At 33.1% G+C, this 121,896-nt stretch overlaps 1 protein-coding gene across 10 annotated transcripts; it reads right to left on the bottom strand.

Moving 5' to 3' along the window:
• Positions 1-8,025: 8,025 nt before the first annotated feature.
• Positions 8,026-104,213, bottom strand: FAM184A (family with sequence similarity 184 member A). Of its 10 annotated transcripts, none has more exons than XM_031964356.1 (20): positions 103,574-103,704; positions 80,235-80,377; positions 63,633-64,487; positions 60,067-60,202; positions 57,218-57,399; positions 55,807-56,004; positions 54,574-54,696; positions 51,390-51,551; positions 48,864-48,985; positions 47,180-47,330; positions 37,927-37,968; positions 31,251-31,463; positions 29,083-29,236; positions 26,755-26,882; positions 24,671-24,855; positions 24,077-24,223; positions 16,073-16,190; positions 14,119-14,223; positions 9,963-10,165; positions 8,026-8,383 (listed from the first exon to the last, which is right to left on the bottom strand). In XM_031964356.1, the coding sequence occupies exons 3-20, from the start codon at positions 64,284-64,286 to the stop codon at positions 8,302-8,304; spliced, it is 3,105 nt and encodes a 1,034-aa protein (XP_031820216.1). In that variant the 5' UTR covers positions 64,287-64,487; positions 80,235-80,377; positions 103,574-103,704; the 3' UTR covers positions 8,026-8,301. The 10 variants fall into 10 exon arrangements, 9 of the variants coding, with proteins under 9 accessions (XP_031820216.1, XP_031820209.1, XP_031820214.1 ...); XR_004233627.1 differs by lacking the exon at positions 80,235-80,377 and adding an exon at positions 8,974-9,068 and having other exon boundaries at positions 8,297-8,383; positions 103,574-104,213; XM_031964349.1 differs by lacking the exon at positions 80,235-80,377 and having other exon boundaries at positions 103,574-104,212.
• Positions 104,214-121,896: the final 17,683 nt, after the last annotated feature.

Here is a 121,896-nt window from a genome sequence, read left to right as displayed (position 1 = left end):
AGCCTGAGCTGATCAGACCAGGTTTTCTCAATAGAATGAGAATTTAGAATTTCAAAAAGATCTGTTGATTTGTCCTTGAATAGTATTGCTTCTGTCATCCAGGGAAGATGGCCCTTTCTAGACTCCTTGGAGCCTGGGAGATCCTGATCTCCAAGATCCCCCCAGAAGGGGACACAATAAAGGGAATCATAAAGGGAACACAGCTTCAGTAAGGGAACAGTTTCCCTCCCTCTTCACTAGAAATGGAAATGATTTAATATGGTATTGGTACTTTGATAACAAATTCACATGATATGTGATGTATCAGAAAGTGGTAAAAAATAAAAGGATTAAAGGGCAACAAATAAAGAAAGTAATCTGAAAATGCAATGAGAAAGGTACTGAATATACATAAAAACAAAATATTATTTGGCCAAAGGGAAAGGCTCTCATTTAATTGAACAAATATTAAGCACATAATGATGAAATATTTCTTGCCCCCACGAAGCTTATATTCTACTAAGGAGTGAATACAATAGTTATACAGGTACAAAGTAATTTGAGGAGAAAGACAACATCAGCAACGGGGTGCTCCATGGAGGTAGTAGTATTGGGTATGTTATACCAAAATATAGAGACAAATTGAGAAATATTAATTTTTTAATTGGAGAATTTATTGAAAGTCGACTGACCACACTGGATTAGCATCCAGAACGTGTGGTGGTGAAAAGGATATTGGGTTTTTATAGTTTTTTTGGTGTAAGCAGACCTGACAGGGACCAGATAAGAGGTTAGCGTGCTTCCTTATTTTCTGACATCTTTGCAACTGTTGTTAAGGGACAAAGGCAGTGACAAAGACAAGGGCAGAGAGACAGGGGTCTTGCATGGAATTTCCGTTGCTGTTCTTATGCCAAGGAAGGTTCTGACAGAAAAGGAGAGAAGAGTCTTTTTAGGTTTGTAAATGGGGGTTTTGGAATTAATAGGTCATTTTGAAGCAGGTTGTAGTCCCTTTAAGAAATTGTATTTCCTATTGATCTGTGATTCCCTTCAGATTCCCAGCCCTCCAGGCTGAGGCATATCTTCCGCATACATGCTGTCTTTCCTGGATGCCAGAGCCTTTGATTCACAATTCCTGGTCAAAAAGCATCCCTTTGAATTCCAATAGATCCAGGCTTGCCCCAGCCCCCACTGGATCTGAGCCAACTTAGGCTCTCCCAGTCCCCACTGGTTCTGATCTGCTGGGGCTTCCCAAACCCCACTAAGATACCCAATATAATGAGCTTCTATCAACTAAAGTCTTTGCAGATGGACCTCGGTGGCTTACTCAGCTGCCAGGACTTTCTGTCCACTGAGAACTGCATTCTCAGTGCAAAACTCCATTTTCCATAGATCTGCTACTATAGAAGTCATTCTCTGGGTAAACTGATTTCTATCTAACAATAAACTTATATTTTGCAACTAATATTCAGGAATGAGTGAATTCTTTCATTTCTAAAACTGTGGCTGATTTAAAGGGAACTCTTAATAACTCTCTTATAGCCACTAACCTCTAGATCACCTGGAATCTAGACCACTGTAAACCTCATCGATTTTAAGTTCTCAAACATAGTTTTCCTGGGGGTGTGGGGTAAAGCCTACAATCTAGGTTTATCAGGTAAGTAGGGGTGGGGAAAAGCTGTATATAAGCCCTGAAGAAGATAAGGCAGAATTGAGGAAGGGAATGCATTTCAGCCATGTTGCATGCTTTATGCAAATGTAAGAGGAAATGGAAATGCCAAGGTTAAGAGGATATAATTAGAAGCAAAACTGGAAGTTATTAGAGAACAAGGTCCAGATAATGCAAAACAGTAGGAAATGGTCATCTAAACATCATTTGTAACACCTCTACTTAAAAATCTTTAACATGGATATTTTTTCTTTATTTCATCTCACCACAAAGCAACTGGAAATTTAAAGCTTACTACTGTGTGCACTTTGGAGGCAGCTAAGTGGTTAGGTAGATAGTGAGCTAGGACTGACTGGTACCAGAGCTTAAATGTGAATTCAGACCCTTACTAGCTATGTGACCCTGGGCAAGTCACTGAACCTGTTTGCCTTAATACAACAAAGAAGGAAATGGCACACCACTTCACTATCTTTGCCAAGAAAATGTTAGACAGTAGTATGCTATGGTCCATGGGGTCACAAAATCTGAACAACATTTTAGTCCTATCTCGGTTTGCTGAGATTTTTTTTTTTTTTTTTTTTTTTTTTTTGCTGAGAACAAAGGATTAATGTTCTGTTCCCTTTCTCTTCCTGAAAGTATGTATCCTCTACAGCCAAAGTTAATGTTTTTTTTAATATATATTTGTCCATCTTGTCCTTAAAAGTTATTATTAAGGTATAATTGTGGTTATTCTAGTATATTTCATTTACTCAAAAGCAGCTGAGAGTGAAGATATGGCCAGCCTTTCTTCCCCTGCCCCCCAACCCCCCAGAAAAGTTCTTTATCACCTCAACCTTGCAGTACTATTATTGTAGTTATTTTATCTTTCTTCTTTCCCCACTCCAAACTGTGGGGACAAGACCACCCGCTCAAATAAACCAAATAAATTAAGGAGACTTCTCAAGGCAAAAGCAGAAAGGAATTTTATTACGATCTCACTAGAAAGGGCGTCTCCCTCCCCACAAGCAGTTGGGCAAGAAGAGGCAAAGCCCAGTTAACAGACAAGAATTATATAATGGCCTGGGCTAACCCCCCTATAGGCTGGATCTTTGCCTTGATTAGCCAGGACAAATGACCTCACATTCTAAGTCATAAATGAGGAAAAATTTTCAACCCAATCACATCTTTAGGATTACTAAATTACCTTATTTGGGAGTTTCAGTGCCAAGGGGGCCCCAACTTAGTCTCACAAAGAAAAGGTCCCACTCCTTAAGGCACAGCTGACCTTTACTCAGTCTTTAGAACACTGTCTCCATCTTGTGAGAGCTTTCACAGTTTACTTCATTCAAAACCATTCTCTACTGAGCAGTCAAAGGGATTCTTCTAAAATGTTGGTTAAATAATGTCATTCCTATCCACTCCTTAAACTTCAATAGCTCATCATCATCATCTTTGGAGCAAATGAGAAGATCCTCAGCTCCTCTAGTAAATTCACCTGGCCCCTTTTAATCTTTCCACTTTACTTTTCCCCTATGTATTCTGTAATCCAATGACAATGGCTTTCTTGGTTGTCTAAGAGACACTCCAATCTTCTGAAGATAGACCTTTTCACTGATTATCTCCTGTTCTTCCCTTTGATACTCAGGCCAAATCCTACCTTCTCTAGGTCTTTCCTGGTCACTCCACTCCCACTCTACTCCTAGTTCCTTCCCATTGAGATGATCATCTTTCTACTCTATAGACAGTTAGATACAGTTGATTTCAAGCTATTTCTTCCACTAACTCCTTTAGGGCAAAAATTGTATTTTTGTCATCCTTTTGACAAATCCTCAAAGAATAGTACAATGCTTGACATTATAGAGAATCCTTAATAAATGCTTATTGACTGAAGTTCTCTTTCTGCTTTGTTCGGATACCCAGTTGAGAGCTCAAGATGAACCAAAGAGATTTTTATTGATACTTATTGTTGATTTCCAAAAGCAATCAATCAATAAACATTTATTAAGTACTTAATATGTACCAGGCACTCTGCTAAATGATGGAAAAGCAGGGAAAAAAGGAGTTACACCAGATCTGGATGCAGGATCAAAATTAATCAGCAGCATTCTAATGATAAGTGCAGACATACCTCAGAGACAGGGTGGGTTTGGTTCTAGACCACCCCACTAAAGTGAATATTGCAATTAAAAGCAAGTCACATTTTTTTGTTTTCCCTGCAGCATATACAAAATTTGTTTACACTACATAGTAGTTTATTAAGTGTGCAATAGTTTATATAAAAATGTATATAACAATTAAAAATACTTTATTGCAAAAAAAAAAAAACAAAACCTTAATCATCATCTAAGTCTTCAGTGAATTGTAATCTTTCTGCTGGCAAAGGTCTTGCTTTGATGACGACAGTTGCTTACTCTCAGGATGGTGGCTACTGAAGAGACTGTAGAGATTTCTTTAAGACAACAATGAAGTTTGCCATTCTCTTTCTAATTGGCCTACTTTAAATATTGTTGTCTCAAAGGAGGACAGAGAGAGACAAAAACAGGGAATAGCAGGTCAGTGGAACAGTCACAACACAAAAATTCATCAATTAAGTTTGCAGTCTTATATAAGCAGAATTTATGATGCCTCAAAATAATTGCAATGTTAGCATCAAAGATCACTGATCATAGATCACCAAAACAGAAATAATGAGAAAGTTTGAAATATTGCAAAATTACCAAAATGTGACAGAGACATTTTGTGAGCACATGTTATTGGAAAGATGATGCTAAAAGCCTTGCTCAATGCAGAACTTCCACAAAGCTTCAACTTGTAAAAAAAAAAAATGCAGTATCTATAAAAGTAAGGGACGCCTGTAGAAAAGTGGAGTTACTTCCCTTAGAAGCAATGGCATCAAGCTATTCCTTCTCTCTGACTTCTACTTTCACATGGACAAAGCAACTCTTTCCTAGCTCAGGTGTGTACAAGGGCCCTTAAGTCATTATTCTTCAAATCATCCTTTAGGGACAGGAACATGGGATTACAAACTGCTTCAGAGAAGAACAAAGGGGAAGGGAGTGCTTAAACACTCCTCCATCAAATATATTTATTTTTAAATTTAGCAAAACCATCTGCAACACTAATTTTATCAGCTCTTGAATATTCCACATTGCCATATCTACTACCTTTCATTACCTCCAAAATGTAAACCAAATCAGCCAGAACCTCAGGAAAGGGGAATCACCTGGAAAATCAGTGCCAGTGCAGGCAAATGAGTTGGTAACCCAAGAAAGAGGGGAGACCATGTATAACCACACAGGCTTTTTGGCTGGAGGTAACAACTCTCTCAATAAAGATCCAGTGAGTTCAAAAAGTCCCATGGAATGGAAATAACCAGTATAATATGGAATCATTGCAACTGGAACAAGTCAGGCATTCAGAGGCTTCAAGGTTGCTAACATTTTGTTCCTGGGATTCCAAAGAGCCTTGAAAGCCTGGTTCTCAGAAGCTCAAGGATATAGGAAGAGCTAAGAGAGGCAGTGATTAGTGCCGGAATCCTGGTGACCTGTGGCAACAATAAAGCAAGTTAACCAATTCAGCCACAAGCATAGCTGAGGAAAGAGCCTGGAGCTGCCACAAAACTTCACTTCAGGAACTAAAGAATGGGAGATAAAGATATCCAAAAGAAGGGTAACATTATAAAAACTACAAGCAAGACCAAAGGGAAAAATGGATTTCCTACAGACACTAAATGAATAGAAGAAATGAAATGATAAAAAATGAAATAAAAGCTCTTGAGGAAAAGAACTGGAAAGAGAAAAATAGCTTAGTGGTAAACCTTTATAAGGGACTCCCTTAAAGCCAGAGTAGATTAAACAGAAATTAATGACTGCATAAAATACTAAGAAATATTAGAGTCAAAAGAATGGGAAAAAAAGGTTAAATAAAATATTTGACATAAAAGTAACAGGAACAAGTCAAAGAGAGAGAACCTAAGAATCACTGGACTTTCATAATTGTGATTATTTTTAAAAGCTTAGATATATTCATGATTTTAAAAAATCACAAATGAAAACTGTCTAGAACCAGAACTTGGAGCAAAGTGGTGTTGAAAAAGGATAGTTTGGGAAGGGAATAATCTTCAGCAAACAAACCTGCTAATTCCCCTGAATATAGGAGGAAAAAAAATCAAGTAACTAGAATGTAAGGATGCCCATCCATTGAGAAATGTAAGGGTGCCCATCCATTTAAAAATGGATGGGCAAATTGTGGTATAGGATAAAGAGACAATTTCAGAAAATGCTGGATAATACGAATTGAATGAATGACTAGAATGAAAAGATCCAGGAAAACAATTTACATGAGGACAGCATTATAAAAAAATACAACTCTAAAAGACTTAAGGACTTTGATCAATGAAATGAACAACCAAATTTCTAGAAGATCTCTGATACATATCTCCTGATAGAAAGGTGATTGATTCAAGGTGCTGGAAAAACAGATACATTTTTTTGGACATAGCCAATGAATTTTTATTTTGCTTGAATGTTTATATAATTTTGTTCTTTTAGTTTTTGACTTGGTAAAGGGAGGTTTGGTGAAGAAGAAAAGAAGTGGTTTGGTAATGGTGATGCCAAAGAAAAGAGGACCATTGAAAGATTTAAAAAAATTCATAGTGGAGAATGTGGAGGGTATATCAAAGGGAAGCAGAGATGGGAAAAGGCAGTTTTGAGAATTTGCTATACCTTTATTGAAAGAAGCAGGTGGTATGTAATATTATGAAATAGTACTATACTTTAAGAAATATGAAAGCAAAGAAGCAAAATTATAAATTAATGCAAACAGTCTAAAAATATAAATGCACAATAGTACAAAGTAAATGGATTAAAAACAACAATCATAAAAAAGGATGAGTGTTTCAAAAATACAAAGAACAAACTCAGCCTCACAAAAAGACATTTCCCCTATAATCCCACCTCCTTTGAAACAGTTAGGGAGTAGGAAGGTTTATAGATGCATATAGTCAGATTTTTCCTCAAAGTATTTATTGGTTTTGCTGACTCATTTCTTGCAAAGAGCCAGCCAATATAATTAAGATTTTTTTAAAAAAGAAAAACAGAATAAAATCAAAGAAGGAAATTTGGGGCATATAAGAACAAAAGATACCAAAATTTATTTAAAAAAACAGGTAGTATAAGGTAGAGATTCATGGTTTTGTGTATAATTCTCTTTTTTGAGTATATAAAAATGCTCTTTTCCTTAGTGTTTAAATTCAGAATAAAAAATAATTAGAAGAAAAGGCCTTTGGAGGGTGGTTATATGGAAGAAGAATGACTAGTTATGCTTTGTGACAGAAGAAAACAGAATTTACAAACACAGATTTCAGGTGTCTTTGAGGTAAAAAAATTTCAAATTAGAATATCAGAATGGAATGGGCTGCTTTAAGGGCTCTTCAAGCAGAGGTAGAAAACAATTTGTAAAAAAGGTAGTTGAGGGAATTCTTGCTTGGTTATGGATCCATGAAAATTCTGAGAGTCCTTTGATTCTATGAAATTACTGAATGGGTAGTCAGTTAGGCACTATGAATTGTAGGAAGAAATTTTAGGCCAAGGTCTGCCAAGCTGCTTTTATAAAAAGTTGAAGAGATTTAGTTCACATGTTGTTATGTGAACATGTGAACACATGTGAACATCTCAAGTTTACATGCTTGTAAGACTGATGAATTTTATATTTTTATATCAACAAACACTTATTAATTTCCTCCTACATGTTGAACATTGAGCTAGACATTAGGGAAATGTTTCAGTAAGCCATTATCTATGTCCTTTCAGAAATTATGGCCTTTTAATGATGATCTGTTTAGTAACATATGAAAAAGAGAACTAACTGTCCTAAAATTCTGAATATGAGAATGGAAAGACAAAACATCTGTCCCTAAGGAATAAAATGCATTGAGGAATATAACTGATCAAAAGCCAGTGTTTTTTTTTTGTTTGTTTTTTTTTTTAGTGAAAACCAAAACTGAAAACGCTCCAATAGCATTTCAATTAGGTTTTTATCAAAGTTCACCAGTTATATTAAAAATTCTAATATTTGCCATTTTTCTTCGGTGTTTATGTTAAGAATTTCAAAAACCAAAAAAAATTTTTTTGAAGCTAAGTTTTTGAAGGACAGTTTTGTGAAAAAAGGATAACATGTTTGATTCCAGAAGGAAATGGGTTAGAGAATTCAGTTTAGTGTAAGTTACACATGATGACAGAATAAATTAGACCATAAATTTCCTTAACCTGCTTTTGGCATAATGATTGAAGTAGTATAACACTCTTGATACACTGCATCATGTTGTAAAACTTTTTTGGAAAAATCTAATCTGAAATTTGAAACTATATAAAAAATTGCTAGAAATAAATGAGAATGATCAGTCTTGTTCTAACAAAATTTATTATGCAGTAATTACAAAGGTTAAAGACTTCCATTTAAAATAAAAATAACATATAATTACACACATAATGTAGTACCTTGTAGAGTGATTTAAACAAATATCACAGGAAATATAGTATATTTTCAAATTGGAGAGACAAATACTTTCTCATTCACAGTGTTCATCATGTTATAGGAAAGCCTGTTCACATAATAATTTGTAATAAAGTCATGCTCTTATTAACAGTTCACACAATACTGTGTTCAAAATAATTCTCTCAGAATGTGAAGTACCGGGCAAACCATTCCTGACGTTGGGGATCTGGAGAAGCCACTGGTGAAGCTTCACTCTGAGGAGGGCTAATTCATTAAAAAAAAAAAGAAAAAAATTAAACACAACATTAAGCTTTGAAACAAAACAAATTGAGACAAAGGATAAAAATATAAAATTTAACTGATTCTTCATATCAGAAACTATGTTTTGAGCATTTTACAATCCATCTGGCAAGATACGCATCAGCAGCTCAGATGAAAGTAATTAAAGAGCCAAAGCATAAAATTAAGAGTTAATACAATGGAAAAATAAGGTGTCAAATTTTTTATTTATAGAAAAGCTATAAGGGAGGATATAGCATAAGTATATATATTTTTTAGCTTTCCCACTAATTTCTAGTTTGATTTTCTGAATCTGAAAAGGCATCAAATTCTTAAAAGAAATTGCTTACATATTTCATCTAGTAAATGAACTTCAAAGTGTGTTAATATTTCACAAATATTTTGTAGTTTCATGTAAACTTCTTAAAAAATGGTGTGTTTAAAGCCAGTTTACTTTCTTCTCAAAATTCTCCAATAATAATTATTGTGATGATAAATAGAAAAAATGGTTGATAAAAAACTTAATACTAATTAAAGCCTTAAGGTGCTATTCAATAAAACAAAAGAATCCCTACCGTCTTTTGGGAAAATTATAAGTCACGCAACAATTTGTAATGGGAACTCCAGTAGTCATATTCCATGAGCTCATGCACATGCATCTTACTGATTCCTGAACATACTCATGCACAGGGAAAAATAAGCAACACAAAATATTTAACAGAATATACATTAGCATAAATTAGAATGTTCTTTTTTAATCATGATTCTTTATTCTTCTATTTTAAAGCACCTATCACTAACCATATGGTTAATTATTCACTTGAAACCAGTTTAAATATCCACCTTTGAGAATGTACAATTATTATTCAGTGTCTAATGACAGTGAATAGATTTGTTAACAGAAGGGGCCAAATAAACTAAAAGTAACAAAGCTCACTCATTTATTAAGAAAATACAAAATCCTGGCAGTATATCCAAGTTTAAATTATCTAAGGTCTAAAAATTTCAATTTCCTTCATAATTCATTAAATTATATGATATGCAATCATGAATTGTAAGTTAATTTTTTTTTTCTGTAGACATCTGAGTGATATTTTATCCTGAGTTATCCTGCATTAATTTTCCAGAGTTTCTATGTTTCCTATTTTGGCAATGTACATAAACTAATAAACTTCTGAAGTCCAATATGGAAAAAAAAATACTTTCATAACACTGAAAAGTGTCATGTAAGAACTGTTACCAATTGAAAAAAATTAAAAGTTTGCATTAAAAATGAACTATTAAAAGGCAACTGCTAATACAATTATAAAGTTGATAGAAAATACTTGGAGCTTAAGAATTATACTAAACTCTCAGTAAGCGTTTAGGAAATTGATTCATAATTTAAAAGTCACTTAGGAAATATAATTTAAACAAGAAAAAAGTACCATAATAAAGAGACTATAAAATAGAATTTCACAGAAATATTGGTACTCCTTAGTTATTCTTATGCTAGTGAATTTCTGTTACTAAAAAGACAAGTTTCTTAAGTTAAAAAAAAACCCACTGGTGAGGCAATGCTCACCTCAAAAATGTCTTGGGTTCTTTGGATGGTATGACTGTTTGTGGAAGTGGTTTGCTGCTGTTGAACTCAATATCATGGATGGGTGAATTAGGAATAGGATCCAGGCGGTTAGGATGTCCATTGCCCACTCCACTAGGTTCCAGAACACTTAAATTGGGAACACTCACAAACCTGTTTGTTGATTTATCATTCTTCTTCTTTTGCTGCATTAAAAATAACACAGTATGAGGAAAGTCCTTGTAATCAGGACAGATGAGAAAATATGGGAATAATTTAAGAAACTTTCATGAGAGTATTTTGGTAATTTTATTTTAAACTGGAGTGTCAAACTAATGTTAAGCACTATGGGAAATTCTTGGAAGCTTTCTCTAATAATCTCTTTGGAATCATCATAACCAGAAAAGAAATATTACAAATTCGAAAGAAATAGTAAGGAGAATTAAGGGAAGGGGAAAGCATATTCTGAGGGGAAGAATATTAGAAGTAAAACAGGAAACAAAAGGAAATACAGATACCATTATATTAAAGGGTACTGACTAAATATATCAGGGGAAAGGACAATCAGGCATAACATTTAAAGGAATGGAGTTCTTGAAATTTAGTCAGCTTTCCAAAGAAGTCTTTGGTTCAAAAAAAAATGTGGAATAAGAAAATGCTTCAAGCCATCTGCTTTGATACATAGATTCATTGTAACCCATGAAGAATGGGTTTGATCAGAGCACCCACGTAATTCTGTAAATTCTGAAAAAATTATAAGAAATTCTTTATTTCCACTCAAGACAAGTGGCTGAGTTATAAAAATGATCATACTTTCAAATTCAGTGAAAAGTATTCATGTAGACAAGCAATTAAATTTGCCTAATTAGATTTAATTTAGTAATTAATAATGACATTAATTTGTACAGAACATTTTAAAAAACCCTGTAGGCTAGAGAATCCACAGTCAATCTATATTTATTTCATTCTTCATCCTGCAGGAATCTTTGAAATTCTCAGTGGTAAAATGAGAGATTGCTTCCCCATTATCTATCAATGTGAAAATAATGCAACATTATGATTCCAAAGCAAGTCCTAAATTAGTCTGATGATGGGCTTCTGCCTCATTTCCTTTCCCTCAGCCATTATAAGATCTGTGATTGATAACTGGTGCTGTTTAATCCCCTCTAGACTTCTCCACATTCACCTAATCAATATTATATCCCATATTTGGATTGATGTAGCAGTTTTTTACTTTCATCATTATAATAAATGAGGATTATTAAAATACAATATTTTAAAATATTATTTACAATATTATTAAAATACAATAATTACAATTTGTAGAATAGTTTCTAAGAATCTAACATAGGAAATTATTTGTAATTTCATGTTAAAATGAGATATCCAAATTAACTATTTAAAAAGATGTAAGCATGTACTCTTTTCATTTTATTGTAATAGTTTTCAACTACTTAGCCATTTTTCTCTACAGTTGAAGTCACTGAATGATATAGATTTAGTAAACACATCATTTAGACACAAAACAACAAAGGTAGAATTTTGTTGTTGTTAAAATAAAAACTCAAGTGTTATATACCAAACACCAAGCGGTAAAATAAAAACCTTTAACATGTATTTTTCTGTATTTCAGATTTTGGGGATTACTGAATAAAGTACTGGTTATAAATCTGTTCTCAGTTAAATATAAAGTATAGCATCCCATCCCATGAAAATCTACTTTCCTCATCTTCTTTACTTGACTCTGAAAGCTTATCTCAATTTAATAATTTCCAGTGGTTAAATGTTGGTGAACTTAATTTACGAAACATGTAAATTTGAATTTTGGGATAATTTATCTTATTAAAGAGAATGATGGAGAGCTGGTAGCAATGAAATTTTGTATTCTAATGTGTTGCAAACTGCAGCCCTCAGTCATGAAAAATTTATATGGTCTTCTGGGCTGAAAGCCTGAAGGAAATGTGGCCAAACCCATGGCTAGGCTACTAAGTTAGAATTTTAATAAAATTTAAAAATATCATCTCTGCTAATGGTCTAAAACCTCTTTGCATATGAAAATATCTTTTTTAGTATAAATAAAATATCAAGGATCCCCACCTAATTGCAGTTATGTCAATGGCCATTCATTAATTCTAGACACACATGATTTCATAAAATGTCTGAATTTGGAAATAATTTTACATGAATTTGTATTTTTCATAGAATCTCTATATATATTTGAAAAATAATAATACATAAAATGAGACATCATTCAACCTATAGAAAGCATCTTTTTTTTTTCCTGCTTCTTTCATTTGCTGTAATTTAATGAGATGGACTCAATGTAACAATCTTATAGCAAGAGTACTCAGTCTACAGGCTGAGAACCATGGATCTTTATTACTAGTAGCACTACTATTCACACTAGATACAAATATAAATAGATTTTTTCATTCTTGTTTTTTTAATCCTTTTGTCTCCACATATATTATCACTACGTGTTAAATTTGATAAACATTTGATATTCAACAGTTATCAAATATCTACTATGCATGGGGCATCACAATTAAGTACTATATTATATAATGGCACATGATTCCATGTATATATGATCGTTATCAACTTTATCTATGAAGTTGACTGGAGAACAATTGAACCAAAGCTCATAATACATATGCAAGTTTATTCTTCAACAAAGTATCATAGAAAACTTAGGGAGAGCCTAAACATTTTACTTCATTCCACCTCTGAAAGTTAACATCTACCACAGAAGTACATGTTCTGATAAAATACACTCATTGTTTATCAGAGGCTTAAGGTTATGAAGAATTGAAGAGTATCTGGGGTTTAGAAATACCTTATTAATTTCATCAGAAGATTACAACTTACTTCAAGGACCCATAGTTGTATCAACATGGGTACTTATTTCCCTATTGCAGAATATTTAAGTTACTAATTATTATTATTATTATTTTTGCTGGGGAACAATTGAGATTAAATGACATGTTTGGGGGATCATACAACTAGTGTCTGAAGTCACATTTGAACTCAGATTCTCCCGATTCCAGGGCCAGTGTTCTATTCGCTGTGTTATCTAGCTGCCCCCAAATTACTAATTTTTGAGAGCTGCTTTGGATGAAAAGTTAAGCATTCTATGGCCAAGCTATTAAATAAACTTCTTCAAATTTAACTAGGCTCATTCTTGGGCAATCCATCACTGAATCCAGATCTGAAACCTGATTTCAGTTTAGTTAAAGCTCAGAGAGCTTATGTTTACCTAAGATAATCTTTGAGAAACCAGGATAACTTTCCAAGCCACCGTAAAACATTAGAATAGGACTAAATATAGTTCTTTAGCAGAAGACAATATGGATAGGTGAGGAAAATGTTGAGACTATTTCAAGAGGTTTCTTTTTAGAAATAGAAGGGATAAAATGAGTTTAAAAATTCTTAAAGCATTTAGAAATATCAATTATTAGTTTCTCTTTAAAGTCTAGCTATTATCTCATTGTGCAGCAGCTAGATAGTGTGGAAAATAAGAGTACTGGGCTTCAAGTCAGGAAGACATCTTCCTCAGACACTTGCTAGCTATGTGACTTTGAGCAAGGCACTTAACTCCATTTGCCTCAATTCTTCATCTATAAAACCAGCTGGAGAAGGAAATGGCAAACGACTCCAGTATCTATGCCAAAAAAATTCCAAATGGGTTCATGAAGAGATGAACATGACTAAAATAACTAAACAAAAATATATCTCATTGTGTCATGAGAAGAGTCTTAATTCTCAAAAGCTGTATCAGTAAAGTGCAGGCTCTGGCAGGTTTCATCATGATGAAAGGTCTTTGAATATTATCTGGATGACAGATTGAATTCTGTTAAGAATTAATCTAAGTAAGTACAAAAGCTTCAATTAATAGGTTGGTAGTGAATTTTCCTTGTTTGTGGAAACTAATGAAACATTATTATTGCATAATGGATTAAAGCTCCTATTAGTCAAATTTTGAAAGTGGATATAGATAAAAATGAAAAGACTTGGCTCTACATTATTTGAAAGGTTAAAAAAAAAAAGAGACTGATTTTCTTTTGTGGTAAATTTAATCTTATTAACACTCCTTGCAGTAACTTTCTATTTATCAATTCAAATTTATATAACATATTCTCTCAACAATATTTAAACATACCTTCACAAGAGGGTTAATAACACCAACAGTAGGATTTGCATTGAACATTTTATTGAAGTTAGTTTCTCGATTGACTAATTCCAGTTGGTAAAATTTATTATCATCCTAGGAACAAGAAATATTGATATTTTAGAATACTATCAAAATAATTTAAATATCTACTTGTTTTAAATTTTTAATAAATATCAGCTATTTGCAATTTAAAATAAAACTATTTATAAATGCTTATTATACATTGTACTCACTATTTTCTTTCTTTTATTTCTTTCTTTCTTTTTTTTTTTGGCTGAGGCAATTGGGGCTAAGTGACTTGCCCATGGTCACACAGCTACGAAGTGTTAAGTGACTGAGACCAGATATGAACTCAGGTCTTCCTGACTTCAGGGCTGCTGCTCTATCCACTGCCCCACCTAGCTGGCCCTTATATTCACTATTTTCTAAGGAGAATCTGTTGCTACTGACAAAGCTAAGACTGGTCTCTAATCAAATTTTAAAAATTGCTGCTTCCCAATTCATAAATCTTTTTTCCCTAAACTGTTCAAAATCCTACTCCTATATGGCTTGAAAATAAGTATTCTTACTTCAATCTATCCCTGTTTTATTGGTCTGGCTACAGAGTTTATGGAAGCTCTCTATACCTAAAATTCATGCTGTTTTCACAATTAGATTTCTATAAAATTATGATTAGATGCTCTCAAGCTCTTCCCCTTTCTAGCCTTAACACACTAGAACTTTAACACACTTATTTTTTTTGGTCTGTGCTTGAATATATTTGGTAACAGACAACCTCTTTGAACTACATGACCTCTTTAAGATTCATTCTAGTCCTAAATCTATGATCCTATGATCTAATGAAGCAGATCACTTCATTTTCTAACAATCTGAATTGTTCAGTGCTTCCATATGTTGTTCAGTTGTTTCAATCATAACTGACTTTTTGTGACCCCATTAGGGATTTTCTTGGCAAAGATACTGGAGTAGTTTACCATTTCCTTCTCCAGCTCATTTTACAGATGAGAAAACTGAGTTAAACAGGGTTAAGTGACTTGCCCAGTATCACCCAGCTAATAAGTGTCTGAAGCCAGATTTGAAATCAGGAAGAGAAGTCTTCCTGATTCCAGACCTGGTACTTTCTCTATATGTGCTTTCTTAAATTGAGCTGAAATTTGCTTTCTTATATATTTAACCTGTTTGTCCGAATCCTTTCCCCTGACAATGACACAAAATAAGTCTACTTGTATAACTGTATATGAAATAGTTGACACTCTTCCAAGAACTCCTCCACTAGACTGTAGGCTCCATGAAAAGAGGCAATATGTATTGTCTAAACTTTGTACCTATCTACTCTGTTGGTAACAGTCTCTGCATTCACCACTAGGTGCTTTATAAATGATTTGAACTGAACATTTTGTTAATAAGGCAAAAGAGTTCCATAAATCAGTGCTGGGTTCAGGGTCTTTGTAAATGTTGCCTAAGTATTCTCATACAATGGTTAATTTTCCATATTCCCAGCAGAGAAGATAAATAAGAAAATTAGTGAATTAGCTTTCGGTTTCTATTTCCATTGCAAAAGAAAACTATGTGTTAGCTTTCAAAATAATGCCTGATTTATGTCAGTCCATAAACTTTTTCTTCTGATTCCCTGTGTGAATCTCAAACATTATGAAATTAATTTACCCTTAGCATTAATGCCTGCTGATTGAAAGCAAATCTTATTATATAAAACTAACACTTGGTTAGTCTTAAGAAATGAAGTATAAGCAAGATACTAATTCATAACTGTGATATTTTTAAAAGTTGTCATAGGTTTTTTCCCCCCTCTTGGCCATATTATATGTTATAAGCATTCACTTTCAATAGTGGAATAAAACTACTAAGGGAGTTACATTTAGATATTGTACAGGAAGGTTCATTCACATCACATTTTAACCAAAAAGAATACTGAATATCTTACAATTAGTTTCTTTATGACTTGGTCTCTCTCTGCAAGCAAGGTTTTCAAATCTGCAATCATCTGTAAATCTTCGGTTCGTGACTCTCTCTTTATATATTTTTCTTCCATGTCTTCTAGTCTTTTTATGAAAATAGTAATATCTTTAGTTTACTGCTGACACAAGTGAGTTCCCTTGCAATACCAACAATTTCAAAAGAGTCTAATTGGATAATAATAGAAAACATTTATTTTCCTCAAAAACTTTAGTTTAATATTTTTGTTTATTCAGGTATAAAATGGTCTGAGTTAAAATAGTAACATAAAATTTCATCAAAATATTTAGCTTAAAGTATTTTATAGTGAAATCAGCAGTGTTAACACAATTATTTTAAGTAACTCAAAAGCAATTGGGTAGTTAAGAGTGTGTGTGACTGGCCTAAGAAATATGTGTTTGATATTTTAAAAGATGAGAATACTTTTAGAGATAATTGTAAAAAAAATACCATTATATAAGATTTGGTGAAAGGCAACATGGTATAATGAATAGAAAGTTGGCTTTTGGAGTCAAGAATTTCAATTTGGACATATATTAGCAATTGACTTTGAGGAAATCAGCGTCATAGGCTTCCGAGCAACTTTCTAAGACTACAGAAGTTGCATCATAGCTGCCTCATAACATTGGTGAATGAAGTTTCCTCATTGAGAATTCTTGACACAAATGACTCTATCCCCCCTGCCTTTCCTGAAAAAAGACTTGATAGAGCATGTATTGAGAAAAGGAACAGATACAGAAGGGGAAACAAAGAAACACAAATGATAATTTGTTTTAATTTCTCAAATTGTATGAATAAATAGTATATTGTTTTATATGTAAGTCAACCATGCTGTGTGAAATATAATAGTTTTTTCAAGGATCAGACAAAACAAAATTCATCCCAATTCTGACAATTCTAAGCATTAGCTATGATAATAAAAAGAAACCAAAGAAGATATTGAAGAAGTTATTTTATGAGCAAAGGCAATGCAGAAGTGTTAAGTGATTCAAGGAAAAGATGGAAGAAGAGTGAGGAAAGGGGAGACACAGACATAAACACACACATGCATAGAAGAAACAGACAAATCCTGATTATGTTGACTATAGAACTTAAGAAGATATTTCTAGAAGGGAAAATTAGAAATAATACTCTTGTTTTAATAGAACCTTAAAGTTTGCAATTGTTTGCTTTTAGTACTATAGGTTCAAAAATTCTTTGGAGATGGGAGAAACAATCTCCTAAATGTATACAGAGGATACAGAGGATTACAATCACTTTGGGTCCATTCTAGTTCTAATTTTGGTTCAGTATTTAATTGGAAGTTATCTTGTAAAATACTGACTTTATAATTGTCAATTATAAAACCACCAAGATCAATAAAATTATAACAACCAGAATTTAACTACATATTCTTAAAAGAGTTTAGAAAAGGTAGCTAGAACTAGTAGTTCTGGCTAGTAGTTCTATTGGAACTACTAGTGTGGTGGGATAGGGGGAATTGTTTTCCCCTTTTCCTGAGTTAAGACAAGTTTATTTTGGTGCTTCCTAGATTAGATGCAGTGAAGCTTTCTTAACATCTGAATAGGGTAGGAAAAGCAAAAGCACTTTCTACCTACTGGGCAGCCTAGACAAGATCCACATGCAAGACTATGTTTAGCATTTTTTACACTACTTTCTAACCAAGATTCAAGTGACTATATGCAGTATATTCTTATTGGAGCCAGAAGATGTCAGTGTTAACATTCTTCATCACTATAGCAACCCACATGACAAAGTGGATTTCACGAAGTCCGTCCAGAATACTTAGGAGGCAGTGGTGAAATGGATATATATTAGTTTGGAGTCTTATTTATTTCTAAGGATAGTGAAAAAACTATTACAATCATCTCAGTCTATTATGCAAAATTAATTTAGCAGCATTGCTCTAAGATTATTAGCAATAACATAACTGAATTATTAAAGGAAGAAAGTGAGATGATTAAATTGAGAAACACCTAATACATTTTAAACATAAATGTGAAAACATTAAAGAAGATAACACAGGCATAGTGCTATAGACATGCAAACATTTCTTGAGCATTTATTAGGCCTTCAGAATTCCAGCAAGAATATAGAAGTTTTAGCCTTAGCATCTTTAACCAATGCCCACCTGAAATCATCCTGATCTATTTTTAAAATTTTAATTCAGTACATTACGATAAAAAAGTACATGTAGAAGTATCCCTGAAAGATCTTTATAAAAATTAAATATAAAAATAATTTAAAATGAGAGTGTTTCTTTCTGATCTTTCTTACTAGGTCTTTTGTTGGAATCTCATTAAACAAACACAAATCTCTTTTTAATCCTAGGCAGAGACTCCAAAAATTAAATGCTGGTAGATATCTTTTTAAGAAGAATACAAACATGCAAATTTTAGAAATAACCTGAAAAATCCTGTCAGAAAGTTTCTGAACTGATAAAAACAATGCTATTTAAAAAACAAACTGACTGTAAATTTTGTAAGCATACTTTATTTTTGATCCAAGTCACTGATAAAAATTTAGAATGAAATGAGGCCAAAACCAAAACACAGTATCACATATCTGTAAGTTATTATTCCATGAATCAGTATCCTTTGTATATATATTATTTCACATACTTAAAAATTCAACTTTATGAATTAAAACTTTTTTTTTTCTTCATCCATTGTCCTCATGACAATTTTATATTCTGGCCTGAAGTAACAGGTTCAATACAGTGTGTTCTTATAGTTACAAAATTAGGATTAAAAATACTTGTCTCTCTCATGATTATTATAATTACCTAAATAGTATTTCTAACATTATTGAGACTGATTTATCTGAAATAACATTGATGTGGATGAAATAACATTCTCTTTACTAAATCAGATCAGAAGCATCCTATGTCTTCTTTTCTTATGTAATTCTCATCTATATGCTTCCATAAGTCCTCAATAAAGGAACCATATTGGAAGCCTTTTAAAAAATATACTTAAGGCTATCATGTAGCTGGTATTGTTTCTCATTCTTGTTATGTGACTTATTTATCTCATGCCATTGAATTACCCTCTTTCTTATATGTGTCATCATCAGTTATATGCTACACCTGTTATGATTATCCTTTGTAGTTAAAAAAAGGCATTTTAATGATAAAAAAAAAACCCGCTGATTTAATTTCTCTCAAAGAACCCTCTCAGAATAAAGAAGTAAAAAGACAAATTGAATCATATTGGAAAAACTACATAGGACTTTCCATGGTTCTAAGTTGCTCCCTACTGCAGAAGCCCATCTTTTTGATATTAACATTCTCTTAGTGATGCAATAGGATTGTGAATTATAGAATGCCATAATTTCAAAAGAGAAAAAAATTTCTTCTTCCCTGAAGATCAAAAGAAACATGAATGATTTGGGTTAGCAGAAATCATCACCAGTATCTTATTTAATGTCAAAATTAAATAAATATAAGTATAATTATATAGAATATCAAGCATTTAATATGGCTAATAATTAAAGGAAACATTAAGACTTTGTCATCATTTTTTAAACATTACTATGAGCAGTTTGTCTGTACTTGATATTTACTATCAGCATAAACTTTAACCATAGATAGAAATACTTATTATATGAAATAGATATATAATATACACCTTAATACACACTAACTCAATAGGCTGTATATATGAGCTATATATTATAATCTAGGAAATATATTTTTTATCAACTTTCCCTCCCCATTGTGAGTGGTTAACATTTATTCTTTTTTGGGAAGAGGAGGAAAGTATTTTTTTTTAAACTGGTATTAGGAACTCCTGGTCAGGAAACTTCCTCTAACTATTCTGCAATTTATAGTCCAAGAGTGTTTACTGGAGACACTGAGAGATTAAGAGGTTTGCCCAATGTAACAGAACAAATATGTTAGAAGTGGGACTTGAACCAAAGTCTTTCTCTGAGGTTAGCACTCTCTCTTCATTATAGCATATTGCCTTCCAAAAGTCATCTACTAAAAGATAATAATACATTTCACCAAGAAGGCTTGATAGTGTTCCTAGGTTTGATGCAATTTATATAATTATGTCTGTGATTATAACTGAAGAATCTTGCAGTTAATAGGGAATCTTGTTTGTATGCCGAGCAGGACATTTTCTATGAGACTTTAAATTGGTGTATACCTTTATTTGCTGTTATTCAATAGATTCCTGAATAAAGACATACCTATGATTGTACTTATTATAAAATCATGAACTAATATAACATAAGCATGGGATACATATTATTTGAAAGTTACATCTAAGCTGAATTTTGTTCTAAATAAAATCCTAAAAAAACTTAATTAACAGATATACCTAGGTATTCTATATATTTCTATTAGTTGTGGGACAGTAAATCTGTGATTTACTATAGAAAACCATCTGCAAAAGCATACCTGTTCCCTTCTCATATTTTCATACATTATATTTTGTTTTACAGAAAATACTTTTAAAATAAACAAATAATAAATAAATCCAGATGTACTTTTATACTTTTTTGTCTTCTGCAATTAGGTACTGGTACAAAAGCTGGAATCCTTTTCATGGTGTTTTGTTTGCCTAGATTTGAAATCATTCCACAGCAAGATTATCAAATGTCCTAAGAAACTGTACTTCTTGTTGGCTTTGGGTGCATGATAAACATCAACATTTTTTATTTGTCGTTCCAAGAAGAACGTTAGCTATCCTCTTATTCATTATGTCTTCTCACATATATTTTAAATGTATGAAATCTAATCCCTTTCTTATTGTCAACTTAGTGGTCACCAATGATAGAACATTAAGAATAGCAGCACAACAGTTAAATTCTTTGTAGGCCATCTAAAGACTATGTGATTCTTAGTATGCTATGCTTCTTTCCTGTTCCTTGAATTCTATCACAGCAGAAATACTTTTTAGAGTCTTTCCTTTTTTGTGTCCATTTCTTGTAGTCCCTAAAATTTGTTCTCTAGTGGTCAGTATCCTGATGGAAACTTTTGGAAGGAGTTTTCACTAAAAATGCAACCAATAACCCCAAAAGGTATAGTAATTACTATTTAATACCTAGTTTAGTAGTGAGAATTGCCATCTAGTTAGGCATTAGCTGTATCTATCAAGTCAGAGAAAGCTTACTCCAAACTTTAGAAGCGGAACTTTTTTTTCAGGCACATTTTCCTTTTTTGATTGTTCTTGCTAAATGAAAGGGATAATTTGTTTTGTTTGGGGCCTGACAAGGTCAATCTAATACAATAGGTAATGAGTATATATGTGTAAGTAATATTTTTAACACTAGTGCCTTTTTCAAACTTCCCAAAGGTTATATATTTCTGCATTTAGCTAAGACCTTTTATGTAGAGACTTTTTCCTGGCCATTTAAATATATTTAACTCATTCGTTTTTTTTTTTTTTTCCTGAGGCAATTGGGTTAAGTGATTTGCCCCCGGTCACACAGCTAGGAAGTATTAAATGTCTAAGGCTCCGATTTGAACACAGGTCCTGCTGACTTCAGGGCTGGTGCTCTAGCCACTGTGCCACCTAATTGCCCCACTATTAATTCTTTAAATTTATTTTTCAATTTCAATTTCAATAAATTTAGACAATATATACAATATTATACTACATATATAATGATATGCACTGTATAATATAATATTTAAATATAATTATATAATACTTATATAATAAATAAATTTAAATATATTTCTCAATGAGGAACAAAACTTCATATAATGCCATTTAAGGGAATCAAATTCCTACAAAGCTGAAATACTATCTTGAGTATGTGGTGGAAAACGTAAAACATTGCTCTAATGAATTTCTATTTATTAGTTTCAGACTATGATTTTATTGATTTAGAGAACTTTGGTAAGAAAACTTTCTTGTACCATTGTAGATCTGCAACTATTATACTCTATGATGCAGAGAATTACAGTTTCCTAGGGGATGGGAAAGACCTAGGTATTAAGTGTAATTAATAATCATTCTACAGAAAGTAGAAAATTGCTCTCATTTTTTAACCTTGTTTTGTAAACATTGGCTAGCCTTTAAGCTTATGTCTAACCTAACCTGGAGTTAACAACGAAATCTCTGAGATTCACTAGATCTTAAACAAGGGTAGGTATCAGAAAATGGAAGCTGCTCCAGAGTCATCTCTGAGGTGAATTAGTTCCAGTGCTTCTAAAGAGCATCTAATTTTATAGGAAGTTCTCAGGGACAGGTATTTAATTTAGATACTATAGTTTCTGCATTAGTTAGATCTCTTAAGAACTTCATAAAACCTGATCTAGAGGACCAATGATGAAGTATACTAGATCCCACTGCCTAACAGAGAGATGATGGACTTAGGGTGTAGGCAGCAAAATATGTTTTAGATATGGCCAATGTAGAAGTTCGTTTGTTTTTGTTTTTTAATGGGGGCATGGGAAGAAATAGAGCTTTGCTAATTAAATAAATAAAATTTAAACTTAAAAGATCGTGTAGCTCATTTATTCCCTCTAAGTGCCACCACTAATTATAAGTAAATACTAAAAGAGATTCCTTTCTATCACCAATTTCAATCCAAGACAGTCTCAAAATCAAACATTTCAGAACATTGCCCAGAAATATTCAACAATTCAAAAGAAGCTTCTTGAGAAATAAATATAATGCTTCAGTTATTTGAAGCCAGTTTCTAGACTAATAAAAGCAAAAATCTGCCTCCACTACCAATAAGTGACTAATAAAGGATCAAGGTAGATATTAGAAAACTATTCAGCCAACTTAAGCAAATATTAAAAAAAAAAAAGTACCTACTTCATATTTATTTGGCTTTATCATCCAACTCTTTGTACTTAAAGTTGAGGTTTCATCTCATTATGGTTTAATACCCATATCATTAAAAAAAAAATCAACCAGGGGTAGCTAGATGGCACAGAACACCAGTTCTGAAGTCAGGAGGACCTGAGTTCAAATCTTGTCTCAGACACTTAACACGTTCTAGTTATGTGACCCTGGGCAAGTCACTTAACCCCAATTGCCACAGCAAAAAAAAAAAAAAAAAAAAAAAAAAAAAAAAAAAAAAAAAAAAAGAGTAAAACAATACTTAGACAATTCTTACCCCTTAAATTTACAATTTAAGTAGAAAAGACATATACATTATTCTTTTGGTAAGAAAAATTTGTTTCTTTAGGTAGTTTCTTGATTTCTTACTATGTTCTGGGTAGATCAAACTGACAAAATAATAAGGCACGATCAATAAAGTCTACTTTTTCTCATAAGTAATCTACCATTAAAAGAAATGGGATTTTTTTCATGTTAATAATTCATGTCTATTTACTGAATTATAGAATTAAGATTTTTTTTCTTTTTCTTTTGAATTGGAGACAAAGGTCACATTGATTTGATTTCTCTCCTCTCTCTCTTCCAAATAGGCTTTTATAATTAAAGCACATTCTTATTGTATATATTTTACTGTATAGGCAAGTCTTAGATGGTGTTGGTAGGTACAACTTTGTCAACTATGAAAAACAGTACTGTTGGCCTAATTTGAAAAGTTGAGCTCTTTTGAATTTTATTCAAAAATTATTTTAAACATTTTTGTAGAGTTTAATAAAAATAGATACAATTTTTCCCTTGGAATTTATTATTTAATTCTTTTGAGGTGAATTCAGGTGAATAGCTATCTTATAGCTATTGTCCTAACAGTAATATAAACAGAATAAAGCAGTTTGTTTCAAATATTTTCTTAGTATATGTGCAATTTGTTTAAATATTTCCTTAGTGTATGTGCAATCATAGTAAAGGAGGACATAATAATTCAACTGGCTTACAGGTTTATCCTAATTAAGGAATCTATCACACTGAAATAGTTATGTGTAAGATACATTTTATAAGAACTTTTTGTTATCTCTAAACTATAGTAAAAATATTAATAGCTAGTCTGTCAGATATATCTCTTTACTTAAACTTAACTATATATGAATTTTGCTTAATATAATGAAACTTACGAAATTTGTAAAGCTGAATTTATTTCCTTGAGTAGCTCGTTAGTCTTATTAAAATCTGCCCGCAAGATATTTTTCTCTCTGAGGTGGTCTGCTGTCATGACATCCAGCTCTTTTTCAAGTTTCTTGTTAAAATCTTGCTCATGCAACCTGTTTAATTTATTTTTTTTTGTTAAGAAAAAGTTATTTATAAGTCAGTTTTTATTTTACTGTATTCTGCCAGATTTGAAATGGCTATATACATGGAAAATTTTATAGACATAATCTCTATTATGCCACTTACTTCTCTGATCTTCTAGCTGTGTCCTTTAATACTTTTAAAAAACATTTTTAAAATGTTTAGTTAATCATAGTAATCTCGCAAAATTTATTAAAATACCCTATTTAAGCTATAAGTATTTCATGTTATTTATACCACTATTGACAACAAATTATGAAAAATAGATTTCAATTCCTTAAGAAGATGACATCTTGGCATTTTAAGATATAAAAACAGCCTAACTGTACCACATGATAATTTATCATATCAAATAGCGTTAGTATGCACCCATTTTTAAAAAATGAGAAAAAATGTTATAGTGCAGAAAAAAATAATACCTTATTTGCTGGTTTGATTCACTGCGTATTCTGAGAATTTCTTTTCCCTTAAACTCCAACTCTTTGGTTAAAGCACTTATACTATCATGAAGATGTTGTATCTCCTTATCTAATTCAGATATATGGTGTTCTCTGTGCCTTAGTTCCTCTTGTAGATCTGTTAGGCGACACATATATTCCTCATCCTGTCAAAGAAAAAAAGAATTTTTAAATGTTTTAATACATTAGCAATCTGTTTATATGTAAGGAGACAGATTTGGGTCACATGTACAAATTTAGATATTCCAAAGCACAAATCAATCTCACTTATATTTAAGCATTTAAGATCTTTCATGATTTAGTCTAAAGTTATAGTCTAAAGTTACCCTTTCAGCCTTATCTTCCACTACTACCCTTTACTTACTTTAAGTCCTAGTTAAAATGTAGTACTTAGTACTATGAAAGTCTTGGTATGAATACTTCCATATCATTCCTCAAACAGTTTCTTCTATTCTTTTCTTACTATTGTCAGTCTGATTGCTATCAATTCCTCAAAATATGTTTCCAAAAAAAAAAATCTCTCTACTAATCAACTCTGATGGAACTAATCTCTCCCTTATTTCAGTTTCCATAAACGTGTTCATTAATTTCATACTTTTCTCCTGTTACATTTGTGTTTATGTAATCTCCCAATCATGAGTTCTATAAAGGCAGAGTCCATATCTTACTCTTACTTGTATCTTCCACAATATCTCACAGATAGTAAATAACCCAATATATACTAACTGAATAAATAACTGGATTGGCTACTTTCCTACTACTTATAACTTTGTTCAGGTTTTTCTATAGCCTAAAAAAAAATTCTTCCTTTTACCTTTGACTGCTCAGCTCCTAGAAAAAGTAGAAGACAACATCCTGAAAAGATCATGATGATTTGTGGGAGGAAACTGACAAGGGTCACACTGGATCAGAAAGCTTTGATAGGCTATGATATTGGACAGAAATCAAAGATCCACAATGTAACCATTCCTGGCACTCAGTACAGTGCCTTGCATAAAATACTCATTTAATAAATATTTGTTGAATTTTTAATGCTGGGCTGCTGTTTTGGATCTACTCTTCCATAGATGAAGGGACTGGGATGAAATAATGGTTTGTATGACACATAACCAAAGGAACTATTCTTGTTCCTTGCCCTGAAAAGGCTTCTGTAAGTATAAAACAATAGGAATGTGCCTCTTGTATACCTAAATTGCTTAATCTGAAAAGTGTGTGTGTGTGTGTGTGTGTGTGTGTGTGTGTGTGTGTGTGTAAAAATAAAAAAAAGAGAGAGAGAGTTTGGAGGTAGGGAAAATAAATCTTCAGTGTTGTTTTTCCATCTGGTTCCTGTGATCCACCAAAATATACGTACATTATTAGGTCTAGTTATAACCTCTCTTTTAAGAGAGGGCTTAGCCCGCATGCCTATATTCTTTGGATATTTAATATCATATGCTTTAGAAGCGTGCAATTTCAGTTGGAGAGAATATTCCTTCCACTAACTAAGGGAAACTTAGAACAACTGATACGATGAAGAAATTAGACTTTATTACTTAACACAATAAAAGGATTAAAATTATAAAATATTTACTCCCCATCAATTAATAATGTGTTACTACAGTATACCTAAAAACCCCAGCAAGACAGCTTAATCCTCCAAATTCTTTAAAGGAAAATAAAAGTACAATAGTGCAAGCAGACCAAATTAGTGAAGCTTTTAGAACATTTAATTCATTAATATGATTTTCAGTTTGTGGAGAGCATGATTCTTTTATGGTATATTCCCTTTTATTAAAGCTACAACTTGTAGCTTCATTTTCCAACAAACAAAATGGGAAACCTTATGGCTAGATTTCACCAGTGCACAAATAAAATGTAAGACTTTCAATTAAAAATGCATAAAATAGTATTTCATTTGACAAAAGCATATATGCAAAAGTCAAATTTTCTTTAAAACAAAACTTCAACATATAAAAATAATAAAATAGCTACTAAGATATTGAATTACATTATGGTCTTTTAAAATTATGAATGTGTTTGTCATGTAGCAGAATATTCTTATTTACCTGTCTTCTGCCGATTTCTAAGCTTCTCTCCAGTTCCATTTTAGCAGCTATCAGTTCTTGTTGATGATTATGCTTTAATAAATCCACTGCTGCTGCATGTTGATGATTTAATTCTGAGCGTAAGGAAGCTAGTTTCCATGAAAAAGGGGATCAGTTATTTCAAAAGTACCACTGATATTTTAGTAAAAGAAAACGAGACTATTGCTTCAATGGGAACTGCTACAAATTATATGTAAATCCATAATTATTTTGGGGTATAATTTAATTATATTATGCTATTTTCAATAACTAAGAAATGTCAACTCTATTTGGATGGAAGATTTTTATAACTATTTTAACTTTTCTGTGGAAGTGGTATTATGATTGAGTAAAATGAAATTATTATCTTTCATTGTCATTAGGTTAATAGGATATTAAGAGAGACCCTGTTCAATGTAAGAACCTCAACGAAATAATCAATCCATAAGCAAACATTCCCAAGTGCTCACTGTACTAAGCTTCAAAAAAACAAGTCAAAATATGAAACAATTTTTGTTTCATTTTAAGTTCCTCTATTCCTGATATATACTCAAGTTTCCGCTTGAACCTTTACAATGTTCAAGCAGAAAGCTTATCTGTTATTTCATAAGGAAGCCCATTCCAATTTTAGAAAGTTTTCATCTTAGTGTAATAGCTCCTAAAGTTGCTATATCTTTAAAAATGACAAAATAAAGAACTTGATAATTTTTTTCTAATTAAAAATCTCAAAATATATCCTATTAAAAATGGTTGCTTTGTTTTTTTTTAATTTGATCCTCACATAAGTTAAGTAAAACCCGTGTTTCTATCCTACTATTGCTCCCTCTATATCTGGCCCTGATTTTGACAAGTAGTGACTTTTAATAGAAAAGGGAAAATGAAATTGTCCAATATATCTTAATCATTATAAAGACTGGCAACACTGCCTGACGGCTTTGCTTTTGTATTCCACAATACTCAAAATACTTCTGCCTTATCTCATTCTGTACAGAAATAACATGGATCTAGCATTAACAGTAGATTAATTTTTTTTAAAATGTCGGAAGGTTGGGCATGGAGCAAGAAGAGAGGATTCTGAACAGAAGACAATGGGAGAAAGAGTAATAACAGTATTCTAGAAAACTTTTAAGTAACTAGTAATTATCTAGTTCCTTAAAAAGCTCAAAATAACTTTTCTCCTTTTCAACTGATAGAGATTTTAAAATCCTATGGCCAAAATTCTCTAGAAATATAAGTCACAATGTAAAGACAAAACTAGATTTCAGCCACATCATTAGTAAATGCTGAAAACTGCAAAGGTGACTTTATTGGATAATTGAGCAAAAAATCAATTTTTCTGTCACACAGACCTGTGATTTCATTGGAAGAGGGACTTTCTTTGTAATGAAATTCCTTATAACAAGGTAGATGGCAAGTCATAGTAACAGAATTGTCAGGGAGGATAAATAACTTGCACAGGATTCTTAAACCTAAGTCAGGGCATTCTGATTCCAAGGTCTGCTCTCTACCTAGCTATCACCATGCTTATTTCTTTCCTATCTCGTTTTTGGGCCTAAACTTGTGATTTCATTGCTATAGGATACTCCCAGTAAGAAGGTTTCTTCCACTAATAACAGATCAAAAATTTCTTGTCAGCTTATAACTACAGAGAACTGTGTGAGACATACAAATTAGTTCTGCAACAGCATTGGGAAGATTTTAATTTCATATGGGGTTAAGGTGAGAAAGATTCCTTAACTTCCAATCTCCACCTCAATCTGCCGTCCAGGTATGGAGACAAATTGGTAAAGCCCCATGATATATTGCTGCAAACAGCATGGAACACAGGATATTTCTTCTTATTGTAAAGTCTGTACTCCCCTCTCTTCTGCTTTTTTAATCTTCATCTAGTAATGATCTCTGAGTATGGGTATATTCAAATGAAATATACCTTCATGTGTGTATAACTCTTTTGATGAAGTTTCTTGAAATTAATTTTAATTTCTAGTATATATAAACCTTTTACAATGCAGAAGTATTCATGTATATACAGTCAAATTTTGTTTTCATTTTTGTTGCTATTGTTCAGTGGTTTCAGTCATATCTGACTCTGTGACACCACTGGGGATTTTCTTGACAAAGACACTAGAATGGTTTGCCAATTCCTTCCCCAGATCTCTTTACAGATAAGGAAAACAAGGCAAATAAGGTGGAGTGTCTTGCTCAGGGTCAAAATGCTACTATCTGAGGCTAAATTTGAACTCTGGTTTGACTTCAGTACTGGCATTCTATCCACTAGTATAGACAATTATAAACTAGATCAAAAAGTACCTAGCATGGCCTTCCCTTCATCTTCCAATTCAAATCTAAGCGTTTGAAGTTCCTGTTCCATTTCTATCCTGAAACCCTCCATGGACATTCTATGTGCATCTTTTAATAACTGAAGCTCAGCTGAATGTTTCTGCTGTAACTCATTTTCAAGTGCCTAAAAAACAAGAACAAAAAGAAATAATCAACTTTTATTACATTTGAATTAAACAAATTAAGTAGTGAGAGGGGGGGAAAAAACCTCAAATGAATTACCAAAAGTAACTCCATATTATTAATTTTTTTACAGGTACAAACCTGTGATTTCAATGGTGTAGGGAGGGAGGTGACAAATGGGATTAGCAGTTAAAAGGAAGTCAAGGTGCTAGGAATCAGTTTTCAGACCTTAATTTCAGTCCATCACTACTTTAAATGAAGGTTCCCTAAATGTGAACCCTCTGTTTGCAAACTAATAAAATGATATACTATTAAACAAAAATGAACTATATTAAATTGATATTATTGACAAACAGGGCCAGAAAGACAAAAGCAGATTTAAAGGGTCCTTTCCCTCTTTTGCTCCACTAATCCCTTTAGGGTCTTTGCTATCCTCCTCCTACAGAACATTCCAGGTCCCTTCAGTCTTTACCATTCCCCTATTTCAAGACTGCCCTTTACATGTACACTTCTGTATTTGTTCCACATTCTTGTGTTTTTTTCTCTGCAGGGCCCCCGAAGGGGACAATGCTCCATTTACACCTTCTAGCTTCTTATTCTATTCTGATCTCTTATGCCATCAGCTGGGGCACCATTGTTCAGGTAGCTGGTCTCTTCAGAAATAGGTTCATCTGTCAATATTTTTTATTTCATGGGCTTTTCTATGGGCACTTCCCTTTGCCTTGTACTTTTAAAATACTCATTTGTAGCTTGGGCTTATGTATATGCCATATTCTGAGGCAGATGTTATCTTTCTTTACTTCTGTATTTCCAGAAATTAACAGATGACTCAGAAATTGATAACTGTGTGTGTTCAATGGAACTGAACTGAAATGAATACGAGTCATGTATAAATTACAAGTCTGTCATGGTGAGTTAAAATTTCCAGAGTAAATGCTTTTCTGAAGCCTGACACTTCATTCTCGCAAAATGAACCTATTTAGGCAACATGGACACAGCTTCCTTAACTTTTGTCAACACTGGAATCCAATAACTCACAAGCTCCTAAGAGTTATCTTAGCCTGGGAGAACACAGGAGGCTTATGGCATCCTTATTTGTTGCTGTCCAGTTGTTTCCAGGCATGTCTGACTCTTCTTAACCCCTATTAAGTTTTCTTGGCAAAGATACTGGAGTGGTTGGCCATATCCTTCTCTAGCTCATTTTACAGATGAGGGTTAGATGACTTGCTCAGGATCACACAACTAGTAAATATTTGAGACTGGATTGGTTTCAGTCTTTTTGGCTGCAGGCCCAGCACTGTACCCACTGCACCACTTAGCTGCCCCAGCACCATTCTAGGACACCTTAAAGAATGTTTTGCAGATTAATTAGAGGCAATATATAACATTAAAGTATTTTTGCCTTCAAAGTTCCTCTCATTTCCATTTCATTGTGCATAAGTAAAGTGGCATAAGTAAAAAAAAAAAAAAAGAGGAAAACAAATGTTAGTCTGGTCAAACACATTTTGCTTGGATATACTTTGCTTTAGGAGAGCACATAGATGATAAAAAATTATTGGTGGATTACAATGTTAAAGGCCTAAGGCCAGGTCCACAATTATGGACAAGATGGACTGAATGGAACACTTAGTTTACTTGGATTTATTCACTATCACTATATAAAAAGCAACATAATATAAACTAGAAACAGTCACTCCTAATGATAGCATGGAATTAAGTTATGGAGTTGAACACTTTTTTTTTTCATTTCAAGTTTAATTTATTACAAACATCTACCAGATCTACAGTGGTCAAAAAATATAAACTCTTCTGTTCAGGATCTTACATCCTAAAAAGACAGAGGTATTTTAACTGTATGAATAAAGTAAAATGGAGTGCATTGGCTTTTTTAGGGGGAAAATCTACAAAATAATCTCTGAAAATTTAAAAGCTAATTATGATTACATCAGACTGAAGGATTTTTCAAAATCAGCTATTTTGTCACATTTAATTGTCATTAAATATGCTAAATGTACCTTTTGCTCCTGTTCTTTTGTCTCTTCCATATTTTGAAATGCAAGGACGTGTGCTTCTTTTAAGGATTTGTGTCTTTGTTGGTGTTGTTCTTCTAATTCTTCAAGCTCTTGTGTAAGCCGCTGGCGCTCTTGTGTAAACTGGGCTTGAAGTTGCTGCAAAGAAGTCTGAGACTGGGAAAGCTGCATCTCCAAATTCTGTTTCAACAAGGAAATCTATGCCACAGAAGGGTAGACAATTGAGTATAAATACAAGGCAAATTTTATGAACCATCACTCTAAGGGGAAAAGTCTTTCAATGATAAATAATTTTAATTAAAACTTTCTTAGAAAATTTTTACTATAAAATTTTTACCATATGATGACATTGTAATATTTGTGTTTAATAATTCTTCATTTTATTTTTCACAAGTTGTCATTGAAACTGGACTGAAATTTACTGTACATAATAATATTCTTATAACTTCTGGGGCAATAATGTAATCCATAGGTAGAAACACAATCATATATTCTGAATTGTAACAAAAAAATCTAATGTGTTATATGAAATAAGGTAGTATTATAATTTTACACAAATATATTTATGTCTTTCTCAAGAGGACAATATCAAAAGATCAATTTGCTTTTGCAAACTTTCTTTTAAATCTAAATCTTCCTATATATTAGCTGAGATACTTGCAATTTCATTATCTAATATCCTTATTTTTTCTTATTTAAAATGGTTACCATAAAGGACCTTACTTTTTAAAAAGTTGTGCCTAGGCCATATAATTATAAAGTCTTCCCACTCTCTTTTTACTTTACCTCCATATCAATATCAGGTGCTTTTCTTTCAACCTAAGAAAACAATTTACTAAATATTTTTAAAGAAAAAAATCACTCCCAATATAAATTTGTATTATACTTGTCAGTTTTTAACACATACAAATCATTATTTTTCTTTCCTTCTAAGTATAAAAGGTAAATGCTTAAACATGTTGGCTATGTTCAGATATACATGATTTTCTTTTGTTCTAAGTATGAAATGTAAATGTCTATATGTGTTGGATATGTTCTAATCACACATAATGAAACCAGTTAATTTTGATATTCTATTTAATTTCTGTTCCAATGGCTACTATCCCTTTAAACTTATATTCACCAAATTTCAAAAAAAAATTCTGTTAAGTGTGGTTAAAAAAAAATAACATTAATATGGGGCTGTGAAATCGGTAATTAAAAATGCAAATAAAGTTAAATAAATTTTCCTGCCAATAAGAAAAAAGGATTTTAGAGTGAACAAATCCATTCTAATTCATGGAAAATAAATATAGGGTTTCTTATTCTCCAGAAGGAAGGAAAGATAAATGAGAAACTTAGTAAGAGATGAGCTGGAGAATCACTTGGGTAGAAGGTTAAGAAAAAAAGGCAAAAAAATATGGGCTGGAAGATTAACCAATAAGGTTTAATTAAAGAAAGGTCTCCCTCTTCTTTAAGAAAGTAGTTTGCCCAGGAACTCAGGACAAATCACTTGGGTTGTATTTTTTTATAGTTCAAGTTGAGCTTCAAAGGGAGATATCTGTAAAGGTCCAGTATATACCGTTATGAAATATATATTCATAAACTGACAGAATAAAAATATTGACAATGTTTTAATAAATTGTTCTTTTGTAGTAACATTTATAAGTTATTTAAAGCATATAAGTGCTATTTATTTAAAAACTATATTTTTGTGTAAAACTGAAATTTGTAAACACATTTCTATAATTAGAGGTGAAATGGTCCAAAGAAAAGAACCAGCCCCACAAAGACTATATGCAGCTATGTCTCTTAAGGTGGCCTTAAGGAGCAGTTCTTAAATAGTAAATCAACCTCCTAAATATTAACAACTGCAAAGTTATAGAGGCAACACCCAGTGCCATCTCCTGAGGGGTACAAAACCTGAGGCCAATAATGCCTGTGGCCCTCACTCTCCTCCCACAACACTTTTACACGTGAAATCAGGCTGAAATGTACATTAAAAGTACTTATAAAGTGGAGGGAAAAGAAGTCTGAAAAGGACAACATGCAGCCTGAGGGGTGTGTATATGTAAGGGCTGAGGAGTGTGTATGTGTATGAGTCACCTCCTTCTCCCCAGCTGGCTGCCTTCATGAGTCAAATACCCAGCCCACTGGTTCCTGCAGCAGGATAGGTCCCCAAAAAGCATGGGGCCCACGTGCTCACCCTGATTCACTGTATCCTAGGGATTGCTCTGGTGACAGCTTTGTCACAACATGTATGAAGGGTTCTGGGAAGAAGAGGAAATTGACATTTTCTAAATGAAAGGCCTTATAAACCAATATTTTTATTTTTAAGCTTGTAAAATAGCATTAAACAGGAAAGAATACTTGACAGTGTCCTCTGGGTATGTACTTATTTAATCAATTAAATGTAATGTGTCTGGGCCATTGTGCATTAACTTAAAAGTTCCCAACACCAAAACATCTCTCCCAAATCAAACCATTTGATTTTTTTTTATATTGCAGAATTACTTGTGATAACTGACATTTTTAGTGTTTAAAGAAAAAAGAAAATTTCTGAGGAAATATTACATTTAGATTGATTACAAATGAAAAACCATGTTGACTAAATGTCATTTATATTAAAATATCTACTTCTCATGTTAAACAAATTTTCCTGTAATGGGAAGAGTAATTTTAGAAATCTGTTTTCAAGATAGATAATATCAATTCTCATATAAATCTGCCAGCATAAAAGCAAGTCAGTACATATTTTATAATATAACTTTTTAAACTTTGAAACCATTTCAAAATAATAAAATTTTACTTCAAATATCTTTCTGGATATCTGGATAAAGCTCTGTACTTATTTTAAAGACAACTCTACTCAAAGAATCTTTGTCATGCAATTTAGCATTCATATTTATTGATTATTATTCTGTCCATAAATGAATTAATCAAATGGCATAAAACTGTCAAGCCATACTTAGCATGAAAATTATATAATATTTAAAAACCAAAATGAGAAAAGCAATGCAAAATGAACTGATATTTTTATAATAACAAGTGAATTTGTTATATGCTGTGGAAACAATACAGTAAAACCTCATTAAAAACACAAAGGACAACAAAAAAAATTTAAAATTAAATAAGTTTTTGTTTACAACTTTTTGTTACATAATAATATGGCATGTAATTAATTGAAAATAGCATTTTAAAAAATATGCACTATTTTAAGTGTGTTGATAGAAACAAAATGAGGTTATACAGTATATAAAGCTATAGTTTCATCCACACTGATTACGATTCTCAAATACTCTGACAATGATTTTTAAATATTTGGATAGTTCTTATTTTATTAGTCCTCAATGATCTCTAATTTGGTTAATTTTATCATGAAATACTTGAGCCTCACTTTCCTCTAAGTTCTCATATCAATTTCATTTATTTAAATTATGTGATAAATAGGCATATTATCCTGCACACATTTTTCTTAAAAATTTTCCATGTGCCAAACAGTACTAATACAAATTACAAGTTTCAGGTCTATGTCCAATGGAATTATATGGTCTGATTAACTTTCTTGCTTTTCCTCTTTATAAGATTGTTTTTTGGTAAATTTTTCATTTAGTTTTGAAATTAAAAACTGAAGTTAGATTATTTAAAGAAAATCTTTGCTTAATCACCACCAACAAGTTTTCTTGTTTTGTGATGGATCCACAAGCTTTATAGAATCAAATGAGAAAGTTGTTAATGTGTAGAACTTGACATGATGGGACTTTAAAAGAGATTATATAATATTATGTACAATACCTAAAACCTTACTCCACAAACTCTAATTCCTGAATTCATGACATTATGATACATTGTTGACAAAAAGTGTAATCACACAGATTATAGGTTTATAGATCTATACCTGGAAAAAACTTCAGAGGCTACTTAACCCACTTCATTTTAAAGAGAGGTAACCTGAGGCTTAGTGGCAGTTAAGTGACTTGCCTAAGGTCATTCAAGAAGAAGCATCAGAGATGAGATTTGAACTGGTACTCTCCTGAACTAGAACATCAGTTCTGGGAGATTCTAATAAACAGGTAGGTCTCAACTATGAGCTGTGATGAACTGCATGTCTGTAGTTAAGAGCCTCACTTCAGAGAGGTGCATTATCAACTAGGCAAGGTGATAAATTTTTCAGCTGTAGCAACTCTCATAGACCAGTTACTAAGTTAAAGAAGTCTTGTGATCTAGAGGGAGCATGATATTGATAAATTATGAGTCTCAAAGGTATTGCAAAGTGTACTCAGTTTATTTTGTTAGCTAAGAGGGAGAGAATAGATTCTAAATTATCTCTTTAGTAAGATAGGTAGGTAAATTATATTAATTTAGTCTCCTAATGTGTTTAAACAACGATATATCTAAGTTTTTTCTAAATTTGTGTATTAGTCTGAAAGGTAACAAGTTAATGTGTGTGTCTGTGTTTAAAAACATGATTATAAGAGCAAAGAAAAGCTATGTGTAAGTAGGCTACTATTAGTATTAAATGGCAATTGTAGAAATCTACTTCAATAAAACCTCACTTACCTGTGACTTGAAAACATGTCAGTCTAAGTTTTAATGAAAGTTGTATTACAACTTTAAAAAAACATACAATTTAAACTAATTTGATAAAAGCCAAATACTTATGCTAAAGTTTTTAAAAATTAAATAATGATTTGTTATCAGTGTGTGTGTGTGTGTGTGTGTGTGTGTGTATGTATATCTTGTGTGTGTATGTGTACACACATTCCTCTAGGGACCACAAACCTCATTTATCTTTATGTCTTATACTTGTAGTTCCTAACAATTCTGTACATGGTAAGACCTTATTCAGTGACAAAATGATAAAAATAAAAATCCTTACTCAAGAATGTAAATTGGTATCCCTATAATATTTTCAAAAGATATTTTCTATATTATATATAATATAATATAATATTAATGGGGAAAAAATCTGCTAAGCAAATCTAAACTTTGGCCATACCTTGATCCAAATAATCTCAAATTTTGAATTTAATGAAGATTAAATGAATTATCATTTCTTTATCCTTTTCTTTTGGTTTTAAATGATAAATAGTAAAAAGTTCATAACTAATGGAGTAAGTTAAATAAGATGTGTTTAGATATTTGTTACATATATTCCCATTAAGCATTCTAAAGGATAACTAAAAAAAATATGAAAACATATAAAAACTAGGGTTTTTAAGAATTAATCTGGGGAGGGGGGAGTTAAATAAGAATTAATCATGATATGTACATTTCTAAAAAATACTAATTAAAATAAATTCATGTTAAGTGCTTAGTTTTACTAGTTCTCCCTTCATATTGGGATAAAAAAGGATTGGAAATATAAAATACAATTAGAGGGTTCTGAAGTATTATAATGCATAATTATAATTATAAAGCTGGTGAAATTTTACTGTTAAGATTTTCAGATGTTGGATTTAGGATTTGAATACCTTCCAGGAAGAGTATAATTTGGGGACAGAAATTCTAGAAATGATGATGGGCTCAGTCACTTAATAGTAGAATAGGAATAATTTTTTAAAAGTATACTAACATGTGATTTGGCTTAATTTTTGGTTATAATTTTGTATACTGGATTCCCCAAATTCTATGAATGATGTAAAAATAGCCAAATTAAGAATTAATTTTTAAATAATACTAATAAGCTCAAGAATAAAACATTGTTCTCAAAAGAGAAGAATTTCTAATGACATCTTATTTCATAAGAATCAATAATAACATAGTTATATGGTACTTGTACTCAAATTTTGTCTTTTAATTTGATATGGTTATAGCTTTGATGTCATAAGAAAATTCAAGTATAAATGTTTTCTTTGGTAGAGTACAAAAAATTTTCAAAGTATAAAGACTCTTGAATTTTGAGTTTTCCAAGATGTAAAAAAAAAAATTCCAAGATTTCTATTCTTCACAGAACTATTAGAGAATTAATATCATGTAGTTTAGTACAGGATTTATTTTTTGTTCTTAGAAGAAAAATGAAAACTTATATTTATAAATATCACTTTGTTACTTCAGTTTTTATATATCCTTGAATATATATAAGGTAGATAACCATTGTAAATCCCTGAAATGAGATAAAATCTCACCATACATTTCTTTGTGCTTATAACTTTTGAATTTCTAAAATATATCATGGACAAACATAAACACAAATTTTCCAAAATTTCATAAGTATTTAACAGTACCTTTTAAGTCTTGAAATCTTAAAATGAACTAAGAATCTGAAAATGTAGAAATCCATTTTTCTAGTGTTTAGGTCTGTTGGAATTCATTACTGATTTTATTATAAAGCTGACTAGTTAATTTAAAAAAAAAACACTACATTCAGAGTATCAAAGAAAAGCATCATCAATTTTTATGCTTAAGAAAAGTGCTATGAAAAGCTTGCTTTGACTTTGCATAAAAATGCTGTTTATTAATATGATAAAATATTATGCCAGATGTAAGCACATATACAAATGAATGAATGCAGTTAAAAAAAAAAGCTTTTATTAACTGTATCAGATTACATCCTCTTAATGACTCTACCAACATGTATTTTGCTATCGACAGGCTGAAGCTTTAAAGCAATGATGTCACTTATGCAAATTGAGAAGTGTAGCATGCCCTTGTGAACAAACTGTAAGTGCAGCTCACTTACATTGTTGATAGATTTATGCAAAGCTTCACCCAGACAGTGCCTCTATGAAAAGATCACAGGAATAAAGGGAAACATTCAGAAATCAACTAAGTAAAAGAAAAAGGGATAAAAGGGAGAGTAAAACACAGAACATTAATTATACTGAGGAAAAAATAAGTTGAAAAACTTCAGAGAAAGAAATTAGACAGACAAAAAATTGGTTAAGACAATATAAATCTGTAGCAGCCTTTTAAGTGTGCTGGATATGTTTATTGGTATGTTGACTTACCTATGCAAAACATTCAGCTTTTGTGCACACCCATCAGTTCTCAGCATAAAGAAGTTTGCTCATCATGGTTACTGAAGGCCTCAAAAGTAAATGTTCATTGGAAATTTTAAAGATTTAACGATAATCTAAACACATGGTTTTGTGGGTGAAAGGAAGAAAAATGTAAATATATTCATTTTTCTGGACATGTTTTGAGAAGCCCATCAAAATTTTTGAATCACATAACAATGAACAAATAATTAGAAAGGGATAAAATCACAAGGGGAAAAAAGGCCATTTCATTTCGTATTGCCCTTATATTCTTATTAAATAGCTTTTATTTAACTTTAACTTCAACTTTAGCGGAATATTGTCTTAAATATGAAATTTTCTTTAAAATGGTTTTATTACTTAGCAACTTTTTAGTATTGCTTTGATCTTTTGCTAACGTTAAAGAGAAAAAATATGTTCATTTTCTGTATTAAAAACTGAAAATGATAAGCTTGTGTCACAAACTGAAGTCTTTAGAACATTTTGAATTTTATGGCTTCTCAAACTCAACATGTCCAAAATAGAGTTTATCATTTCCCCCCCACCAAATCATTCCCCCTTCTCAACTTGCCTATTATTGTCAAAGACATCACCATCATCCCAGTTGCCTAGGCATTATCCTCAACTCCTCACTTACTCATAGTACATAAACTGTTAACAAATCTTATCATTTCTTCTTTCATCTCTCATATATATCCTTTTCTCTTTAAACTAAGAGCCAATACCCTTGTTCATACTCTCAGTTTCCACTTGGACTACTATAACGTTCTAAATTTTTGTCTTTGTCTTAAGTCTCTCCTTATTCCAATATAGTTTCCATTCTACTGCCAAAGTTTTTTTTTTTTTTTGTTTGTTTGTTTGTTTTGTTTTTTAAGAACAGGTCTGGACCATGTTACCCTTCTGCTTAATAAGGTACAGTAGCTCCCTACTCTCCATGACTGGCCATAAATCAGTTACCAAGGGTTTATTAAGTGTTCACTATGTACACATATATGGGTATGCATAAAATATAAAGTCATTCTGTGGGTGGCTGGAGTGGGGCACTAGCAGTTGGGAATAGAGGAATCAGGAAAACTTCTCATAGGTGAGCTTGGATTTAACTCCTTGAATTAAACTCAAGGAGAATTTATCACATAAGTGTTTGGTAACAAGATAAACACTATCATGACTTTCAAAAAGATAAACACTGAAAACTGGAGGAGTTTTGAAGGGAACTAGGGATTTAATGGACTAAGTGAAGAGACACAATTCTAGGAACAAGAAATAAATAAATTATGCAAAGGCAAAAATATAGGCTTTGAAATGTCATGTATCAGGAACAAAGAAAATCAGATGAGGGACTTATAGAGCAGTATTTTAAATTCCAAAAGTTTGTAAATGATTCTGGAATTGGGAGTCATCAGAGTTTATACTGAGTAGGGAACTGAAATGGGTCAGAACTGTGTGAAGGATGGTTTGGAAGACAAGACTCCAAATAGAAGGCTATTCCAATAGTCTCGGGAGAGCTGAGAAGGGACTAATTAAGATGCTGGCCCTCTAAGTAGAGAAGTGAGAGATTTTGTAGAGTCAGAACTAAACAAATATCTTTACCTAGACCATAGCTTTCTTCCCTTGCCACTATTTCTCAACATGTATGATCCCTTCTCCTCCCAACAGAATTCAAGTTCCTTGAGGATAAGGACTATCTTATATTTGTGTTCTCAATATATATTTACACATATTCAACTCCAATTTTGTATATATAAAAGTCAAAGAACTAACGTAATGGAGAATCAAGGGTAATTTTAAGGGGAAGAATCTCATAATATTATGCAGAGGGCTAATTATTAAAGAGTTAATAATGCTGGTCTTTTGATTAGAAATAAACATGCAGATTCCCTAGACATCTCAGTGAATTCTATTTAACATTATAAAGCCCTAACATTGTAGGGCTCAATGAGACTGATCAGATGTTCCTTTATAATTTGAGAAATCATCTCTAGGTAAGCCATGGGAAAATAATCTTTTTAATCTATATTTTCTATAACTGAAACCTTGAGAGCACTCTTATCAATCCTGGAATTCAAAACTAAACTAATTGATGAATACTTTAAAAAGGTAATGTTAAGAAGACTATCAGGTTGCTTCTAGAAAGACTGATATGAAAATTGGTAGACAGAATAAATTAAATATATCCTGCCAATTAGAAATCTAAAACTGGTTGTTTCATAGACATCTTAAACTCTGCATTTCCAAACTTCCCCCCAACCCCCTTCTTTTTTTCCCCCTAACTTCCCAATTTCTGTAGGTCAACACTATTCTCATAGGTACCCAGGCTTGCAACCTGTAATCCTCCACTCCTCACTTTTATCTCTCTCCATGTTCTCCCCGTACCCTTGTCATTTCTCACTTCATAACACCACTCCTATAATGCCCTCATCTCTCTTCTGACGCTGTTACCAACCTAGTGAAGACTCTCATTATCTCATACACAGGCTATTTCAACAGCTTTGTACTTAGTTTCTCTGGCTCAAATTTCTCCTCACTCTAGTCTACCTTTTCCTCAGCTGTCAAAGTAATTTTCCTAAATTATAGACCTGACCATGTCACAGCAATATTCAACAAACTCTAGTGGTTCCCTTGCTGCTTCCAAATAAAATTCTTTTTTGGATTTTAAAGTCTTTTATAATCTGGCCCCTTCCTCTCTTCCAGTTTTCTTCTATCTTACCCTCTAATTTACCACACAGTCTATTTATTCTATCAATGACACTTGGTTTCATGGTTGTTCCTCTTACACATCATTCCCATTTTCTCACTTCATACTGAAAGCATCTCATATGTTTAGAATTCTCTTTTTTTCCTCTTCTTGGTTTTAACTCAAGTAGCACATAATAAGCACCTACTATATGCCAGGCACTATGGTAAACATTAGGTAGGGATTTTAAAGAAAGACAAAAAGACAGTCTCTGCTCCCAAGGAGCTCACAGTTTAACTGGGTAGTCAACATGCAAACAATGGATGGTAGTGCCTCCCTTCTGAGATTATTTCCTATATATTTTGTGTATATCTTGTTTGTACATAATCTACAATACTATCTCCTTGATTAGACTATAAGCTCTTTGAGGTCAAGGACTATTTTTGCCTTTTTACTCTAGCTAAATTTAACACAGCACCTGGCACAAACCAAACAAGAAACACTTGTTTTGTGACTTGACTTAATAAAAGATGCACCAAATTCTTATTAGAAAGCTGTAACAATATTATAATATCATTTAGAACAGTAGATCAGAGCTAATATTCTACTTTAAACTGAACTGTTACTTTGTTAAGTTTTGTTATGAAAATTTGGGTGTAAGGGGATTTGCTGGGACTCCTACAGATAGTAACAATGAAATTGATTTATTTTTGAGGCCTTTTGGAAAGTAGGAACCACAAATTATTTATCTAGTATATATTATACTACTAGAGAGAAAAATTATTTCCCTATTATATATTATTAGAGAGAAAATTTAGAAGTTTTTAAAAATAGCTTTTTATTTTCAAAATATAGTTTTTAAAAATTCTATTCAGTATTTTCAAAGAAAAGATTTTTAACTGTTTTCTAATTATCACAGTGATAGTAGAGAAATTTGATGGAAAGAGAATAAAATTGCCTATCCAAATTGCCTATGATACCAAATATAAATTCCTTAGCTTGTTCTTGAAGGTTAAGTACCATACTATCTCACCAAATTAATATGCTATGATTTAATAACACTGGCTTGATTTTGGGTCACTTTGTTTGCTAACCCTCTAATATGACTTTTTTTTTTTTTGGCCAGCATGATTCCACCCTTGAATTATTGTGCTTTGAGGGTTTCCAACCTTTTCAAGGATGAGTACTATCCCCATTTGTAATAGTAAAAAAAACAAATACAAAAAACAGCTATTATGGTAATAATTGTACTCTAATTACACTCTTAATATGTTGGTTGCAAAAATAATGGCAGTGAACTACTATGAATTCATTATTTTAAAATAAATTTTTATTTCATCAAATATACATTTAAATGCATTTGAAAAAATAATAATATATATTTTGTGAAGCAGTATTCACTTAAAGTCAAAATTCCACAGCCTACCAGGGTTTTTCAGGTTATAAGTATAAACCACTGATCTATAAAGCTGTATGCTCTTTCACCTTATTCTCTGATGCCTGCAATTTAACCCAAATTGTAACATAGTTTTCCTCAGCATATCTTGAAGAATATTCAGGCTGCATTACATGAACTTTTTATTTTTAGTTGAGTGAAAGTCTTTCATAGCTTTGGTTGAATTTATGAATCATTATAGACCAAAATCACATTAGCAAAAAAATATGTGCAAGTTGACATAGAAATGTCTGCTACTTCCCTCACATAGTGTAATAATCACAGGCCCTATATTTTATAATCCATATTAGAAAATATTCTGACTTAGAAGAAACTATAATAGATAGAGATGACAAAAATTTATTTCTTCACCCTTATTACCATTATGTAACTGAATGTAAATTATTACAAAAAATCAGTCAGTCTTATTAATTCAATTATTGGGTTAAAAAAAGATGTTAAAAGGAAAAATGAAATTAAAAAGTCAAAACAGGGTGGAAATAAAAGCTTATGAAAGAGTTAATAAAGTATAAGTAGGTGATTTCAAGACAATGAATTACCTGTGATTTTTCTCTGACTCTTTTTAGATAGCAAAATAATCTAAGTTGGTCCAGAAACCATTCACAGAATTTAAATTTATAGGCAAAACAAAGTATGCAATTTCTTGCTTGCCATACACAAACGACCAGAAATAAAAATGTGAAAAGCACAGTAGGAGCTCACATATCTGCATCATTTGGGACCAGAAACAATCCCCAAACTTGGAAATCTGGATTTCATGTTATTTTCTAATCCACCAGCTCTCAGTACATTTCTGTTCAATATTGTCAGGCTCTACCTTGGGCTTCAAACCTATTTTATGACAACCCTGCTGTATGTTCAGTGAGCTCCAGACAGCAATGGTAGGCAAAGTCAGTTCCTTTTGGTGAACTATTTAAGAAACTAGAATGTAGACCACACTATGCTGGAACTGTCTTGGAACAGGTCCAGGAGTTGGGAAAGATATAGATAAAAGTGGAGATCAATAGCAGAGGGGACCTGGTTCCAAATAGCTAGATTAACCTAGAGAACTGGTCAGATAGGAAAGATTGCCACCTGCTTATACAGAGGGTTTCTTCACTGCAAATTCACTACACTGATGAAATCATAAGTACCAAACCTGTGCCACTGTGCTTGCCCTCCCTTCCCCAATCCAAACAAACAAACTACTATGTTCTTGCTATTTCAAATAAAACCTATTCCTAGTCAATTTCATCATTTCAAAAGAGGGAAACATAATTGCAACATTATGGCCAAATATGCAATTATTCTATTATGGGGGGAAAAAGAGGGACGAGTTTAAGGGATTTGAAGCTATTAAAGTTTTGACTTGATATTAATTGATTATGTCCTATTCTGATGTATCACTATATAATGTTTATTGATTGATGGGATTGACAATATGTATCACCCTAAAGGAAAAAATTTGTTTTTCATTTTACTATTTGGGGGTTATACTATTTTAAAAAGCAATAAAGCATTATACCCTTTCTAAGGCTGGAGTAAAAAGAGATGGCATAAAATGTAGCAGTAGTATTCTGAACCTCTGAAAACTACCTTCTGGTGCTGGGCTGTTAGGGCATTTGTAGTAGCTTTTGCTTTAGAGATGATCAGGTCCTTTAGCACCTTGATGATCACAGACCATCCACTTGAAGACTTGGAAAAGAACTTCCAGGAAGTAAAAGGAAGAAAAAGTAAAAATGTAGAATTATAAGTGACTGAAAAGAGGACCTAGGACCTTTCCAGCTAGAATGAGGTACAGATGGGGCAATGCAACTGAGACTGCTGCCTTACTTAGCAAGAATTTGGAGTCCACCTGACTTCTGACAGGACTGAGGAGAAAGGCACAAAGGTTGAGAAAATAATGAGGAAAAACATGGTGACCAGAGGCTCTACCACAACTATGTTGATATCTTGCCTCTTGTCAGGGTTGGATTTGTGACAGCTAGGCCTTGTGCCTTGTGTAGTAGTTATCTTTGAACAGTATTCCTTTTCAGACCAGGGAATCAGGAATAGAAAGCTGAATAAGCCAGGCCACTTGCAAAGTAGAATTTCTAAAATTCGGAAGCCACAGAATTCTGAAAAAATTGGTATTGATTTGAGTTCAACTATGGCATGACACCCAAAGAATCTATAATCTATGCAATAAGCTACAGTGAGGTTAGCTATGTACCACCTCTACTTAGCTAGGAGATGGGATCTGAAAGGACAGACCACTTTGGGCTGACTTTACTGAGATGTGAGACCAAAGCAGAAAGAAAGGGACTCCAAGGCTCAAAGGAGGAGGAAGGTGTTTCCTTTGGGAGAATGGAGGCAGGAAATGATTCAAACATTTCGTTCTATGATATACAGGTCTAATGCTTCTTGGTTATATGACTTTACTAATATTCCCATTTAAAAATAAGAAAAGTTGACTATATGACTTCTCAGGCCTGTTCCAATTCTAAATCTATGATCTTATAACCCAAATAAACTGTTTCATTGTACACAGGTTAACTTGAGGTCTACGTGAATATTAATATGCCATAGGGATGGGGGCAATACGAACCCAAAATACTGAGGGTTAACAACTCTAGAGACAGCAGAAAGGAATATAACAGACTTCTCTCAAAAAATAAGTAAAAAACAGTTTAGACTTCAGAGAGTTCATGTATCAAGATGGTGCTGGCCTACTCCTGTCAAGGGATATTCTATCATGTCAGAGAAGATGAGACATTAGGAAAATTATTTATCTTGCACAGAAGCATAATGTGTGAAAACAAATCTTTTAAAGAAAAATTGTTAGAGGTAAGAAAAAATCTGATATGTAAATATAGATTCCTAAACCTACTAAAATAATAACCACTATCTGGAGGAAATGGATATAATGGTAGTAAAGTTTTTTGTTCTTGTTCTTTAGTTAACTAAATGACAATTTTAAAATGACACTTAAAATACCAAAGAAGACTTCAATTTTCACAAGCTAATATGAACTACTGAAATCTTCCACTACCACCAGAATGGCAGAGTGCAAAATAACATAATGACTACTTTGGCTATTAAGATTTGTCTTCAGATGTCCAGTATAAATGCTTTACATGAGAATATTAATAACATGCCAAACTTCATTGGGATCAGTTTTAAATGAAGCATCTAATACAATTGCTTCCTTCTTCTTATCAAGTTTCTAAAGTCCCAAATTTGCTCACAAAAAATTTTAAAGCAAACATCATATAGCACCTTTCCAATATTCCATACAAAACATGTATACATTTTGGCTAACTATGCAAATACTGAAACTTCAAAAATAGATTTTAAACTCTCTTAAAAATATTTCATGTAGTTCTTTGAAATTACCAGTAGGAGAGCTTATCATATTAATTAAAAAATTTCCTAGAACAAAAATAAAAACTACAGTTAACTCTTTAAAAAGGTAAGTTAAGCTACTATGTAGTCATAGTGCTAAAGCTTATAGAGCAGTGTGCTGCTTGTCCTCAATGTATGGCTTGCCAACCAATTACTGGATTAGGGCAGTCAACATACTATTTAATCACTGGCTTTGCAAAATAGCAATAGTAGATCATAAATTTAAAAGTTGTTTAAATTATTTGAAGAGAGAAAACGGTTTTAATTTTAGTTTTAAATGTTGAAGTGAACATGAAACAAGAAAAACTTAAGAATACTTCTATCTTTTGTTTCTATATCATTTTTATTCCAGAGGCTAAAAGTATAGAAACAAATTGGGCAAGATACTATTGATCAAAAGAAAATAAATTGCTCCTTTTTGGAAGGAAGCTGTTTCAATCTATTTAGGTGTATTAACTAATTGAACTTTTTCTTTAAGTATATGGATGACATCTAATGACCTTAAAATCTTGTTATGCCTTCAAAACTTTTTCTCCTTTTTAATCAACACCAGGAATCTTATCCATTCTTTAACTGTGATAAATTTAAGCATTTATCTCTAAAGTAAGAAAACAGTATTCTCCAGGATGGGAAATTTTTTCTCCCTAATGATTGCTAACTGCCAAGGGAAACTGGTGGGGTATAAAAAAAGTTCCTATAAATTTATCCTTTTTCTTTTTTTTTTTTCACTTAGAAATTAAAAAATTTAAAATTAAATTAAAGAAATTAAAAATATATATGGATGATGAGTCTTTGGGTACACAAAGAACTAAAGTAAAGGTCTGAGAATGTTTTAAAAATATTTTGACGCTGGATTTCAGTGTAGATGAATTCCTTTTTAATCTATACATTTTATCTTATGCATTTAAAACATTATTCTAAGAAAGGTTCATAAACTTCACCAGCTTTCCAAAAGCTGTTCTTTCCAAAAGAACAATATGATCTAAAAAGGTCTGAATTGGACAGGGTAAAGTTTCATTATAATTTCAGCTGAACACCCACAAACTGAATTTCTGAGTCATTTTCTTAGAGGATCTGCGTGAGACCAGCAATTAAAGGCTGAGGGAGTAAAAGATTTGGGGAGAAGGTGAAGCTTTGCTCTTCTCGCTGTCCTTTTTGACTGGTCACTACTAGTTGTATCTCTAACCTAAGACTCAATACAAGGAGTAAAAATAGATGGAAGAGAACATGGAAATGGCAACAAGCTGAAAGGGAAAGGGAAGCTCCTGAAAACATCCAGGCTAAAGTGATTCAGCAAATTGGATAGGTAAATTCCTGTGCAAGGATTATATATAATTGGGTGTACATAAATTTAAGTTCATCTTATAGAGAATTTCAAAGAAAAGAATGAACCAGAAATTAACTTTTAGAAATATGAATCCATTATTGTTCTTCATTATTATTAATTATCAATATTAATTACCTGATCTAAGAGATCTTCTACCTTCTTCTGCCATCCATCTCTGGCAGCATTCTTTTCCCGTTCTTTTAACTGCAAAAGTTGAGTCATTGCTGACTTTTTATCTTCTTCATGTTGACGTCTTAACTCTTCTCGAAGTCTAGAACATTCTTGTCTAAAAATGAGACAATTATTTAGCAATTGAAAAAATTAATTCAAAGTACTTGGCAATTGGAATTACTATTCTCAAATATGCAATAATCAATATGCCTATTCTTTAAAAAAGAAAACAATCAGAAAATCTTGTTCAAAGTCACAAAATGAATTTGAAGATGTGCGGAAGACTTCAGACCTTTAGCTCATTTTATTAGCACAATCACCATGCTGCTATTGTGCAACTTATTGAATGATATATGTTGTAAACCTAATGTGATAATGATGAACACAAAGGTCTGTAGTCACTTGACTACTAAATTCATTTATCTACCAAAGAAGTTATTTAGGAGAATGGCAGTGGAATATAGTTGTGGTAAAATAAGAAAAAGATGAACTAAGTTCAATAGAGTATTAAGGAAGAAATGGTAAGATAGGACTCTGAGTCCACTAGTAGAAGAAAAGAGAATGTGGAAAAAACATGGATGTGACCTCCTCAAATTGGTAGATAAAGGGGAAGAAAAAGGAGGCAGGATGGGGAAATCTAATGGTTGCTGGCAAAAGTTATGATTAGAAGAGTTTATTGTGTTATATGTATACACTAGCATGAATACCTCATTAGTAATCACTAAAAGTTTGGGTGAGGTATTATTAATTAGAAGGTTAAAAAAATTCAAGTATATATTATTTCTAATATTCATTCAATCACCATGTAGACTATAGCTGTGAATAAAAGGATTATAAAAGCTTAAAGAGGAGATTGTATTTCCATTAGATTTCTTCTTTTCTGCTGGAAATAAAAGGAGATGAACTGGAAGACAATGAGAAAGGAATATATTTCCTACCTAAAGCTGTGCACCTTCTGGTCTGAGAGATCTATATATCCTCTCTTCTAGAGAACTGTACAGAGAGGCAACTATTAATACCCAGCTTATAACTATCAATGAGCACAGCCCTAAAAAATTGTTTATAAATTGGCAAGACAAGACTCCAAGGGAAAAACTGTTACCACCAAAGCTGTGACTTACTATATTGGTCTACACAGGCCATCTTAAATAATAGGCCCTCACCAATAAAATGAAATCTACAGAAGAAAAAAAAATCATATATACTTATATACTGAAAAATAACAGAAAATCACAATAAGAAAATATTTACTGTGATTTTTAACATTTTGATTCTAATAAACGTTTTATTCCTTTTGATCAGTTTTCTACCTTTGTCTCTTTGTTTTATCTTTTTTCTGATTTTCACCAAGATCTTGTCTTCATTGCTATCCATACTCAGGTTTTATATATATATATATATAAAATTGGGAGAAAAATGCAAGACTGTATTTAAAATGCTATATATTATACTACAGTACTCTGCAGAAATTGCATGATTATAGTACCTATTTACTCACATGCCTTGGTTTTTACAAATTCAATATTTGACAAAGGCCTCTAAATAATTAAAAGTTAAGAAGCAAATTGTATGTGAAAATTTTTTTTACCATGTCTTCATAATTTTTACATTAAAAATGTAAATTTTTTAAAGGTTAAAGAAAAGGCACCTAAGATTTTCAGTCCATTTTATTTCTAAGTCTTGGGCCATTTTGTCCACTTTGTACTTCTCATCTTCCCTCATGGTAGCAAGCAATGCCTTATGCTGTTGTCTTTCTTGTTGCAGTTCTCTCTGAAAAACAAAATCTTTATAATGCAAAATGTGCATCAAAATGTAAAAGATGGCTATTTAAAATCTTTACTTCAAATAATTACTTTATATAAAATGAGCAGTGCCAAAAATTTCTAGCAATTTGACAGTTTTTATGACAACAAAATAAATTTAAAAACTTTCCCAAAACTATACTAATAATATAATTTAAAAATAAATATAATTTGATATTTTAATGATTCTAAAATGCTCCCTAAAATAAAATCCCATTTTTAGGGTAAAATTATAGTGCATCACAATTTGCAAACAATAAAAACTACACATAACACAAAAGACAACAAAGAGACTGAATTGTCTGCATGACAAGAACATAGCATACTGACAATTATAATTTGTGCAAAAAAGTGACATAAATGATATCAAACAGGAGATTTATGATTAGAAAAGGAAGTGAACTGCCCAAATAGCAAGAGTAAGGAATAACAGATGGTCAGCCCATATGTTGAATTATGTATTCACATAATTTAAAGAATCTAGGAGAAATCAGCTTTTGGGTACACTCATCTTTGAATTTATGTGGAATGTGGATGAGTCACACAGGAAGAGAAAATATACCTAATTTATGATTATGACAATAGGAGAGGGCCAAACATACACTGATTATAACACAGAACTACTCTATTATTGAAGCATTTGTAAGCCACCATAATTAGTCAGATCATAAGTGGCAATACTAATTTGAAACTTTTTTTTTCCCATCACGGATTATTCAATAATCCTATTATAGTATTCTGTTTAAATATGTGAACTTGAGTCAAAAGTACATTATTTCAAAAAAAAAGGTTACTAGTGTTATCTTTCAGATTCTCAGGTCTTAACGAAGACATAAATGCTATGATATGATGATTCAATGGCAGATAATCAGGATAATAATCAAGTATCAAAGCAACTAGCTAAACTTTTTAAAATAATGATACACTATTTGCCATATGTTTGGATTATGTAATATAATGAAATGCTATTTTCTAAATGACTACATGAGATAGCTATTTGTAGATTGGCATCAATCACCTAAGATTCTTGATAATACTAGAAGCAGAGAGGTAGTACAGTATAGCAACAAGAACATTAGGTTAAATTTCAACTAAAAAAAGATTTGTAGGGGTATCAAATATCTATTGGTAATTCAAATGCTAAAAACCTGATGGTAGATATGTAGGATTGTGAGGCAGAAGGCAGTATGGGATTCCACAATTATCATTATTACCATACTTGGTTCCCCTGCTTATTGACAGTCTAGCTATAGCTTGCCAAACTAAAGTATATCTAGACAATGAAATATTTCTTTTTCGCTCAATGTCTCATTGTCTCTTATGAGTTATATGGGAGATATATCTCTCTTAAGTACCTAGCAAAGTGTACCTTGCAAAAAGTTGTTCCAATTTGAATTGTTTGGGAAAAGTTAAGTCAATTCACCAAAACAAACAAACAAACAAAAAAACAAAAACAAAAACAAAAAACCCCACTTTCACAAAGTACAGAAGTCAGAATTGGAGGTGAGACACATTTTATAAAATTAAAAGCTATAAGATATTATTAAAGATCATCTAGTCCAATCTGATAAAAAAAACTGTTTTCCAGGGCTAAATGATTTGTTCAAGAATTGACATTTGAAATAAAATTACCGTCTCATTCTAAATTATTTTATAATGGATTTAACACAGTGCTAATATCATGTAAATTCTGACAATTATATGTTTCAGAGGTGGCACCAATTATTTGTTTTAAAGAAACAAAAAGGTTAAGAACAAGAGCCTTTAACTTTAATCTTCTTTTTCCTCAACTCCCATTCTCTCAGCCCCAAGTTGATAGCAATCAACCTAATAGATTCTTATTTTCATAGTTCAAAAACAGAAAAAGGAAAGTATGGAATATGTTTAGACTTTTGTTTTACTTTTGCCACCAGAAATAGGGTCACCAGGGCCAAGAGGATTAAGAGTGAGAAAGTTTGAGGAAATGAAATCTATGGAAAAATTTTATCTATTTTCCTTTAAATGAATCATTTAGATGTCTTTTAAACAAATAATTAAAGGCTCTATTTTTAAAAAAGCTGCAGTCAATTAAAGTTTTAAAAATTGTTACAAATGCCTATAATTTACAAAGTAACATGGTAGACCCTTGTACTGGTAATTGGCTGCTTAAATAAGTTATAAAACTAGAAGTATGGGTGTTTTTTCCTCCAGATCTATGATTTAATTAATATAGGGATTGAAAGTTTATCTTGTTGGCAATTTACAGTGTCAGAAAACTCTTTAGGATATAGAGATCAAGTGACCTTCCCATGGTCACACAGATAGGTGTGTCAGTAGCTGGAATTTTATTTCTCTATCACTGAACTTGGACCAAGGATGAATTATGAAATTACCTCAAGATTTAATAATGAGTCTGTAGTTTCTTTTAGCTGAGCTTTAGTGAAATCTAGTTCATTCTGAAGTTGTCCATGGGAAACCTGAAGCTCAGAGATAACTCCTTCTGCAGAACCAAGACCTTGTTCACTTTTAGTGACTAGATCCTGGAGGTGAGAAACCTGCATAAAAATATAATGCTTTTAGAGGATAGGTATATTTTTGAGATTCAAACCAAAAATACCGCCCATCTTCTTCCTTTAATTACCTTCTTCTAATTATGCATATTGAGGAAATATTTAAATAATAATAATCTTACACCTGCAAATAATAACATTTCAGTTTTAAAAACTCTACCAAATAAAATTAATTTAATGGAATTCTTAGTTTTGACCTAGTCATTGAAAAGCCTAGTCTCTGATATTTCTGTTCCTTATCATGTATCAATTTCAAGAATTCCAAATTTGGTGGAGCGGGGAATTAAGAGGCAAAAATCTATTTTAGCTTAATAATGTGGAGGGATAAAAATATCTATTCATTCATTAAATATATATTGATGGTCTATTATATTCACAGCACTGTACTAGGAAATATAGTACAAATATAAAGACAAACTCTTCAAAGCTTTTATCATTTAGGAAGTGAAACAGTGAAAAATTCAATAATACAAGAGGTGGTTGAATGTAAGTGCTAGTTAACTGATACAAATAAAAAATGCCAAAGGAATTTAGAGGATGGAAAGATTGCCATATGTCAATGGTCAGGGGGATTTCATGGAGTTAGGTAGGTCTTGAAGAATGATTAGCATTTGGACAAGGGAACATGCGACAAAAAAAAAGTCATTCTAAGCTAAGTTAAGAACACATTGCATTTTTTATTCTGGGGATAGGAACAGGTCAGTCAGACTGGTACTTAAGGAAGTAATAGGAGATAAAAATTGAGTCAGTGGAAACTGAGTAGATGCCCATCAGTTGGAGGAATGGCTGAATAAATTATGGCATATAAATAGAACAGAATATTATAGTTCTATAAGAAAGGATGAGCAGACCGATTTCAAAAAAGCTTCAAACTGATGCTGAGTAAAGTGAGTAGAACCAAGAGAACATTGTACACAGTAACAAGATTATGTGATAATCTACTGTGATGGATTTAGCTCTTTTCAACAATGCAGTGAATCAAGGCAATTCCAATAGACTTGAGATAGAAAATGTCATCCATGACCAGAGAGGGAACTATGGAGACTAAACTTAGATCAAAGCACAATATTTTTACCTTTGATTTTTTGGTAGTGGTATGTGTGTGCTTGTTTATTTTTTTTTTTTGTCATGGTTTTTTCCTTTTTTTGTCTGATTTTTCTTGCACAACACGACTGAAAGTCATTTAATCTGAAAGTATGTTTAAAAGAACTGTATATGTTTAACCTATATCAAGAGTGCTTGCTGTCTTGGGGAGGGGAGTGGTAAGGGAAGGACATAGAAAAATTGGGACACAAAGTTTTACAAAAATGAATGTTTAATGCTATCCTCACACGTATTTGAAAAAACAAAGTATTAAAAAATTAAAATTTGAGTAAACTGAGAACCTTAAAGGCACAGCTATTTGAGTCTGAACTTTATTCTGCAGATAATAGGGGGAAAGTGAAAAAATTTTCACAGAGAAATGAGAATGGAAATCATATTTATATAAATTTAATCTGACAGCAGTATGAAGGTAGCAAGGAAAATAGGATGTATGTATATATTTAGTTATAAACTAGGCTGGTAACTACTTAGGAATGAAAAATAATGGAAAAAATTATGAAATATTTGTGAAAATGAAAATTATGAAAACAATCAACTGTTTCCAACTAAGCTGCCTGAATGAAGGCAAATCACCCATATATTCATATAAGTAAAATTCTTAGGTTCAGACCACACAGAATAATGAAAAAATTCAATGAGAAACTACAGTATGGGACATCTTCCACTTTAGAACTGCAAAAAAAAGTCAAACCATAAATTCATGGATAAGACAAAAAGGAGCCCTGACAGGAAAACTAGAGCTAATTCCTTTCCAATGAGATCAGAGGGCACTGGTTGTAGTTATATAGCCCATTATTTTAATCCTGAGAGTGCTCTGAATCTATCCTAGCATATTAATTTAAATCTACATTGTCATTATGGCTCTACTATCCATGAACAGGTCTAATCCTTCTAGATCTTAGGTTTACAGCCCTTATAAGACCTCCTAGAGCAAGAAGTTCACAGCATCTGCTGTGTAAGTTAGTGCCATCTTCAAAAAAATTTTTTTTCTGAAAAAAATGCCTCATTAGGAATTCTTAGATAACCGTGAATTGTGATTTGGTAAAAATCATGTTCATCCTATCCATACCTATTCATGATCACATATATAAAAACTTCTTAAAACTGTGGGTAGTGCCCCCACATGGAGTTTTGTAATTGAATGTGGAGGTAGAAAAATTATGATTTACCACCAGCAAGTATTTGATCTGTATACTTACTTTATATATCTATATATACAGGGTCATGTAAGAATTTCTTGGATGAAAAGAGATTGTAAGTGGAAAAAATTTAAGAAGCCTTCTCATTGTCAATAAAAATACAGATTTTAAAAATCTATTATTTTCTCATCATTTTCACTTATATTTTTCTTTAAAACACAGCAATAAGAAAAAGAGGCAGCATTATGATGTAGATATATTAAAATTTTGTACAAGACTAAGATAAAATTTTGGTTTTTTTCCAGGACTACCTACTTATTTCTGGTATTTTGTTTGCCTGTTTGCTAGTCACAACATTTTGTCTAATGCTTTTGTGGAATATTTGAAAATAATTTCACAATGGGAGAGTAATACTTATAGATAAGTACAAATTGATTCAATTTCCCTCTAAAATGATATCATCTGTCATCATAAAATGACATCAACCTATCCTAGAATGCCACTAGAATAAGAAATTTCTTTTTTTCTCACGGGTTCAATGGTGGAAAGGGTCTGGATCTCCAATTTTGAAAATCAGGATAAAACCGCTTGGAAAGCAATGATCCTGCAGTGCTATAGAGCCCTAACATCTGCAAGAGTCTTAAAGTGCTGTCTGGGGCACACTGACAAGTTAAGTGTCTCAAGATACTATCTTCTCAAGACATCATTATTGGATTAACTAGGACCTAACATAAAAAGTTGATGTGATTTAGGGGGATTCTTGCCTCCTGGTTAGCTATATTTAGTTTGGCTGTCAATTCTTCCTTTAGCCTTTCCATCTGTTGTCTAAGTTGACTTTTATCTCCTTCCAGTTGTAGTTTTTCTTTTTCATACTGTTCTTCTAGTTCCTAAGAAAATGAGAAAAAAAATAAGAAAATTATAATTAGAGCATGTTATTGGGGAGCAGGTAACAAAAACACATTTTACCTTGCTTTATATTATGATGCTATTTTAAATCTCTAGAGTGATCTTACTCTCGTTTAATGCCCTGGTCCAGAGGTCATATATCTTCAGTGATTCCTTTTCCTGGATTCTTTTCCATCTACCTACAGGATTTTCCCAATCCTTAAAAACAAAAAATATATTTCCTGGAAACTTCTATCCCAATTGTCATGTTCTGTTATGGGCCAGAACTCTGTACTTGAAACAAAGATTCTTACAAGGTGCTAACTCAATGGAACTGAGACAATGGTTGTCTAATTTAGCATGATGATTAATAGTGTTCTAGTTCAGTACATGTACTTAGTACTTACTATAGTTCTACAAGATTCACACCTATGATGTAATTAAAATAGAGTATATAAAGCTGGGACAAATTCAGCCAGAGTCAGAGCCAGAGAAGACAGAGGACTGGAGGCGGGAGCTCAAGCTCTAGGAGCCAAGCAGAGACATTCACTCCATCTCACACCACCATGGTGGTTGGCCTGTCCTCCTGCTTCCCCCACTGAGATCAAGGCTGGTCTGAAGGCCCTCCAGAAAGCTAACCAGGCCCCAGGCAAGGAAACAATAAAGAATTTGGACTTTAACACCTGGCTATTCTTGTGGTGATTACCCTACTAAAACAAAGGCTGGTTCAGAGATCTCCAGAAAACCAATCAGAACACTACAATGTTCCCCTTTTTCCTCTCTCCTGCCAAGTTTCTTGAAAAAAAAATTGCTAAAATATCTCCATTTCTTTGCTACCCACTGTGTGTGATTCCTCTTTAACTAATAGTTGTAATTAATAACATTCAACCTTGTGATCTCTCTTCAGAATGAATGACACTGGTCCTCAGTAAAGTGATATGAAGTTATTCCATCCCTGAATCAATACTTAAAAGTCTTCCTAATTTCAACTTATCATCTTTAGTGCTCTACTGGCCTAGTTTCAGACAATCTTATTACCCCCAGTTGTTCATTTCCAAAACTAGTATATTAGAATTTAAAGTTAGATAAATTAAGAAAAACAACAACCTTACCATCTGTAGCCTTTTTTTATCCTTATTTGCATTACTGTGGGCAGTCTCAATTGCAATATGGTGCTTCCATGCTAATTCTTCCAAAGTCTTTGAGTGAGCTTCATTTAATTGTGCTGCTTCCCCTTCCAATTTAGTCTGCAGATTTCTTAGCTCTTTCTCATAAAATTCTTTTTGAGATTTCTTTACATCACTTATTTGCTACAATTAAAAATATTCAAATGAAAACTCACTATTACTAATTGCTTTTTCATCATTACCATCAATGTTTGACAATCATAATATGTATAATATTGTTCAAAATAATAAAATATAATGGATTGTTCCAGACAGAGACATTATCATCTATTGTCTTAAAATATACATAATAATATACCATACAAGATCACAATTTCAGAGTAAGGAGAGGGAAAAGAACTAGTACATTGAAGTTACACATGTCAGTAATTCTTTTAGACTAAATGTAAAAAGCTTCTTTTAAATTAAGAGTCCAGGGCATAAATGACCAGTTTTTATCGACATTACTGAAAAATCTTTTATGTTAAGTCAAAGAGCTATCTTGAATTGGTAAAGGAAGTTTCCTTATCTGGTAGTTCCCTATAGCAATGAAATAATAAATCCAGTTCTTATATCTTGCAGTCATATAACTTTTGTACTATTTCATGTATGAGCATTTCTTACTTCCCTCCAGATACCCTGTGATCCCGTGACACTGGTCCTCTTTGCTGTCTCTCACATACAGTGGTCTATCTGCTGACTCCAAAAGTTTTTGATGGCTTATGCACCTCATCAGGAGAGCTCTTGCTCCTCATCTCTGCTCCCTAGCTTCTCTAGCTTCCTTCAAGTCTTAAATTAAAGTCTCCTTTTCTTTCTACAGGAAGCCTTTCCCAATTCTCAATTTTAGTGCTTTCTCCTTAAGATTACCCTCAATTTATTTTCTATATATCTTATTTGTACATTGTTGGTTTGCATGTTGTCTCCTCCATTAGTTTGGTAGTTCCTTGGCAGCAAGAACTGGTTTGAGCTCTTTTTTACTCTTTGAGCAGTGCTTGGTACATACTGGATAGGCATTTAATAAATATTAGTTGACTGACATATCCTTCAAAACTACATGATTAACTGTATGAATCCTTCATGAAAAAATAGAATTCTAGTGGAAAAAACAATATTTTTGAAAAAGCCTTTTGATTAAAAAGTAGAATTTGATTAGTTTTTATGTTGCATTTTATGATTCATTTATTACAATATATAGTCTCCACAATGCTGCATTTTTATAAAATTATAAAAACTATATACCATAGATTTAATATACGCATAGAATGGGATCAATCTTTTAATCTTTTCCAAAGAATTTCAAAAATATAATTTTCAGAAAATAAAGAAAACTCATCTGATAATCTGAAAAACCTCCTACCATTTCCAGTTCCAGAATCTGTCTTTTCTGTTGCTCATCCATAGCTTGGGTTCTGTTTTGCATAAAATTTTTTTCTTCTTCGAGCTGGGATACTCTCTCCTTTGCCAGTGATTTTTCTGATTCCAATTCTCTTATTGTAGCCTCCTGTGACATTTGAGTAGCTTGGAGCATTCCAATATGACCTATACCCCAAAAAACCTTTTTTTAAAGATATATATTTTTTTAACATTTCTTTTTTTAATTATAACTTTTTATTGACAGAACATATGCATGGGTAATTTTTTACAACATTATCTCTTGCACTCACTTCTGTTCCGATTTTTCCCTTCCCTCCCTTCACCCTCTCCCCTAGATGCTAGGCAGTCTTATACATGTTAAATATGTTATTGTATATCCTAGATACAATGTATGTGTGCAGAACCATACAGTTCTCTTGTTGCACAAGAAGAATTGGATTCAGAAAGTAAAAATAACCTGGGAAGAAAAACAAAAATGTAAGTAGTCCACATTGATTTCCCTGTGTTCCTTCTCTGGGTGTAGCTGATTCTGTCCATCATTGATCAACTGGAACTGAATTAAGATCTGATATATCTTGAATAGCATAATATTCATTATTGATTGCATTAAACCTCAGGAGAACAAAGAGTAGGACTTTATAAGGCGTAATTTCTATTTTTTTTCACTATAGAAATATTCAGTCTTTGAACATTCACCAGTTACAGAAGCAGAGTAATAACTTGCAAAAACTATTCTCATTATATAAGCTATTCCTTGAACCTGAAAATTATACAAGACACAGAAAAAGTGTAAGTACAGACATTTTTCCAGGTATGTGTAAAATTCCCTGCAACCAAATGAGGATAAGAAAAATTGCCATAATTTATCTTTAGGAGAGCCAAGATAGGGATGCTGGAATCAGTAGTAACTAGCGTGTGAGAAATGTTAAATTTTTAGTGTGAGCATTTATACCTCAAAAATCAGCAATTGCTATAAATCAAGGCATGATTTATTGTTTTGTTGACTGTTTAGATTTAAGAAAGTGTTAATAATGCATATTAAATATAAAAGTGTAGACATCCATTTTTTATTCCCTAGAAGAGTCAAGTCATTTTTCAAGCACATCCCCAAGAAGGTAGAAACACTATGGTGTCTTAAAAAGGACAATAGAAAGAAGCTAGGATCAATGGCACTTCCAACATTTACTGAAGTCCTTGTTCTGACACTAGCAATGTAATCCTGGGCAAACTTCTTAGACCCTATGTGAGTTTCAATTTTTTTCTCTCTTTTTTTTAATTAAAGCTTTTTATTTACAAAACATGTGCATGGATAAATTTTCAACACTGTCCCTTGCAAAACTTTCTGTTCCAAATTTTTCCCTCCTTCCTCCCACTCCCTCCCTTAGCTGGCAGATAGTCCAATATATGTTAAATATGTTAACTCCAATATATGAATACATATTTATACAGTTATCTGAGTTTCAATTTTTTCATATAAAAAATAAGGTTAATGGTACTTGAAACATCTGTCTCACAAGGCACTTATAGCATTATGTAAATGTAAGTCACTATTGCTCCCATTTTATGAAGAAACATGCTCAAACAGATGCCATGATTTGCCCATGTTCATATAGCTGCTAAGTTATTCGAGCAAAAATTCAAACCCAGTGTTCAGAGGTTCATAGATCTAGAACTGGAAGTGGCCTTACATGCCAACTAGTATAATCTCCTAATCTTACAATGGAAATGACTTGCTCAAGAGCATGTTAGTAGTCAGGACCAGAGCTGGAACTGAACCGGAGTCCTGAGTCCAGAGCTGGTCTAACTTTAAGCATAATGTCCTTTAAGCTCCATCAGGCCATAATGATCTTGAACTTTGATTAAGAATACCTGAGAAGAAAGACACAGGAAAGAATGCCAGGAAAAAGTATAGGAAATTAGAATAACAGGAGGAGAGAAAGTGAAGAATAGAAGAAAAAAAAGAAAGAAAAGAAAGAACAAGGGAAATCAGACAAAAAAATGTACTGCTCTATATTAGATGAAGAAAGAAGGAAAGCAATATTTAATGAAAAGGAAAACATAAAATTGGAATCACAGGTCCTGAATTTAAATCTAACCCTCCTTTTAATTAACTATGTGGTCTTCAGCTGGTCATTTATTTCCCTGGACCTCAATTTCCTCATCTGTAAAATGAGGGGGTTTGACAAGATAAGACTTAAAATGCTTTCTAGCTCTAAATCATTGAGCTCATGAAAGAGAATCTGTTATTCTTAATTGGGTAAATTAGAACAAAATGAATAGTAAAAATAATCAATTCAAAGATTTTTTTTTCACAAAGCAAAAATGCTACATAACACTACCCAACTTAAAATATCTTCCTGTTTCTAATAAATGTTGTGGATCACTGGCAAAGGGGAACCTCTAGAGGACACTATATTTTATAAAATATGAGTTCTATGATGAATTGTTTGAGATGAGGCATTAAAATTTATAAGCTCTGATACTAGCATTACTTTCATTACTTTAAACACCCTAAAATCAGTTATTATTAAGGTATAGAAGTTTCATAATGTATATAGTTACACAATAATTTTACACATCAATTACATTTTCTGGAATTGTTTTCCACAGTTATTTTAATAAAAAGTTATTGTTTTTAAAAGTATATGTTACTTAAAATCATATATACTTTACCTGTAAATGATACACTGATTCAGTAGGAACATCAAAACTTTTTGAAATACTCAGATTCTGTATAATTTAAATATAACAAGAAAATAGTAGTTTCATTTGTAATTAACATAAGTATTAGTTTTAGTTTGATAACATACAAATAAAAGTGGTCAGACATACTAGCTTTAAGGACAAGATCTGAAGCTTGTTGCTGTAACCGTTCTCTAGCAGCTGCTAGCTCACTTTCCACCTCTTTATGTTTGCTTAGTAAAGTTAACTCTTCTTCTTTGACATCATCTAGCTGTTTTTGAAGAACCTAAAAAGTTAAGAAAATATTCATTATTACAACATAATCAAGATGCTAAACTAAATCATCAATAATTTAAACTATTCCTATCAGCACATTATTTATTGGCTAAATCATGCTCATTTGTTCTCAAATTTAAGTTTATAGCTATTGATAATAATCTACCTTTTCACAAATCACAAGGTTCCAACATTTTAAAAAAAGTATATATTTTTTTGCTTTCACTCAAAAATCCCTGTTTTTAGCACAAAGCTATGGAATTTTCTAAAACCAGTATAAAACAAAATTCTTGAGAATTTTTGACTAATACCTATATACAATTAACCTAGATTTCAAAGTTAATAGCTGAAATTCATGTGGTAGTTATAACATTATTACTACTAACAAAAAGAATGTTAATTGTGTAAATCACCTAGCAGAAGTCCAGGCTTTTAATGGTTTAATTTTACTATTATTGAATTACCTTTGAAATAAGGGCATATAGTAACCAGCAATTCTTAGCAAGTTGGGTTTTTTTTTTTTTTTGGTTTGTTTTGCTTTTTTTGTCTCACTATAATATTCATTTGCACTCTAAAAGTGAAGTTTTTATGTGTGAAAAGCGGGTTTTATTAAGGAAGTTTTTGGAGTAATTTGATGAGATTGCTGAGGGACAAAGCTTTGTTTGAACTTTTCATTGTTCATATTTCTTTCTGGAACAGTTTGGGACATGCCCTTTGACACCTTGTTAAAAGTACAAAAAATAAATTGCTAATTAAGTATCAGACACAAGAACTTCCCTAAAATGAATGGTATAGCTCTTCCTGTTGGATAGGTTTTTGTGACTGGGTTGTTCCAGAGATTCTTTGGTGGTCTTAAACTCCAAGAAGGTCTCCAGAATTTCAAATCTTAGGTATCAGACTTTAGTCAGGGCAATGGATTTTGATCTTACTCCAGACACAAGGATTAAAAGAAAAAAAAAGTTCTTGGCCCAAGGACACCATATTCGGCTTTTATTAACTAGGTTTGGTATACCATAGGCTCTGGCTATAATTTATATATAAGTTATGTATAAGGATCTTCCATTAATCTTCATTATAAAGAAATTTTCTAGTCATTACAGCCTAAAAGATGATGCTATATTCATGTGCCAGCAAATTTGAAAAATTCAGCAGTGGCCAGTGGATTGGAAAAGACCAGCTTATATGACAAATCCAAAGAAGGGCAATGCTAGGGAACATTCAAATTACTGAATAATACATTCATTTCATAATATCAGTAAGGTTATGCTTAAGATTCTGTGTGAGCTTGGCTTCAGCAATATGTAAACCTAGAATTAGCTAAAAGCAGTTTTTGAAGAGCAGAGGAACTAGAGACTAAATTGCTAACATTTGCTAAATTATGGAGAAAGCAAGGAAGTTCACGAAAAAAAAAATCTATCTCTACTTCACTGACTACACTAAAGCCTTTGTGTGAATCACAGTAAAATATGTCAAGTTCTCAAAGAGATGGCATTATCTTACTTGTCTCCTGAGGAACCTGTTTGTGGGGCTTAGAACTGAACATGGAACAATTGATCAGCTTAAGATTTGTGTCAACTGGACAAAGATTTGTGTCTTGGCCTGCAGAGGCCAAAGTGAACAAACAGAGCAGGTAAGAACTGTGCAGAGACTAAGAGGCAAGTTTATCTTCTATAGTAAGGAAATGACTTGCAAGCAAGGAAGAGAACTAGACCCTTCCACCTCTGGTTTGGGAACCCACTTTAGTGTGGATAAATTTATATTCTTATACCAATGGCTACTGGCCTGACAAAGAAGAGTAACAGCCACAATGAGACAAGTCTGATTCATAGCAGGGATTCGTGATTGGAACATATATATAGTAAGTGCTTGTCTGAACTCAAAAGACTACCTGGTGCTGGTCAAAGCAATATAATAAGTTAATAAGTATGTGAAACAAGTCAGGGATTTTTCTAGGACTGAGACAATCCAATGGGTGAGTACAAAAAATATGTTATGCCAGGCTCAAGGCACAGCTTACCTGCTGGGTTTTAGCTCTGGAAAAGAGGGTATATCCTAATAGTACTGACATTGGAAAAGAAATATGATAAAGTTGTACACTGTCATCATATTTATTTAATTTTTAAGCAAAATAACAGCATGTGAAATGCCAGGCTGGATAAATCAAAAGGCTGAATTAAGGTTGCCAAGAGGAACAGCAACAATATCATATGTGTAGATGATAACACTCTAATGGCAGAAAGTGAAGAATTAAGAAGCTTCTTGACAAAAGAGGAGAAGAGATAAAAAGGTTAAAGCTTAACCTCAAAAATTCTAAGATCTTGGCAGCTGGTGATCTGGGAAAGCCGCAAGTTATGACAAATCTGAACACATACTAAAAAGCAGAGGTATCAATTTTGTCATCAAAAGCTATGGCTTTTCCAGTAACAATGTATGGCTATAAGAGATGGACTACAAGGAAAACTGAGTGCTGCACAATTGACACTATCTAATTGTAGTACTAGAGAAGATAAAGAAAATCCTTTAAACAGCAAGGAGATCAAATCAGACAATACTTAAAGAAATTAACTCGAGCTGCGCACTGAAAGGTCAAATACTGAAGCTGAAGCACTTAAATACTTTGACCACATAATGTGAACATCAGACTCAATGGAAAAGACTTCTGTTAGGCATGAAGACTTTGAAGTTAAAGACTGAAGCCAAAAGGAAAAGGGGACCGCAGTGGATGAGATAGAAAATGTCATGGAAACCACAAACATGGCCTCGGACAGACCCTGAGAGATAGTGGAGGATATGTCATGGAGAGCTGGCCGTGACTGAATGACTGAACAACAACAATAATACCTTAGGAGCTCTAAGCTGAGATGATCGGCAAATTGTCAAGAAGGGATGGAACCCAAGAAGATGGCACCAAGGAGTAGTGAACTGCAGTGGCCTTAAGAGGGAAAAGTCCAACGCAAAGCTGAAAAGTAGAATCAACAGCAGAGAAGAGACACCTAATAGGAAGCAGGGTAGACAGACATTGTTCAATACTCAAAAGCAGGTCCAGAGACAGTGATGTGATAATCCGACTAAAGAAACCAGTCACCCTGCAACATTTAGAACAGAATTGCCTATCTTTGGGCACTTCCACATGTATAGCTTAGCCACACATGTTCTTTACATGTAATCCCTCTTCCCAGTGACAATACATGTATCTGTGGAAGAATATGTACCAGATTTATGGAGGAAATTTTCCATTGCTACTTTTCTGTCATTTATTTCATTAATAGCTTTGACTCTGAACTGCCTGAGTCATTTAAAAGCTTACTAAAGTAAACATCATTGTGGCTTTGGTTCTGAATGGATTTTTCCAGGGGTCCTATGACCTATAATGGTTGCCTCAGATGATCCACACTGAATTCAATAAAATCTTTTAAGTATCAAGATCATAATATACTTACCAAAACATTGTTTTCTGCTGTACCAAGTGCTAATTGAAGCTTATGGCATTTTTCATGAAGATTTCCAGTTTCATCTAGTGCCATTTGTAACTCTGCCCTAAGGTTAAGTATAGTCTTACGTAAGGCTGTTTCTTGACTCTGAAATTCCTTTCTCAGATCTGCTTCTTTTTCTTTACTAGCATGGAGACTGTCAGCTGTAAGGTGCTGAGACCGTTTCAAAGTATCAAGTTCATGTTCATAAAAGGATTTAGCTTTACTCAGCTTGCCTTCATAATCCTCAATTAGTTTTCTTCTTTCAAGCTTTAGCTCTTCAAGTTTTTTATTTAAAGTTTCCATTTGAATTCTGTGCAGTTCTTCCACCTTTTCCTGCCCCTTACTTAATGAGGCACTGTGACACTTCTGGGTCTGAAGAATTTCTTGGATTTCTTGTATATGTTCAGCTTTCAAGTCATCCAGAGCCCGCAATTTATCTTTTTCAAATTGTACTTGTAGCTGTGAAAAGCTCTCCAACTTCTCCTCAAATTTCTTTCTGATCTCTTCAACTTCTCTAGCCATAGTTAGCACCCGTTGGACATGCTGTGCTTCTGTACAAATGTGCATGTCTTCCATTCTGTGTTTGTAAGCTTCAAATTCAGTTAAAGCCTGATGTTTCATCTTTTTGTGACCTTCCAGTGACTCTTCTAAAACTTGGATCTTTCGTTTAAGATCTGACTCCTCTGTAAGTTTGCTTTTATATTGCAAAATCTTTTCTCTTGTTTCTCCAAGAATTTGTTGAATTTCCTCTTCATGAGCATCTCGAAGGGCTTGAATTGAAGATTCATGCTCATCATTTTTAGTGTTCAAAGCATATATTACCTGCATTTTTAAATGGAGAAAAAGGGGAAAATGACTGAGATGAATAAATTGAATTTTTCAAGTTTTTGCCTACTTCCTTTATGTAGCTTAAAATTTTTCATGCACATATTGGAAAACATTGCCATATTCACAGTACTTGAGATTGCTTCTTTCTCACCTTCTTCAGAAGACTGCATCACCTTCAAATGCCCTCTGTTCTCTTTTGAATCTTTAACCTCTACCAATGAATTTAATCCCTACTGTCCTCATACATGTTCAAATCTCCCCCATTCTTAAAAAGACCCCTCACTAGAGCATATCTCGCATTATCATTCTTTATCTATCCTCCCTCTTTGAGAGGATTCTTTGGGAATCTTATTAATTTAACTATCCGTGGGCTTAACTATCTTTAACTATCTTTCTGCAGATGACTCACAGATCTACATATGTGAGTCTCTCCCCTAAGTTTCAATCTCAGATCAACAATGGCCTATTAGACATTTCAAACTGGTCATATCTCAGAAACATCTTAAAACAATTCATTATCTTTCCCTCTACACTCTCCCCCTTTTTCCAGACTTTCTATTTCTGCTCAAGATACCACCATCCTTCTAGTGTCACAGGTTCATAATCTTGGCATTATCCTCACTCTCCCTAACCCCATATGTCCAAAAAGTTGTTAAATCTTGTCATTTTTATTTCTTGAAAGTCATTTATCCACTCATATAGGCACTACCTTAATGAAGATCCTTAAGATTTTTCAACTGATTATTTTAACAACCTTACAGTTGTCTCCATTCCATCTTCCAAACAATTTCTACAGTGCATGCTGACTATGCAACTTCTATTCAATAAACTCCAATAGCCTCCTAATACATATAAAATCATACATAAATCTCCCAATTTGGCAAAAGTACTCTGTAAAGCTTCCCCAATTTATTTAAAAAGAAAGAAAGAAAGTTTTATTGCAAACAATATTCCTTTTTACTTCTTTTGTGGTCCTAATATTGGTAGCATGCTCCATCGGATTGTTGGGATACAGCTTCTTGGGGAAATGTGGCAGTTGCCCTGAAGTCCCCGAGGCAGTGCCTAGTATCACAAACAATGCTGGCTGTCAGATAACACTCTGTTGATCAGTAATAACAAAGTTTCTAAGATAATAACGAGATACAGACCAAACTACTCCTCAACTCCATCTCTAAGACCACTTATCAATCCTACCTCTAAGCCATAAAATTAGCATGTCAGTGACAGAAAGCAACTGATTTCAGTTTTTTCCTATAAATTTATCTTCTTGCTCCTGGTTCTTTGCTAAATCCTTTTGGAACTCGATTCAACAGATGTTACAATTAAAGTAAACTTTGTTCCCTGAGTTAGAGATGAGTTCAAGCCTGCAAATTCTTTTAAGACAGCTGTGACCCCTACCTCTTGGGGTCTTCTCTTTCTGAACCTCAGACAATATCTATATTTTTTACTTCCTTATCAGTTTTTCTGATAAGGTAACCTTCTACAAAAGACTTAATGCTAGTACAATAACTGGGTATGGGATTTGTTCATGATGTTAATATAAACAATTTTTTAAACAACATTAAAAAAAATATAATTAAAAAAAAACTGAAAAAGAGCTGTAACTTCCTTATAGACATATTGTCTTGCTGCCCCTCAGTCCCACTGCCAGTGTCTTGTAACAGATTTAAAAAGAGAAAGGAGGAAAAAAGGTCATTCAGCATAACCAGAAGCCTTTTTCAAATGCTTTTTTCTTTCTCTGCTCCCCTGACTTAACTGCTTTTTATGAGTTGGGGAAGGCATGGGAAAGGAAAAGAGTGGGCCACTTATTCTTTAGTAACAGAATTTGAGCAAAGTTGACTCTTGGCTTCTTTTTCTTTTGCGACTTTGCTGTATTTGCAATTCATTAATCCATAAATTCTTGATTCCTTATGAGCCAAGAAAACCTCTTTTCTAATGAGCTTTACTCAGCTCTTTAGTTAATGCTGATTATTTTATCATATTTGTTCTTCACAGTAAAACAAAGTACTAAGCTAACAGATTTGAGATCCAAATATGACCCACAGAAAGAAGAAAATCTGAAAGAATATACATGTATTAATCCCCTATTTAAATGTACTTTTTATTCTTATGGCAAAAAATAAATAGAAACTTATTAAGAGTCCTCATTAGGCAATATCTGATTCAACAGATATGACAAAAGGGGTATACAATTATGATGTTCTTCTACCAAATGACTGATGGTAATGATGTGGAAAATATTTTAAGGACAAAATCAGGGAAGATTTGGAGAAACAAAGTCAGGGGAGATTTGGGGAAATATTCTCAGAATGGATTAAGGAATTTTGGTCTTAGGGTGAGAGGAAATTGGCTTAAGCTACCATAATTATCTTTATTATGATTTCATGATCTAAGTATCTATGTTTCTTAACAGTATGGTAATCAGATAAAGAACATTTTCTACTCAAGTTACGCATTTTATAAAACTGTTCAGAAAATAAATTTTTAATTAAAATAGCTAATTATAAATAATGCTTTGTTAACTACAAAAGTTATAAACAAAGATACTGCACAATTAGACCAGGATCTTAAGAAATATAAGCATCTAACTTATCATTGAGTTCCCTCATCTCCTGTTACCACACTATATTATCCCCCATACTTTCTTCTTTTCACAAGTCATCTTATCATCAAAGATAAGCTCTTAATTTGTGCCCTTGATCTCATTTCCTGTGGGAGCCTACTCCAATAACCCTTTTCTCCCTCATCTTTACTTCTTTCTTATCTATTGGCTCTTTCCCTCCTAGGAAGTGGACCTGTCTTAATGGGTGAGGCTTCTCCTTGGGCTCTGAAGAAATCCGGGATGAGGAATTCTCCAATAATTTTGAGGGCATTCCACTGTTGGTAGAACGGTGAACTGATCTAGCTATTCTGGAAAACAATTTGGTATTATGCCTAGAAGGTTATAAAACTATGTATACTCTTTGATCTAGCAATCCCACAACTAAGACTGTATCCCAAAACATCATAAAAAAGGAAAAAGGACCCACAAGTACAAAAATATTTATAGCAGTTCTCTTTGTGATGGCAAAGGAATCAGAAATTGAGAGGATATCCATCAACTAGGGAATGGCTGAGCAAGTTGTAGTATTTGAATTCTGAACTTGTTATTTCTGTTTTCTGACTCCCCCCCCTCTTTTTTTTTAACCCTTTACGATTTGGACCTGTATCTCCACCAATAAACTGAAACTATATCCTCATAGGTTAACAAATAATCTCTCAACAGACTAAATCCAAGCACTCTTCCCCCTTTTCTTTATTTTCCTTGACCTTTCTCTTTAAAATGTGATGGCTCCCCAACTGTGCATACCCTTTGACCCAGCAGTGTTACTACTGGGCTTATATCCCAAAGAGATTCTAAAGAAGGGAAAGGGACCTGCATGTGCAAGAAAGTTTGTGGCAGCCCTCTGTGTAGTGGCCAGAAACTGAGTGGATGCCCATCAATTGGAGAATGGCTGAATAAATTGTGGTATATGAATATTATGGAATATTATTGTTCTGTAAGAAATGACCAACAGGATGATTTCAGAAAGGCCTGGAGAGACTTACACGAACTGATGCTGAGTGAAATGAACAGGGCCAGGAGATCGTTATTTACTTCAACAACAATACTATATGGTGATCAATTCTTTGAATTGATGAATGTGGCCCTCTTCAACAATGAGATGAACCAAATCAGTTCCAATAAAGCAGTAATAAACTGAACCAGCTACATCCAGGGAAAAACTTTGGGAGATGACTATGAACCACTACATAGAATTCCCAATCCCTCTATTTTTGTCCACCTGAATTTTTGATTTCTTTCATAAGCTAATTGTACACTACTTCAAAGTCCAACTCTTTTTATACAGCAAAATAACTGTTTGGACATGTATACATATATTGTATTTAACTTATACTTTAACATATTTAACATGTATTGGTCAACCTGCCATCTAGGGGAAAGGATGGGGGGAAGGAGAGAAAAAGTTGGAACAAAAGGATTTGCAACTGTCAATGCTGAAAAATTACCTATGCATATATTTGTAAATAAAAAGCTATTAAAAAAAAGTTCAGAGTCAAATAAATAAATAAATGAAATGTGATGGCTCCATCACATTATCTCTACCTACCACATCCCATTCTTCAGAAATCTTTTTTTTCTCCTGATTTTTTTACTATTGATATGACTAATTCATCTAATTGATCACTGGTCTCCTTTAGCATCCAATCCCTTCTCTTCACTTACAGTCACCCCTCCTATTTCAGATCTTTATTACTTCTTAACCTAGACTATTAAAATAGTGATCTAATTGCTTTTCTTGCTTCTGGTCTTTGCTGCCCAATTTATTCTGCACACAATTACCAAAATAATCTTTCTAATATACAATTTGGCCAAGTCCTCAAAAATTTTCAGTGGCTCCCTACTGTCTTTATAATAAAATATAAACTCCTCAATTTTACATTTGGACTCCTGACAATCTCACTGCTTTCTGATCCCTTACTTTATATATCCCTACATTTTAATCAAATTGGACTATAAGACGCTTCTTAAACTAGACATCTATCCCATCCTCCATCTCTGTGAATTCACAAAATAATCACTTATGCCTTTTTAAAAGGCATAGTTAAAAGAAAAGTGTCATTTTCCAGGACACCTGTGCTAAAAGCATAATCATTAATTGGAGACTAGCAAGGACTCCATTAACCATAACACACTTACATCTGGAGCAAACCAAAGGACACAAAGGACCACTTTTTTAAATACAAGCTAAAAGTAACCTTTATAAAGATAGAATTTGAAGCCACATAACTAAGATTCATGTGAATCAAAATTGCTGACTAAGCCTTTCATGTTAAACATCATTACCAGAATTCTTTAAATTGTGACAAACAATATCTGAAAACTCTGTCCATATATCTTCCTGTATTCAGTAACACCTTAAAATCCAGACTACCAGATCTTGATTTTACTTATTCATTTTATGTCATAAATATTAGTTTTGGAAACTGCTTGTAATTGGAGAGGGTAGGCTGAAAAGTGCAAACTGTCAGTGCAACAGTTCTTCCTATAAATGCTTCTAATAAAAACAAGTAATGTCTCTGACTGACATTAAGCAAAAGAGAGAGTGAAGCTTGTTTCTTCCACATCTGTCAGAATCATTATCTTCCTTCAAGTTTCAAGTTAGGTGCTGTCTACCTCTGTGATCTCTCAATTTTTCTTATTCCTCAATTATTACTGTTTTCAACCTCTTAAAACTTCCCTGTATTTATATGTGTACATGGCCTAGTACAATTCTTTTCATTAAGAAAATGGTTAGTATCTGAGTTTTCTTGTGCAGCATGATAAATGTGGAAATATGTTTAGAAGAACTGCACATGTTTAACCTACACTGGATTGCTTGTTGTCTAAGAGAGAGGATTGTGGGAAGGGAAGGAGAAAAATTTGAAACACAGTGTTTTTGCAAAGATAAATTTTGAAAACTATCTTTGAAAATATTTTGAAAACAAAAAGCTATTATAAAAATAAATGCTAAGAAAATTTTTAAAAAGAAAATTATCAATAAACATTTAAATGTCAATTTTATTTAGTACTTCATAATTTTTTTCAATTATTAACATAACCCTGATTTTCACCCAGGTTTCCTTTCATTCTATTTTGAATCTTTCAGTTTATAATCAACAACTTTCTTGAAATTTCTTCCATCCCTGGTTCTCTGCTAAGTTCTCTGCTAAAAAAATTCTGTTGGAATTTTCTCAAGCTTACAGAAGCATTTGTCAAACCTACACATAGTACATTCACTCTGCCTCACTGTAGTTTAGAACTAATGAAAAAAAGGTAGCTTTAGATGAACACATATATTATAGGTTATACACACACACACACATTTAATTTCAGGAGATTTAATCTTACATATCCAGTTAATTGCCAATCTTGCCATTACTTGTCTCCTACTTGTCTGATTAATAATCAGTCTTTTTTTTTTTTTTTTTGATAGCTATTCTACTCACATAAACATCCTGTCACCCTGGATTCAGGCTCTCATCACTTTTCACTTGAACTCTAATGGACTCCTATGTGGTCCCTCTGGCTCCAGTCTCTCCCCTTTCCAACTGATCTTCCTCTTTAGAGCTGCCAAAGTGATTTTCCTAAGCACCTGTCTAACTCTGACACTTTTGCAGACTCCAGGGGCTTCACATTACTTTTAGGATCAAATAGAAAGTGCTCTGTTTAGCATTTTAAGTCCTATAAGTCCCATACAATTCAGCTTCTTTTTAGATTTTACATTATACTGCACATTCTTCCAAAAGTCATACTGGCCTCCTCCTGGCTCTTATATATTTCCCATCTCTATGACTTTGGATAGGCTCCCTTCCTCTTCCCCCATTCCTGGAATTCACTCTCTTCTTGGCAATATATCTCCTAGAAATCTTAATGTTCAAAATTTTCAAATTGTTCAAGTGCCTTAACATATGCAGTCTTTTTCCATCCCTCAGATGTTAGTTCCATGCTCCTCCAGAAAAACTCTCTCCTGGATTTCTTTCTCTTTTTCCTCCTCATATTTAGGGAGATAACATTTTTATATATATAAAATGTATATGTACTTAAATATGTAAATATAGTCACTTTACTAAATCAGAAGTTCCTTCAAAGCAGGGAATATTTAATTTTTGTGTCACCCATGCCTAGCAGGCATTTAATAAATGCTTAACAATTTTTTAAATCATCTCAAATGTACTGTTTTAGATGAGAATACTGCTGACACTGACACAAAAAACTAGAAATTCAATTATTAAAGTATTAAAAAGATCTAAAAATAAGGATTTTTCACTTATACAAATAAATCCTATGGTATGGAATCTGAAAAGTGTGTTGTGGTGGGACACTAATTTGTAACATCCAAAATATCATGACTTTATATCTTATCTTCCATTTGGATTTTTACACCTAATACTATTTTAATATAAAATTCATTTTCATAGTTCCCAAACTTGGAAAGATTATTACCTAATGGGAAAAAACCCTCAAATTCATTATGCTTTTTCTTTCTGTCACCCCACATACATCTCCTACCTTCAAGCTTTAAGATTCAATACTTTTTTGGGTGAATTAGGAGGAACATAAGTGCTTTTTTCAATAGAGTAAACTTTGTATTTTTAAAATATTAATTAATATATAAAAATACTTAAACTTTTGACTAAAAGCTGTAATGTCCCAAAGTGAATGCCAGGATGTTTTCCATTCAAAATTATGTAATTTTTCTTAACTTATTATATTTGTCCTTAATCAATTTGGATATACTCTCAAAAATCACTAAACTGTACATACCCTTTTTACCAGTGACACCTCAAATAAATCAAAGAAGAAAAGGACCTAAATATACAAAAATATTATATTAACAATTACTTTTTGTGATGGCAAAGTAAGGGAAACCAAGGGAGTGCCCATCAACTGGGGAATGACTGAACAATTAAGGTATATGGATGTAATGTAATACATTTTGTCATTTTAAGACATGAAGAAAGAGACAGATTCAGAGAACCCCAACAAGGCCTGTACTTAAGTAAGCAGAACCAGAATAATTTATACTGTAACACAGTAAAAATGAACAACTTGGAAAGATTTTTTAAATTCTGACAAATTCAACAATCACCATGATTCCAGAGTATAAATGAATATTATATTAAACTTCTGTTAAAAAAAGATGATAGATTCAAGAGTACAGAATCACATATAAAGTTTTAGACATGGTCAATATGGAACTGTTCCTACTTGACTATGGATATTTATTATAAGGGCTTTGTTTTTCTTGTTTCTTTTTCCACAAGGAGAAGGAAGAAAGGAAGTTTAAAAGGAAGGAAAAATTGGAAAAAAAATACTATATAAAAATGTATACATGTGCTCTTAAGCATGTGATATGCCAATAAAGTATCACTAAAAGTTTCCTTCTAAAAATCAATGAGTACATGACCTTTATTTTTCTGGTTTTGACTCTAAAGAAATAACACTGGCTTAATTTCATGGCCTACAGAATTGTTGCCTATTTAATGACAGATGGCACTGTCAGATGAGTCCTTAGGGCAAATTCTTAATGAATACTAAAATGTTATGAGAATGTTATGGAAATGGCTTTAAATATTGCCAATAACCTGAATAAGTTACTCAAAAGCTATCTAATGTTATGCCTTGAATTTTATCACTATTATTTTTTTTACCTGAAAATTAAGAACACAGCAAAATGTGTTACTTTTAATTATGAGGATATATTGGAAGGTGATATATGGTAAACTTTTTATTACAGATGATGGATTTGCATTGACCCAGATCTATTATCTGTTCCCTTGTGATCGACAACATACATTATTCAAACATTTGGCCTGTGTCAGATAAAAAATCTGTAGCTAAGGAAGGTAAATTAAATGGCCTACAAGGTACCTGAATGGGAGACTTTGGCCTCATTAGCACAGTACTCTAAGCAACTGCACTGAATAGTAAGAATTATTGAAGAAAAGGGAAATGATACATTTTAGTATAAAAAATGATGTTACTTATTCCTAATAAATCCTCAAAAATATATATAAATATAAACATATATGTACACATATGTTACAAAATTAAATCCTAAACTATAAAATAATTATATAATTTGCAATTCTGGTATTAGAAAGTAAGACTAGAGCCCATATTATAGACAAATCATACATCAGACTATGACTATATGTAGATAATTAAATCCTAATTCTAAAGTTGAAAGGCATCTTAGAAGTTACTTCATCTAATTTTTTATCCATTATTTTATTTTGGTCCACATAAATTTACTTTTAGTATATCTGAATCCATGTAATAATAGAATTCTACTGTATTTTAAAATTAAATCAAAGATTATAAAATTTTTTAATGAAATAAATACTCAGTTTTCAGAGGAAGAAATCAAAATTATTAATAGCTATCTGGAAAAAAAGTTCTAAATTACTCATAGTTAGATAAATGCAGATTGAAACTTTTACTTAACCATTTCACATCCATCAGTTTGGCACAGCTGACAGAAAGGGAAAATGATAACTACTGAAGAGTAGTTGTAGGAAAATAGGTACATTCTTCGGTGGATTTCTATACCTCCTTTTTAAGGAGCTGTTTCCTTCAGTAAATTTTTATACATCTTTCCCCATCTTTTGTGCTGCCTTTATTAAACTATTGACTTTTTTGTCATTTTCTTGTATCATTCTCATTTCTTTTTCAATTTTTCTTCTAAATCTCTCATTTAATTTTTAAAATCCTTTTTGAACTCTTCCAGGAGTTCTTTATGAACATTAGACTTATTATTATTTTTCAGTTTCACATGTAGACATTCTGACATTGTCTTGTGAGTTTGTGTTCTCATCTTCCCTCTCATCATAGTTACTTTCTATGGTGAAGTTGTTTTTGTGTTGTTTGCTCAATTCCCAGCCTATTTTATGACTTTTAAATTTGAATTTTGCTTCTAGAGTAGAGAGGCACTGTCCCAAGTTTCTTGAGCTAGGAGCTCCTGGGGTGTGGGGCCTGCTTGCCAGCCTGCTGCTCTGAGGCCACAGGGTCTTGCCACACTTGTATAAGCATTCAGGGGCCTCCGCTAGCTTGTTGGGATGTAGCCTGCTGTTGGCTTGCCAGACAGCACCTGCACTAGACTATACTTCCATTTTGCCCAACCAAGATCTTTTCTGTCAACCTTCTAAGCTGTCTTAAGTTAGAAAACTTTCATTTCATCTTTCTGCTGGTTCTGCTGCTCCAGACTTTAGTTTAGAAATGAATTTGGCAGAGTTCAGGTGAGTTCTTGCCTTATTCTGCCACTTGGCTATGCTCTTCCAGCACAATAAAACAAATTCAAATGATTCGATATTAACTATTCTATCTAGTTCCAGATGGAGAGCTGATAGCCTAAAGAGTGCAAACTAAAAACATTTTCTTTTCTGATCATGGCTAACATGGACTCTTTTTTTTTTTTCTCAATAGGTATGGAGTTAAAGAAGATGGACTGGAAGAGAGACAATTTGGAATTGAAAATAAAAATGTATCTTTAAAAAAAGGAAAGAAAAATGAACTGAAATAAATGGCCTAAATTTCTCATTAAAGTATGACGATGTACTCAGCTGAAAGGGATGGGGAGGTAAGGAAGAGACTTAATGAGAGAAGAGGTTTGGAGCATCCAATGAACAAGAGAAAGAACAAATTAGGTCAAAATAAAATTAGTTTTGCTTCAGTGAAGGCACAATTAAGATTAGATAATAAAAATTTGTAGTAGCCCTAAGTCACCACAGGTGGGTAATTTCCTCTATCTGTACTATTGACTGACTATCTGTACTTATGACTATTTGAGAAGGAAAAAAGAAGGCAGGTAGTTGAGTTTGGCAAAGTATGAGTAAGTCAGCAGGCAAGAGGGCAAGGAATTCTGAGATAAAAAACAATGTACTGTTGAATTGTTTTAATAACAGGGTCCAAATTGTGATGGGGTAGCTTCTTTGTAGACATTTTCCATTTTTATTTTTGTTTTTTGCTGAGGCAATTGGGATCAAATGACTTGCCAAGGGTTACACAGTTGGGAAGTGTTAAGTGTTTGAGGTCAAATTTGAACTCAGGTCCTCCTTATTATCAAGGCTGGTATTTTTATCTTGACTTCAAGGCTGGTGCTCTATCCACTATGCCACTTAGCTGCCCATGTAGACATTTTTCTAGAATTCTGTTATATTTTTCACTACTGACATCACCCTCCTATTTCCTTATAAATTTAGAAGACTTTTATACTCTTTTAAATGTCTTTAACCTAATTCTTATAAAAATTAAGATTCTAGCACTACCAACTCTTCATGCCCTCCTGCCCTCCACTGTTAATTAGTTCTTCCATCCATACCTCATTTCAATGAGATAATTGCTGCATTTATACCTGTTCCTACCCAATTTTATTTTAAAAAATCATCCCATTATATTCAACACTGCCTGCAATGTATGTATGAACTTCAAACTACATTAGTAATGATAATATTTTAGAGTTATAATTTCTCCCAAATAAAAAGTAAAAAATTAGGCCTTTTAAAGTCCCTTATAATTGGTTTTCATGTTTATATTCTTATGTTTTAAATGTTTTCATTAGTTCTGGACTTTCCTAAAAGTCCTTTAACTAATTATATATCCATTTCTTTGCTTGCAAGATTATACTCTACATTGCTAGATAAGTTATTCTTAGTTGCAAGCCCAGCTCCTTTGCAGTTTGGAATATCATGTTCTATGCCCTTGGTCTTTTTTATGTAGAAGATGCTAGATTTTGTGTTACCCTGACTGTAGAAAAAAAGGGCTGTATCCTTCTTGTTGTGCTTATAGTATTTTCTCCTTGATGTAAGTTCAAAAATTAGCTATGATGTTCCTGCGAATTTTCATCTCAGGCTCTCTTTCATGTGGGTGATTGGTGGATTTTTTCAATTTTTATTTTACCCTTTAGTTCTAAAACTTCACAGAAACTTTTCTTAATAACTTCCTGAAGTACAGGGTCTAGATTCCTTTTTTTTAAAATCATAATTTTCAGATAATCCAACAAATCTTATATTAGCTGTGGTATATGATTGTGATAAAATATTATTATTCTATAAGAAAAGACAAGCAGGATGATTTCAGAAAAATCTGGAAAGACCTACAGAAACTGATTCAAAGTGAGCAGAAAGAGGAGAATGTTGTACACAATAACAGAAATACTCTACAATGAAGAACTGTGAATGACAGCTATTCTCAGCAATACAATGACCCAAGACAATTCCAAAAGACTCATGATGAAATGTGCTGTTTCCAGAGAAAGAAGTGATACCATTTGAATATGGATTGAAGCATGCAATTTTCCTTTCTTTTTTTAAAGTAATTTGTTCAAAATTACTAAGATGACATCTTTTACATGATTTTACAAGTATAAACTATATTGGATTGCTTACCATCTTAGGCAGGAGGAGGGGATGAAGGAAGAGACAGAATTTGGAACTCAAAATGTAACAAAAAAGATTTTAAAATTGTTTTAACACATTACTCGGGGGGAAATGTTAAATCAAAAAAATGGCTCTTACTCTTACATCTTTTCCTTCCTCTTCATTTCTACTGATACCACACTAAATCCAGTACTCTGCTTTACACTTGTACTATTATCTGACATAACTGTGTGTATATACTTTGTATAATGTTACAGGTTCCTAAGAACTAAAAGTGAGTATTACTCAGAGTTCAGTAGAGAAGAGCAAATAGGAAATGTGGATAGCTAGAATAACCAAGTGAACAAAAAACAAAAAAACAAACAAAAGAACTTGAATAAGGACATTACAAAGAAATCTACAATTCAAAAAGAAAATGGCCTGGACATGAGGCAAGCATAAGAATTAACCAGTTGATAATCTGAGTCTTCAACTGGTATTGTCATGAAGTAAAGGAAAAGCAAAGACTTTTTAATGTATATTGATTAGATGCTATGGCACAAATGGACAAGAATAAGAACTGCATTTCATGGGCAGACTTGAAGGTACTGCCCAAGTACTTTCACATCAGCAACTCCTTAATCATTTGAATATTTATATATTTTATAAAGTACTGAAATCAGCCAACAATTTCTTTTTTTTAGTCTTGTCTTTATGAGGTCTTGGAATCGATTGTTTATTTACCACTCAAAAATAACTTGCATATTATAATGTTACCTGAATCTATATTTAAAAGCACTTTAGGGAGATAGAAATTATTTTTTCTTTGAAATTTTGAAAAAATACATGGAAACCAATTTGAAATTAGGTTTTTTTTTGTAGTAGCAATTCATTAACAATTTGAATTATTTATTCCTCTAAGTTATTTATACATTTTTCCTTATTCATTAATATTGTATGTACTTAACATTAAAAATTTACTTCCAAAAACTGCTTGGTATTATCCCACAGACTTTGTGAACTGACATTACTATTATTTTCTTGTAAATAATGTCATCTTTAAAACTTTTTCTTTGGTAAACAACTTCAGAATAGATTTTATTTTTCCCACTTGTATTTTTTACAGTTAAAATGTTTTATGATATTGTGGTGTAAAATCAATAATTTTTTTCTTTTTTAATCATTTAAGGTTTTATCCAAATATTCTTGTGAAATCCCAAGTTCAATTGAAAAAAAGGTGTACTCCAGTATCTTCCATTTGATCCTCTCTCCTTATTATCTCTCGTTTATTAAAAATCATAGATCTGTGATTTGTATTACTCTAAGTCCCCTAGAATTAATTCCATTCAATAAATATGTATTTAAGAGACCACCAGAATAATACATTATACAAGAAAATGAAAATGAAAATTTTTTGAATTTCTAAAATTTTCTAGAAACTAGAAAATTAGAAAGATATTGTATCGGACCTCTTGGAACAGTCTAATAAAGGGGTATGAAACAAAGAATTATAATACAAAATAAAACACAATGACAAAAATTGGTAATCATGTCATCTATACTTTTATCCAAATCATTAATAAAAATGTTTAGTTACTTTGGGGACAAGCATAAATCCCATGGAATTCCAATAAATATCTCTTTCCAAGTTTACAATGAATTATTAATGACTACTCTTTTTACTCTGGCCATTCAATTAATTCTGAATCCATTCCAATCCATTTTATTGGCCCACATCTCCATCTTTTCCAAAATTATAAAGATACTTTAATAAAATACTTTGGTAAAATAGAGGTAAGTTCTATCAACATTATTCTCTTGTTTAATAAACCTGTCAAAAATGGAAATGAAGATGGTCTGATGCTGTTGTCATGATCCTCTTTGAGAATGAAAGACAATTAACAGTATCTTCACTAACCAGCTCTTCATTTGATGAAGGGGAGAGGGGTAAGGAAAGGGTTGCAACGAAGTCAATGTTCTTATTTTAAAGTCTTATTGAAGATGTCTTTTGTTTTTGCATTACATCAGTTTTCAAACATATGCATATATATGTTTGTATGAAAGCTATGATGATTTTATATAATATATATATGAAAACTGATGTGATATAAAAATAAAAGGCATCAATAAAACTGCTCTCCCTCTTCCCTTTCCCTTGAAACAAAAGAAGAAAAAATGGCAAATAAATGAACACACAGCCTTTTAATATCCATGCTCCATATTTCATCTCTTTTCCAGTGACAAGACTGGTTATTATAAATTACATGGTTTTCAGCTTTATTATTTATTCCTTTTTGCTTATATAATTGTAGTCATTTATACAGTTTCCTGGTTATGCTCACTTTTACAATTCATGTTTTCTGAATTCCTTATATTTATCCTTTTTTATTGTCATATGGTAGAAAGACACGACATGACACCTGAATTCCAATCCTAGCTGAGCTATTTATTGCCTTGATCAACTTGAGCAAATCATTAACTTTTCTCCATATTATTAATTCCCTCACGTATAAAATGAGTGAGCTGGACAAGATGACCTTTAAGATCTCTTTTAGTTCCAAATCTATGATGCTATGCTACCATAGTAGCGCTATGTTAAATACTACAGTTTTTATCCTTCCTCAAATCACTGAGCTTTCAACTTTGCTTTCAGCTCTTTGCTACTGACAAAAAGTACTCCTATGAATATTCTGGTATATGTATGGCTTATCTTTGACTTTTCTGGGCTACAGAACCAGCAAAGGGATCTTTGGGTTAAAGAATAGTTAAGTGATGTGTAGATAGCGTGCTAAGCTTGGAATTAGGAAATTTTGAGTTCAAAATCCTTCTCAGACACCAGCTGTATGACCCTGGACAAGTCACTTCTCTTAGCTTCAGTTTCCTCATTTGTGAGATGAAATTAGATCTGATGGGCTCTAAAGTCCCTTCAGTACTAAATATAGTAATAACAGCTAACATTTACATGGCACCTACTATGTGCTAGGCATTATTCTAAGTATTATACATATATTTTCTTACTTCATTTTTATAACCTTGAAAACTAAATGCTATTGTTCCCATTTTTACAGCTGAAGAAACTGAAACAGAGATGAAATGACTTTCCCAGGGTCACACTAGTAAGTGTCTAAAGTTAGATTTGAACTCAGGTCTTCTGAGTCCAGGACTGGTGCTACATTCATTGTGCCACCTTTATGGTCTATAGTTTTATGGTATAAGCAGGTTAAGTTCCTCCTCACCTCAAAAAACTGATCATTTCTAACTTTTGCTAAGTGTGAGAAGAAACTATAGTTTTGATTTGCATCTCTAATCATTAGTGATGTGAAGCAATTAACAATAAAATAGTTAAAAATCTATAATTCTTTTGAAAATGTTCATTTTCTTTACCACTTATTTACCTATTAGGGAATGGCTCTTATTCTTACATATTTGTGTTATTTCCCAATATGCTTTAAATATCCGTTCACTTTCAGAGACAATAAATGTAAATTTTCTTTCTTATTCTAGCTTCATGGATTTTATTGCTAAAAAGCTTGTCAGTTTTATTTAATCAAAATTGTCTTGTTTTTTCTTTCATGATCACCTCTATGTATTATTTACCAATCATGACTTTATGTTTCATAGTTTTGCCAGGAACCCAAATCAAGTTCACTGACTTATAGTTAGCAAAATCTATTCTCTTGCCTTTTTAAAAACTAGGACATGTGCCTTTTTTCAGTGCTATGGAAACTCTCGCATTTTCAACTATTTTTCAGATATCACTACTAATGGCTCAGCAATCACATCTTCCAGTTCTTTCAGTACCTGAGGATGTAGTTCATCTGGGCCAGGTGACTTGAATTCATCAAGGCAGCTAGATGCTCTCTTACTATCTCCATACTTATCTTGGTTATCAACTCCCTATTAGCCATTTTTGTCCGGTCCTTTCCCATCCAAAGATCAGTCTCCTTGACAGAGAAAACAGAAGCAAAATAAGAATTGAGCATCTCTGCCTTCTCTGTCATGTTATCATTGTCACTTCAACCCTGAGAAGGGAATGCCCTTTTTCCCCAAATACGACTAACACACACACACACACACACACACACACACACACACACACACACACACACGCATCCCTTCTTTTTATACTCCTCCTTTTCCCATATTGACCTCAGCTCTTAAGCTTTATCACTTCTGACACTAATTTTTCTAGGACTATGCCAGGCTCTTACATTCATCCTCTGTTACCTGCTATGTTGCCACCTTCTTAAAATCTTAAAATCAATTACAGAGAACTTCCTACTTTACTAAACTCAGAATTGTTGCCCTTTATTGAGATTTTCATTCTTGAGTCTCTCTTATTCTTCATGGGCTGACTTCTGCACAATTTTTAGTCCATGTGATCCTGCTTATCCTTTCCTTAAGACCTTTAAAATATGCTCTCCGAAATCTGTCAGTCCATGTCGAGATTTCCTCTTGCTTTTTTAAATCAGAAAATCTAACAGGGCATAGTTACTATTTTTTTGTGGGGGAGTGAGGCAATTGAAGTTGGGTGATTTGATCGGGATCACACAGCTAGTAACGTTAAGTGCCTGAGGGCATATTTGAACTCAGGCCCTCCTGACCTCAAAGCCGGTGCATTATCCATTACATTTAGATACCCCACGGTGTTGTGACTTCTTAAAAGGTTCCTCACATTTTCAGAACAGAAAGGGAGAATCAGATTCAAAATAGAATTTCTTTGTTCCTCTTTAGAAGGATAATATCATTATTCAGGCAACTCAAAAAGCTGCTTTTGGCAAATAGCTATATCAGATGCCTATATAACAGAAGACTCCTATCTCTATTATATCATCTACATAGTCTGTAATATACTAGGGTAATAAAATCATTTCTATTTGGATCCTTTACCTAAATTCATTGCATCATGGTTCCCCTTTCTGATTCCTAGGTTTCTTCCCATGAGTATATCTTCTTTATAAACAATGCTACCTTTTACTTTCTACCTAATCTAGTCCTATTTCTTATGAATAAGGAAAATTCATTCAGAACAATAACTGTAACTCCCATTCCACCAACTCTCACTGATACCTAATGAAGTAAAATTCTATTCCTTGAGTTAAATAAGAAATACTTTATTCTGTTGTTACTCAAACTGTGGGGATTTGAATACAGACACTTGAGGTAGTGTTTTACTACTGGCTCCATTCTTGGATTTTTTTTTTCTTCTATAAACTTATGGGTATCTCAATTTCTATTCTTCCTTCACTGTAGCTATTTTCTAGAGCTATATTCTCTATTTAGTTTTGGTGGGTATAAATCAAGAATTTTTTCCCTCCCCTAGTTTTAAAATTTAAAACCCTTTTGTTAGTTTCACAAAATACCAAGGAAATTGACTCTCTGAAAATTTTCTTTGTTAGTCTGAACCAAGGGTGACACACACCCTTGAAACAAAAAAAATTCTTAAACAACAAAAATGAAACATTTTCATATGCACAAAACAGAAAGCATATGGCATATAAAACTAGAAGTCTCATACCTTTGTTTTGTGTTTTTAAAGCATATACAAAATTCAGGGTGTTTATTACAAAAGCTGAGCTGTCTATTTCCCCTTGTTTTTAAATGCTTTAATGAAATCTGCTCCTTCCTTCCTTTTAGCATCACTTCCACTAGCTTTGTTTTCTCTACCAATTCTCTCCCTCTCTTACAATAAGTTAGGATAAGCATGCAAAACAGATTTACATATTATATATGTCCAGAAATATCTCACTTTACATTTCTAATCTATCATATCTCTGACAAGACAGAAGCATGCTTTATCACAGGTCCTCTAGTAATGATAGATTGATGCATTAATCATTATTAAATCTTTGGAAGTTGTTTTTCTTTATACTATTACAATTATTATATAAATTGTTCTATATCCAATCCAATTCATACAAGTATTCCCTGGTTTCTCTGCATCTCTCAATTTTGTTGTTTGATATGGAAAAACTAATATTTCATTTCATGCATATGCCATAATTTGTTCAGCCATTATCTAAATGACAGAAATCTACTTAATATATACTACTTTGCTATGACAAAAAGTAATACTAGGAATATTTTTATACAAATGGGTCCTTTCTCCTATTTATTTGATTTCTTTTGGACATATATAGTTACATATATATAATAGTTACAACACTAGATTAAAAGGGTATGTACAGTTTGAAAGTTGTTCAGTTGTGTCCAACCCTTTGAGGTGACCCTGTATACCATAGTATCCATAGGCTTTTCTTGGCAAAGATACTAGAATGATTTACCATTTCCTTCTCAAATCAACAACAAAAAATCATACTGTTGATTATAATTTGGATTTCTTCCTTAAAGAGAAAATTTGTGCATAACCTTTGATAATTTATCTGTTAGAGGATGGTTCTTCTTCTATAAAGTCAATTCTGCTTATAACTTGAGATATATGTTCCTAAAAAGCATTGTTATATGCAAAATGATGCAATAAAAACCAGGCCTTACAGAGAAAATGGGGCTAGAGACACAACGCCCAAAAACATCATAAAAAACACATTAAAAAATAAAAACATAATTAAAAATCAGTGGCATATTTTTATACATGTTAAATGGAAAACAAATACAGAATTACTACACTAAATAATGGCTATCATCTGGGGCCTAAAGCTGCTGCTTTACCTGCTTCTCCAGGTGCACAAATTGGGCAGGCTACAATTCCATGCAAGAGACCATGATGGAAGGGGAAGTGGGTGAAGGGGGTCTGGCAGTGGGATGGAGAGGGGAGAAGATGTGGGACCATTTCTTCTCTGTTCACAGTTCCTGCTATACTAAAAGAAATACAATAATAATGGCACTTTACCTAGACAAAGACCTGATATTTGCTTGTGGAAATGAGTGTGGAAGAGTTGAAGCTTGTGAATTATTATGAAATGATGCAGCTGTTTACTTTCTTTCTGTTTCACTTTGAAGAAATCATACAAAAGCAAAGTTAAAATGTACATTGTACCTAACATATTTGCCTTAATATACAATCACAGTGGAACAAATTTATATTTTCCAAAACACACATAGCAGAATTGATTATCTTGGTTTAATTGTCTCTATGTATTAGATATCAGACTTCAGAGAAACAGTTAAATTTTTTTTCTAATGAACTATTTTGTCTCTTATTTTACCTATATTTTTTGTACGAAAGCTCTTCAATTTTATATAATCAAAATTGCCCATTTTACTATTTATGCTCTTCTCTCTCCCTTGTTTGCTCAAGAAGTCTTCCTCTATTCACATATATCTTTTGCCCTGTTCTTCCAACTTGCTTATGATGTGCCATGCATATATTTAAAGTTTATTGTGGTAAACAATATGAGCAGTTGAACTAGGCCCATTTTCTACCAGAATGTTTTCCCAGTTTTCCAGGCAGTGTTATCAAATAGTTGTCATTACCCCAGTAACTAAGAGTATTTGGATATCTCTAGTAGTAGGCTCCCATGTTCATCATCATGTTCTGGACCTTATTTGGGTATAAAGTAATCCTTTGGTAGCTCATTGATAGGGTACTGAATACTTAATTTAGGATGCATTGTCATTTTTAAGACAATGGCATGGCTTAGTGATGAGCAATACATACCCACACATCCATCTCCAATATTTATATATCTTTATTTCTGAAAAGTATGTAGTAATTATATTCATAAAAGTTCTGTGTCTTGGTAAGTAATTTTTTAGATAATTTACACACTTTGTAGTTATGAAAAGAAGCTCTAAACTTTCTTAAAATTTGGTTTTGATGATAATATATAAAAAGGCTAATGATTCTGTGAAGCTTATATTTTGTCCTGTGCTGAAGTTAATGATTCAATTAATTTATAATTTAATTTCCTTAATAATGAATCAATCTTGCATTTCTGGTATAAATCTAACCTGCTCATACTACATAATCTTTTAAATATATTGCTAATATTTTATTCAGTATTTTTACCTTGCTAGTCAAATTGCTGGTCTCAGAATGATAGAATTCATAGTCTACCTGGATCCCTGGTGTTTTCTTCCTCTTTAGTTCTAGAATGGTCACATTAATTTCTTTTTTTTTGACACTGGGTTATTAAATTTAAATTTCTTATTCTGTTATCTGAGTATTTTATGTTTTTGTAAAAAAAATTTCATGTCATCAATTTTGTTGGTGTGTAAGGAGGAGATAGCTTCTAATATCTTATGCCTTATTCCATTTACATTTATTGCAAATACTTTTTCATATTTGGGGAATTTGATCTTTCATTTTTAGAAATTATACATTTTATAGTTTATACATTAGATTTTGAAAACAGGCTATTTTTATTTAGCAATTTAGTATATTGGTTGGTTTGTTTTGCTTTCTATTGTTAAATTCCTTTGATTTTCAAGACATATTGAACCTCCCAAATACTATAATTTCACTATTTCTTCCTATAATTGTATATATTTGTCCTGCAAGTATGCCATTTAGAATATATGTGTGTGTGTGTGTATGTGTGTGCGCGTGCAGGCATAAAATCAAGCATTATAGCACTTCAATGTCTAGGACATCTTTAAGCATAATATAATCTCCTTTTTATTTTAATCATCTATTTATGCTATTACCTTATCTGAGATCCTCACTGCTATTTCTGCTTTTTAAAAATTCAAATGAAGTATATTTTACTGTAACTCATTTTCAGTGTAAATATTTGCACATCAAGTATTTCTTGTAAAAAACCAAAACACTTTGTTTGAATTCTCTATTCTTTCCTATTTGAAGTGAAACCCATCCACTTCATTCAAATTCAAAACTACTACTATTGTTGTCTTTTCCCCTTTATCATGTCCTCTTATACTTCTTCCTTTGTTTCCTGCCATCTTTTTTATATAAAAATTACTACTATTGATCAAATTGAAGTGATCTGCTTCTACTCAATCACCTTTCCTATCAAGACTTCCCAGATCTTGGGATCACTAGTTATTTCACCTTACCTTCTTTCCTTTTAATCTCCCTTACCAAAGTTCAATTGTGCTTTGATTGTGACTACTTCCACCCCAACTTTTTTTCTTTCCCTCTTAAAACTTCTTCCTTTTCTTTATCCCTAAATATTCTCCTATTTAATTTAATATATCATTTGTGGAGTAACTTATTCTTAGCTATAAGCCTTTATCTTTTGCCTTTGAGAATATCTCACTCCCAGTTCTGCTCTCTTTTGAGATATTTGCTGCCAAATTTTATGTGACCCTGTGATTCCATGGAACTTGAACATCTTTTTTATTGCTTGCAACATTTTTCCTTGAACTTGTACATTCTGGACTTTGGGTTCCTGCAAGATTCAACTAGGCATTTCTTTTATTCCAGATTTCAAAATTTCACAGTGACTGATGAATCATATTTTCACTGTCTTCTATTTTTAGTAAATGTGGGAAGTTTTTATTAATGATTTCTTGAAATGCTGTAAGCAGATTTTGGCAGGGTGTCATGATTTTCTATAAAACATAGTTCAACTTCACCTATTTTTGAAGAGTTCAAAGATTATTAATTTATCTTTCTTTTACTTGGTTGGTTTTATTTTGTACTATTATTTGTCAATTAATTGAGTAATAGTATTCTGTATAATTTATTTTAACTTTCAAAGAATTTGCCACTGAGATACGATTTTGCACATTTGTTCTAAGATATTTAGTCTCCTTCCAAAGCTCTTGTTTCATTATTTATTTCCTGATTAGTTTCTCACAGCTACTTGCCACTGGGTACAATTTTGCACATTTCTTTTTTCTTTTCTTTTCTGTTCTTTATTTTGCTGAGGAGATTGGGATTAAGTGACTTGCCCAAGGTCACACAGTTAGGAAGTGTTAAGTGTCTGAGAACAGATTTGAATTCAGGTCATCTTGATTTCATGTTAATACCATCAGAACAAAATACAATTAAGTTCTATGTGAAATGTTCATTATTAAAACTATAACTGTTTACTTCATTATCTATGGTATCTTTTAAAATAAAATAATTTCCCAGTTTTTCTCTTTTAATTAAACCTATTTTAACTTTAACTTTGTCTGAGATCATGTTGTTACCCTTGTTTTTTCTACATCAGTTGAAGCATAATAAATTCCATTTCAGCTCTTTATTTTTCTCTATGTATGTTTCTCATTTTTAAATGTGTTCCTTACAAACAACATATGGTCAGATCTAGTCTTTGATTGATTTTGATATCCATTTACATTTTATGGGTAAATCATCTCATTAACATTCAAGGTTATAATTACCTGTTGTGCATTCTATTTCCTCCCTCACCCCTCATTGTTTATTGATAACTTCTTTTTTTTTTAACCTGTTCCTTCCTGAAAAGTCTAATTTACTTCTAACCACTGCTTCCCTAATTTGCATATCCTTCTGAGAGACCCTCATTTATTCTATCCTCTTACTTTCTTGAATTTTTCTGTAAATTGAAGATTTTTATACTCAACTAGATATATAGATATTCCTCTTTTAATCAAGTTCCAAAGACAGTAAGATTCCCCTGAACTACCTACCCTATCTTCCTGTTCATTGTAACAATTCTTTTATTTATATCTCTTGCTTTCATTCATATCTCTTGAATGGAATAATTTGCTTCACTGTGTTATCCTGACTAATTTCACAATATCTGAACTGTTTCTTTCTAGTTCCTTGTAATATTTATCCTTGGCCTGGGAACTTTCAAATTTAGCTATAATATTCTTGTAAGTTTTTATTTTGGGATCTCTTTCAGGTGGTGATTGGTGGATTTTTTCAATTTCTATTTTACCCACTAAATTTAAAACTATATGCCATTTTTTCTGAATAATTTCTTGAAGTATAGACTTTTTATTCTGAATTTCGGGTAGCCCAACAGTCCTTTTATTATCTATCCTCAATCAGTTTTCCATTATCAATTATCTTTCTAATGAATTATTTCATGTTTTCAATTTTTTCATTCTGTAAATTTTATTATTCCTTAATGTCTTGTGGAGTCATTTCCTTTCTCTTTAGCCATTTCTAATTTTTAAGGAGTTATTATCTAAAGTATATTCTACTGGATTTTTCCAATTTGTTAACTTTTCATAATTTTCTTGATTTTCTTGTTTTATACTAATTTTTTCCCCATTTTTTCCTCTGCCTCTCTTATTTGATTTTTAAAGTCCTTTTTACTCTCTTTTTTAAATGGTCTATCTCCTGGCTATTAAATATGTTAGGGTCAGGCTCTGCTCCATGGTCTGGGAGATCTCAGATTTTTTTGTCCTATTATTTTTAGAGAACTATTAGAGGTCTTTGACATTTTTGTTTTGCTAATGTGCTACAATCCAAGGCCAGGTGTAGTCAGTGCCTCTGTGGCTCCCTTCTCCTTGGTCTATGAGTGACCTCAGATATTCCTCTCTATCCCTGAGCTGCTAAGCAAGGTCCCCAGCATTTCAGTCACAGCAAACTCTCTAGGCTCCCTGTGAGCCCTCCAGCAGCTAAAAGTTTAAGCTTGCCTACTGTGCCCTGGAAACGGAAACCAGAGAATCTGTTGTCCTGTGAGTGATCACAAGCAGAGCTCCTGCTCCATTACAGCTGGATTCACTGGCGAGTTCTCAATCCTCCTGGATCCCACATAGCCTGAGACCTATCCAACCTATATGCCTGGAAATGATTTCTGCTATTGTAAAATTTACTTTGAGGTGTTATTTTAAGTTATTTTGAGGAACAGAAGATTTGGGAGACCCAGATAATTTTCTGCCTTATTCTTCCATCTTCCTACAATTCCTGGCAAGCTAATTTTCTAATTTCTCCTAAGGTGACATTTTTAGACCTCAGTTCACTTCCAAGGAAGAACTACAATTCAAAAAGAAGAAAGATTAAAAAATAATAAGCAGGTCGATGATAGAACCACCACATAAAAGAATGTTCCAAATCACTAAAAATAAGAAGTATAAATTCCAACTATTAAAATTTCACTTCACACCCTACAAATTGGTAAAAATGACAAATAACAGGAAGAGTCAATGTTAGAGGGCTGGTGGGAAGACAGACACACTGCTACATTATTAGTGAAGTTGTGAATCCGTACTAATTTTTTGAAAAGCAATGGGTAATTCTGAGAATAAAGGGCCTAAAATGTCCATACCCTTTCAACCAGAATTCTTTTTCTAGGTTTATACCTCAAGGAAGTTAGACATGAGAAAATGTCAAAAGTATCTAGAAGAGTACTTTTTTTTTAATGTTGAAATACATGTTAGATCCAACGTGTATACAAATTTATGTAGTTATCTTATTGTGCAAGAAAAATCAGATCAAGAAGGAGGAAAAACAAAAACAAAAAGAAAAACCCAAAATGCAAGCAAATAACAACAGAGAAAGTGAGAATGCTATGTTGTGTTCCACACTCTGTTCCCATGATTCTCTCTCTGGGTGTAGATGGCTCTCTTCCTCAACTGCTTTCAATCAACTCATTGTTGAAGAGAGCCGCGTCCATGAGGATTGATCATCGTATAGTCTTGTTCTTGCTGTGTGTAATGATCTCTTGGTTTGCTCACTTCACTTAGCATCAGTTCATGTAAGTCTCCAGGCCTCTCTGAAGTCATCCTGCTGGTCATTTCTTACAGAGCAATAGTATTCCATAGCATCCATATACCATAATTTATTCAGCCATTCTCCAATTGATGGGCATCCCCTCAGTTTCCAGTTTCTAGCACTACAAAGAGGGCTGCCACAAACATTCTTGCATATGTGGGTCCCTTTTCCTCCTTTAAGATGTCTTTGGGATATAAGCCCAATAGAAAGACTGCTGGATCAAAGGATATGCACAGTTTGATAACTTTTTGAGCATATTCTAAAGTTAGAGCAGCACTTAAAAAAAATTATTTAATAGTATTTAAATATTCATTTTTGTAAGATTTTGACTTCCAAATTTTTTCTCCTTCCTTCTGCCCTCCCCAAGACAGCAAACAATCTGATATATATTATATATGTCCAATCATTTTAAACATATTTTCATATTCATCATTTTGTGAAAGAAAAATCAGAAAAGGGAAAAATCACAGAGAAAAAGCAAACAATTAAAAAAAAAGGTGAAAAGAGTATGCTTTGATCCACATTGAGTCTCCAATATCCTCTCTCTCTGGATGGAGATGGCATTTTCCATCCTAAGTCTATTGGGACTGTCTTAAATCAATGTACTGCAGAGAAGAGCTAAGTCTGTTCCATTTGATCATCACATAATCTTGCTGTTACTGTGCACAATGTTCTCCTGGTTCAGGTTCAGTTCATGTAAGTTTTTCCAGATTTTTCTGAAATCAGCCCGTAGGGCAGCACTTTTTGTGATAGTAAAGAATTGGATGCAAAATAGATGGCCACTGATTTTTTTTTTTAATCATAGCTTTTTATTGACAGAACATATTTATGGGTAATTTTTCAACATTGTCCCTTGCAATCACTTCTGTTCCAACTTTTCCCTTTCTTCCTTCCACCCCCTTCCCTACATGGCAGCCAGTCTCATACATGTTAAACATGATAAAGTATATCTTAAATACAATATAAGTGTACAGATCTGTATAGTTCTCTTGTTACATAATAAAAATCAAATTTAGAAAACAAAAATGCAAGCAGTCCACATTCATTTCCCAGTGTTCTTTCTCTGGGTATAGTTGGTTCTGTTTATCACTGATCAATTGGAACTGAATTGGATCTTCTCATTGCCAAAGATATCCACTTCCATCAGAATTGATCCTCATATAGTATTGTTATTGAAGTGTATGATGATCTCCTGGTTCTGCTCATTTCACTTAGCATCACTTCATGTAAGTTTCTCCAAGCCTCTCTGTATTCATCCTGCTGGTCATTTCTTAGACAACAATAATATTCCATAACATTCACATACCACAATTTACCCAGCCATTCTCCAATTGATGGGCATCCATTCAATTTCCAGTTTCTAGCCACTAAGAAAAGGATGCCCACTGATTTGTGAACAGCTAAGCAAACCATGGAATATTTAATGTAATAGAATATTATTTGTTGTACTGTAAGAAATGAAAAATGTGATGAATATAGAGAAACATGAAAAGATCTCCATTAACTGAAGTAGAATGAAATAAAGCAAAGTTAAAAATTAATATACACAAGGACAACAACATAAACAGAACCCACATAAATCAAACATGAATGTTGCCAAATTATGAAGAACAAGCATGAACTCAAAGGATATATGACTTAAAAAAGATATATTCCTTCACCCCATTCACATCTTTGCTGAAATGGAAGGTCCACAAATGTTGTACAATGTATATATTTTCAAACAATTGATCAATTATATTGATTTTTTTATCTTCTTTGTCTTTTAAAAAGACATTACATGGGATAGCTTTCTGAGAGGGAAAGAATACTGTGGGAGATTATAGTAATGAAGAATACAAAAGCTATTAAAAACTTATTAAATAATAACCGAATTATTACCTTATATTAATCAAATTGGCCAAAGTGATAAAAGGGCATGATATTCAATATTGATATGAAAAAACTAGCATACTCATATGGAGATGATAAAGCTAAGAACTGGTTTATTTTTTAATAAATAATAAAAATTTGTAGTAAGAATTTAATATTAATACCCTTTGTTCATTAAATCTACTATACACATGTATGTGTACATATGTTGCACATACATATTTGTATATATATATGTGTGTGTGTGTGTGTATACACAAATAATTTATCATTAGATCAGAGAATGCATAAAATTTGGCATGCAGATATAATGGAATGTTGTGCTATAAGGAATAAAATTTCCATCTAAAGAAATAATTGAAATGAGGCTTTTTTGTGAAAAGACAGAATCAAAAATTCTAATAAAGATATAGAGTATAATTATATAAGTAAAGAACATTAAATAGCACAAAGCCTTTGTCAAATACATTAAACAGGTTTAAAAGTATGTCTTATTAATACATACAAACTTTTGTGTCTTTTAAGAACCACCAAATAATAAATTGTATAATAATTTTAAATTTTTTAAATTGTTTTTTACCTGTTTTGGGTAGCTATTCATAGTTTGGGTTTTTTCCTGGATTTTGTTTTTGCTTACAAAGTTTTATGAAAGGTAAGACAAAATTTATCAGTAAATTAAATGGTTCACAAATGTTTGTTGCTAAAATAAAATATATTTTGAAGAGACAGTAGTTTGCCTATACAATATTCCCAAATGGCAATAACAAGACATATGGAAGACCATGTAAATGCTGGTATTCACTCAATAAATATTAGCAGACATATATACTAGTCTGAATAACCTAATTTTTATTTCTAATCCAAATATTGCCAAAGCTTTATAGTTAAAGAAAACTATACACAGAGATCTTGTGTAATATCCTAAAAAGCATTGAAAGTTTTTTTTAAAGATGTAATTATGAACTGTATGTGTGATTTGAATAGAAAGGTAGCTGACTGTATTTAGAAATTGATTATTACATAAGAGAAAGCCATTTCAGTTGATAAAATCCACAGAAGACAATCCAAAAACACAGAATTTCAGACTAACTAACACACATATGGAAGGAACCCTCAATTACAATATATCCAACAAATAATCATAAAGCCTCTGCTTAATGACCCTCAAGGAAGGAAAATTCATGAATTCCTTAGGCAGTATATTCCACTTCTGGAGATACCTACTTGTTAGTATATTCTTCTTCCTGGTACTAAGACTAAATTGGATTCTATAACTGTAGAGTCCTGTGCATCCCCTACTTTTCTGGGTTGGGTCTGACTTAGGCCAGTCCCCTGGAAGTTTAGGTTACAATAGGGGATCAAAATGAGACTCTTTAGTTACTCAACAGTATGTTATGTGACCTTGGATAAGTAATTTTTTAACTGTTGCACGCCTCAGTTTCCTTTATTTTTCTTGGGGTTTTTTTTGGGGAGGAGTGGAAATCTGTTTTCTTTCGCAACATGACTTTTAAGCAAATATTTTGCATAATTTCACATGTGTATTCTCAATGGAAGATTCAGGTGGGAAGGGAGAAAGAGAATCTGGAACTCAAAATTTTAAAAACATATTAAAAATTGTTTTATGTAATTAGGAAAAATAAAATATTACATAAGTGGGAAAAAATCTCAAAAAATGAAATAAAATAAAAAAACAAGACTTGTAATTCAAATAAATTCAGTACTAGTACAATAGAAAAACCATTATTGGAACCATTTGTACTTAATTACAGTTCAACTTCCCTGGCTCCAATCATCATGTACACTCAAATCTGTGATGGTTCAAATGTATGGGTCACTGATGTACATTTTTGTCTGGACTGTATATTTGCCTTTTGATAAAATATTACCTTATTATATAACTTTATTCTATCACAAATATGTGGTTTATCTCCTTGTATGATTATAAATTATGTGAAGATTTTTTTTTTAACTGAAGTTCTTAATTCCCTGAGCAACCCATTTTGGAGGAATGGCAATACCTTTTGAAAGAAAAATGAGTCTGAACTGCATGAGGAGAGATCTCACTTCTATCATGCCTACCATAATATCATGAAGATATTTAATTTTTTTGTACCAAAATATATGAAATTTTATATTTATGAAGTCATTGGCTAATTAATTTGAGATTGATGAGCCAAAGGGCCAACCAGAGTCCAACGGCAAAAAGCCAACATCAACATCAAAAGCAATCCCAGAGTAGTCTTAAAACATTCTTTAAACAAGACTTTAAACCCAAACCAAAAAGTATGGCAATTAAGGTCAGGGTCAATAAACAAATCTCTGTATTTCTATCAGAAGACTGCTCTTTAGGTTATTTTTTCTTTAGGTATTCTGAGTTTGGCAATAAAATGTAGTTGATTATAAAATGTATAAAATATCTGGAAGTTAACCTACCATGACAGTTAAAATTTATGTAAATGCAATTATAAAAGTCTTCAGATAAATAAAGGGAAATAAATAAATGGAAAGAAATTAATTCATGATGCGATTGTTCTAATATGACCTAAGTTTATCTAAAGATTTAGTAGCTAGGCAGCTAGGTGGCACAGTGGCTAGAGTACCAGCCCTGAAGTCAGGAGGACCTCAGGTTCAAATCTGGTCTCAGACACTTAACACTTTCTAGCTGTGTGGCCCTGGGCAAGTCACTTAATCTCAATTACCTTAGCAAAAAAAAAAATATATAGATTTTAGTGCTAATAGCAATTCCATTACTGAGGAAATAAATTTTAGAACTAGAAAAGATAATAACAAATTTCATTTGGAAAAACAAAAGGTCAAGAACTCCAAGGGAAAGAATGAGAAAAAATTCTTTACCAGACTTCAAAATGTATTGTCCTCAAAAACATTCAGTGCTGGTGAGAAAAACAGAAGAATAAAACAGCAGACAGACTAAAAAGGTAAGAAACAAGTGATAGAAAACAATAAATTAGCATATCTCAACACCGAAACCATAAATTACTAGCGGAAGAGCTACCTTTTTGACAACAACTCCTAGAAAGAAGTTTGGCAAAAATTACTTTTGTACTAACATGTTACATTATATACCACAATAAGTTTAAAAACAGATATGAGACTTGAATTTTTAAAAAATCAGAAGAGAAAAAGATTTCATAGTTACCACAAGGAGAAGAAAAAGTAAATAAAGGATAGAAGAGATTCTTAAAAGTAAAACAAAGGTAAATGCAATTCTGACTACATAAAAAATTAAACTATATAGGTAAAATGCAGACAGCTAAAAAAGGAAATAGAATGGAAAAATAATTGCATCAAACATCACTAACAGAAGTATTATATTCAAAACTTATAGGTTAACTGACACAAATATAAACTCAAGTGCCAAATAAATGGTCAAAGACTATGAATATTTTTTGATTTTGAAAAGTCTTATAGGGAGGGAAATGGAGCCAAAATGACAAAGCAGAGAAAGCCCTCAGCTTAGTGTTCATGGAGGATATAAAATAATCCCATATAAATCATCAGTATTTCCATATTTTATCAACAAAACCTGGCAGCAAGAGATAAAAAGAGAAATTCCATTAAAAATAACACAAACAATATAAAATACTTGCGAATCTATCTGCCAAGACAAACCCAGTGATTATATATAATGACTTGCACATATTTAGCTTCTTCTCCAGGGGAGGGAGAAGGGAGAGATAAATATCTGAAACGCAAGGTTTTGCAGGGGTGAATGTTGAAAACTATCTTTGCATATATCTTGAAAAATAAAAAAGCTATAAAGAAATGATGAGCAGTTGATTTCAGGAAATTCTGGAAAGACTTGCCTAAACTGATGCTAAATGAAATGAGCAGAACCAAGAGAACACTGTACACAACAACAAGATCAACTGTGATGGACTTGGCTCTTTTTAACAATGTGGCGATATTTGGCAATTCCAAAAGACTTGTGATGGAGAGAGCCATCTGCATCCAGAGAGAACTATGGAAACTGAATGTGGATCAAAGCTCAAGAATTTTCACTTTTGTTATTGTTGTTCTTTATTTGCTTGGGGTTTTTCATCTTTTGATCTGATTTTTCTTGTGCAGCATGACAAATATGAAAATATGTTTAAGAGAATTGCATATGTGCACATGTTTAAACTTAGATTGCTTGCTGTCTATGGGAGAGGGTAAGGAGAGAGAGAAAAATTTAGAACACAATGTTTGGCAGAGGTGAATGTTGAAAACTATGTTTACATGTATTTGGAAAAAGAAAAAGCTATTTTAAAAAGTTTACTAATTGTTATTTTCTAACAATGGATTGTGAAACTTATTTCCCCTTATTTCTCTGGTTCTTTTATGGGACAAGTTTGTCTACTAAAGCAATTTTAACTTTTAGCATTTATGAATACTCCTAAAAAATTTCCCAACTTGAATCAGATTAATATAACACCTATTTTACAAAAAAGATAAGTAAGTGGATTATTATATAGAAAACTAACTTGAAACAGCAAGTTGATGGCCAAGATATCATGCAGAAATCTTTAAGTATTATCAAACAATTTGTAAATGTGCAATATAAGTAGATGATATCTTCTCTTACTTTTCTGCTATCTGGTAATTTTAGTATCAAGGTAATTTGGTATATCACAAGCAGTAGCATCATCATTATCATCACCACCACCACCCACCACCACCACCACCATCATCATTGTTGCAGAAATCACAAATTACAAATATATCACAACCCAACCATGTCTATTTATCCTGTGAAACTTACTTTAACACATCCAAAATGAAAAGGGACACAGCAGGGCTTTTAGCTACTTGTCAGTGCTCTAAAATGCAGGTGCTGACTACTCCAGTCACAGACTCATCTGGGGGGAAGGGTACCAGTACAGCTTTTATAATGATATCTGAGGTAGGGTCAGATTACCACTGTCTTGAGGTTGGGAGATTTCATAACAAAGAAAGGAGAAAGAATATGGGAATCTTAAGATGTGCCATTGTGTTGGAGAAAAGACCCAGAATTGGCAATCATGGGTACCACCACTGATTGGATGATTACACACATTTTGTAATTAGGCCATGAATCCCACTTTAGAGAATATTACCTTATGGTACAGGGCAGCTAGGTTATGTAGTAGACAGACAGTATGCTAGGCCTTGAGTTAGACATCTTGATTAAGACTCATCTTCCTAAGTTCAATTCCAGCCTCAGACATGTACTAGCTGTGTGAACCTGGGCAAGTCACTTAATTTTGTTTGCTTCAGTTTTCTCATCTGTAAAATGAGCTGGAGAAGGAAATGGCAAACCACTCCAGTCTCTCTGCCAAGAAAACCCCAAATGGGGTCACAAAGAATTAGACATGATTGAAATGACTTAACAAAATAAACTCTATGGTCCTGTAAAATAGAGAGCTAGTCCCTTGTGAAAGAGAATGGTAGATCCTATTTACTTCTGGGAGCTGAAGGGAGATACAAGTGGAGTAACATGAAAGACAGGATACTATGCAGAGTAACAAGAAAGTCTTATGACGATGAAATACTGGGTGAAGCAAAGAATTTCAGAAAAGTTGAAGGACTTTACCAGACAGCAGAGACAACAGAAGCAAAAGGTAATGGAAGCGGAAACCAACAACATTCACTAGAAGGTGGAAAGATTACCAAGAGGAGCACACATCTAACAAAAATAGCCTTAAGAACCATATAGAATGCTAAAACAGAAGAGCACCTCAGTAATTCCCTATTAGTATCCTGCCCAAAGCAATATTTAAAATAAAATATTAAACTATTGTGAGAATGTTGCTCACTAGTTGATAATTAAAGTGTTCCATTTTAGGATTCTAATAGATAAGTTTCCAAGGTTTCCTCGAATTCTGATGTTATACCTTTGCTCAGCCCTCTTTAGAATTCAGAAGAAGACTTAGACATGGCCATACTTTAATTTTTAAAAATCCGTGCTTGCTTTCTTGGGGAGAGGGAAAATAAAGGCGAAAGAGAGAGAGAAAAAATTTGAAACTCAAAGTCTTACAAAGATGAATGTTGAGGGATATATTTACATGTAACTGTAAAAATAAAATATTGAAATTTTTAAAAATAAGAAAAAATAAAATTTTTATATCTAAAATTTTTTTTTAAATTCAGTCAGGCTGCCCTATCAAAAGTATGGCATCTGATGGTCCAAAAACACTCATGTATAAGTATGGCATCTGATGGTCCAAAAACACTCATGTATATAAATGATCAGAATTAACAGTGCCTCTGAAAAGGCTGTTGAACTGACAGTATAGACTTCCTAATCCTTTAAATGAATAGGCTGCTGTCCTGGTAGCTTAAAAAATTCTCTAATTATCAAAATACTCATTGCTAAATGTTTTTAGACTCCTTTTAATTGACAAAATATACTGTTCATCTAAGAAGTGCAAAGTTTCATAGTAACCAGCTGTTCTTGTTCATGGGCACTAATCAGTGTCACAGAAAAGGCTAGACACTGTAGAAATTTTTAAAATTTATGAGCTCATAAATTAATAATAATAATTAGTAAACTTCTGGATATGGCTATTAGAATTTTACTTACTCCTTTCTGTCTGGAAGACAGGAATTTGTAATGTTCCAACAGAGAAGCTATAATACTAATGAAAGTGTCTTGTAAACTTTCAAGTACTAGATAAATGTCAACCATTACTTACACAATCTACTATATAAAAAGGAACAAAGAAGTGTGTATTTTATGTCTTAACTGTTCCTAATAGCAACCTTAACATACTAGCTATAACATATGTAACAGTTCTAAGAAGTCCTATGTTAAATGTACCATATATACAAACACTGAAAGATTCTTTAAGAAATGCTTACAAGAGAATACAGTACCAAGTATATAATGCTATTAAATGTGGTATAGTGTTTTTTAAAAGGATATTACTAATGTGAAACAATTTGTAAAATGATCACTTAAATAACTACCATTTATTAAGTGCCTATGAAATGTACTGTGCTAAGAGCTGGGGATACAAAAGAGAAAGAGAAAAGGGAAGGAAAGGGGGGAAAAACGACTTTTGGGAAAAGAATATTACCAATTACCTCAAATAGCAATGATTCACACACAGTTATCTATAGAACACAAAATCCAATGCTAGTACCAGAAACTCACTCATCACAAATAGGCTGAACTGTAGGCCTTGATTATTTAAAAAAAAAAATTCATTTGGAATAAGTCAAGCTTGCCTTCATTCAAATTTACTGTAACTTTTAAATTATGGGATTTGAGATAAGAGTGGCACATTTCACCTAAATAAAAGGAATTTTTTTCCTGTTGTTCTAAGTATATTTGGAACACTTAAAATTTTTCAAGTTTGGAATTAGCAGGAAGTAACAAACAAGAGAACTGCCAATAGAAAAGTCACTGACAAGGAAAACTAAAGAAATGGAGGCAAAGTGCTCTCTTACACCCGCAAAAAAGCACATCCCTCTATTTCAAGAATCTTCATTCATTTGCCTTCCTGTGATTTTATATTTAGTAATATTTAATATCTGGTGGCATAATGGCTCTGATTGTTTTTTATGAACACACTGATGATGCACATTCCTAAACCCTGCTATTTGTGAAGCTCTTGGGCTCCAACATATCATCCACAATTCACCCAGTATTTAACTGGCTAGGTGACTAAGGAGAGACAAATCTACCAAATTTAGAAAAGGACTACATCAAAGTGAGATTGAACTAGAAGGAGCCCCTATACTTCCAGTCTAGGTGAGATCTAGTCTCAAAAAGAAAACCAAACAAAAATGATAACAAACACTCTATATAAACTAAAGACTTACTCATATTTTATTCTTCAAAAAAGATGATTTAGATAGAATCTTTTTTTTAATAACCTAATGATATCCAGTTCTATATTTCTATGTTCCAGCACTATCCATCCAAACAACACTTTTGCTTGAATAGCTATAACAAATACTATTCCAATGAGGTATCCTCTAGATTAAACAGCTTTAGAAATTTGCGTCTTTTTTTTTTTTTTTTTTTTTTTTTTTAAACCAAGAGTATACTGAAGATGTCTGGAACAGAATTCATCATGACCTTATTTGAATTCTTTTATGTTAATTAATGTATTTTAATAACATTTGAAATCTTTTTTGAAATGTTGTGTTGACAACTGAGAAGGAGACTCTACTCCTATTCTGATGCCTTATCTTGGTGAGGAAATAATCTTGGGTTTTAAAAGCAGGCAATAACCTCTAACAATAAATACAAGCTAGAATGGCCAGGCTAAAAGTACAGATTCAGTAGGTATGGCTCTTCCTAAGAGCAGCCTAACTGGTTTTAGCAGAATCTCAATGAGAGAAGGATTTGGCTATCAATTTTTCTGGCTATAATATAATTGTTTACTAAAACTTGGCAGGATTATAATCTGAATCAGTGCAGAGATTATTTGCTCTCATGAAATCACATATCTTGTGTGTGAATATGTATGCCCATCCATTTGTATAATCTTGTTTATACAATCCAGCCTGTTGTTGTTGTTATTTGTCCTTCATTCTGGAAGAGGACCATGAATCAAGAAGATGTCCTGACTTACAAGTGAATTAGAGACAGGAGGGCTGTGCAAAGCCACTAGCCCCACTCCATCTGGAGCCATTGGGGTCCAGTGGCAAAATATAAATCCTAGACACTATGCCAAAATTGGAGAAACAAAGACAAACTGAAAAATTATACCTGCTGTCAAGAAGCTTACATCCTAATGGAGAATAGAATAGGAGTAATATATAATTATAAGGCATCCCAAAAGTCACAGTGCCTTTTAAAGTTAAAATGGCACTAAGACTTTTGGGACAGTCGGGGGGAGCTTGTGGATGTGTACACACAAATGATGCATGTGTGTGTGTACTGCATGAGCATGTATACATACACATATAAAAATTAAAAATGTACAAATACTTCAATGAAAGTTTTCCCTCCACCAACAAATGTCATAATCTCTAAGATTTTCAAGATTCAAAACTTAATTCTATTATTGTTTTGAGACAAGTCTTCTACTGGGCATATATTCTGTGCCTATCTGGATCTGTTTTCATTTGACTTTGACACTATGGACAAACTCTTCAGCAAACTCTTATCTGTACAGATTAAGACCTGCTCTGTAATTTAACAGTCTGGGAAAACTGCAATTTTCTTTCTATTTTTGTTCTTTTTCCAGTAATAAAGCCAAAGATGATGAAATGACATTTAATAAGGTATAGGGTCTAGTTTTTGAAGCAGATAAGGAGGAAAAAATCCCCAGAGACAGCCAATATGATTGCTTGCCTGTGACTCTTTAGACCTTAATTACATCTACATTATATAATTGCATTGAGGTTATTTTGAGCTATGAAGAATACAAAGGAGAAGGAAAGAAATTGGAAACAAAAGAGAAAACAAAATTATGAATGGACGAACAGTAAGAATTAATTAAACATCCAGCAGAATGAATAATCATGTACTTCATTCTAGGATGCTAAATTACACAGTAGAAGAGAGCATTAGCATTGGCCCTGGAGGCAAGAAAATCTGAGATGTTTACTGACTGTATGACCCTAGACAAATCACTTAATCTCTGCTTGCCTCAATTTCCTAATCTCTAAAATTAAGATAAAAGCACCTACCTTTAAAGGCTGCTGTGAGGATAAAATGAGAAAATATTTATAAATTTATATTTATATATATAAAATATAAATATATAAATATTATATTTATTTATATTTTAATTTATATTTATAAAATTTATAATATTATTTATATTTTGCAAACCTTAAACTCTATAAATGCAATGTGCTTATTTTTAGATCAAAGTTCTTAAATTTAAAATATCTAACTCAAGAAAAACACTATTTTATGTCAAAATTCTTTAGTTTAAATGACCTAACTCATCCGAAACACTATCTATATCAAAATTCTTAAGTTTAAAATAGTCAAGTCATCAGGAAAAACTCATTCCAAGAATCTCAACTAACTCATTCAAAACACTATTCTAAGAAACTCCTCTTCCAGTCACCTAAACATTGAAGTGTTCTGTTAGAATGTAACTAACTCTTAAGAGGATAAAACAAACTGAACAAGTACCAACCTAGCAATCAGGGCAACCTTCAATATATTTTAAAACAACCAGAAAGAACATGAACTCTAAAACCCACTTTGGTGATGGAGGCTTCCAGTTTTTCCTTCATTCTTCACTTCTTCCTTTGTCCCATTCTAGGTTTTTGTTTAACTTCTGACCCACTTGTTTGGCGTCCCTTCCTTTCCCTCCTTTAGTATTTCCTCTTTTCACTTGCCAAATTCTATCCGTTATTACACTTTCATTCATTTTCCTTGTCCCACTCACCTCTTTTTGCATGTTCTTTTGGATTCCCTATTCCCACTTAAAAATTCTAATCATCAAAGAATTATAGTTTATTAGAAACTACCCAATAACCCTTATCCACTTAATACAGACTGATCACCAAGTATAAACACAGGCCACTAAAGGCTAGCTTGATTCAAAGGCATCAAAATTTCCTTTTCGGCAAACATTTCCTTTGAATTCTCCATATTCTAAACTTATTGCATACTTCCATTTAATTACCATTTGCTTGGGGGCAGCTAGATAGTAGAGTGGACAGAGCACCAGCCCTTTAGTCAGGAGGACCTGAGTTGAAATCTGGTCTCTGACACTAAAGACTTCTACTGTGTGAACCTGGGCAAGTCACTTAATCCCAAATGCCTCAGGGGAAAAAAAATCATGATTTACCATTTGCTTGGCCAAATTTGGGGTTATCCTTAAAAAAAAAAAAATGTACAGATAGGATAGTATAAAATACTTATTAGATCAATGTGATTAATTCTAATAAGATGTTTCATAATACTGCCCAGAGAAAGCTTTTTATTCAAAATAAGGCTTTCTCTGGGCAGTGTTATGAAATAAAATCTTGTTTTATTTAAAAAAATTTTTTGAAGTGTATTTTGGGCCCTCAAACAGCTTTAGAGTTAAAAGGAATCTAGGACCAACCCTCTTCATTTTAGAGATGGGGAAAATTAAGGCAAAGAAGGGCCCATGAAACAAGATCCCACAAGTAGGGATCATCAGAAGAGGGATACCCTTTTAATTGCAAAGCCAGTGCTTCTTCTTAAATTGCCTCCACACTCTGTTTTTAAAAATGAGTAACCAATAAAAGATACTGATTCAGTGAATCCTACCTAAATAAGCTGGGATATCATACCGAAAAGCAGCGTAGAGAAAAGCAGCAGAAAAGTTTGGAGTAGAGGTTGAGAAGTTTTGCTCAGACGAGATCAACCAAATCATTTCCAATGGAGCAGTAATGAACTGAACCAGCTATGCCCAGAAAAAGAACTCTGGGGGATGACTAAAAACCATTACATTGAATTCCCAATCCCTATATTTATGCCCACCTGCATTTTTGATTTCCTTCACAAGCTAATTGTACAATATTTCAGAGTCTGATTCTTTTTGTACAGCAAAATAACGTTTTGGTCATGTATACTTATTGTGTATCTAATTTATATTTTAATATATTTAACATCTACTGGTCATCCTGCCATCTAGGGGAGGGGGTGGGGGGTAAGAGGTAAAAAATTGGAACAAGAGGTTTGGCAATTGTTAATGCTGTAAAGTTACCCATGTATATATCCTATAAATAAAAGGCTATTAAATTAAAAAAAAAAAAAGAAACAGTTCACAGCACAAGGGTTTTATTAGTGTGCCTAGTTTCCCTCATATTCTCCAGCATTTGTCATTTCACATAAGTATGAGGTGGTACCTCAGAATCTTTTAATTAGCATTCTTTCTGATCGATACTGATTTATGCCACTTTTCATATGACTATAGTTACCTTCTATTTCTTCTTCTGAAGACTGCATGTTCATTCATATCTTTTGAACATTTACTAACTGAGAAATGACTTATTTTTATAAATTTAACTGTTACCTAAAAAAAAAAAAAAAAAAAAAGAGAAGTTTTGCTCAGGATGCAAACGAGTTGTATGATCCTGATCAACTTACTTTAATCTCCTTGGGCCTCTGCATCCTCATCTGGAAAATAAAGGTCCAGAAACAGATGCCCTCAGAAGTCCCGTCTCCATCTACATTCCTAAACTGCAGGTGGGTTTGTTAAGCTAACTGGGAGAGGGGAATTCCACGCCAAAAAAGCCCATCTTTCTCGACATCAACTAAAATCTCTATAGTGTCCTGATTTGGGGAGCCTTTTTGTTACCCTAGATACCTAAAATTAAAGATTAGGTTGAAAAATCACTGCGAAAAAACGGAGATAAAGTCTAACTTGTTCAGAGATACCTACAACTTTTTCTTTCTTTTTTTTTTTTTACTACCAGTTGTTTTACTAAAAACAAACAAAAAACCGCATCTACATAATTCCCTGAAACGCTGTCCAGTTTAACTGTCCAAGTTGCACTTAAAGTTGCCGAGCTTCACCAAGCTTTGAACCCTTCCGTGTGCCAGGTAAGCCACAGGCTTTCCTCTCCGACAGCATCCGACCGTCTCGGCCCACCCTCAGCGCCACGGCCACCCTCCGTGCCGCGCCCCTCTCCCTCCCACCCGCGCCGCCACCCCGGGCTCCCCACACCGAATGCCCGGGTAATGCAAGCAGATCCAAGTCCCGGGGTGTGTTTGCTGATGTTCCGCGCGTTCCCAAGGTGCCGGCTCGCTCGGGGCGGAGGGGGCCCCCCCACGAGCGCCTCTTACCTTGGTGAGCTGGGCAATTTTCTTACTCATCTTCAAATGGAGATCCTGGCTGTAGTCCATGCCGAACGCCGACTGCGGAGTCCCGGCCGAGGAGGAGAATTTCGTGGCCCCCGCGGCCGCCGAGTAATAGTGTTGTTGCCAACTCATCCCTGGAGTCGCCATCTTCCTCCCCGGCCCAGTCTAGGACCAGGGTCCCCGCGCCTCCATCCCGCCCGGGAACGTGGGGTGCGGTGTGAGGCCGGGACGGAGGCTGAAGGCACGAGGAGAAGGCTTCCCCACGTACGGCCCTTTTCGGCCCCTTTAGTCTCGGCTCCGTCCCTCCGCAGGGACCGGACCGGACCGGACCGCACCGGACCGGACCTCTCCGACAGCACGGACTGACGGCCTCCGCGGCAGGCTGAATCTTTCTCCCCGATCTCGGCCCGGGCCGAAATCCCGTCAGGATCACCGCGCCCGGGGCCCGGGGGAAGCTCGGCCCCGCGGCTCACAAGGGACTTGGAGGGACGCTGGAGGCCCCCACCGCCGGCGAGGAGGGCGGGCGCATCGGAGGAGGGGAAGGGACCGATGGACTACGCAGGCCGGAGGACGCGAGGACCCCGAGAGGCAAGCGTCGTGATCGCCTCCGCCGCTGCCGCGGGGAGTCGCCGTTACTAGGGCGCTCGCCCCGCGCTGTGAACGCGTTAACCGCGACGTCATTTCCCGACCCCAGCCCCGCCCACCTCTTCTTCTGTGCCCGGCGGGAGCAGCGCGGCGCTGCCCAGCCCTGCATCCCACCACCTGCCAATCCCGCTTCCCCGCCCCGCCCCCCCAGGCGGGGTACCCTCGCATTTAGCACCGCGGACAGCTCCACGCCAGGAAGTCGCCCCGCTCCCTGTCCGGGATGCTCGGCTCGCCGTCTGGTCCCCGGGTCCTTTCCTTCTTAGAACCCGAACCGAACCGAACCGAACCGAACCGAACCGAAAAAGCTTTTTACTGAGGTCTTTTGTCATTTCTGGAAACACCTTTCTTCCCTCTCCGGACAACTCACTCTTGTAACAAAGAAAAACATTTACCAGTGATAGTGACCTCATCTGACCTTGCAAACATTTTGGGTCGATACTCACCTCTCTCTGTCTTGAGGGGGAAGTTCGCGTGTTCTTATCATTTTTCTAGGACTATCCTGAGTATTTTAGTTATTTAGACTTGGTACCTTTTAGTGATTTCCCTCTCCTCCTCCCCCCCTTCCCCATCATTTCTGAAGTTTTTTTTTTTTTGATATGTCCTTCAAGATAATTGATTTCCTTTATATTTTATTTTATATGTAAAAATATTCCTCATAGGCTTCATCAGACTGAATTATTCCACAATACAAAGATTGAGAACCTCGAGTTTAATTGGAGTTATTTCTATTACTCTTTTGATATTGATTATTTTGCATTGCATTCGCTCATCCAAATTTCACGTTTCTCTGAATTTCTTCTTATTTGTTATTTTTTTTAAGAGGCACAAGACATAGTGAATATACATTCAAATACAAAAGATGTGGATTCTGGTCTTGCCTCCGTCCTTTATTGACTGTGTGGTCTTCTCAGTGCTCTGGAAAGCTCTCCAAGACTCTGAGTTGCCCAGATGTTGACCTAAAAATTCTTATCCCATGTATGTGGGTTTTTAAGAACAATAAGCTGCTCCACATAGGAAATATTTGATAGGATGATAATTACTTAACAATGGATTTTTATAAACTTTTGTTTTCAAAAGAATAGTTCTACCTGAGAAATAACATAATTGCAAGTTAGTGACAAATTTGGATTCATTAACCACGTACTGAACATTTTATTAAATTGCACTGGATATTATCCTGAGAATCATGTGGGATGCATTTTTAAAAAATACATTTGGTGAATGTAAACTGCTTGCATTTTTGTTCTTCTTCCCGGGTTATTTATACCTTCTAAATCCAATTCTCCCTGAGCAACAAGAGAACTGCACACATCTACTGTAACCTATTTAACATGTATAGGACTGCTTGTCATCTGGGGGGGGGGAGGGAGGGAGGGGAAAAATCGGAACAGAAGTGAGTGCAAGGGATAATGTAAAAAATTACCCTGGCATGGGTTCTGTCAATAAAAAGTTATTAAAAAATACATTTGATTGATGAGGGTGGCCTAGCTGTACCTGATCTAAAACTATATTATAAAGCAGCAGTCACTAAAACCATTTGGTATTGGCTAAGAAATAGACTAGTTTATCAGTGGAATAGATTAGGTTCATAGGACAAAATAATCAATAACTATAGTAATCTAGTGTTTGACTAACTCAAAGACCCCAACTTTTGGGACGAGAATTCACTATTTGACAAAAACTGCTGGGAAAATTGGAAATTAGTAGGGCAGAAACTAGGCATTGACCCACACTTAACACCGTGCACCAAGATAAGGTTGAAATGAGTTCATGATCTAGGCGTAAAGAATGAGATTATAAATAAATTAGAAGAACATAGGATAGTTTACCTCTCAGACTCGTGGAGGAGAAAGGAATTTGGGACCAAAGAAGAACTAGAGATCATTATTGATCACAAAATAGAAAATTTTGTTTAATTATATCAAATTAAAAAGCTTTTGTCTAAACAAAACTAATGCAGACAAGATTAGAAGGGAAGCAATAAACTGGGAGAACATTTTTATAGTTAAAGGTTCTGATAAAGGCCTCATTTCCAAAATATATAGAGAATTTACTCTAATTTATAAGAAATCAAGCCATTCTCCAATTGCTAAATGATCAAAGAATATGAACAGACGATTTTCAGATGATGAAATTGAAACTATTTCTATTCATATGAAAAGTTGTTCCAAATCATTATTGATCAGAGAAATGCAAATTGAGACAACTCTGAGATACCACTACACACCTGTCAGATTGGCTAAAATGACAGAAAAGATAATGATGAATGTTTGAGGGAATGTGGGAAAACTGGGACATGATGCATTGTTGGTGGAATTGTGAATTAATCCAGTCATTCTGGAGAGCAATTTGGAATTATGCTCAAAAAGTTATCAAACTGTGCATACCCTTTGATCCAGCAGTGTTACCACTGGGCTTATACCCCAAGGAGATATTAAAGAAGGGAAAGGGACCTGTATGTGCCAAAATGTTTGTGTCAGCCCTGTTTGTAGTAGCTAGAAGCTGGAAAATGAATGGATGCCCATCAATTGGAGAATGGTTGGGTAAATTGTGTTATATGAATGTTATGGAATATTATTGTTCTGAGAAATGACTAGCAGGATTTATACAGAGAGGCTTGGAGAGAATCAAGGCTATTTCTTTCTGAAAGAAAGATTTCTGAAATAGCCTCTTTCTTAGGCCATTTGAAATTTATAATATATGTTCCATAGAACTAGCCTCATCCTTCCTCAGGGGTTATAGCCTACACTAGAAGATAGATATACCTTAGTCCAAGCATCATGTTTATTCATAAAACAGAATGTTGGAAGACTAGGGAAAAAGGCTGGTACAAAATCTTTCAGACAGGAAATGTTATGGCAGTGCCTGGGGAGAGAAGAGAATATCACTGAAAACAAGTAAAAAGCAATGAAAGCAAACAGAAATTTATACATTAGGGCTAAAGGAGACTTTCAAATTAATTTAGTTCAGATCTTATTTTTCAGATGAGGAAGCTGAGATCCACCAGATTTTAAATTTCCATTGGCCACACTACTAATTACAAAACATTAAGTAAAACCCAAGTTTGAATTCCAGTGCATTGATGTTTCCCCTATACCAAAGGAAGCATAATTTTAAAAGGCTCTATGATTTCATCTTGTGGGTAATCTTCCAAGTCCCTCTCAAGGGAGCAAATCCATATAAAAGGGCTGATCTCAACAAATTCAGAAGACACCTCCTAACTTTATGATTCTAGGCAAATGCCTTCATCTTTCAGTGCCCCTGGCAACTCTCTAAAGTTTCAGTCTGGAATTGATTTGCATATATAGAAGGAATTTCCTCCCTGGAAGTTCTCTATCCCGATGAAATCAGAGATTAGATCCCCAAACAAAAACTATGTCTGAGAAACAGATTGAAAAATTAATCATCTTGTGCTCAACACCCTGGTTCTGGACCCTTCTGAACATGTTATTTCTTGGATATTCTTTAATCAACCTTTCCATCTTTTTAGGGTATTCCATTGACAAAACCTTTGAGGAACTCAGACTCATATTGCCAGAGTGACTCATCAGAGTGGGAATTTAGTGGAGTGGTTTACAGATATGGAAACACAGAATTTCAAAGCTGGAAAGGGTCTTCTCTGAGGTCATCTATTTCCCAACTTCTTAAACTGTAGTTCTTGACCTCATATGAGGTCTTGTAACTGAATGTGGGAGTTGTGAAATTATGATTTGATATCAGTAAATGTTTGCTTTGTATGCCTTTTTTATAAACCTATATACCCATAAATATGTAAAAATTTCTCTGGTGACAAGGGGTCATGAGTAGAAAAAGTTAAAGAAGTCCTAATCTAATCTAACCCCTAGAAAGGTTAATTGACTTGCTTGGAATATATAGTTAATTGACAAAGGCACTATGGAGTAAGGTTGAGAACAACGCCTAATCAAACAGCCTGCACATATGCAGTTATCTACTCTTTGATAAATTATCATCTTTCCCTTTCTTGAATTATATAGTTGTAGAATTTATGAGGTATTGAGATTAGGAAAAGAAGGTCAACACGAGTCTCCAAAAAGAACTTTTACATATTTCTTCCTCTCGTGTTCTTCCCCTTGAGGGAAATCTTTCATCATTTCTTAGTTCTTTCTTCTTGCTCAAATGATTTTACATTTATTTATATGTTATCTTCAGTAAGAAATAAATTCTGTGAGTTTAGAAACTTATTGCTTTTATTCATATTCTTCGCTTCTAGTCCACAACCTTCCATTTAATAAATGCCTACTGCATTAAACAGAATTGAGACAGTGTAATGTGGAGAGAGTACTGAATTTAAAAGTCAAGGATGCTTGGATTTGAATTCTTTCTAAGCTTGCTATTCCTCTGGCCACCTTGGTCTGTGTGATTTGTCATTAGTTTCTTTATCTATAAAACCAAGGGTTTGAATTCATTGACTTTGAAAGTCCATTTCAGCTCTAAATTGATGATCCCATATTTTTGTTTTCCTTCTCACCAGGAGAACTAATCAATCAATAACTAATTATTGTAGGCCAATTATTAGCAAGATATGAGACTTAAGCACTATATAAATACCAAGAAGTATGTAGAGTGAGTGGTTCTTGTCCTAAGAAGTGTACAATATTCTATTTCTCAACCCTTTTAAAGGATTTGCTTGTTAATTGATTGACAGATTTGTTTTGGTCCAAAAATTTGTAAATCAATTATAATTGGCATACACTATTTTACAGAATATTCTCATGAAAGGCAGAGCCAAGATGGTAAAGGCAAGAACTCACCAAACCATTCCAAATTCCTTTAAATAATGACTCTAAACAAATTTTAGAGCATCAGAACACCCCAAAAGATGGAGAAGAACATTTTCCAGCTGAAGGCAACTTAGAAGTTCAGCAGAAAAGGTCTGTGACCAGAAATAGGTCTGTGTCAGAACTAATGCAAACCACAGTCCTGGACTAGCCACAGATTGGACTAGCCCCAGCCCAACCTCTGAATCAGTAGCAGTACTGAGAGGGACCTCTCAGCCCAGAGACATCAAAGAAGACTTAGAAAGTCAGCATAAAAGTTCTGTGGAACCAGCCCACAATCCCAAAACAAGCTGTGTTAGTTTGGCTCCAGCTCCAGCCCCATCCCAATTCCAGGCTGGACCCCAGCTTCAATGAGAAGGGACCTCTGAATCAGCAGCAGTACTGGTGGCTTTTGTACTTCTTGGCCTGAGAACACCAGTAGAGGGGTCTGTAGTTTGGGAGTCCAGTGTGTGTTGTCTCAGCCCCAATGTGGATCCCCAGAGACAGTAAAGCAGGATTCTGTTGCTTTAGTGCAGTAGATCTCACAACTACAGTGGGGCTGGGAGACTCCTAATAGCTCCAGGGCAGAAAAGAGTACTTGTGGCCAAGTGCTTAGAAGGATCTCTGAAAATAGTTGCACAAAACCCTTGAAGCTTGGGAAAGTGCACCCTCCACCCTGGAAATAGAGCCCTACTTTAACAAAGAGTTAAAAGCCAAGTAATAGGCTAGGAAAATAAGCAAACAGCAGAAAAAGTTTCTGACCGTTGAAAGTTATTATGGTGAAAAGGAATATCAAAACAAATACTCAGTAGATGATAACAAAGTCAAAGCTCCCACATCCAAGCCTCCCCCCAAAAAAATGGACTCAGGTCATAAAAAAGCTCAAAGGGGGTTTTGAAAATCAAGTAAGAGAGATAGAGAAAGAATTGAAAGTGATGCAAAAGGAAATACAAGAAAAATAATGAGGAGAATGCCTTAAAAAGCAAAATTGTCCAACTGGAAAAGGAGGCACAAAAGCATATTGAGAAAAATAATTCCTTAAAAATTAGAATTGAGCAAATGGAAACTATTGACTTTATGAGAAAAAAAATACAATAAAGTGAAACAAAAAAATAGAAAAAAAAACAGGAAAAAATGTGAAATATCTTATTGGAAAAATAGCTAATCTGGAAAATTGATCCAGGAGAGGTAATTTAAAAATTATTGATCTCCCTGAAAGTCATGATAAAAAAAAGAGCCAGGACACCATCTTTCAAGAAATTATCAAGGGAAACTGCCCTGATATTCTAGAATCAGAAGGTAAAATACAAATTGAAAGAATCCATTGACCACTTCCTGAAAGAGATCCATAAATGAAAATTGCCAGGAATGTTATAGCCAAATTACAGAAATCACAGGTTGAGAAGAAAATACTTCAAACATTCAGGAATAAACAATTCAGATATAGTGGAGTCAGGATAACACAATCCTACATTAAAGGATTGAAGGCCTTCAAATACGATATTCTGGAGAGCAGTAGAGATAGGATTACAACCAAGAATCATTTACTCAGCAAAACTGAGTATAATCCTTCAAAGGAAAAGGTAGCTATTCAATAAAATAGAGGATTTTCAAGCATTTGTGATGAAAAGACCAGAGCTGTATGGAAAATTTGATTTTCAAATATAGGACTCAGAAGAAGCATAAGAAGAAAATCAGGAAAGTGATATCATAAGGGACTTAATAAGATTTATCTGTTTATATTACATGGGAGGGTGATACTTGTAACTCATTAGAACTTTCTCATTATTATGGCAGTTGGGAGGAGTATAATTAGACAAAGGGCACAGGTGTAAGTTGAATATGAAGGGATAATTTTTTTTTTAATGATGAAATTAAGGGGTGAGAGAGGAGTGTATTGGGAGAAAGAGAAAGGAAGAAATGGATGCAAATTATCTGCCATAAAAAAGAGGTTAAAACAAAAACCTTTTAGAGTGGAGGGGAAGACGGAGAGAAAAGGGGAGTGAGTGAATCTTACTCTCATCAGAACTGGCTCAAAGAGGAAATAACATACATACTCCATATGGGTATAGAAATCTATCTTACCCTACAGGAAAATAGAAGGAGAATGGGATATGGGAAGGGGTATATTAGGGGAGAGAAGAGTCAATAGGAAAACACTTTTGAGGAGGGACCAGGTGAAAGTAGAGATAATAAATGGAGGGGAAATACAGTTAGCAATAGTAATTGTAAAAAGAATTTTTAAAGCAAGTTTCTGTGATAAGGCCTAATTTCTCAAATAGAGGCAACTAAGTCAAATTTATAAAAAAAAATCAACCTCATTCTTATCAACCTCAGTTGATAAAGAACCAAAAGATATGATCTATGCCAAAGGGCTATAAATTCATGTCACTACCAAACATAAATACCAAAAGAGATTTTTTTTAAAAAAGGGAAATGATCTATATGTACAAAAATATTCATAATAGTTCTCTTCTCAGGGCAAAAAAATTTTGGAAATTGAGAGAATGTCCATAAATTGGGGAATGGCTCAATAACTTATGGTATGTATTTGTGATGGGATATTATTATTCTATGGGAAATGATGAGCAGGATGCTCTTAGAAAAAAAGAAAACCTGGAAAGTCCTCCATGAAATGTACTGTATACAAAGTAATAACAATGATCTGAGATGACCAGCTGTAAATGACTTTGTTACTCTAAGTAATAGTCATCCATGACTACTCTGAAGAACTTATGATGAAAATCCTGTTCATAACCAGAGAAGGAACTAATTGTGTCTGAATACATATTGAATCATTCTCTTTCTCTCTTTTTTTAAACATAATATTTCTTGAGGGTTTTTATTTTCATTAGGGTGGGAGATCTATGTTTTCTTTCACAACTTGATTTTTATGGAAATGTTTTGCATAACTTCACGTGTGGTTTCTTAACAGTAGGTGGGGAAAAAAAGAAGATAACCTAGAACTCAAAAATTTTAAAAATGTAAAAAAAATTGGTTTTTGAATGTAACTGGGGAAAATATTAAATAAATAAATAAAATTAAAAAAAAAAGAAATAGTCATATAATTAGCAATTATGTTCCTAAGTCATTAATTAGTTATTGTTAATCTTAAATCTTAGTGTGTAAGATTTGTCCTGGATCTGAAGTCAGGAAGACTCATCTTCCCAAGTTCAGATCCAGCCTCACAAACTTACAAGCTATGTGACCTTGGGAAAGTCATTAAACTCAGTTTGCCTCAGCTTTGTCATCTGTAAAATGATCCAGGGAAGGAAATAGTAAACCATTCTGGTATTTTTGTAAAGAGAACCCCAGATGGAATCATGAAAGTTGGTCATGACTGAAATGACTGAACAATTAACAATGTAAATCTCAGTATATATTTTGTGTTCTTTTTCCTAATGATATTCAATATGAATGTGAGAACACTTGGGACAAATGCATGGACACACATTTGTCTTCTCTGTCTACTTATTCCTCCTTCACATTTACAGCTTCACAAGCCCAGTTCCATATCCTTCCATAATATGATAAATCCAAGATATAATAAAGAATCATAGTGACCTATTAGACTTGCTATCGGAAAAAAACTATAATTCATAATGGGATAAGGATTACACATGTGACTTCAATAACACAGAGAATGCCTAAACTAGGAAATAGTTTTTACCAATGTAGATCAATACTATCTCTGTAACTTAGAGAGTGACCTCCTCAGGTTTCAAAGCTAGGATAAAGTCAGAGACAGAACCTAGGGCTTCTTGGCTTTGAGGCTTGTTCACTGAACTGTATATCATTCTGCCTTTTATCTATGATGTTCTGCCAGTAATTCCTTTGCTTCTTTTATTTGAAAATTACCTCATCACTATGAAGATGGTGAAGGAGAGAAAAAGAACTTTCCTAATGACCTCATTGGAAAATCATGTTTCCTTCCTTGGACCTCATTCACCAAAGAACCAAAGCTGTGGAGCACTCAAAGGGTGTGTTAGAGAGACACATGATGTGTGAGTGCATTTCAACGTTATTTTTAAAAATGGTGCACAGTAAGCAGTGTAAAAGATGCATGACTGAGAAAGAAGGTGGGTCAGTCATGTTATAAGAGAGAGAAATAATAAGTATATACAGTAATAAGTATATATATCCATGTGCTACATTGTGGCCCATATAATATCACTGAGGACCTCTAGCACATGGAGGTGGGTAGGTGAGGAATGCCTGTGTAGGATTTACAAGAGGATCTAGAAAGAATCATGAAGGATAAGAGGTATGGATGTCCTATTAGAGATAGCAGCCTTATCAATGAGAGCACAGTTTTATTGAAGTGGTAAACTATCCTCCTGGTTAGATGGTGAGCTCCATGAGGTGACCCTATCTAAATAGTCTTTATGTATCACCTATCATCCAGGCTAGAGCAGTACTGAATGGATAAATAAAGGAAAGAGAGGAAAGAAACAGAGAAACAGAGAGAAGGAAAAAAGGGGAAGGAGACACCCAGAGAGGGTCAGAGATTGAGAGAGAAGCATGGAAAAGAATCAGAGAGAGAAAGAGAGAAAGAGAGAGATGAAGAAACAGAGAAAGAAAGATATACACAGAGAAAGAGCTACCTAGGAGAGAGGCACAAAGAATGAAGAAAAGTAGAGTAAAAAAAAAAAGACAGAGTGGGAAAGAAACAGGGAGAGAAAAGAAGGCTAGAAGTAAGAAAAAAAAAAACAATAAGAGCAAATTTGGAAAAGAATGAGGCCAGCATTTTCTTTCCACCTCCTTTCTATCCCACTGTTCGATTATAGTAGCTTGTGCTACCTCACCTTTCTCTACCTCATGACTTGTTCTCTTCACACCATGGAAAGTGATAATTCTTTTTTTAAAAAAGTTAATTCATATAAGCAAAACAGCTGAGCTTTCCTTTTCTATCCTCTTTCTCCTGCCCTAGTCTTTTTTTTTTCCTCCAAAGAAAAAGGGGAGCAATTCCAAAGATAAACTGATCACTTGGCAAAATAACTTCTTTGTTTTTTTTTATTATAGCTTTTTATCGACAAAACATATGCCTGGGTAATTTTTCAACATTGTCCCTTGCAATCACTTCTGTTCCAACTTTTCCCTTCCTTCCCTCCACGTCCTCCCCTACATGGCAGGCAGTCTCATACATGTTAAACATGTTAAAGTATATCTTAAATACAATATATGTGTACAGATTTGTACAGTTCTCTTGTTGAACAAGAAAAATCGGATTTAGAAAGGTAAAAATAAACTGGGAAGAAAAACAAAAATGCAAGGAGTCCACAATCATTTCCAGTGTTCTTTCTCTGGGTATAGCTGGTTCTGTTCATTACTGATCATTTGGAATTGAATTAGATTTTCTCTTTGTCAAAGATATCCACATCCATCAGAATTGATCCTCATATAGTATTGTTGTTGAAATGTATAATGATCTCCTGGTTCTGTTCATTTCACTCAGCATCAGTTCATGAAAGTCTCTCGAAGCCTCTCTGTATTCATCCTGCTGGTGATTTCTTATAGAACAATAATATTACATAACATTAATATACCACAATTTACCCAGCCATTCTCCAATTGATGGTTATTCATTCAATTTCCAGTTTCTAGCCACTAAGAAAAGGGCTACCACAAACATGCAAAATAACTTCTTAAGCAAACCAACCAGATTAAAGGTTAAAAAATTGAGTCAGCCAATCTCTTGCAGGGTTTTTTGGTTTATTCAATTCAATGAAATTCATATGGCTGATTAGTTTTCATCATATTGATTAATTGTTTTGACTTTATGCAATCAATTCAATTCAATTTTTCTATTTGTTTATTAAATGTTTAATTGTATATATACATATATATGCAAGATATTATGTTAATAAACATAGCTTTACTCTGTTTCATTATTAGATTTTTAATAATGGCAATTCCTTGAGGATGCATATATATAATATACTGAGTAATTAGTGTGGGAGATATGGCAGTTTTGCTTGCTGGAGGGATATAGGATAGAAGTCATCAACTTTATTAGTTTTATTAGTTCTCTGAAGTCCTTTTAAGTCTTGTTCCCAAGTTGATTTGCATAGCAACCAATGCTATTATGGAGATTAAAAGCAATCTCTTTTCATAATCTTGTCTCAACATCTTTGCAATTTTGCCAAGTAATATCCCTGAAACAATTTGAATTGAACCTAGGCCAGTATATCATAGGAGTTAAAAAGAATGTCAGATCTTAGCTCAGAAAAAGTTTGGACTAGGAGTATTTGAACAACAGCAAAAAGATTTAAAATTGCTTAAAGGTTTTTCTAGATAGCTGGATGGACTTATCTTTGCAGATAATTCTCAAATTTACCTATTCCAACCTAATCTGGCTTCTGATCTCCAATCTAGCATCTCCAAATGCTTCTTGGACATCTTGAACTGGATGTTCCATAGATAAATTATTATCTTTAATATAATATATTAAATTATTATATAGATATCCCAAACCAAATTCATTATCTTTTCCCAAAACCCTTCTCTTCTTGAACTTTCATATTACTGTAGAGAGCATCATCATTCTTCTAACTCACCCAGACTTACAAATTAGATGTCATCTTTAACACTCACTTTCATTTACTTCATATCCTATCTGTTGCCATATCTTATCAATTCTACCTCCTAACCAACATTTTTCATATATATACCCTCTAAAGAAGGTTATGTTCTAACATAATTACCAACTAGGTACAGGAGTTCAACTCATATCTACACTACTATAATAGCCTGCTGGTTAGTCTCTCTGTTTCAAGTCCCTACCCATTATAGTCCATCCTCCTCAATGGCTGAAGTAGTTTTACTAAAAAGTCTGATCCTGTTAATTCCCTATTCAATAAGTTACAGAGACTCCAATTATCTCTGGAATCAAATCTAAAATCTTCAGCTTGGCTTTTAAAGTCCTTCATAACCTTTCTTACCTTTTCGAGACTTCTTATACTTCATTCTTCTTCCGCTTAGTCTATATATCTAACAAATGTGGCCTTCTTGCTATTCCTTGCACATCACATTCCATCTCACTGGAATTCATGTTTTTCTGTTGGCTGTTACGCATTCCTGAAATGTCTTTCTCTCCTCTCTATTTCCTGTATTCCCTAATTTCTTTCATGATTCATCTTAAATTTGACTTTCTGCAAGAAGCTTTTCCCTTCCTTTTACCACCTCCACTGCTCCATGCTAGTGTCTTTCCTCTGACATTACATTCATCTATTTTGCATATATATCTTTTTCCTGTATAGTTGTTTGTTTGTTGTTTCCCTCAGTAGAGAGTGAGCTTCATGAGTTCAAGGCGTATTTTCCCTTGTATTGTAGATTCATCCTAATGGGGCCCATGAGCTCAATAATATAATGTAATATGACATGATATATGCATAAATAAACAATAAGACTTATTGACTTGACTATTGGATATAGTTAAATGGGACTTAAATCATAAAAGAACTAAATATAACTTCTGGTGTTTAAGCTAAAAAGCTGGAAGACTCCTGTGATTTTAAAGGAAAATAAAATAAAATAGCAGAAAAAGACCAGAAAATGGCAGTTTAATGGAGGTTCCCCAACCAAGGCAAGCATGATGACATTATTCAGGGACACTAGCAGTCTATTTTCTCATCAAATTGATATTTTCTTTTCTTTCTTTTTAATAATATTTTAATCAGTGATACTGTGAATTGAGTTTACAAATAACATCAATTTCAGTATGCTAGGAGGTACCTTGCCTAAATTTCTACAGGTTATTTAATTACCCAGAGCTAATAAAGGGAGAAAAGTCCCCAAAGTGTACCTAGATACTTTGTACTATGAGAGCATTTCTGGCATAAGTAATCAAATTGTTTGACTGTTAATTTGTGGAAAATACCTAGTGAGGTTAGGTTTGAATTTGAACCCTAATTGAATAAAAAGTAGCAGAGACATCATCTCTCTTGGATGCTTCTGTTAGGGAAAGGAGGAGAGCTAGTAAAATCATATTCTTAGATCCTTGCTCAAGTACAGCTATTATGGACATGGCCAGTATATGATGTGCACTGATCAAGCAGGTGGTGGTGTGCCATTATCCTCTCTAACCTGATGATTATCATATCCACTTATCCATCTTCTAAGTTCCTGTTTTGCATTTTCAACTGCCTATTGAAATCTCAAACTGGATATCTCCAGTTTGTCCAAAACGGAAGTTGTTACCTTTTTTCCACATAAAAACATATTTTATTACAACATTGGATAATTAAGGATACAAAACTTTAATAAGATTTTAAAAATGTTTTTATATTAAAATTATTAAACACTTTATATTAAATATAGCATATTGTGAGTATATGTTAAATAGGTATTATAAATATATTACATTAAAATTATTAAATTTTAAGATGAATATCAATATCATGGTCACACTATCAAAATCCCAAGAAAACAAATAATAAACTTACATTATCAGCTTTATCCCTCACCAGCAATTTTCTTTCAGAAGTATAACTTTCAATATGTCCTTGAAGATCATGAACAATATGTGTTTATAGAATTATGTGACTTTGACTTTCCTGATTAAGTGATGAAGTTCATATATAACCTTTGCCCTGTATAATTTGATTTTTGGCTTTTATCTTTTTCACATAATTTGCTTTTGGTTCTTCTATTGTAACATTAGAGTTTGTAGAGTGCTCTGCACATTTTAAAAAATTGTCATTGATTTTTTTCTTTTAAAAAATAAAACAGTCCATGATTTTTAAAGTAGTCTATTTAGTGCAGCTACATAATATTCCTGGAGTTTTGAATTGCATGGCATAGAATCACGTGTTTCCTCTTTGATTTTCATTATTTTCTAAAATGGCTTGTTTATCTTGTCAATTTTTTTTCTTTTTAATGGTTTCAGCAAAGATGCATTGGTTCTTTCTGCTTCTGTTTTGTTGATGCTCTCTAATTTTGTTGTTATTCACTTTCATCATTAGCATTGTTTTTCTTCTGTGTATGGTAATAATTAGCTTTTATGTTTCTATCATCTAGATGTTTCTGTTGTCTCTGATTCTTCATCTAACTCTTCTTAATCATTTTGTTTTTGAATTGATGATAGTGTTAAAAGATTGATCCTTGAGATTCAAACTCATTATCTGCGTTCATATTTACAATGTCAGTAGTGTCTCTAAGGCTTTGGAGCTCATTTTCATGCTCTGACTTTGCTGCTGAAGAATTCTTTTTTTCCCTTGAGTTGGTTCATTTGGTTCAGTTAACTCATATTTGCATTAGGACAGTTTTTATAGGGAACCTGAGAAAGAATGTACTGCTGGAGACATGCAGTGATGATTTGAAAGAAACTTCTAATGGGGTTATATTCTTATCGTTTGACTAAGCTTTTCTGGTGAATTTTCCTTTTCTCTTTTCCATGACCCTGCTAATAAGATTCTGTGCAGTGTATTCCTTGATGACTGGTATTTGCCTTAAGAAACTACTGTTAAATTATTATTATTTCTTTTTTCTTTTTTAATCTCTTCAGATTTTCTGAGCCTCAGAGTGACAAAAACCATAATGTTGCATCCTCGGCAAGCAACTAGATAGACTATGCATTGAAAAAATTGGGGTACACAATGAAGTACAAACTGATTGGTAAAATTCTATTGTGCAGTCCTACTTTTCCCTGTTAACCATTTCCAAATGTATACATATGGGCTGTAGCTGATGTTAATGCTGAATAGTTTTCTGCAATGTGATCTAATATATTTTCTGATTTTTGCTGATGGCCAATAACCTTTGGTATTGAAGCTTTTTTAAGTGCCAAGATTCAGTTGACCAAACTGTCCAAAATCAATTAATTGTACAACCTTTGTTAAAAGCTCCTGAAAGCCTTTCATTATAAGTCAATTGATTCCCTATCCTTGGAATTTTAAGAATCAATTGGTGAATTCTATGATGTTTTAGTTACTCAGGTAACAGACCTAACTTTCCATTCTCTGGTTATCCAAAGATATAGAATTCATTATATCTATAAGAGAAATATTTATATATAAGAGTAATATCTATAAGAAAAAGAGATCCAAGAAGTAGGTCATTTCTAATAAACACTTGACAAAGGGACAGAGATTCATCTATTGGACAAATTTGTCTTTCAGAATTGTCATACCACATAAAAAAGTTCACTGCCCTCACTCCTGTTCTTTATTTTAAAACACTAACTGGATAAAAACTAGTTCTATCTTCAGTGTCACCAAGTCCCAATTGCCTTTTTAACTATTAAGTCAATTTGCAAACACATTTCCTTCTTCTGTGTATACCAAATGCTGGAATAGTTCCTTCCATAAAAAGGAATTTTTTACTTTTCAGATTTTAAAGTTTTTACACAAATTAGCTTGATGATTAATGTCTTTGATGCTAATTCTTACTGGCCTACCTTGTTGATGACCAAAATATAAAATTGACCATTTTCTGTTCATCTTCACTTGATGTGCAAGTATATCATTTTTTAACCAAAACTTGTTGAGAATATTTTCTGTAAGTCTATTTCTCCCCCAAAGTGAAAACAAAATGAAACAAAACAATTTCTATTTGGACTCTGCTCCAGATATCATTGAGTTCCTTGGCCTCCCTCATGTCAAGAGTAACTTCACCATTTTGGTAAGCTGTTGATGACAGTTTTCTAAACCAGCTCAAGGGAATAAGCAAGAGAAATAAAAGCAAACAGAGAGATTTATAAGGAGAATCTTCATTCCCTTAAATTATACATACACAAATATATATATGTGCATAATGTATGCATGTATATATATACATATATTCATATTTCATTATTGGCCATCCTTCTTATAAATTATAGTGCAGAAATCCACATCTTACTTTCAGATACCTTTTTTTAACTTCTCAAATTTGTGTTTTTGTTGAAGCCCCCATGATATTTTTAGTAAGCCCCAAAGATACAGATAAAATTCCACCCTGAAGGGCTTTCCTGAGCTCCTCTACAGCTGGCATCCAGGGCTATACTACACACAAGGACTTTACTCATCACATTGTTAGTGTCCTCAAACTGCTATATAACATTCCCTGAAAATTTCATGTAGCAGCTGTCCTCATCTAAAACTGAATGTCAAAGATAGCAGAAAAATAAAGAAGGATTTCTTTTTTAGAAATCTAACTAGAATATAAAATTTAAGAATTAAAACATGGGTTATTTCATTACATTTGTAATCTTCTTTCTTTCTCCAAGTTATTTAAAGTTTCATTTTGAGATGCAAATGCAAAAAACTAATATATGCAATTTTAACTGGATGCATCATGTGACTCAATCAATAGGGTATAAGCTTGCTTAATATTTATATGAAAGCTTTTGCATCTCTCAGGAATTTAGGCCAGATGTTATGCACCTGAATAATCACATTGTTCTGTTCAGAAAATCAACTCATTTTGACAGTCTAAAAATAGTGGGGAAGGAGATAGAAGAGATAAAGGGAAGTGTCAGGACAGGGCCAGGCTTGACAAAAATATACCTGAGCAGAGATGCCAGAATTATTATTCTAGCCTGGATGTGAGAAGACAGCAAGATATGACATGATGGTTTTCACATTGAAGAATATCAGTGGATGAATCCTTGTTGTAAGTCCAGAATTACTTTTTTCATGTAAATAGCCAAGAAAGAAGAATCTGCTTAAACCCAGTGATATGCAGGGAAAACCGACATTAAGTGGTTTGGCTAGAGGCTTTCACACATGTACAGATTATGCACACCCCAGATACTTTGTACAAAACTGCTGTTGCAGTCAATTTAGGTCAGGTTCTTAGGCTAGTCATATAACTTATTTTGTCATGTTTTCTATACAGTTATTAATGTCCTCTTAAAAGATTTTGGAACAGTTGTAGTGACTTTCATTATAAGTAAACACTTCTTCAAATATATCATATTACTTTGCTTTAATTTTTCTATTGGAATTATTTCTTTCTTGCATCATAATTTGTGTACTTATTCACTACCACATCATAAGCTCAATGGGTCTAAGTTGCCACACTTAACTCAATTCCAGGATACCTAAAGAATTAGTGAATGTGATTGCTACATCTTACCAGTTATTTTTTTAAAATCATTGAAAACTGCCCCAGATATGAAATAGAAAAAGATAGTCTTCACATTATGTCAATAAGCTTGACTTCTATTCCTGATTTATTTGTTCTTTTAGAGTTGAAATAATGAGACTACTGGGAGTCTATTAAGTGCAAAAGAGTATCAGAGTTACACAAATGTATAAGAAATGTGAAGTGCAAACTCCTGAATGGTTTAAAAGGGAAATAAGAATCAAGAAAGCAGAATTTATGGCTTATACACTATAATTAGTGAACAAAAGAACTTGAATTCGTGATGGCAAATCCTATCAGAGAAACAAAGAAGAGAATAACTGGGAATATGAATATATAGTAGTAAAGGACAATCTGGAAGAAGAGAAGCAAAAGGCAATAACATTAAGAGGAAACGATATCTATACAAGCAAAATTAATTGATCATAAGTCAGGATACATAGAGACAACTTAAGGATTATATGTCTCCCAGAAGAACACTACAAATCACAAAACTTGAATATCATAATTCAAGAAATAATACAAGGAAACTGCTCAAAATTTCTGAAAACTGAAAACTTAGAACTAATCCAAAGAATTGATAGGTCACCTCCAGAAAATAATATATGAAAGTTAGCCTGTTCCCTTATGCATGATAAATGTAAAGGTATTCTCAAAAGAATTTTTAAGAGATGAGAAATGAGACATGTGTGTTCCAGTTACTATGGTCTTCTTTTAGGATAATAACACTTTCAGTGATATTTACCATTTTTTGGGGAATCATATCCTTTTTAATGAAGTTAGAAATTCATTCTTGAGAACTATAAAATTATGTTTCCT

This window comes from Sarcophilus harrisii, chromosome 4, assembly GCF_902635505.1.
Source record: "Sarcophilus harrisii chromosome 4, mSarHar1.11, whole genome shotgun sequence".
NCBI lineage: Eukaryota > Metazoa > Chordata > Mammalia > Dasyuromorphia > Dasyuridae > Sarcophilus > Sarcophilus harrisii.
The sequence above is the reverse complement of the archived record's forward strand: the minus strand, read 5'-3'. Positions and strand labels throughout refer to the sequence as shown.

Coding starts and splice junctions, on each gene's coding strand:
- FAM184A (XM_031964349.1), bottom strand. CDS start 103,735: ATGGCGACTCCAGGGATGAGTTGGCAACAACACTATTACTCGGCGGCC. Junction 60,203..63,632: donor CAGCAGAAAACAATGTTTTG/GTAAGTATATTA, acceptor TTAACTTTTTAG/GTTCTTCAAAAACAGCTAGA. Junction 24,856..26,754: donor TAGAAATCGGCAGAAGACAG/GTAAATAAGAAT, acceptor TTTCTTTGACAG/GATGAGGAATATATGTGTCG.